The 144,179-nt window shown below is 38.8% G+C and overlaps 4 protein-coding genes and 1 long non-coding RNA gene across 9 annotated transcripts; 2 read left to right on the plus strand and 3 right to left on the minus strand.

Annotated features, from left to right (window-relative positions):
* Positions 1 to 21,413: 21,413 nt before the first annotated feature.
* adam11 (ADAM metallopeptidase domain 11) lies at positions 21,414 to 91,688 on the minus strand. 2 transcript variants are annotated; one of them, XM_056771224.1, is made up of 27 exons: positions 91,352 to 91,688; positions 90,944 to 91,113; positions 85,976 to 86,052; positions 85,792 to 85,858; positions 77,497 to 77,579; positions 68,472 to 68,535; positions 65,708 to 65,768; positions 65,231 to 65,328; positions 58,515 to 58,589; positions 58,358 to 58,429; positions 58,087 to 58,253; positions 54,640 to 54,724; positions 53,963 to 54,053; positions 52,177 to 52,228; positions 51,880 to 51,979; positions 45,202 to 45,273; positions 44,969 to 45,061; positions 39,624 to 39,704; positions 39,470 to 39,520; positions 38,420 to 38,483; positions 30,707 to 30,812; positions 30,460 to 30,579; positions 27,846 to 28,014; positions 26,710 to 26,824; positions 24,913 to 25,003; positions 24,554 to 24,571; positions 21,414 to 22,741 (listed from the first exon to the last, which is right to left on the minus strand). In XM_056771224.1, exons 1-27 carry the CDS (start codon positions 91,410 to 91,412, stop codon positions 22,726 to 22,728), a joined length of 2,319 nt encoding a protein of 772 aa, XP_056627202.1. In that variant the 5' UTR covers positions 91,413 to 91,688; the 3' UTR covers positions 21,414 to 22,725. The 2 variants fall into 2 exon arrangements, with proteins under 2 accessions (XP_056627202.1, XP_056627203.1); XM_056771225.1 differs by lacking the exons at positions 85,792 to 85,858; positions 85,976 to 86,052; positions 90,944 to 91,113; positions 91,352 to 91,688 and adding an exon at positions 78,013 to 78,130.
* An 8,930-nt stretch (positions 91,689 to 100,618) lies between these two features.
* Positions 100,619 to 106,167, minus strand: LOC130438768 (phenylethanolamine N-methyltransferase). Its single transcript, XM_056770929.1, has 3 exons — positions 106,008 to 106,167; positions 105,029 to 105,236; positions 100,619 to 101,285 (listed from the first exon to the last, which is right to left on the minus strand). Exons 1-3 carry the CDS (start codon positions 106,141 to 106,143, stop codon positions 100,847 to 100,849), a joined length of 783 nt encoding a protein of 260 aa, XP_056626907.1. The 5' UTR covers positions 106,144 to 106,167; the 3' UTR covers positions 100,619 to 100,846.
* Positions 106,168 to 111,429: 5,262 nt separating this feature from the next.
* Positions 111,430 to 125,413, plus strand: klhl11 (kelch-like family member 11). 2 transcript variants are annotated; one of them, XM_056770928.1, is made up of 3 exons: positions 111,430 to 112,259; positions 121,069 to 121,649; positions 121,764 to 125,413. In XM_056770928.1, the coding sequence occupies exons 1-3, from the start codon at positions 111,736 to 111,738 to the stop codon at positions 122,654 to 122,656; spliced, it is 1,998 nt and encodes a 665-aa protein (XP_056626906.1). In that variant the 5' UTR covers positions 111,430 to 111,735; the 3' UTR covers positions 122,657 to 125,413. The 2 variants fall into 2 exon arrangements, with proteins under 2 accessions (XP_056626906.1, XP_056626905.1); XM_056770927.1 differs by having other exon boundaries at positions 111,433 to 112,259; positions 121,069 to 125,413.
* Positions 125,414 to 129,534: 4,121 nt separating this feature from the next.
* Positions 129,535 to 131,531, minus strand: LOC130439310 (uncharacterized). 2 transcript variants are annotated; one of them, XR_008909438.1, is made up of 4 exons: positions 131,329 to 131,531; positions 130,283 to 130,452; positions 129,923 to 130,051; positions 129,535 to 129,728 (listed from the first exon to the last, which is right to left on the minus strand). It is a non-coding gene; the product is annotated as an uncharacterized LOC130439310 (long non-coding RNA). The 2 variants fall into 2 exon arrangements; XR_008909437.1 differs by having other exon boundaries at positions 130,283 to 131,531.
* A 3,375-nt stretch (positions 131,532 to 134,906) lies between these two features.
* On the plus strand, positions 134,907 to 137,748 carry neurod2 (neuronal differentiation 2). Of its 2 annotated transcripts, none has more exons than XM_056772192.1 (2): positions 134,907 to 135,041; positions 136,344 to 137,748. In XM_056772192.1, the coding sequence occupies exon 2, from the start codon at positions 136,354 to 136,356 to the stop codon at positions 137,440 to 137,442; it is 1,089 nt and encodes a 362-aa protein (XP_056628170.1). In that variant the 5' UTR covers positions 134,907 to 135,041; positions 136,344 to 136,353; the 3' UTR covers positions 137,443 to 137,748. The 2 variants fall into 2 exon arrangements, with proteins under 2 accessions (XP_056628170.1, XP_056628168.1); XM_056772190.1 differs by having other exon boundaries at positions 135,007 to 136,048.
* The last annotated feature ends 6,431 nt before the right edge of the window (positions 137,749 to 144,179 follow it).

A 144,179-nucleotide genomic window follows, 5' to 3' on the forward strand; every position in this document is an offset into this window, starting at 1 on the left:
CGGAAGGACAACGACGATAACTATGACAACAAGCAGATAATAAGTGATTATGGATGTGATCGTAGAGTGGCTTAGAGTCCCCTCGACTTGGTTGTTTGAGAAAAGTTCTTACATGTATCTATAGTTGTGAAAAAACACAACTCTGAGTCATTGTTGTGCACCCAGAATGGAGGGCTGCAGGGGGTCCTTTCAGTAAGCTAGCAACCATAGACACAGGGAAATTCTTGTCCTCCTATGAATCTTTTATTAGCCAAGCAAACGGGTGTTTGTTAGTTAGATCGTTCACCCCCAACCACAATCCACTAAACCACACCAAATTACAAGCCAATATATGTGTAACTATGCAAGCAGACGTGGTTGGTGGTCCCTCCGTCCATCATCCATAATGAACGTGTTCAATTGAGACATCAGCAAACAATGTCAAGCTTTTTAAGCTTTATAAGGGTTCTTGGATCAGGGCCAGCGCCTAGGATAGTGGTGCCCTTGACGAGATCTTGAAAACGGGCCCTAATGATGAAAAAATGTTCATAGCAATAAACCATACATATGACGGCTTTTACATTCAACAATTAATACTTACAGTAACTTTTACTAAAATAATGATGCCGTAAATGAGTGGAGCAGATACAATTTTCCACATTTTCCAATCATGATCATCAAAATTTGGTTGGACGCCAGTTCTTTCAGTGAAGAATTAGAAGAACTTCTCATTTATTATGGACCAAAGCAATAAGATAATCCAGTCCTGCCTGGATGTAAACTTTACTTAACGTTTTAATAACTCAGGCCATGTATGGAGCATGTCTTTCATCGTAGCTATCCTTTATAGTCATGAAAAACTCCCCTGATAATAAAATAAAGATCAGTTTACAGTGTTTGCTCATTGGTAGCACAGGAGATGACATCATATGGTGAAGGGGGGATGCTGTAGAAACATACAGTGTTTTGTCTGACTGAAGCTTTTGCCATATTGGTTGCAGTTTTAGCCATAAATGTGAATACCATGTGCTACGCCTGGCAACATGAGAGTCTGCTCTGACGTCAGGAAGAGGAATCTGTCTAGAAGTTCAATCCCCAGTATATTAAGCTGGTTAAAAAGGTGATGCCAAAGCTGGTGCTGCATTAGTCGAGATAGTGAAGTGACTTCTCAACAAGCTCACATTTTCACTAAGCTGGAAAAACAATGAGGATATTTCTCAGGTTCTGAGAACCATAAAACCTGCTGTTAATAATGGCTCAGTGATGTGGTTTGGCAGTTCCACACCAATATGTCACTGTCTGGATGAGGGTTTAATGAGTATTTTGGGGCGACATGTTGATCTCTAAGCGGTGAAAAGTAAGATCACCACCGAATCTCTTTGTACAGATTGGCTTACATGCCTAGATTTATCCTCAAAAGTGAAGCTTTCTAAGCTAAGACCACCGGGCAAAGAAATAATATTGGGAGCCGAACGTGAGATGTAAGGTAAGGAAAACTTCCAGAAAGTTCTTCTAGCTTCAATTCCTTTTCACACCTACTCCTTTTCAAATTATCTTATTTGTCATATTATACAGTTTACACTGGCGTGCCATAGGGTTTTAGTCAGGGCCTGAAGTTACCAACTGTAAACCACATACATGCACATGTAACAGCTAACGCAGCCATATGCAAATACTGTGCATTTTCTGCTGCACATACAGGCTCTCAAAAGCAACTGATCAACAATAACAGTTCATTACCTTTGTCAATAAAAGTTATCGAAAAAAAAATACATGTGTCATTATGCACATTTACGTCACTCTAAAATGACGCTGTGCCCACAGCAGCAAAACTGTCTAAATGCTGGATATGCACACACAGTTTTCCAATGCATCTTGTACTGTACACCTCAATAACAATGTGCATAAGCCATTAATAAGGCTTAATTTCTAAAGTTTATGATACAAAACTCGTCAAATTGCCTAGTAAAGCACTCAACCGTTACCTGTAAGTAAAGTCCATGGGTCTGTCTTTTTTGATAAAGCGTTCAGTAACATCCTTGTGAAGTTCTGCTTGAGCAGATTGAACACTTTCTCAATGAAAAGATATGCCAAAGAAGAAAGCATTGGTTGTCCAGTTGGGTTCCTTGCGTAGGTTTTAATCTGTTTGAGAGCCGAAAACAAGCGTTCCACTGAGGATTGAGAGACAGCGATTGTTAGGATTAGGCTTGTGCATAAAGTTCTTTCATGCTGTCTGCAAGGCCTATCATCCTCAGAAAATTCAGGAGATCACTTATACTTTTACCATGAAAATTTGACATGTTATACATCAGCTCTGAGTCTGAGCTTTGCACCAAAGTTCTCCATCAGACTCCTGAGCTCTGTCTCTGGAAATGCTTTAATTTTTCAAACTGCTGGGAATCCACTAAGCCAACAAACATCAGTCTTTTGTGATCTTCAAGGGTTTCTAATTTGTGTGAGAATATTGTCAATTGCAGCCACGTAAAGCTCTTTGTAGTGGGATCGCGCGTCAGGTTTTCAGCGTGTTGCACTTGGAGGACCTTTTCAAAGATTTCACTGAACTTGGCTCACTCCCTTTCAACACTCTGGCAAAAATTCTGTTCTTCTGGCCAGACTAAACTGAATGTCCAAGGTCTTGCTTTGTAGAATCCCAAAGAGCACATCAGCAATGTCGAAAACGTCAGTAAAGAAAAAAGCAGAATTTGAAACTTTTTAAATGTGCAAAATCTTCAGCATGGTCAAGGATGTGTTGAAAATGCTTGACCAGCTCAACTCTTTTGTCGTGGACAGTACACACAAGCCTGGTATTAAAATTCCACCTCAGCTGTGTGATGTGCGGCAGCCGCCTTTGACAAAACTCATCCAGTAATCTTGTACGTTTGGGAGAACTAAGATTTGCCAAAATATCTTACATTCTTTTATTTTTGATGCTCCCTGGGACATCACTAGGTTCAATGTGTGTGCATAATAATGCACAAAGAGGGCCTGGGGGACTTCGTCTTTTACACAAGCCTGTACTCCATCTAGGCCTGAAGCCATCACAGGAGCTCCATCATAGCACTGAGCCACTATTTTTGATTTACAGTTGTAGTTCTCCAACATATCTAGAACCAACCCTGCTAGATCATGGGCTAGTTTTTTGTCTGTAACGTCCTCAAATAAAAAAAAATCTCTCCTTTAGCTCCATTTCAGTCACGTACCCGAGTACACATGAGAGCTGTGCTGTGTTACTTAAGTCAGTCGACTCGTCAACCGTGACCGCCACAAATTTAGTTTGCTTAATCGATTCTTTGATGTGATCATTTAACACTTCAGCCACTGCACTTATTAGATCATTTTGAATTTTTCCCGACGTTCCTGTAAAAACTGTAGCTGTGGCAAGATGATGCCGCAAGTCAGCATCATGCTCAGCCAAAAGCATTATAAATTCCATGTAATTGCCCCTATTCAGCGAATCTCTGGATTGTGTCCCCCGAAAGAAAATTCTTGCCGTCCCAAAAGAAGACACAGTCAATAAGGATGCTGATCTACCGTTTCCTCTTCTCGTCCAGTTGCAAATCCACATGATATGCACCAAATGTTTTAAAATGCACAACTGACATTATATGACGCTCGGAGCCTATGGCCCTATTTTAACAATCTAAGCACATGGTCCAAAGCGCATGGCGCAGGTCCACTTTTGCTAGTTTAACAATGGGAAAAGGGTCGGCGCATGGTCTAAACGGGTTGTTCTGATTCTCTTTATGAGAAATTAGTGTTTTTTGGCCGTAACGTGCAGTAAACCATTTAGAGTCTAATCTCCCATTCCCTTTAATAGACAGTTGCACTCGCGACATGGCGGATTTGCTATTTACATGGTGGAATTTGCAAGAGGAAAGACTAGACACTTTCCAGGGAGGAAACTCATCTGCTTGTGCGCGAGCAGACCAACTACAACCCGGATTTGACCTTTATGTAAACAATAGTAATCTTTTACATTGTAATCCATTTATTTTTTAGATTTGGCATGTTTGTGAGCTGCTGCACTTCCCTGTGTCTAATTACTAAAGTTAATGCATGTTGAGCACCCGCCCAGACACCATTTTCTACTAAAGCGCTCTTTAAATTACAAAACAAATATTGCGCCGTTGACTTTAGACCAGGTTTGTGTTGGTCTATGGTGCAGTCTATTTTTACTTCCTCAAAATATCAACGAGCCAAAACGCACCTTAAAACACCTCTTTTTTAGACCAGTACGCCCGCACAAATGAGTGCAAATGTATTTGCTATTCAAACGACGTAGCGCAGGATGGAAAAATGAGAACTGTGTCGGGCTGAAACTAGCAAAAACAATTGTTCTGCGTTGCGCCGGATGTACGATAAGTTCCTTTGTGTTTAAGAGCTGCCTTGGTGAAGCTGTTCAATCTGTTAAAGCCAGAATCATTCCATGTCCCTTTACTCTAGTTAAAAAGTAAACACGGTCAGCAAAATCACTTGATGTGCTCGGTGCTAGCTGTTAGCCACTCACACTGCTCACAATTGCAATATTTAAAAAGGTGACAAAACCTTTGCTGGCCTTTGTTAGTGAATCCAGTTAGAGTGTAGGTCTTGCCTTCTCAATTATTTATTTTTTGTCTGCAAAAAGGCGCCTTGAAAAAGGAGTTCCCTTTCTGTCGGTCTCTCGACGTTGTGTCGAGAACGTCAGATGGGGTTCGCCCTTGAGAACCAAGCTACTCTGACTACTATAGAAAAGGCCAATGAAATTTGCATGCCGGTCTCCGCCCCCGGATGTCCGGTATAAAAGGAAGCCGGTGTGCAGCATTCATTTACCTTTTGTTCCTCAGAGCCTTCGCTCATGACTACGCACAAAACAAATTCAACGAATTCTTCTTCTACATTACCGGATCTACCACGTAGAGCAGCGGATCGTCCCTACCTGCAGCGACCTTCCCCTGGGCGTCTCGGCGTTTCCGGAGGTGTTAAAGATTTTTTCTAAAAAGGTCCTTTTCAGTACTGAGCATTCTCCAGCGTGGCATGTCCCGCTGTTCTCTTGGGTACAGTACTCTCATCGAGGAGGGGGATGGACACGATAGCTGCGTAGAGTGTCTGGGCGTCCAGCACACTGAGGAAGCTTTCGTTGACACATCTTGCCCGCACTGCGGGCAGATTGTCATACAGAAGTTGCGGTCACGGGTGGCTGTCTTCCTACAGGAACCAGCCACCATTTCGTTGCTAACCGGGCCGTGACGTCAGTGGCTAAGGCCCCGATGCCCGCCAGTGTTAGCAGAGTTAGTGATGTGGGGACCTCTGCGAACGTAAGAGGACAATGCGCAAGGTCAGGGAAGAGGAGTACCAGGTGCTATTGGTTGCTCCACACTGACAGAGGACCTGCTCTCTCAGGGGAAGGGCACGTTCTGGCATCCCAGATCAGACCTCTGGAACACCAGGTCCGGTCTCTAGACGGGACGAGAGGATCCTGAGTTGGCTACTCCCTCTCTACGGCGGAGACCATCACCCAGGCTAGGGCCCCGTCTACTAGGCGGTTATACGCCTCTAGACGATGCCTCTTCTCGTCCTGGTGTCTCTCTCAACGAGAAAGACCCACTGAGGTGCTCGATCAGGATCGTGTTGTCCTTCTTAAGAGACTGGAGACTAACATCTCTCCTCTACACTGAATGTGTATGTAGTCACTATCGCCACTCATTAGGACTCAGTTGATGGAAAGTTTCTAGGGCAACACGGTCACCAGGTTCCTAAGGGGCGCGAGAGGGCTGAATCCGCCTCGACTCCGCTCCATACCCTCTTGGGACCCTAAAGTGGTCCTGGGGGGCCTCTGGGCCACCCAAGAGCCCCTCGGAGGTTCCGATCTTCCTCAACTGATGAGTAGGATGGCCCTCCTGATGGCACTCGCTCCTTCAAGAGGGAAGGGGACCTCCAAGCATTCTCCGTGTCCCCTGATTGCCTTGCATTCGGCCCTTTAAACTCTCACGTTATCTTGAGCCCCGTATGCGTGCCCAAAAGTTCCCACTACTCCCTTCCGGGGCCAAGTGGTGAACTTGCAGGCGCTCCCCATCGGGGAGGAAGACCCAACCCCATTCGTGTTGTGTCCAGTCCGCACACTGCGCCTCCACCTGGACCGCACGCAGAGCTCAGAAGCTCTGACCAGATCCTTGTCTGTGTTGGAGGAGGCAAAAACTAAACTAAAGCAAGAAACAACGTCCACAACAAAACAAGGTAGTCCACAGTGTAAATTCTTTAGGCTAGAGGAATACGAGGCACAACACGAAACACACGGAAGTACATGCAACGAACCAGCACAGGACAATGAAACATGAGAGGTATAAATACCACAATCACCTATTCCAAAACAGCCAGGAACCTCAGAGTCATATTTGATGAACAGCTGTCCTTCAATAATCACATTGCAAAGACAACACGGTCATGCCGATATGCCTTATTCAACATTAGAAAGATCAGACCATATCTCACGGAGCATGCGGCACAACTCCTTGTCCAGGCCCTGGTAATCTCAAGGTTGGACTACTGCAATGCTCTCCTTGGTGGTCTTCCTGCAAAGGCTATCAAACCACTTCAGCTGGTTCAGAACGCAGCAGCACGCCTCGTCTTCCAACAGCCCAAAAGGGCTCACGTGACTCCCCTTTTCATCTCTCTTCACTGGCTACCGGTTGCAGCCCGTATCAGATTCAAGTCACTAATGCTTGCCTACAGGACTATCACTGGATCTGCACCGGCTTACTTCCACTCTCTCCTGCACACCTAAACCCCATCAAGATCCCTGCGTTCAGGAAACCAGCGGCGGCTTGTATTACCTTCCCATAAGGGCAGTAAATCGCTCTCCCGCTCTTTCTCATTCACAACTCCTTCCTGGTGGAACATTCTTCCTATCTCTGTCCGTTCAACCACATCTCTCACAACATTTAAAAAACTACTTTAAACCCATCTCTTCTGTGAATACTTGACAAACAAATGAGAAAAAAAAAATACACTAACCCTTTCTCTCAACAGGTAGTGGTCTAGCTTTTGTTGAAACCAGTAACTTTGTATTGGCACCTAATGTATTATGGCTCCTGTATGAACCTTCGCTTATTGCTCCTAAACTCTTTGTAAGTCGCTTTGGATAAAAGCGTCTGCTAAATGTCTAAATGTAAATATATATATAAATAGGGAAACAAACACAGGATAATTATTAGGGACCAGGTGACACAGATCAAACACTAAGGGAAAGCTAACAAGACGGAAAGCGCGGGAACAGACGAGACTCGGGGAGAGTATGGAAAGCCACAAGGTCAAAAACGTCTCTCCCCACATAAAACAGGGAATTCTGTTTTGGTTCTGTTCAATGATAGGCAGAACCGTGACATTATGTTTGAGAATATGAGAGTCATCAATATGAACTGTAAAGAACCTTTAATATCCACTTTCTATTTCATAAAAGGTTATTTGTTGTGAAAGTATAAAAAAGTACGAAAGAAATTATCCTTTTAAGAACCTTTGATCGAAAGCTTCTTCGCAGAGCCAGAGTGTCATGAGAGTATGTGTTTGAAATGATAAGGTATGAGAAAAATAACCCCATCTTACTTTTAAAACAAGGGGAAGTTGAAAATTACTTTTCTGGGATGAGCCAGAAAGCATGAACCATCATCTCAGTAAGAACTCCTGCAAAGACAAAGCAGCCATTTCCCTGCTGAGAAGTTGTCTAGGCAAGTGCGAGAATTTGCTCCCAATCACTCTGTCATGTTGTCACTTTCTTGTCTGGGAATCAGAAGATAAACAATATAGCAACTGTGCTCAGTGAAGTATCAGCAAGTGCCACTTTATCCCATAGCATGCAGATCTCCATCACTGTCTTTTGAGCCAATATAAGTCATTTTAAAATGCTAGGGGTTGTTGATGCTCCTTGAACTGAAATAGACAACAAATAAAAGCACAGTGGTCCCCAAAAAGATTGAATGGAGATTGATTTGAGACTACCTCATTCTTATGCTTCTCAGATATTTCTTATTATTCTTGCATTTCAGAACTAAATCATGTCCTAAACTTAAGACATATGTATGTTGTCTGTATTTCAATAATAATCTCATTTAAGAAGAATTATTTCCCAAGCTATGAGACAGAGGCCTGTTAGCATTAAGAATTTCTTCTGGGAAGTACCAAACTAGTTTTGTGTGACCAGAGATCACGAAGCCCTCTAAATATATTGAACTGTAACTTTTGTCAATGCACTCAAGAGATAAACAGCTGAAAGAATTTCTTGTTAACATGGGTTTTGGCACGGATGTAAAAGCACCACGGCAGACGTATAAAAGTTGCTTTCGTTCTCTGCTTTGTCTTGTTTCTTTAACCTTCAAAGTCATAAAATGTTCCTTCTTTTCTCTTTTCGCTCTTCTCTCATCCATTAAACCCAGCTCTTCTGTCCAGACTGTTCTGCTTGATCAGTCATGAACACAACACAGTCATGGTTTCTCTGTCCTCTATTTTCTCGTCTGCTGAAAGGTAGAGATTGTTCTTATCAAAGTCATAGTTTACTGACAAAACTTGTTGTGAGAATGTGAATCTGAGCCTTGTTTATAATGCGTGCGTATAGGCACAGATTTGATCGTAGAGTGTGCATGCGCAGAAACCCTCGGCAACATTCATATGTATAAAAACGGTCTTTGACGTGAAAGAAAACTTAGCACCACGTCAGTATCTGACCAGACAGAGGGGGGAAGTGGAGTAAAATGAGCCATTTTATAAAAAAGAGGCCCAAGTTAAATAAAAGTATTTAATCTAATTTCAGGATGTTTCATATCAATCTAAATGATAAGACACATCTATGACATATGGTTTTAAAAATATGGTTTATAAAAAAGTGTTCTTGTGGCATGTTCTAATGGGATTTTCGTGCCGTTCCCGGTGTAGACACGCTGTAATAGTTTATTTATTTTTTAAAGCTAACTTAAACCAGAAATAACCAAATAAACTTTACATGGCAATATATTTAATTTGCAATATCTTTCGGTTTGCATTAGAGGTGTTGGGTTCCGGGTTTTTTGGAGTTCACTCTCACATTTGGAGTCGAATGAATCGACACTTCGACTCCATTTGCTGCCATTCAAAATGGGCTCAGGAATATGAATATAAAATAAATGAATAGCACGTTTGGGAACTTTGGGCTGGCAACCAAATTCCAAAGTCATTAAAGCAATACACAACCATTTGTGCAACAAACACCATCGCAGAGAGTTTTTTTGTGCTGTCAGACCAGTTACTCCTTTCTGGTCCTAAACCGATGTGGTTTTCCAAGCGCACGCAGCGCAATGACATGACGGCCCAGGTGTAACCGTAGATAGACTTATGATAAAGCTAACTCATTTTGTTTCCTTTTTATTATTTTATCATTTTTATATTGCATCGATATTGAAGAGATACAGTTACACAAATGAAAATGTTTTGTACTTAAAGACACCGCGTTTCATTGTTTTGGCTCCATAAATGTGCGCTAAACAAGCCCGAAACATTTTTTATTTATTTTTATCAATAATTTATATACTCACCCAAGGTTCAACACATTTGCTAAAAAGGAGAAAAGATTTTGAGCCTAACTTGATGTTTCTTAATGTAACATTTCTGTGTTGAACAATAAAAAGTATTTAAAAGGCGAATTGATACGTTCTTTAAAGAGAAATATCCATATTGACGGAGCTATACATTGACGTCTAGCTTCCGTTTTCATATGTTGTGTGTATACCTGACGCTTGTTTTTCCATCAAAAAGGTGCATGACGATTACGAACACGTTCTGGTGACGAACAAGGCAGTTTTCGTTTTGTTCCAATAGGATGTTGTCTCCTCTGCCTATGAGCTTTCATCAACGCAGAGGCGGACGAAGTACACAACTTCCTTACTTGAGTGAAAGTACAGATACTACTGGTCAAATATTACTCCACTACAAGTAAACGTTGTAAAGACAGATTCTTACTTTAAAAGTACTCAAGTATTATAAGTAAATTTCCTTTATGTCAGTAGTTGTGCCATTGTTTTATTGTCATATACCTTATGCCTCTGAAGTAACCTACTGAATACACTGAGTAGCTCACAGTATCAGTGGTATTAAGAGCCCTACATGTTTAGCATATATATGTTTAGTTTATATGTAATCCTGTATGATCATTTAGCCTAATTATACTCATTAGCCCCCTAGGCCTATATGTATTCATGAGCAGTATTTCGTTTTTTGAACATTCCCTTTACCAGTTTTAGCAGCATTTTACCAGTAGTAAGTTCTTGCATATAGTAAAGTGTAGAAGCCATATGTTGGATTCATTACCATTGTATTATCATAGTTTAACAACAAACATGAACTACAACTACTATAATGAAACTATGGTTAATGTTTAGTCACTGTGGTTTTACTGAAAATACCATCCCTGCTTAAAAAAAACTAAGAATTTGTGAATTAGAATAAGATTTTCTATTAAATTCCTCTTTTTAGTGTGTTTAGGGTTTTACTCCAATTTTGAATGAAAACTTTCCATTTTGACTTCTGAGATAGGCGCAGGCTCCCCGTGACCCGAGGTAGTTCGGATAAGCGGTAGAAAATGGAATGGAATGGAACTTTCCATTTTCCATTTTCTCTGTCATGTAGTTCAAGGTGTATGTGATGTTAGAGTTAACACTTTAGCCGTTATGCCGATCATTTTCATGACAATGTCTTCAATGATCTTTGCAACGCTCGTTTTAAGCAATGCGGTACATAGTTGAAACCACATATGATTACAATACCAAACCTTAACATGTGCCTTTTTCGTCTTTTATTGTTCTATTTGCCTTTTTAGAGGGCTTTCAGCTGTGTAGTAGCAGTGACATTTACATTAGTTTAGTGGGGAAGATCCCAGGGTTGCCAGATTTTTGTAAAAAAATCATTCAAAGCTTGCCGGAACACCACAAGCTTAGAAAACTTAAATACTTGGCAACAGTGACTACATTTGGACCTTTTTATAAATGTAGTGGACAAAACAAAGTATGATATTTGTCTTTCAAATGTAGTGAAGTGAATGTCAGAAGTACCCCGAAAAAAGAATCCTCAAGTACAGATACTCAAAAACTGTAGAGTTTACTTTGTTACTGCTCACGTCTGTGTCAACGTCATTTGATTGATGTTTGCACTTTTTGGAGCTTCAAAAATGCCCATTCACTCCCATTCTACTGCTGGAAGTAAAATGATACGTGGTGGTAATTTAACTTCGACTGCATAACTCTTCATGAAGAAAGTCATATTCAGTCAGGATGCATTGAGGATGAGAGTAAAACATGGGGAAATTATGTTTTGCCTGTGAATTATCCCTTTAAAAGGTGAAGATTTGCACATCATTTCAAGATCATTTGCAATGTACGTTTCACATCTGAAAGAGAGGCATACGTTTCTGTGTGTGCGTTTGTTCCATGAATCATACGTAAGCTCTTTGAGAAATGATTGAACAGTCAAATTAAGGACGATTTAGGACAACATTTTTTTGGACAATATTTTTTAAAGAGGCCCCAGGTCTGCTTAAACTTTTGCTGAGGGTTTCCAGGCTGTTTTCAACTTGGCTCTTTCAGCACATTTCATAAAAGCCTATAGTAGGCTATACAGTAAGAGCCTGTTTCAAAGGTTTTGGCATTATCTGTGGTGCTAAGTATGTGAGTGTTAGGTTCTGTTTTATTACTACAAATCCAACAGATTTATATTATGATGTGCACTGGTTGAACTGAATAAAATCTCGATAATCCTATCAGTGGTATCTTTGTGAAGATATCTCATATCTGAAAAGCTCATGTTATTTACTTGTTGTAATGAGCTTTGAGAACAAAATATTATTTTGGTTTATTAGCTGTGGGAATGAGAGCATTTGAAGTATAAACGTTTCAATATATTGAGTTGGAAAATTTGAGAGTTTGAAGTACATTTTTAATGTAGTGTTCAATTTCACAATGTACCAGCAGTGAAATATTGTGAAACAAGATTTAGCTTCAATTGCTTCCAGCCTCGCTTAGAAAACATCCAATGCCAAACCGTCTATGGGAATGTTAGGAACAAACAATAAGCTTTACGTATTTATTTGTTCATAGAAGTTTAATGGAAAACATCTACAATGAGTGAACGCTGAAAAGTTCATTTACCATGTGAAAAACATTGCATGACTTTTTAGAATCTGTCCATTTGGTTGATTCACAGCCACAGACTTTTTTGACAAAAGGCCAAAAGTCACCGCAGGCTGTTTATTCTTAAAAACAAGCAATTGCATTGCCCATTAACTCCTGCAAAATTACAGAGCAAAGTGACCGTAATTGTTGAAATAGCGATGATGATTACATATTTTGTACACAGGAAGTACAACTCACAAAAGATGCAATGTGTTTACAATTTTCAGGATTGATATAATGCTTTGTTACTAGGCCACCAGAGCATAGCTTTGTGGAATGGAAGTGTGTAATTGAAGGACAAAGGGTGTTTTAGACATGTTTGTTTTTGGGGAGCAGCGGGAGAGTGTGTATGTGGGCTGGGAGTTTTGCCAGAGTGGAGGCCTGTGGTTGTCCTCTTGACCACCCATACTGGGTGCCTGGAGAGCACAAAAATGTTCCCCTGATAATGCAGGCCCACCACACAGCCTGCCTCTCAATGATCGTTCTATGAGAACCTGTACATTGATTTCAGATGCAATACTGTTATTACATATTCATAAATATCTCCTATAACAAGCAATAAATATAAGAATATCTAAAATGATCAATAATAATAAAAATCTTGAAATTGATTTATTACCATTTAAATTTATAATAAGAGATTTATTTATACTTTTATAATAGGGGCTGTTAAATGATTAAAGTGAATCAAATGAATCGAGAATTAATCACAGCTCCAGAAAGAAATATTTAAATTTAACATAGAATTTATCACGCAGAATAACCATAGAGACCGTACTGTTGAGTAAATGACAACTGAACTTTCTGTTTTGAGTTAACTTTACCCAATGTTTTTATTTAAAATGGAAATATGCAATATTTTTAAATGGAATTATATTCCAAACAAGAATCTAAAAGTGCCACCAGGTGGCGGTAAATGTCATTAATGAGTAATTCATTTGTTGTGTGCTTGGAGACAGTTTTGCTTTGCAGAATTGAAAAAAAGCTGACTTTATTTGTACAAAACATACACAATATTATAACTTATTATTAATCTGTTGTAAAAAATCAATTAAAAAATCAATTTGGGACTAAAACAACTTCTTATATTGCGCTCAGCACTTGTGCTTAACTCTATCATATCATAAGATATAAATATGAGACAAAACCTCAAACTGGGCATATCTTAAATTTGAGGAACATTCTGACTGCATTCTATCATGCAGTGGTGTTGTTGCCTTCTGCAGCTCTGGACATTCACTGACTCTCTCTCAGTGATCAACTGAGTCGAGCGAGGAGTGGAAAAGGGGGCCGCATTGACTTGTGGGAAGCCATGGCATGAAGCCTGTAGTTAGCCTGGTCGATAGGACATGCTGCCTGGGAGGGTAATGCGTATTTCTTAATCTCAGGGTGGACTGAAGTTGATAAACAAAAATGATGTAATAAAACAAATGTGGTCAAAATAATGTGAAATGGGCAGATGTATTAACATGTCTTTTCCTCTCAATAAGGCTGTGGAGGTGTGATGGATGAATCCGTACTGAAGTGCACACTCCATATAGGCACGTATATTTTGAAAGGTGCCTGTGAACGATCGGAATGTCTCTTCCGTTTGGGCCGGGTAACAGGACGTAACAGCCTCTTCTGTTCCGTCTTCTTTGATGTGTTTGTTCAACAACAAAATAGCCAGGAAAATATATAAAAACTAAACAAACAAATCATAGGGCCAGGGGTAATATACATATATATCAAATATATCCACATTGAGATAACTCCTTTTTTAAATGCAATATATATACAATAACCTTATAGCCTATGTATTACAAAATAATATTGTTATTAATATTATATGTAATTATTGATTTTCCCTAATCAACATTCCTTTCTCCTTTGTATACGCATTATTTACACAGACTATTGTGGATTATATAAAGGCATCCATAAACTGGAGTTATTTTCAAAGCTATGTCATTTTGATTTTTCCTTTTTATGAGCATTTTCCTATGTCTTGCAGATCTTAAAGGGCCAATAAAGTGCTGTGAAATACCAGGAGATGACATGAGAAGACTGAAGACTGAGAAATACTTATGGTGGTCACAACAACAACCCTAACTTTCATCCAGAAGATACTGTTTATGGAGTCAGAAGAGAAGAGACTAAAATCTTTATGTCATTTGTGAACAATAATAGCAGTTGTTATTCCAGTGAGGTAATGGCAGATGAAGTCCTGCCAGAATATGTTGCGCTATCCATGGCCTGCTTCCTGTTGTCATTCAGCAAGATACGGCAATACAGAGTTGTATTGCACAAGTGACAGAACTTGAGACAGAAACCTCACATTAATTGAAGACAGTAAAAAGTGAGGTGATTTTGTGGACCAGACATATTGCTGGCTGGAATGTCTTGCAACAGTAACCATTAAAGGAAAAAAACACAGTTTTCACATCTTTAAGTTATTCAACATACTTTCTATCTGGCACGGAATACAAAAGGAGTAATCTGATCATATCAGGCAGTGGTCCTCATGTACTTTTATAATATGGCAAAAGCAGCTTGGACATTCTGCTAGATAACTTCTTTTTCTATTCTTTAGAATAGAGAATGTCAAAGTCTGTACAGCTGACAAAAGAGAATAAATTATGACAGAATTATTTGGGATATACTGTCCCTTTAAATCTACCAGAGCAAACAAGACAGATAAAGAATAGATTCAAAAAGAAGGGTGGCTGTGGTTGGTTGAGTTCCTTTCTTTCTCCAGCAAGCCTTCATTCATGCTTTATTATTGTTGTTCTTGAAACAGTGGCCTATTGAGAGAGGTTAAGAAAAACCATGTGCTATAACCATTTATATCCTTCATAAATTATTTTATATTTTACTCACCCTCAAATTGTTCCAAACCTGAACAAAAATCATTTGTTCTGAACAACACAAAGGAAGATATTTGGAAGAATGTTAGCAACTGATATTTCTGGGACACCATTGACTTCCATAATAGTTAAATTACTTAATATATTTTTTTTCTGTTGAAAACAAATGGAGATATTTTAAGAACAACAAAATCTATACATGTTTAAGACAACTAGGCGGGGGTTATTTATGAAAGATTTTTATACCCTCAACTCTTCAAATGTATTTGTTCATTATTTCAGAAGAAAAATAGCACAAACAAAACCTTTCACAAAGTTTGTTTGTAAAAAAGTTTGCAACACTTTCCCACTTTGCTTCACTTTACCATCTTTTGCTACACCTGCTGTGTTCAAGACACCTCGGATTTGGGATATGTCCCACCAAAAACTCGGAAGTAGTGTCTGGATTTAGTAACATTAAAAGTATTTGGTAATATTAAAACATTTATGTTCCTCTTTACAAATCATTACAAGTATCTATTAGAATTAAAAGAGTGCTGTTCCAAAAGTGTCTATGTATATGTAAGACTGATAAAGGCAGTTGGATTATTCTGTTGTACGTCTATTAAAAATTGTCTGTTGAAAAATGTCAACGTTAACAAAATTCCTGCAAGCATTGATAAGTGTTGTTGCATACTTTAAAAATGCAAGTAAAAGCACTTACTTCATATGTTTAGTTAGAGATCATGTATAGTCTAGTCTTAGTTTAGTTCTCTCTTGGTGTTTTTTAATGCACTTGTTTGAGATCTGCTCTATCAAGAAGCTTTACAATCCTTTTTTGTTACTAGAAGATACAAATTAACGTTGCTGCAAATCAAACACAAAGACTACAAGCTATCAAAATGTTGTCAATACAATCAAAAAAGGCTGACAGGAAGTATGGCAAAATAGATTTTATCATCTCTCTAAGTCCCAAGGAAATAAACAAAGTGATGAAATGGGCCAATCTAATCAATATCTAATGAAAATCATTTACAAATATTTGTTATATGTTTAAAACTCTAAGTGCGCCCAACCCCTGACTTTTCATAAACCCTCAGGGAATCGATAAAGCATTGTAATTTGTGTAATAATTCGCCAATCGCTGACCAAGAACATTGGGTACCCTTTGATATGGACTACTCTATCATTGATATGTCTTAAAGAAATCTAAAGGGAACTATGAAGCTATGGAAGTTTAAAGACCTTTTTCACATTTCTGGACTAGTGCTGTAGATAAAGTGTACTGTGTGCTCAAACTCTAAAAGTCACAAACTGATCTCAAATCAGCTTCACACAGCTTCACATAGCTGCATAGTAGCTGGTATGTGCAGACATGTGTGCAGTCCACACCAGATGGTGGGGTCAGCACCTTGTTCTAGGCTAACTCCAATTAGCTTCACTTCCTCCCTAGCCTACTATAGGACTGTGTATTTCAACAGCACATTACATGAAAGCAGCACACAATATAAGAGAATATCCACTAGTAGGCCAACCCAAAATCTCCCTTTTTTATTTCGTAGCTCCTCGCATTTCAGGAAAGTAACAGAATCTGAAATCAGATGTCGCTTGTTAAGATTAAGAGCAAGAGAAAATGAATGGTCTGTGGGAGAAAGAGGGCTTGCAAAGTGGTCAGCTCTGTCACACGCATCTTTAAACTAACAGAAATTAAATAATTAATAATTCTTTAAATAATAATTAAACAGTGATGGAAGTGTGGAAATAGAAATGCTTGTTTTAGGGTTAGGCTAGCAAGAATGTTAAAAATATCATTTTTGTCTCCATATTTATCATAACAATGATTCGAAAAATCTGATATGAGTATCCACAACTTTCCAATAGTAGGTACAGTTGTTGTGTATATTCTGCAATATCCTGTATGATGAGTATTTTTTAAACAAAACCGTCATCACTACTATCACTTTATCTTCTATTGCTCACCCCTAAACACCAGCAAGCCATAAATCTTTTTATAAACAAGTTTTAATGACAAATTTAATGAGGGAAGCATTCTATTTCCATGTTATGTTTGCCCTCATGCTCTGAGACTCAGCAGTTATTTTACCAGTTTGTCTCTTGGGTATCCTGGTGGGACATATGAATGCTGACTACTGTTCTTGCTCATATTGTAGGACTTTGTCTGCACCTCCTGGTAAGGAAGGCTTTTTTTTAAATACCTTGTAATCCCTCGGGTCCTTTGATAGATTTTGCAGATGGTGATGTACAATTGAGAAAGAATTTGGACAAATTTGAATAAAGAGAGAATATGTCAGGAAGATCAGGCAGAGGCGATGCTATTACAATAACAATGTATCCATTTTGATGTATTGTAATTTTCCCGTCAGTTCTTTCACATGTAATAATTGTGTGTGTACACACAGAATATATACTGTATATATATATATATATATATATATATATATATATAAATGACACATTGGCTTGTTAATCTGGTCTTGTAGATTCTGACGTGGCTAAACTAGTCCTCGGATGTTTGCTTGACACATAAAAAAATAGAAAACTATAGCTGTGTCCAGGCTGTGAGATCAGATTTAAGGCGTTGTCCTAAATATATTTAAATGTGTGTATTTCAGGTAGGAAAAGAGTGTGAGTGTTCACATACACCCAGATCAAACTTTAACAGGACTACTTACAGTACAGTAAATTGTGGAACACATTTGTAAAAAAAAATATTTTTACTAGTGATTTATTTAAAACAACTCTAGTAACATGATTTATAAAAAATGTCATTAAAAGTGCAAATATATAAATGTAATTATATTAATCAATTCTTAAATAACATAAAAATAATGTTGAGGTTATAACTTACAATCAATATATTTCCTGTTGGCTTTGACGAAGCAAGGCATTGAAAACAATCACTTTTAATTACAACAAGAAAAGAATATGGGAAGATGAGTTCAATCTCTGCAAAAGTAAAAAATATTACAAAACAAAAACAAACTTACAAATAAACCATTCAACAAAACATAAATAGATAATAGCAAATTACACAATGTGTCATTTAACTATATTAGAGATTGGGTTAAAGAATCGTAAACAATATGAGGTTGTCATGCCACCTTGTGGACAAATTCCAGTTTCTCTTGCAGGGGTAAATGAAACTAAAACTTTTAAATTAAATTTGATTTAACACTCTGTTTATTGATTTTGTTCAGAATAATTAAAAAAAATTAATAGTTAATATAATCATAATTATTATATAGCAAGCAGTGCAGCCAAGTAGACAGACAGGCAATACAATTATTCCATCTTATTTTGTTTGCCGTGTTAAGTGGCAGATTCTACATCCATTGTTTGTTGTGTGATAATTATTTTAAGTTTCTGGCAAAACAGAAGTAGGGTCTGGCAGTGTCTTGTAGATCATTCATGGGGCTCAAATCTGTAGACTATGATCATGACAGATCATCACTTTCCAGCTATGGCTGTGGTCATCATGCTTGAGCATTAGGCCCAACCGGAGCTGTGTCTGTCAGTTTCGGGTGTCTTCAGAAGCCAGAAGATGAGACATGGAGACAAATCAAGCTGTTTTTAACATAGATGTCGCTCTCATATTTAAAAATCAAGATATGATCGAAGCTTTGAGTTTGGTTGAGGTGACTCCTAAAGAATAAACATGTTTTTCCAGGTAAAAAAGATGACCTACAATTGAATGTGTGATGACTTGCCTGCGAATGTGTCTCTGAATTAGCCTAAACCATTTAGTCAAAGTCAGACTTGTAGCTGTTTAGAGATGGCCTGTTTAGTGATTTGCCTAATACTATAAGAACACAACTGGACATCCATCTCAAAAATAATTTTGAAATTGAAATATCTGATGTCATAAAACCTGTAATCTGAGACAATGTGTTATATTGCACCCTTATGTTCCCTCTCTGAAAAGTAACTTCATTAAGGAGAGAACGCGCTCTAGTGTCTGACGCACGCGCATCATTATTGAATACAGTTCGAGACCCCAAAATACCACATTCTAGGCTAGACTGAGATTGCTTTTGCTCTCGTTCACTCTGAAACTGACTGAGGTGATTTACGCCATCATCACTTTCTATCTGGAATCAGCTATGATAAGCCAAATATGTAAGCATTCTGAGCCAGAGAGGCAGAACTGTGAATTCGTTTCATGCCTTGGTAGGTGAAATAAAGAAATTTCCTGTGCGGTGGATAGATGCTTATGTGAATAAATGCATCCTTCAGATCGATTGATGTGAACCAGTAGTTCTGATGACTTGAGCGAGAGAGAGTGGCGTATGTTAACATTCTGAATTTGTATTTCCTTAAATGTTTGTTCAACACTCTGAGGTTCAAAATTAGATGAAGCGAGCCGTCTTTTTGCAGAACTTGGGAAATTAAGGTAGTAAAACTCCTGAGTAACCTACCCTTCTTGGGGGATAAAAGGAGGGGACCACCCTAGGGGACACTGATCAACGTAGTATTATGACATGCGTAATGTTATTCCTACATTCTGTGTATCGTTTATGTTAATTTATTAATGTAATTTATTTTAATTTAGGCTCCTCACTAACGCCCTGATGGCACAATTCAATATGAAGGGGAAGGGAAAAAGTGCAAGAAATATTTGGAGAAGACACAGGTTTATAGAGCAATAAAAGGTAAGACCATATTTCTTGTTGACCAAGGGAAGATAATTATCTCCTGGCAATCTGTGAATAATGATATGAAATAATTTAAGAATTTAATTACAGAAAATAGTCTATTTAGTTTCAAATAATATAATGCAAAACACAGTGTATGTTATACAGTAAAATACTGATAATAAAATACTTCTAATAAATGTAATACCCTTTATTACAGCTGCACCATCAGTGCCAAGACCATTCAGTCTGTCACTTGGCAGCTCCTTTTTCTGTATGACATCTTTTACAGCAGCAACAATTGTATCAACTTTACCATCTTCCACAGATGCCATGTCAAGAAACTGGTTAAACACTCGTCCTTCTTTGTCTACGTATCTGAAGTAAAGTGACGGTTCATGGCATTATTCTAAGGTAGTAACATGTTCTTGTTTTTGTTCACCTTTTAACTGCTCCCATATTCATACCTGATATGTACGTCAAGCTGCCGGTTTACAGAGACATCCGTGGTTTGTAATCCATGAGTTGTAAGTGTGCCCTTGCACAGATGTGGTAGTTTTGACTTATTGTATTAATGATGCTGATTGTGTCCCCTCTTGCCCCCTGTTAGTCGTGGTCTGGCGCCCACTCTGGGCTGCATGATAAATAAAAGCCTTTTATTTAAAGGCTCCAAGGCCTATTGGCCTTTAACTGATATTATTTTTATTTAGTTTCCCAACAGCACTGTTGTCTGAAATTTCAGTGTCTCAGAAAATTAGAATATTAAATAAGATCAATAAGAAAAGGTTATTTTAAAGAGAAATGTCAGGCTTTATATGTTCATTTCTCCTTTTGCATGAATTACTGCATCAATGGCGTGTGGCATAGAGGCGATCAGCCTGTGGCAATGCTCAGGTGTAATGGATAGCAGCCTTCAGGTCATACGCATTGTTGGGTCTACCTCCTCCGGACCACCATAGGGAGCCTTCACCGGAATATTGACTATTCCCCCTTTCAGACTTCAATTCCCATGGGCCCTCATTCCCAGGACAACGTACACACACACCAGCTGCAAATTGCAAAGTCTTGACTCACTACGGTGGTTATTTCTGAGTGTTTCTATTGTGGATTAACATTCTGTGTTTGATTCTCTGCTGCCTGCCTTGACTCTTGCCTGTATAATGGATTGTGAGTGTGAAGCCGCCAGCCTTGGGTCTGGACCTTATGTGTTTACCACCAGCCTCGAATCTAGCATGTCCCTGTTTATGATTCAAAGTTGCCTTCTCTGTTGCCATTTATTGTATCTCAACCCTCAACTGTTTGACTTCTATATAATAAAACAGCAGATGGATCTCTTCCTTGCACTGAACTTCTGTTTATTTTTTAAACTATATCTGCAAACATTTGTTTTTTTCATGGAAAATCATTTCTATAGGTAGATTAAACATTACTCTTTTGTGGTTGGCAGTGTGTTATCTAATATTTTGAAATGTTTGATTTGTTATTATAATAAATGGTATGTGTGATGTGGAATATGAGCACAGTGTTGTAATTAACCATGGAACTTTAAATGCCTTCGCATAAATAAATACTCCTGAATCCTGGATTGTATAATTATTGAATGAGAAACCAAAAACAATTACAAATGGCAATCAAATAGCGATATTTTCCTTATATTATATATATTATTATAATATATATTTTATATTATTTGTTGAGTAAAAAGTGACTTTATGATCCCTAAAATAAAAAAAACTTGTGCTTATGTCTGACTTTGATATTTATGTACGTCAAATGACAAATTAGGGCTTTCAAATGCTTTATTTTTGTGAGTGGATGCAGCAAAATCACGAACAAAAATGGCCGGAAAAATGCCAACAAACTTCACTCCCCAGGGTCACATATGTGCTTTTAAACAGTGATCACAACAAATCAATGCATTTTTATGACTGAAAATACATTCATATTAATATGCATGTGTTATTAACTCATTTAGGGTGATTGTAGAAGCAGCAAGATAACAATGTTAAATCTTCAGGGTAAAAGCTAGGCAGACATGCAATGGAAAACAAACACAATATTTTGGGGATTCCAATGGGACATGCATGAATATTTATGTTTGGGGAAGACATGTTCTGACAGAATTGTACATTTTTGGTGAACTATTGCTTTAATAAGAGGTAAAAAATGCTTTTAAGAATCCACCAAACATTTAATGTGCAATTCTGATTGTATTATATTTAATTATATACAGTGCACTCCACTAATATTTACACATTTGGTAAAAAAGGCTATGTGAACAACATGTATTAACAGTGTATAATATAGAGTATATGTTGAGAGACACATTTATTTAATAGTTAATGCATAACTATGTCTTCAGAGGTGTATAAAGACTTTTCATAATGAACAATTATGTTTTATTACCTTAACATTTGCTATTTCTATCTACATTCACCGCGCATCCCCTTACATAGAATTCCTCCATGTTGCAGTACCCCTAAACGGACACAATGCTCTACAGAAAGCAATTAAATGTGACGCTGGTCTGCTCAGTGTACCTTAAAACCCCTTTTATTATAACTAATTAAATAGGAAAATGTACTTGTTCAACATGACCTCATGTGACAATTTTTTTTTATTTTTGTACTTTTGTAACAGTGCGTGACTGAATGGACAGCAGTTAGAGTCTCAACCAAGAAAATGATACAAAATTATATCATAATTAACACAAACATGGTATTTTGTTAATCACCATGTTCTTAAATAAACAGATTTATTCACATTTATTTAGTGCTCATATTTACCAAGGGTGCCAATATTTGTGAAGTGCACCGTCACTTTTTTTTACATATTTTTTATATAAATATTTGCATATAATACTAACTATGTACTAGAGTATGAGTATATGTACAATAACATACTCAGTGACAGTGAAAATCAGTTTGAACTGCTATTAATGTACACGATGTACAGAAGAGTTTTTAGGCAACAGGTGACAGGCAGTAACAGAGAAAGTAGGAAGGACATGAAAGTCTGACACTGGACTTTTATGAAAGAATGGAAGACTGTAGTTTTCTGTAGTTCATAGAACCCAGTGCCAAATCACAAAAGTGTTGACATGACTTATCCTCCACCCGATCTGAAAAAAAGCCACAGAACAGAGGTAACAGTTTGTTAAAACATAATATACTGTTACACATAATTGTGTTGTCATTTCTACATCAAGATGAGCAATTATAATTTACTACATATAATACAATTTCCAATAGTTTCATATAAAAATCCAGAAAAGTAAGAAATCAAAATACATTTAGCTGGATAGAGTAATTTATTAAATAAAATAGAGGTAAAGGAATGCAATATGTTTTATTAATAATTATAAAATTGTACATAATGTAATACATTTATTTCTTGCTTTAATCTAGAAGAAAATAAAAAAAAAATATTAAAGAGATAGTTCATCCAAAAATGAAAAATCTGTCATGAATTACTCTCTAGTTGTTCCATATCTATACAAATATAGGCACATACTAGACTGCATCCTATTTAAGTTGCCTTTCTTTGCTCCTTATCACCTGCTTAATCATGCCGCACTCACTTCTGCTTGTTAATGCCTTTCAGGATTCATTTGTTCTGTGCAATTCGCAAGTTGTTTGGTATAAGCAACACGCTGTTGCAGCTCATCCTGGCGTATGTAAGCAGTATATGGGTTTACGAGTTACTTTGCTAGATACACTCACTTGTTATTCGGACAATCAAAGCACTATTGCAACTTATATGGATAGTTGCCTGGATAATCTTTAGTTTTACTTTCACAGTCGCTTCCACTGTGCACGAGCGTTTGATCTCGCTTGCCAGCACAGGTGCTTTTCTCTCACTGTCCGTTCCGTTAAGCAAGTGGCAGTGAACTGACCATACTATGCATATATGACCTGGACCACAAAATCAGTCTTAAGTAGCATGGAAACATTTTAAGTAATAGCCCAAAAAACATGGGATGGGTCAAATTTATTGATTTTTCTTTTATGCCAAGAATCATTAAGTAAAGATCGTGTTCCATGAGTATATTTTGTAAATTTCCTTCCGCAAACGTATCAAAACTTTATTTTTGTGAGTAATATGCTATGCTAAGCACTTCATATTGACAATTTTAAATGCGATTTTCTCAATATTTTGCACACTCAGATTCCAGAAATTTAAATTGTTGTATCTCAACCAAATATTATCCTATCCTGAAAAATCATTTATTAATTAATTAGCTTATGTATCCAGCTTTCAGATGATGTACAATTCAAATTCAGTTTTGTTGTCCATTGTCACATATTATAAACGACATATCCAATGGTGACAGCTAGTTAACTACAACTGTCTGTTTATTGTATTCAGCTTTGTCAAACATGTTGTTCCCGCTTACATCTGGCTTAAAATAACTCGCGCAGGCGAGTGTACGTAAAGAGGCTCCTGTTTCACATACCGAGAGGGCGACTTTCTTGAGTCGAGGGAAAATTTTCTAATGTGTTTGGCATAAATATTTCATGCAGGCTTCTTCCTCTCATAGCCATACAGACTATGATCAAAGACTATGGTTAGCTTATTCGGGTTTACATGACTAAAGAAATTAGAGAAAACTGAAGACAGATCTTTGAAAACCAGGCAAGTTGTCATAATTATTAGATTTCACCCATTAATTGATTTTAATACTGATTACAATTATAGGATGATTTTCTAATCTTTTAAATCACCTTTTTTTGCTATATTACAAACCGGGTCACACAACAACAACAACATTTTTGTGATTTGGTCATCTTAACTGATTGAGTTTGGGAACTAATACGATGTGCACCATCATTAAAATAATTTTGCAATAAATATGCTCTGTCTAAAATATGACAATAAAGCTGGTGTGATATGTAATGGTGGTATTTGCGTGTCCTGTGGGGCAGGTTCATACCTTCCTCTTCTGATATTTCTGTATTCAGGGCACAAAAAAAGAAAGAACATTGAATTTTGAACTTGACAGTTGCATTGTTTGTCATTGGTCTATTTGAAGTTAAAAAAATAATTTTCCCTTTTTAAATATTTTTAAAGTAAAATTCTGTTAGTTTCCACCAACAGAGAAAGAGAGAGCTATTTTAAGAAATAACATATGAACAGATTAGGCTTTAACCATGGAAACAACACTGTGATAGACAGGGCTGCTCGGCATTTTTTGCCACAAAACTGGGTTGCAGTGGTTGCATTGGAACTGAATAAGCTACATAATTAAGCTACTTGAACTGCTTGTTATTGTAATAGTTGGGGATCTCTTACTTGAAGCCCCAGCCTGTTCCCCCTAGCACCATAGCTGCCAGCAATATTGCTCCTGCTATAGCGCCAATGATGATGTTTGTTCCACTAGGACCTGTAAAGAGATGGAAAACAGGAATACAATTAGTATTTATCAAGCGCATATTATCAATAAATAAAGCATAAAACTTTTTACAGTTGAATCCGGTGCTGGCTGTATTTTTTTCAGACCTAAAATACTGCAAAGAAAACAAGTTCATATTCATTTTTAAGCAATACAATAGTAATATACAGTATGTTCATGTACTTAGGACAATTCTGTGGGTCTTTCCTGTGGGAAGAACACCAAGACGAGAAGAGTGGCCACTTGTAGGCGTAGAGTCGCTGAGGCATTTGCCTGAGTGATCGTCTTCAAAACTGCGGGAAGTAGGTCACTCAGGATCTCCTCATCCCGTCCTGGAGACAGACGTGGAGGTTCTAGAGGTCTTGGCTCGGGTGCTAAACCGTGCCCTTCCCCTGAGAAAGAAGGCCCTTCATTATGGGAATCGGCCAGGGGGTAGTTGTCAGAATCGTCAGCTCTAAGAACCAAGTCCGGTTGGGCCAATAGGGCACAATAACAGAACTTGGTGCTTCTCTTCACTGACCTTGCATAGGACCTGTGCAAGGAGGTTCATTTGGGGGTAGGCGTTCTTCTGTTTTTCCTGCGGGCAGTTGTGCGCAAAGGAATCAGTGCCGAGGGGGGCCTCGGTCAGGTGTTACCAAAGCGGATAATGAGAGGTGTCCAGGGAGGCAAACAGGACCACTTGCACCTGCCCGAACTGCTCCCAATAAGCTTGACTGCGCAGGTATGGAGTTGCCACTCTCCTTGGAGCGTGACCTTCTGTCGGCTGTCTGGTTGAGGATGCCCGGGATATGAGTTTCCCGAAACGATTCCACCAGCTGCTGACTCCAGAGGAGGAGGTGTCGGACAAGTTGCAAAATCTGCAGTGAGCGCGTACCACCCTGCAGATGATGTGCACCACGGCAGCCGTGCTGTCCTTAGTGGAGAAGCACGTGCTTGCCCTGAATGAGAGGAAAGAACCTCCTCAGGGCAAGCTAAGCAGTCAGCAACTCCAGGCAATTGATATGCCATTGCAGGCGTGGGCCCGTCCAAAACAGCAAGCCCGTTGCACAGAGCACCCCAGCCGAGCAGGGAGGCATCTGTTGTCACCACGGCACGACTCAAGACCTGCCCAATCAAGACTTTAGCTCGAAGAAAGGAGACGTCTGTCCAAGGGGCTAGGGTGCGACGGTAGCAAGACATAATGGGAATACGCCACGAACCGGTGTGCCACGCTCTGCAGGGAACTCGACTCTGAAGCCAATGTTGAAACCGTCTCATATGCATTAACCCAAGCAGCATGACTGCCATCGAGGACGCCATATGCCAAAGGAACCTCTGAAGAAGTTTCAGTGGGACCGCCGACTGCTGCCTGAGAAGGGTTAAACATTGTAGCATTGACTGGGCGTGCTCTGGTAAGCTGTGCTGTCATGGTAACAGAGTCTACCTGCATACCAAAAAAAGAGATGCTCTGCACAAGGGAGAGCTTGCTCTTGTCCCAGGTGACCTGTAGGCCTAATCGATTGAGGTGCTGGAGCACAGATCCCTACCTTGTTAAAGGAACAGGGAGACTGGGCCAGATCAAAGTGCAGGCCCTTATACTGGTATGCTCGACCCTCAAAGGCAAACCGAAGAAATGGTCTCAGCATTTCAGCAGTATATAGTATGTATACTATGCTAAGTATGCACATGTACAATCCACATTATGTTTCCTTAACAACCTTTGTCTTCCTCTTGTTCGTCTGGAGGTTGGGGCTCTGGAAGAGGGTCATACACACTGCAGTCCTTTCCCGTATAGTCGAAGTCACAGATACACTTCAGCTCATTACTGCACGTCTGAAACAGAGATAACAGAGAATAAATATGTAAGTCAAACAGTACTTTAATAAAATTAAGAGAAAGTAGGACAGTCCCAAGTAGACTTGTGACTTTCAGCTCTGCGTAGCCAGATCACAATGTGCCGCCCGCATGACTTTTGTCATCAGGAGGGACGGGACGGGATGCGCATCAAAAAAAATTTGAATCAACCGAGTCCACTCAGTGACGTACTTCTTATGTGTCGAACTCGCCTAACAGTGCTTATCCACGATTTAGTATGCTAATACATTTTTTACTATAAAGATTTAGAGAACAGAAAATAATCAATGATCTTTGTAGAAATCTATGGTCAGTAGTCATCTTTAGATTGCTAATTATTTACCTGGCATAAAATCTATCCAAATTGTACTATAAACACAAACCAAAGATACAATTATTATTTGACTTTTAGATTTGTCATTTCCAATATAAATTGAGTGTATGATTTGTGATCAGTATGTTTTAGTTATGTTATCAACTCCACCTCATCAATGTTGAAACACATGCACTCGCCTTATGTATTGGATTTACATTCATCTGGAGGAGATGAAGTTCATAGACAAGGTACGAAGTGCGTCATGCTGATATTTTGGACATTTTACAACTTGTTTTGTATAATCTGTCATTCAGTTTGGCCAGAGATCTTGATGCTTTTACAACATTTTTAGCAGGAGGTGGCCCCAGCATGCAATGTTTCAAACACTTACAGACATACAATACACTCTTAAAAAAGGTGCTTCAAAAGGTTCTTCGATGCCATTGATGGTTTCATAAAGAACCTTTAACATCTGATGAACCTTTCTGTTTCACAAAAGGTTCTTAAAAGCGAAAAAAGGTTCTTCAGATTATAAAAAAGTAAGAAAGAGATGGTTCTTCAAAGAACTTTTGGCTGAAAGGTTCTTTGCGGAACCAAAAATGGTTCTTCTATTGCATCGTTGTGAAGGACCTTTTAGACATCTTTATTTTTAAGAGTGTATGTGAATATGATATAAGTTTTTACCCCGTGATCAGAGCACACTTGAGAGGAAGAAGACCCAGGACAGGACGACAGGTTGAAGGTGGCGACAGGCAGACAGCGACGGTCCAGGCACATCATATTCGGACCACAGGGTGTACCATCCTCCACATACCCGAGATCCGTACCATCATCTAACAATGCATGACCTCCTCTAAACACACATAAACAGCAGTTCAAAATTACTAGGGTCTGTGCATTATAAAAGATATTAACATACTTGTTTAAACCTTTCTTTGTTTGCTGTTGATACACTGCCTAAAGCACACTTATAATCAGACTTACGGACGTGTTTATAGTAAAATCAGTTTAGCATGCAAAAGATTCATATCAACATTTTCGAACATTTTAAACGATTAATAGTTTTTTTTAACATAGTAAATTTATCTCGAATATAGTAAAATTTTATTTTATGATGTGCCTGTGTGTGTCTGTGTAAAATTAAGAGTAAGACCAGTATAGGGGTTATGCATTGACATCAATTTCCCACATAAACGTGCCGGGATAAGCCCCGTTGAGTGGCAAAACAAAATGTCAGCATTCGAAGGGAGAAAAAATAAACTAGGAATAGAAGCAGATATTTGCTGAAATTAAAAGAAGTTGGAATCAACAGGGTTTTATAACAACCTACATAGGAACCAAGTGTACATGGACACTAAAATGATGCACAGAATTGTGTTTCCTGATATTTATTTTGTACGTGATTTTAACACCAGGGGAAATACAAAAAGCAAAGTCTTAAGTAAACATTCTAATAAAGTGAATGTTAAAAATGTTTAGTGGTTTTACAAACAGATTTTAAAAGATTATATTGATCTTCTAAATGTTAAAAGTGTTAACAATAATTCAATCTTTAGGTTTGTATGAAATACATCTACTTAGATTGATAAAATAAGTTCATCGGTAGGGAAACTTTACATTTAAAGGTGTAGAAAATAGGTAGGTAATGCAATTATGGTATGGTTCAACAAAAACAAGTTACCCGAGACTGATATGAAATGCCTAGCAAATCTCCACGTTTCAGTATTCCACACTTTTTTCTGTTTTGTGTTATGTTATAAGAAATCTCTGATTTCGTGCTCAATCTGTTTGTACATTCAATCGTACAACAACTTTATCCTGTTCTAAATAGAGTGCAGATAGAAGTTAACACTGGTGCATTCAGTCTTTCTGCAACTCAGTGTGCATGACTCACTAGACTTTTGTGTGCGGTGACGCAATGATGTCCAAAGTCAGTCCTGGAGGGCCAGTGTCCTGCAGAGTTTAGCTTTAACCCTAATCAAACACCTGAACCAGTTTATCAAGGTCTCACTAGGCAGACTAGAAACTTGTTTTGAACCAAACAGGAGCTAAACTCTAAAGGACACTGTCCCTCCCGGACCTACTTTGGACACCCCTGATATGAAGCCACATCGCAAACTCCCAGAACACTCTAGTCCAGGGGTGTCCAAAGTCAGTCTTGGAGGGCTGATTTCAAAATATCCCTGTGCTAGAGTGTCCTTTTGAGCGTTGCTTTCCTCCCCATTAATTTTAATGGCAGTGACGCATCTTGTTAATATTAAGATAATATAGCTAAATCCCTGGAGTTGCAAAAACACCTAAACCATTAAACATTATAAGAAAGGAGACATTATTTTGCTGTTTTTGAGCCTTGATTATGCTTTTTGGGTGATTAACAATGGATGTTCATGTTTATAATTAAAAAAAACGCTTTATATTTCACATATTTCAAGTCTATTGTTCACCTCTGTCCCACTTTTAACCAAACGACTGGACTTCTTCTGGTCTATATGAAGTCCCTCCTTCAGAATCGCTCTGAAAAGCTTTTAACTTTGCTAAAAGGGGGTTCTGTTTTAGTAGCCTAGTTTTAATACAAAAAAAAAACAGGGGACCCCCAAGTTCATTATTTCAGACCTTACGGGGGCTGATCTGGGAGCTCCCCAGCACCCCCCACAATTCGAACACAGTGTGAAATCACATCCATGAGTATATGTGAAACAGGCATCATACGTCACAGCGCGCCATGACTTTCAATAAAAGCATGATGCTCCTTTGAAGTCCTTGTGATCTGGGTAGCTTGGGTCTGAACACGAAAGGTTGTCATAGAAACGTTGTTTGCCGCCGATTAGACACTTGCGCATAGCACAGTATTTCTATGCATTGATCAGGACAACCTGAAATATATTATTGTTATATATGTGTCTAAAAGATCAAATGTTGGTAAAGGGTAAGACATCTGACAAGCCACATGATTTTTTAAAAGAGCCACTTGTGGCTCACTAGCCATAGGTTCCAGATCATTGGTCTAATTTATTTATTAGTATTAAGTATTATTATATATTTTTATGTTAATTTCTAATATCAATTATATTAAATGTTGATTACCTTATGTAATTTTTAACAAACTTAAATCAACATTGTTTTAAAGTTATGCAAGTAAACCATTTTTTTCTCACATTTTAATAACGTGTCTGACATTGATTCAACATTACACTGAAGACAAATTATGCCGAATCGACGCCGGAGATCACAGTGTTTTGATGCTGTGAGAGATTTTGCTATCTATGGGTTTCTTTCTGACTTAAATTAGGACACTAACCGACAGTCCAGGTACTTGTTCTGATTGTAGATTGTGAGACTTGTGATTTCCCCGTGTAAGTCTCCATATCGCGGTTTCACTGTAATATTAGTGCACAGTAAAAACCCACACAAAACATCCCTGTGAATGAACAGAGACAGCACAAAAGAGATGATGATAAGAAAGGTTTAAGGTTTAAAATGAGATATAAAAATGAGGTCAAACAGTAGGAGAAAACAGTTGCTAGAGAGAGCTAGTTGTTTCTCACTGTTTATTGCACTGAATCCAGCCTTGGTTGCTGGTGTCCTGGCCACAGTTGCCCCGCTCTGTGCCTTCAGCGTTCAGCTTCTCATAACACATACGATCTGCGGCACCTATCAGAACAAACATTTAAATATATCATAAACACATTACTGTGACCTCATTTTGATGAAAAAGCAAGAGAAAAATAACATTTATGGCATTTTCATTATAATTACACTACATATTGGCAAACCATTACATGGATAGGATAATATGGAATTGGATTGTCTATATATTCTGTATCCATATTTTTACAAATTAGTACACAATTCATAATGCAACAGGTTCTTTGCACGTGACGTCATGTCACTGCACGAAGTGCAGCCTGAGGGCAAGTAGTCATTTTTTAACATAGGAATTTACCATTACAATCAACATGTTTGGCGTCATTTATGGTTATTCAAATCGTTCAAACCATACAACCACAAGGTGTTTTTATTTTGTAGGAAAAACGTTGTTCATGAAGGGGTAAATGCAAGTATTGACTGAAAAACTAAGAAAAAAGTTGCTGTAAACCTGAATCTGCTGAAAGGAGGAGAAGAGTTGGATTGCTTTCTGAAAAGCTTAAAGTCTATGTAAAGACAATTCTGAGTATTGAGAATGTTAGAAATGTATTGCTGAAACATATTCTGAAGTACGTTGTACTGAATTGTGGTGATAAACAGTTTTGAACCAGTCAAATCTAAATATTTAACAGTTTTCAAAAACCACTAGGCCAGTTTCATTTATTTTGTTCAGTTGAATACTTACAATATCCCAATTGTTTCCAACTATTTGTAAATGGTTAGAAAATCTGCATTTTAACCATGTACAGTGTCTGGGAGTCACCTCTCAATGGCCTCATATCCACATATCCAAAGTAACTAGATTGAAAATCCGCAACCTTCATTGAAATACAGGAAAGGAGACTAGAGGCTGTTTTATGATTGGATGAGGTGCCTCACATGTTCTTTGTAAGCCGTTATGCTTTCTCGAATTGGAAGTATTACAGACCCTGTTATAACACAGTCTCTAGCGTTACCCTCTGTTTCCAAGAAAACACAGTCTTTTGAACAAATGTGAAAGTTTTAGGTTGTAGCGTCTTTCAAGCACCTATATTGTTTTGCGCAGTCGTTATGGAACACAATTATTCTTTACTGTTTACAGCAGGTTCTGTCGGCAAAGATAACTCCCGTAAACGTATGGGACAACCAAATGACCCAAGAAGCATTTAAGAGAAGGTGATATAAATGATTATATATGATTATATTATTTTATCAATCAATAACGATAACGGGCAGGGAAACCCATGTTTCCTTCAAACCTTACTGGCAATAACACTAGCTGCTGTTTTGTATTGTCTGCTGATAAATCTCTTACCAACAACAACCCAGAATCCAGCTGCCCTAACAGCTCATTCAGTAAAATGGTGACCTTGTTGGCCAACGTTCTCATGGTTATGTCTGATAAGCTGAAACATAACATGGTGTCTACCAGGAACTATAATTGGACAGGCCTCATTCGATGTAAGCACCTTCGACAATTGTCCTTCCACTCTAAGTACACATTGAGAATCGATATAGGGACTGAGTTTAACAAGAGTACTTCATTTTTGAATAGTTTCACCTTTATTTAAGCTCTTTATTTCTTTTAAGCTTGTCTCCTCTTCAGCATGTTTTATTTAAAATATCTTTCCCATGAATTCAATAAAATTATCCTCTGTGTTCCTTTTCAAGGTGCGACTGAGAGACACAAGTGTTGTCTTGGTGTACAAAATGGTAGCTACCCAACTTGTACTATCTTCAGAATTCGTGATTCATAATCTGTAAAAAGCATTCATCTTCAACTGAAGCTGCAAGTTTATAATCACTCTCAGTCTGAATAAAGATCAATTTGGCCATGTCGGAGTGTGTTGTCTTTTGTCCAATAAATGACTTGTTTTGCTTAGTTTACAACTGTTCCTTCACTTAGATGTTATTATCACATGGTGGCAAGTAACTGGGATGTCCGCTCCAGACAAAGTTAATCTTATAACAACAAACAGTGGGTCTATGAGAATCGCTGAAACAGACATTTCAAATTATGACCCATCCTAAATCCAATCTTTGAGCAAAGGGTTCATTATGATGACCATTGTACTGTCCAAATAACTTGTGCACACAAATGATATCTCTACAGAGGAAAAGGAGAATCTCAGCATCATGGTCAAGAGGCAGAATCTTACTGGCTACATCTGCATGCTGTTTCTGAAGTCAGGATTTCATCTCTGTTATTAGTAAATAAATCATTCAGTGAAAGTTGGTAGAGATAGATGGACTTTCCCATCTGCCAACTCTACAATGAAACTACTTGCTCTTCTTCCTGCAACCTCTGTCATTCCAGAGCATGTGTTGAGCATATACTGTACGGACACTTTGAATTTTGAAACATATCAATGAAAGCTGATCTAGCTAGTGACATGTTACTCTAGTCATCTAATAGCACAAACATTCTCACCTTTTTTTCAGGTTGTCCCTTTCGATAAACATTTACAGGACAGATTTTAGAGCTAGATTTTCCATTCAGTCCTCCTCCACACACATAGAGATAGTTGCATGATAACTTTGCTCCCCACCATGCTCATTAGTTGCTGCTGAGGATTCTACTATAATCCAGGGAGATGGTCCTGGATGATAAACTGAGATATGATGATCACTCTCGCATTCTTCGCACTACAGCTTTAGAGTCCTTTGCTTGATGTGCTATTGAATCACATAATCTAAAGCATATTGAATGCTGTGTCAAAAATGTTTTTGTTCTGCAAGGGTTTTTCCTCTGAAAGCTCCAAACGTTTTCAGCAAATGAGTTCAATTGGTGAAGAGGGCACTGTTAATCTGGATTCTCTATAACATGTTCCGGTGATAAAGGGTTTTCCACCTCTGTCCTATTCACTGAGAAGGGCATCTTTTTTTCTAAGATTTAACCAAATTAAACTTCTCACCTGTAACATTGGGCAGAATAACCAGGCAAGAAGCAGACCCACATGCAGTTAAAGATTGGATAAGATAAAACAAAACTAAAACGAAACAACGTATTCCACCATCTGAGACCAGAGACGAGAGGCAATATACAAAGACTGACAACAAACAAATGAAAAACAAGGCCTTAAATAAACTGGGAAAACGAAATATCAAGAAACACCCGGGCAACGATGAACACAGAACAGATGATCAAAAAGAACATCAAAGGACTACAAAATCAAATAGAAGAAATAAAAATCCACTATACACTGGGGAAACACAGAACAGATCATGACAGCGCCCCCCCACCTTAAGAGCGCCTTCCAGACACTCAAAAATAAGGTCCAGGAGTGACATGGAGCGGAAGCGGAATAGGGGGAGGGATAGAGAGCCAGGCCTATGAAGGGGAACAGGGATAGGGCTGCGTAGCAGAGGCGGGTCCAGGGAGCTCAGAAGTGGCCATCTTGGAAGAGGCAGGGAACTCAGAAGCGGCCATCTGAGACGAGGGAGGAAAATGGGTAATTTTAAAAACTGCCTTTGGTGCAGACGAACAGCGCACAGCCAAGACACACAGTAGGGCAGCAGCCACCACTGGCAGAGCAGTCACCAAGGGTAGAGCCACAGGAATAGACACCTCTGGGAATACCGGCCTTGGGAAACACAAGGGCTTAATAAACTTTGAAAATGGGATAACAAGAAATACCTGGTGCAACGATTCACAGATCCAATAAACAAAAAGAACTACAAAGGATTACAAAATCAAACAGGAAACAGAAAGAAATAACAGTCCACAATAAACCGGGGAAACACAGAACAGATCATGACATCGCCTCTAAACGGAATAGTTCTGCTGGAGAGGAAAAGACTGGGATCACTTCTCATCTCTGCTTGACACACATACTCATCAAAAAAAAGAGGATACACGTCACACAATTTTTTTTAAGTGAGTCCCTTCAGTAGGTTTCAGAATCAATCCCTCTACTAAAGGGATCTCTAACTCTGCTCCCGGAGGGCTACCGTCCTGCAGACTGCAGCTCCAACCTTGCTTTAGCACACCTGCCTGTAATTATCCAGCAACTCTGAACACCTCGATTAGCTGCTTCAGCTGTGTTTGGAGCTTCAATCTGCGACCTTCCAGGAGCAGGGTTGGAGATGCCTGCTCTACTGCATTGTTAAAGCTGGATTTTCCTGACAGATAACTAGGAGGTTAGTTATCAAACATTTTGAGTGAAGATGTAAGGTTTCTACGAGAAAAATGTGGAGCCAGTTCTGAAACATCTATAGAATTAGCTTTCGCTGAGACTGGAGCTGGAGACTGTATGACCCTGTCAGCAATGACTTGGAGTACACACACCAGTAGGTTTAGGATGATTATCATCTGCACAAAGGGAAAAGGGTTTTTTGAACATATTCTTCTGTATGATCTGTTGCTTGGTGGATTGATTTGGCAAACGACACAACATATCCGCTGAGGCCTCACACTCTTTGATGCATGCATTCTCAACTTGCATCTCAATCTCTTGCTTTGCGAATGCTGTTTTTTTCACAAGCCTGTGCTGCTACTACGCTAGACTTGCTTGATCTTCGTGAAGACGAAAAAGATGATGATAAAAATGATGCAGCACATTCTGACCTAACTTCTAGGCTGCAGGATCAATGCTTACAGACTTGGAATCTGACATTTTCACTGAGAGCAGATGACTTATCTCCAATTCACTTTAGATCTTGAAGTATGATTAACACTTAACACTCTTTCAATAAAGTACTTGAAACAAAGTTGACTTCAAGTGTGTTTAATGGAAGTATGGAACTAAACTGACATTCACATTAACTGCCAGGATACATAGATGAGCAAGAACATATATTAATACATCCCATTTCAATGTAACTAGCATAGCATACATAGCATAGAAACACAATAGTACACATGTGCAATATGCAAATTCAACACAATGCCTTATCCAAGATGGATTTCATCTGTGTGCTCTCCCAGATAACTCATAGCAATATCACTTCAGCACATTCTCCCATAAAATAACAGAAATATGGCCATATGACCTCAGCAAATTGTCAACTAAAGCAGGGATCAAAATATCCTATGTAGAAACTCACTTTCTGCCCTCCGGCTGCACTTTGCGCACTACCAGAACCACGTGATCGCAAACAAGCTATTCAATTTGTCAATGTTTAAGATTAGGGAACAGAGCATATTTCCTGACATTCTGTCTGCACTTTATGTTTGTGATACAAAGTTTAACAAAGGTCATATAAATTTAGTTGTGGAACGACATGAAGGTGAGTAATTAATGACAGAATGTTCATTCTTCGGTGAACTATCCCTTTGAAAACTATTACTAGAGATCAACCCCCGGCTGTGCATCAGCCTGTTGATGGAACAACCTGTCATCTCCATTGAGCAGACACATACAGTATTGTGAGGAGAAAGATGCAAACTCGGAGCAGAATAAACAGATCTTTAGCGGCTTAATATGAGAATGCTTTTAGTGGCGAATCTTCCTACTATTCGCTCATAAAGCCTGTGAGGGAAAATGAGCAGTGGCTTAAGCAACAGAGCCACCCCTTGTGCACGTTCTTGATAATAGCTGTTCAAGGTAAGCATGCATTAACACACAATGTTATGGTTGTACATATTCCTATATTAATAATTTTATTATCAACCATAATTGTATGTTTTATTCCTAAAATAAAAGTCTCCTACAGCAGAATAAAGCATTCTGTCACATTACAGTACATATGTTTATTTCTTAAAGGGGTCATATGACATGTTATCGTTTGTTTAAGATGTATTGCAATGTGTTTACATGATTAAAGGTTCAAAAACACACAAATTTTTCCAAATATTGTGCATGCTTGTATCTCCTCTTTGCCCCGACTCTCTGAAAAACGAGCTGTGCTATGGTTGGTTGGTTAACCAGTGTGTAGTGATTGGTCGAATACAGCAACCGTTTGACGGAAAGGTAACTCCTCTTACCATATTCGGAACATCATGTTCCCAAGCAATTGTTCTGACCGGTGATAAATGTCATCTGTACTTTCCTTATCAATTAAAATTATCAAGCCGATACATCAATTTTGCCAGCGCGACTTGAGCAGGACGTTAAGGATTGGTAAGATTCTTAAAAATATATTACGTTAAATAGTTTTTGTTACCGTTTTTCCTTTTATATACAACGTTATAAAGATTTGCTGTTAGTGATCAACCAGTGTTACGCCATGTCTCTTCGTGACTCAACAAAGACAATAAACCCATTTTAAACACAACATTTGTTGCCTCTAGTTGGAACATAATTAGGTCTTATGTTGTCTTTTTTCATGTTCGGCACGTTTGCAGTTCACAAACACAACAAACTCAACTTGCATCAGTCCGTAACAAAGTATTTTGCAATTTAAATAAACTAGCAGGCTACGAACCTGAAGCGCCAGACTGTCCTCGCGAAGTTGTTATGGTTGGAATAGCCCTACTTTTTAACCTAAGCTTACTTGCACAGCTGGCCTTGATCTCTCCCAGCTTAATGAAGCAATCATATGTTAAATGCGCTGCACACACTTAAATATTCGGATTGTACTGTTCTGGAACAGTATTGTAAATAAAATGTAACCATTAATTTTTAGTTGTCTCATTTTTTGGAAGGGTAAACAAAGAGGCTTTCTTTTCAAACAAAACACACAGCGTCTCCACGACATGGCTGCGGCGGCGACGATACAATAAGATATACAAGTATGCCCATCTTACATGCATTTACATTTGGGCAGTCCTAGTCAAGTCATACCACAAAATTACCTACATTTGTTGGGGTGTCGTTACACGAGGCGTTTCAGGCAGGTCTGGGTGAGCCTTCGCTTTTAGATAGATTGAATCTTTTGTTTCCGACACATTCATTTTTGGAGTTTTACGAATCTAAAACATGCATGGACAACTTATAACACACCAAAGACACAGAAAAGCACGTATTCACGCCATATGACCCCTTTAACGGATAAAACTAAGACCACCAGAAAAATAAGAGGAATCCAATAATTATCAATATACAGCTTATTTATAGAATCGTTTATAAACAACATCCATGTCAAAGCCATACGTACCTCAGTGTTTCCCTTAGGTGTACAGCTTTGGGGGGTGGGGCCGTAATGTAAATGATATGCCGTAATGTAAATAAGATAAATAACATAAAGCTGTTTAGTTTGTTTGATAAAATAACAAGGTATATGCCTGTTCTATAGGAAAGGTAACTCTAAATGACTTCCCTTGTGATCTGGCGCTGTATAGAAAACGAAATAAAATGAACTTGACCTTCAAGGGGGAAACACTGGTACCTACTGAAATATCGAAATGTTCCCTAGAAGTTCAGAACATTTTTTTTATTTGATTTACTTTTTACAACCTTAAAAGTATGTTCAAAAGTTTCCAGCCGTCATTATAAAATATTACAGAAACATCTAGGCACCATAATAACCTCTATCATTTGATTGCATGATGCATGACCTTATTTAATGTTTCATATTTTTTTCTTATTGGATTGCCTCTTTGTATAACTGATCTCTGCCTGGAATTCACAATTACAATTACCCGTTGTCTGTATCGACCCAAATTTCTTTAAAAATGTTATCCCTGCGAATACACTCATAGCATGTTTATATAGATGTACAGTATCAGACATGCCTTATTTTCTTTTACTCACTGTGACCCCAGAGTGCCTGACACTGGGCATCCCGAGTCTTACAGCGGCCCCCATAGCAGCGACCCTGAGCAAGCCAATAAACATTACACCATAAGCTCATAGTACACACACAGGGCCTGACTTAATGCGTTATATAAAAAAGATGGGAAAAAGCAAGTGTTGTTATGTGTGTTCTGCATGTGTACAAATAAAAACAAACAAAACAAACAAAATAAATGTTATCCTTAAAGTTGTGAGGGTATGGGGGTTGATTTAGGGAGCTTGTTAACGCCAGTACACACTGCATGATTCACTGTTGTCTCATCTCACTGAACAACTGTCTATGGTAGCATTTAGTGGCTGTTATGCACAATAGATTGGCAACTCGGGTAACACATTACCCAATTTTTCAAAATTTCAGTCAGAACATTCTAGTTCGGTCTGGGTCATCCATGCTGAAAATGGAACCCTACTCATACTATAATGGCTATAATGGAAATTGTATTGGATTTAGTGGACACTATAATTATGTCTACTGTTATTTGATGGATTCTGTTGGTGTTCTATTGCAGAACCAATAGAACATCATAAAATCATATTGGAATAGTGCCCAAAACCCACAAACAAAAAAATATTTTGTAATGGTTTTGAAGGAAAAGCTTCTTTCTTTTTTATATGTGTATACATTTCTTATATGTGTATATACAGTATATATAAGATTTGATATCTTCTTATCAAAAAATAAAATCTCACAAGTAGCTTGAGGGAAAGAGGGACAATGGTGAACCTATGTGTTTGCCATATTTATACATGTTGAACCACACCTAAAAGTACTTCTCTTGCCAAGAGTATGTTTTTGTTAAAATTATTGAATAAGGCTTACAAGTTCACCTGGCCAACCCTGTCTTCTTCATTACCTCAAGAACCATAATATTTAATAGGCCAACTGCCATTTAGTCGTTTAAATGGTAAGTCTGCCTCTGCTCTACAGGAAACAATATGCACTTTATTGTGACACACACAGAGACAGAAAGACAGACAGACAGACAAAAAGACAGTTAGACAGATTACCTGTCCTGCATCACATATGTAACCATCCAGCTTGTGAACATTGTAAGGACACTGCATGAGAAATTCATAATGCATAGATGCATTAGCTGAACAGATTATATATTGTTATTATTATTATTATTTGTTATGGTGATTTATGTAAATCTATAATTACTTCACTGGAATCACCAGTGCACGTCTCTGGTAAATCACAACCATTAACTGCATCTCTGCAGATCACTCCTCTCTGCTCATGCTGCAATACACACACAGTCTTTGTGTTAAGCCTTCTAAGTCTTTGGGTAAAATATGCTATTACAATTAATATAATTATTATATAGATTAACCTTAATTCTCTTTCTGTTTCTCTCTTGACGTTATTTCGACCGGCAGTATGTAGTTTGAACTTGAAAATCTATCACCTCTCATCGTATTTACAAATGACCAATGAACTTGGTGAATGTTGATTGTATCCCAATCTTCACCCCGTACATATGGGTATAAAGGAGGATGGTGTGACGATTCATTCAGATTTTGTTCTTTTTAGCATGGCACAGTGTTTGTTAGTGAATGGCGAGTGATTCATTCATCTGTAAATACTACTTCTGCTTGATTCTTCAATATGGACAATGGATTCGTCCCCCATCCCTATCTCAAGTGGCATTTCCCCTGGGTGTTTGGCAATTTGTCTGGTGTCCCAAAAATGTTTTGCCACTGTGCACTTAGATGTGACAGAGTTCTCTCTGACTTGGACAGGATTTGCAATGTTCTCACTGTGCGAACATGTTGCGATGAGCCCTACAGGTGATATGTGGACTCTGCAACGATTGTACCACGTCAATTTCTCTATTAAGTTATCAACAATTTACTGCTGTTTGACATGGATTCATCAGAGCATAGAATGGGAGGGACATGGTGATGTCAGGCGTGCTTTCCTGGGCAGCTGCAAGTATTGGTTTGCAGTGGAATGAGTGGTATTTGGGTGCAAGACTTCCAGTGCCATTCTTCCCAGAGCTGACGAGGAGCTGCCGCCATGGGAGATGGCAATGCCAGCCATGTGGAACGTGCCACCCTGTACATCTTTTCCCAAACAATGATGCCATGACCGAACAAGCCATGCAAGATCTTTTAGGCACTTCTCTCAAAGTCTTATGTTTCTGCATGTCACACTGTGTCCGCCCTGCACGCCATCCTGCGGTTTATCAGGCAAAGTTGCTCAAAAAGTTATGCCTCAGCAGGCATCCCCCAGATAAATCAAGTACCGTGGAGGAAGGCCTCTACTCTCCGTCAGCAGCCAGTTAAGAGGACCACTAAGCTCCCCTGACAGCACCCTCTCAGGGCAGGAAACCCACACTTTCACAGAAGAGTTGTCTCCTCACTCTCTGAAAGTTGCTGTGCTTCAGGCCAAGCTTGCCATCCTTCTTGCTAATGAAGCTACAAAACCCGTCCCTCCAGCTGAAATGTCGATGTCAACTATCTCTACTGCTGGCATATTCTGTTTGATTTGCAAGATATTTTGTGTGCGGACAGGGACCTTATGCTCCGGCACCCAGGACAAGTCAACTTGGACAAGAGCAAAGGGGCTTATGCTCCCCCGGCGCAGAAAATCTCTTAAAAGAATCCATATAACACCCTTTCCTGATTTAAATTCATGTTCAGCGTTTATCTGACTTACCAATAACTGTCTATGTTTTATGTCTAATTTTAAAAAACTTTTATGTTGTTCATTCTTTCCTTTGTGTACATTAATCCTCCCAGTAACATGGCCTTGAAAAATCGGCACTGTTTAGCATATTGATAAAATGTTCTATACTCTCCTACTTGTAAGTCGTTTTGAATAAATGCCAAATGAAAAAATGTAAATGTATATCTCGGTCTGAAACTGGACTCAGTTTCCATGACAGTACTGCTTACCACAGCGCATGATCAGTCGGTGCTGACCTGCTTGGAGTATTTCAGGTGGAAGCTAGTGGTCCCTCTGAAGCAAATCCAGAGGCTCCTGGGCTATCTGGCTTACTCTGTGGCAGTTATGATGGATATGAGACCACTACAGCACTGGCTGCAGAGTCAAGATCCTTGGAGAGTGTATCACAGTGGCATGCTGGCGCACCTTTAGTCTTTGGTCAGACCTGACAAGTCAAAGCAGGGATACAACTGCAGCAGGTCTCGAGGCACATTGTGGTCATGACCGACGCCTTGATGTTTGACTGGAGTTCAGTGTGTAATGGGCAAGCAGTGTTGGGTCGTTGGACGGGCTCCCACCTGCAATGGCACATCAACTTCCTAGAGCTGCTGGCTGCCTTGCTTGCTGCTGTGGCGTACATATGTTGGACAACTGATGCACTCTCACAGCATGTAACACTCTGGGAAATGTGGCGGTGTACAAATCATTTGGGATCTAAAGTGTTTGTAGCCGCTATTTATCTTATTGAGGATTAGTCTCTGCACAACCTGATCCTCAGGTTCCTCACGGATCCGAGACTTATATAGCGCTCCATTGCCTCTTGAGGTCCTTGAAGGCCTTCAGTTGGCTCCGTTTGAGCCCCTGGGAGATGCCAGTCTTACTCATTTTACGATTAAGATGGCTGTATTGGTGGCACTTGCCTTTATCAAAAGGGTAGGGGACCTCCAAGCCCGTCTGTGTTCAACGAGTGCCTCGAGCCTGGCTATGTCCCCAAAATTCCCATCACTCCTTTTCGGGACCAAGTGGTGAACCTGTAGACACTCCCCGCATGGGAGGAAGACCCAACCTTTTTGTTCATTGAACCATAGTTCACTGGCCTTTGAAAGTACAATCAAAAGTGATATGTTCTCAAGTTCAAACCCCATACTATCTTTCAACATAATGTCTTGTTCCTTCCAGCAGGGAGGCATTACCAGATTTTTGAACCAGAAGAGAAATGGGTGTATGAGGAGGGGCGGATTAGGATTAAAAAGTGGCAGTGGGCTTTTTGGACAAGAGCAGCCCACCACTTTGGGTCCACCCCTGTGTATACTGTAGTTATGCAGAATCCACATAATTACAAGTAAATGAGGAATCACAGTGCAGACTGGAAAAAGTAACTAAACTTTTTAAAAAGTAAGACTTTTTAAATTAAATTAATGATTCTCATAAAAGCTGTTTGGCCCTTTGCCATGTTTGTTTTGCATTATTTGTGCTGCGTTAGGGCAAACATCATAACATTAGCAAAAATGCCATGTGTATTTCCCTTTTGATGATGCTATTTTCTCTAGTTTAGTCTATGGAGCAAACACTTGTGTTTCAACTGAACAAAAAATACAGCTCAGATTTTTTGCATGTTAGTAAAGATGTCAAAGTGCGGTTTGTATGTGTATAAAAAAATATTATACAGGGAATCACAAATCCCATGTTGTGTAGAGGCATCATAGCTTACTGAGATTTGAAGATATTTTCATTTAACATTTACTTTCCCTTCTTGTTTGCATTCATTTAGATGTAGAATTTAAAAATAAAAATAGATTGTAGGTGTGACATTATGTTAAAATAGTTGACCTATATAGCGGTTTATAAAATGTTGCATTGTTTTACATGAAAGAGTAGAAAGAGAGAGGACCACCCTAAGAAAAGCAATTTTAATGGAATTTGCAGAGGTTAATCTAATATCACCAGTCTCCCGGTGAGCAAGTCAACATAGCGGCGGTGGCAAGGAACCAAAACTCAGATGATGAATGAATGAAGAACAAAACATCAGGAGAAGCCAGTCTCCTGAGCGTCACCTGGGAACAGCCCTCTTCACGGTCACCACATAGATTTCCAATGAGATTTAGATATGGACTCTGGCTGGGCCATTCAAAAACCTTAATCTTGTTTTGGTGAAACCATTTCTGGAGGTCATTCATTAAGGTCATGCTAAACGGTGACATTTTTCTTAATCTTATCTGTTTTGACGGAAGCCTTAAGGTTTTTGGCCCAAACTGACTGCTATTTGGAGCTATTCATTATTGCATCCACTGTGAATAAAGCCTCAGGTCCAGCTGAAAAAAAGCAACCCCAAAGCATGAAGCTGCCACCTCCTTGCTTTGCTGTAGAGATGGTGTAATGTTGGTGATGTGCTGTGCTTTTTGTACCGAACATGTTTTTTTGTGTGATGGCCAAAAAGTTTGATTTGGCATCATTACATTATTCTTTACCCAGGCTTGGATGTTTGTTTTGGTTATAAAGGGTTGCCTTCCTCCATAGCCCAGACATATGAAGAATTGGGACGATTGCTATCACAACCAGATTGTTGTAACAATAACCAGTACATGTCAATGGTTGCAATTCTTTTAATTATGCTGCAGGCCTCTTGGCAGTCGCCCTTACCAGTTTCTAACTGGTTTTCTCATCAATTTTAGTGGGATGTGCTGGCCTTACTAATGTCACTGCTGTGACCTACATTCCTCTCTTTGTTAATTACTCTCTTTACATTGTTCAATGGTATATTCAATGTCCTGGAATTTTTTTGTAACCCAGTCCTGATTTATATATTTTTTTAAATGGGGTCCTGAATCTGCCTAGTAAGCTCTCAGCATTTTAAATTGGATATTACCAAATCCATTGGGACAGTCATGGTTTTTAAGGGTTAATCAGTGACTTGAATTGATGGCGGGTGTATACTTATTTCTATTTAACTTAAGTCTGAATGTGATTGGTTGATTTCAAACACTGCCACAAACCCTATTGCACACTCATGGAACCTGGTTGTTGTACATTTGTAACTTTTTACTTTTACCTCCTAAATGATTCTTGTTGTTATTCACTTGAATACATATTTTACAATTAAGGTGGAACATGTTCCAACATGATTCATCTTGATTAAATTTTTAACATGTGTGTAGACTTTTTAGATCCACTGTACATACAAAAACTACTTTTCGAACTCCTCTTACAAAATGAGTCAGATTTGCAAGAACTTTGGTGTGTCGCATCTGGAGACACTACTGACAAAAAATTATTAAAAGTTTTTTTATTGATCAAATGGTTCGTGCATAGGCGTCAACGAATTATAATGCTAGCATGTGAATGTGGCTGTATCTTTGCGGCACTCCAGTGCTTGACAAGAAACCTGGTATGTATCCTCAGTGGCGCATTTCGTCTGCCTTATAAAAATGTGTTTAATTATAAGCAATTATAAGTTATAAGCATTTTTTTGTGTTCTAAATGCCTTTCCCTGTTGTAAAATTTGTTTTTCAAAATCTTATCATGTGATGTCCAAAATATGTTTGACCCCATAATTTCTGCTTTCAGCTATATTTATTTTAATTCTCATGAGTAATTACATTGAATTGTGTTTTACTAAATTAAAAAGTTCACTATTTTTCCAGTCTGCACTATGGATGTTGTTTAACAAAACAATTGTTTGTGGCTTTTTATCTTATTCTTATTCTGTTTGTCTATCTGTATTACTTTGAAAAATATACAAAATACGTGTATTTCTAGAAAAAAAAATTGTATCATGAATAAATATTTATAAATACTAAACTAAGCAAAAACAGTGCCTAAAGTGTAACAACACTTACCTTGCACTGTCTACAACAGAGTCCATTGCTACACATTGCATCATGGGTAAGAGTACATTTCTTACAGCATTCCCCCCCAGCACGGAAGCAATCCTACAGTAAATAAATAATGTTATAGGTAATTACAAAATCACAACAGTCACCTTCCTATGTTTTATACTAAGACACTTCAGGAAATAAAAAAACAGACAAGACGAATTTTTTCCAAGGAAAAAGGTAATTTCGCTACCCACCACATGAGAGCCACAGTCACATTCTTCTCCTTGTTCCACAAAGCCGTTTCCACATTCTGGAGGATCTAACAACTGCAAAAAGAGAAACCAGTGTATCATTACCAATCTATTTCTTCTCAGATCTCTCTGGCGTCCGAGGCCCTCGCAGGGCCACAAGGAGTGAAATGGGGTCCGCAGAACAGCCTGGAGACGAACTATGCACCTTTTAAGGATTTATAAAGTAACACATAGTTGTCACAGATAAGTCATCGTTCTGACAGGAACTAACAGTTTGTATCTGATAATTTCTCCAAATTATAGGCCTTTTGAAATCTAGGAAATTTAAGTGTATAAGGCAAAAGCAACACACGCATTTATATTTACACACACACACACACACAGTACATACATACAGACACACACACACACACACACACACACACACACACACATATATATATATATATAAATGAAGAAAATCTTCATTTAAAAATCTTTTGCCGAAAATTCGGTGAAATGACGCGCGCACAGTTAAGCCCTGGGGTTATACTCCTTTGGTATCGTTTGAAAAATGAATTGTAACCATTTTTCCCTCAGACGTTCTTCCTTTGGTAGTTGAAATATATGTTAAACTAACTGCATCTACTCATCTATTGCAATATAACTTCAATAACTGCATTAACTCATCTACTGCACTGTGACCTTATTAACCGCATTAACGCATCTACTGCACTGTAACTTCAATAACTGAACTAACTCATCTACTGCACTGTAAATGTATAACTGCATCTACTCATGTATTGCACTATAACCTCAATAACTCATGTACTGCACTGTACCTTTAATAACCGCACCAACTCATCTACTGCACTGTAACTTTAATAGCTAATGTCTGTAACTAATGCACACTCAAGTCACTTGCACTATTGTATAGTCTATATTGTTATCTGTTCATAACCACCTGTACATTAATGTTCACAGTATATAGCCTTCTGTCTACATTGTTCATAGTACATACCGACTGTCACATTTTCATAGTACATGGCCATTGTATAGTATTTTCCTAATATTGTATTCTGTATTTATTCACACTGTATATCCTGCACTTGCTAATTGCACTTCTGGTTAGACCTAAACTACATTTCGTTACACTGTACTTGTATATGTGTAATGACAATAAAGTTGAATCTAATCTAATCTAATCTAAAAAATAAGACGGACTTCGTTTCACACCGTAGAACACAGGTTCTAGACATGTTACACACTCATCACGAACGAGTGGCAGTCTTTGGGGGAGGAGAAATACGTTTTTGCGTCAGTCTCTGCAAAACGTAGGCGGGGACTATGTATATTGACGTAGATATGCGGGTGTCCTAGTCCATGTCTCGTTTGTGTGATTCAGAGTCGACTCCCATTTTTACAGCATATGACGCAATTGGAGCGGGACAGACAATGCCATTGCATAACGTATGCTAATGTTATGACGCAACCAGTCAAAAGACACATGATCCAATGCAAGCCAATTCATAGTAGATAAAACTCTGTTGAGAAGAAAATATTGATTTAGACATGCAAATGCAGCTGTCAGGGAAATCCTTTCCATTTGTTTCACTTTTGAAGCAACAAAATGGAAGTTTGGGTGAACAAAAGAGCTGCTCAGAGCTTCTGAAGCTCTGCGTGTGCTTCAAGTAGAGGAGCAGGGTGTGTACCGGACACAACACTTCAGGGATGGGTATCACTCTCCAGGGGGGAGTGCCTGCAAGTTCAAGACCTGGTCCCTGAAGGGAGCAGACAGGAATTTGGGCACTTAGCACTGTTGAGGTTGCAGAAACACAAATGAGTCGCCTGGCCCAAACTCTAGGCACTCATTGGACATAGAGTTTGCATGCAGATCTCCCACCCTGTTGATGCAGGAGAGCGCCACTAGTAGAGCCGTCTTCATTGTGACATGAGGTAGAGCGGCTTCTCCCAGGAGCTCTACGGGGCCCTTCTCAGGCCCTCAAGGAACATCATCCAGTAATCTCTGAGAACCAAGTCTGGTTGGGTCAGTAAAGTACTTCCACTTGTCCCGCTGCTAGCTGTGTCATGGTTCCACTATCATGTCATGTTTTATTCTTGTCTCAAGTGGAGCCATGGCATTGCCTGATGGTTTTGTGTGGGGAGAGATGTTTTTGACAATGACGGTCTTCCATACTCTCCCCGAGTCGCGTGATCATTCCTACCCTCCTGTTTCCTAGTTTCTGTTAATTACCTTGCCTATAAAGAGTCCTCATGTTTCTTTGTCTCGTTGCTCGTGCATTTCTTGCTGTTCCTGTTTGATGTTTGCTGTTCGATCCAGTATGATGTGCCAAGTCATTGTTCCTGTTCCCTATTTCCACGTGTCTTAGTAAGTGTCAGTTTAGCGTTTATATCAAGTGTTTGTTTTCTTAGTTAAGTTAGTCAGTGTCCTTGTTTATCGTTAAAGTTATATATATATCACTGTCCTGTTTTACCCCACCGTGGGTTTTTTGTTTGATTTATTGTTAATAAATATCTTTGTTAACACCTTCATCCGCCTTGTCTCTGCCTGCACTTGGGTTCTCACGCCATGTCTCACCTGGAGAGTCATGACAGAATGCACGAGCCAACACAGAACCCAGTAGGCAGCATGGACGGTACGACGTTGTCCTTGCGGTCTCGCCAGGCCCACTTGATGCTTGGATTCCGCCAGGGGAATTATGGTGACCAGGAGTTCGCCAGGGCATTCTCGGCGGTGGCGGAGGTGACCGAGTTTGGTGAGGAGGAGTTGAAGACGATCTTCAACTGCTGCCTCACCCGGCGCCTCACACCGTCAGAGAAGAGGCTGCTGGCTCCCTTGGGGTTTGCGGACATGGTCAGGTACGTGGCCAACCGTAGCGATCCCGGGGGTGAGGTTCCACATGGGACTTTCACCCCACGGTCGAGCGCTGCGGAGGGTATCGTCCTGGCCGCCGCTGCCCTTGGGGAGTCAGTACCCTCTGGCTCGAGCTCCACGGTCGCCAGCCCTTCTGGTGGAGTCCAGGATGAGTGGGTGGCTAGAGACTCGAGGACGACGTCGCGGGAGTCCTCCTTCCCGGTACTCCCTCGGTTCCCCACTGGCCCGGCTGAGTCAGCCGTGGGCCAGACTGACCGTAGTGGGAGGAGAAGGCCACGTGGAGGACGTCCCAGGCCGAAATTGCTGTCCTGTCGCCCAGTTCAGCAACCGGCAACAGTTCCGGGTTCCCCGAGTCCTGTGGTCCCGAGTCCGGTGGTGTCAAACCCCAAATATTTTTTGGGGGGGCGCTGTGGGAAGGTGACGGTCCGTCCGGCACCGAGCCCGGCCCAGCAGCCGCTGGAGGTCGCTGCCCAGCCGCCGTCAGAGGTCGCTGCCCAGCCGCCGTCAGAGAGCGCTGCCCAGCCGCCGTCAGAGAGCGCTGCCCAGCTGCCGTCAGAGAGCGCTGCCCAGCCGCCGTCAAGTCCGGCTGCCCAGCCGCCGTCAAGTCCGGCTGCCCAGCCGCCGTCAAGTCCGGCTGCCCAGCCGCCGTCAAGTCCGGCTGCCCAGCCGCCGTCAAGTCCGGCTGCCCAGCCGCCGTCAAGTCCGGCTGCCCAGCCGCCGTCAAGTCCGGCTGCCCAGCCGCCGTCAAGTCCGGCTGCCCAGCCGATCTTCCAACCCTGGTCCAGCCCGGCATTCCAGCCGTGGTCCAGCCCTACAGTCCTGCAGGGGACTAGGACAGTTCCCCCCAGGACTACTCCTGTCAAGCCTCCTGGGGCTCCGCGCCCTGGCGCGTCCCCAAGGGCTGGAACTTCCCCACCCAGCCCTCCCCCTTCTGGACTACCCATGTTTTCTTGTCTGCCCCCACCCCCCCTCCCTTGTTTGTTATTTTTATTATCCCACCCCAACCCATGCATTATCTTGTCGTGTTTGCCTCTTGTCATGTTTGCCTTGTCTGTCTGGTTTTTGTCCTTGTCTAAGTTAGTCTTGTCTTGTTAGTTACCCCTTGGTGAACACCTGGAGGTGTTCATTAAAGGGGGGGCTTATGTCATGGTTACACTATCATGTCATGTTTTATTCTTGTCTCAAGTGGAGCCATGGCATTGCCTGATGGTTTTGTGTGGGGAGAGATGTTTTTGACAATGACGGTCTTCCATACTCTCCCCGAGTCGCGTGATCATTCCTACCCTCCTGTTTCCTAGTTTCTGTTAATTACCTTGCCTATAAAGAGTCCTCATGTTTCTTTGTCTCGTTGCTCGTGCATTTCTTGCTGTTCCTGTTTGATGTTTGCTGTTCGTTCCAGTATGATGTGCCAAGTCATTGTTCCTGTTCCCTATTTCCACGTGTCTTAGTAAGTGTCAGTTTAGCGTTTGTTCCAAGTGTTTGTTTTGTTAGTTTAGTTAGTCCGTGTTCTTGTTTTGTAATATATATATATTCTGTTAGTTTTTCCCCCTCGTGGGTTTTGGTTTTGCCTGTGTTTTATAGTCTTGTCATTGTTTAATAAATCAGTGTTTACATCATACCGTCTGTGTCTGCCTGCACCTGGGTTCTCCCGCCATGTCTCAAAGAGAGATTCATGACAAGCTGTGCGCTAAGACATCCATGCCGAGGGGGGCCTCGGTCAGGGAGTGCCAAAGTGGGTGATGTCCAGGGAAAAACTGCTGCCGAAGACGCCCTATGTACCAGGAGCCTCTGAAAGAGTTTCAGTGTTGTGTTGCATACCGTTCAGCACTCGCTTTAACAACCTCTGCTGCTTGTTCACTTGCCTCGAACAAAGAGGGAAAATGTGTGAGCTCCCTCTTTTGTAGATGTGTCTTGAACAGCTAGAGTTTTTAGTTGAATGTGAAAACTCTCTGGACCAAGTCAGGCAGCATTTTTAAACTCCCTTGCAGATCCACATTTTGTCCATTCAGATAATGCAGTATGTCGACCAAAAAATGCCAAATCCGATATCCACTGGGGGTCATGCAGCTCAGGATAGTCCTTCTATTTTTCCGCAAGAAACAGCTTCACTGGATTCAAAAGCTCAAAAAAAGTGAAAGAACATTACCTCTTGAAAGCCATGTCACAGTGCAGTAGCACATCAGATGGAAGATCTTCATGAAGTATAGCAATGAGATTTCGGAACTGTAAAATTGACAATATCCAGCACAGGTTTTGTTACATGGTCTTAGTTTAGTTTTTTAGTTTTTTGTTGATGAATAATACAGTGAAACTTCCAAAAATCTGGAAAACGGTCATCAGTTTTACACAACCCCACACAAGCATTCTTAGATCCGACCATAGAGGGCGCTCCATCCGTGGCAATTGCGGTTATTTTTGATAATGGCAGATTGGCTTTCTGAACAGCTGTCATCAGTGTCTCTTTCAGATCAATGCCACAAGTCCTGTCTTTCAGTGGCATAATGTCAAGCAGTTCTTCTTTAATCGTGCAGTCTTCTGACACAGACCGTACAAATATTGCCATCTGTGGCCTATCCTGAACATCGCAGGATTCATCAACAGCAATGCTGACATACATGCACTTCAGAAGATCTGAATATAAATTTGTTCAACAGCGTTATTAATTTCTGATATTCTTTGTTAAACAGTGTGTAATGACAATTGAAGGTTCGCTATCAAACATTTCAAGTTCGTTTTCGGGAAAAAAAAAACTTAATAACATCATTAAGGCACATGTAGCTTTTTAGCATATAAAATATTCCATGCCAGCTCATATGATGCTAATGTGACTGTCTCTGAATGTTTGATACATTTCCGAAAGATTTAAGTATGCTTCTCTGACTGACGTTTCAAGGTTTTACCTTGTGCTTTCGAAGTTCACTGCCTTTGGGAAATTCCCGGCCCTCGGTAGGATGGAGTATTGTGAAATAGCACTCCAGATTTAAAACCTTAAAATGGCGACAGTGAAGTCTAGCATATCAAGCAGAAGGGTTTTCCGTTTCTTTCAACAAAAAAAGATAAATCCTCCCATTCAGATTGAAATGTTCTGTGCTCATCTTACATATTTGCGTTTAGCTGTACGCTTCCCTGACTCTGCCATGATGATTGACAATTACAGTACGAGCTAGATGAGGCTAGCCACTTGTAGTGCAAGACGTTCAGTACAAAAATATTTTAAAAAATAATTAAATTGACAATTGACGCCACCCCTGTTCTATACCATCGTTTTTCACATATCATTTCCCTCTTATTTTAGGTGTGAGTTATGGTTAGGGTTGGGGTTTGATGTGGGTTTAAGTTTAATTTATAAAAATGTTGTCCTTAGGTCAACATCATATGTTGTCCAGAGGACATCAATCACTTGGCAAAATCAGTTCGAGGGACATGCATAGATGCAAGGATATAATGTTGGCTTGTCTGGCTGAAATGAAAAGTGGAGTTGTGTCATCCGCATAGCAGTGATAGGAGAGCCATGTTTCTGAATGACCAATCCTAGGGATGCCATTTATATAGTAAAGAGCAGTGGTCCAAGGACCGAGCCCTGGGGTACACCAGCTGTGAGATGTTGAGGCTCAGAGACCTCACCCCTCCAGGATACCCTGAATGACCTACTTGAAAGGTAAGACCCAAACCACTGGAGCGCCATTGTCGGGACATCCATAGTCCTGAGTCCAAAATGAGTTCAAAAATGATTTATGACCCTTTAATGAGCAAAAAACAGGTTCCTTAAAAACTCTTTAAAAGATTACAGACCACTCTAGACAAACCTTGTTGGGTTTATTGAAGAGGCAGCTCCCTGCTCCCTGCTTGAGGAATTTAATGTATTCTTCTACACTGCATCGCGAAAACTTTCTGGGTAGATAGTATCTGTCAGAACACACAATACAGTTAACAAAGTTCAGTAACCTACATGCAAAAACAAGAGAGAGAGAGAGACACATTATGTACAGTAGATTTCAGAATACATTCAGCTGATGCCTGGTTTGAAAGCAACTCACAGTAGTATTGTAGAAACATCAAATGTGTTTTTGAAAACAGAACTCACAATCTTGCACTTGACTCACCCTGTATCTTCCATGATGCAACCCAGCCATGGATCTGAACACTTGCAGGCACCTGTCACACACAAACATTAAATATAAACATCTTACTCTATACTGAAATATGCTGTAATTGATCATTACTGCTAATTTTGAAGAAAATAAGTAGAATACTATAGGTACAATTTAGTATTTAACCTATGTGCGCCCTTACGGAAATCTTTGTCTTTCTCATTTTTGTTTTATTTATAATTTTGACTGTTAAAGCATATAGCATTTAAAAGTTGTGTATTTTATTACAATTTATAGAATAATATTTTATCCTCATATGCTTTTTAAAATCTGTTTTAAGTTATTTACAATAAAAAGTTACACTGAGGCACTGAATGACAAACTTGTCCTCACTAAAACCTGTTATAACTAAAATATTCAATCTCTTTTAAGCATTTAAACAATTGAAGCATAGAAACATAGATTCTTAATTGAAGACTTTCTTTATTTTGACAAAGATAAAACATTTTTTTTGTGTAATGTATTTTAGAGCACTGCAGACCAACTGAAAATATGCAGCTATTTTTGTGTTTGTTGGTATGGATGTCAGACTGTGGTTTACTTGTACACACTGAAAAACGTCATGGTTACGGATGTAACCTCAGTTCCCTGATGGAGGGAACAATATGTTGTGTTGACAGAATAGGGTTTGACTTGAGAACCTATCATCTCTGATTGTTCTTTTAAAAGGCCAATGAACTTGGCGAATGGAATGGCATGCCAGTCTCCGCCCCATACATACGGATATAAAAGCTAGCGTGCTCATTCATTCACCTTTCTATATGTCTGTCTATCTATCTATCTGTCTGTCTGTCTGTCTGTCTGTCTGTCTATCTATCTATCTATCGCTGCCCGTCCATGCAGACGGCTTGGGAGCCGATGCGGAACTAGAAGCAGACAATGTTGTGGCGGTGTCCAAAAAGAACACAGCCAACCGTGACCGCAATACCTTGATAGACATGTGCTCGCAGTGCGGACATGCCGTATCCGTGAATGCTACTTCAGCATGCTGGCTTCCCAGACATGTGATGCAGGTACCGCACCGCCAGACAGGCCTGGCGACAAGTGCACGCTGTAGGAAATTTCAGCTCTTTTAGAAATTTGCTCTAATAGACACCTTCGGCTCACTACCCAAACCCCAGAGGGGAAGTCGCACACACCAGGACGAATCAGCTGCTTTGCGTCATAGAAATCCAGTAGTAATCAAGATAAATCGAGATAATTCGCTCAGCATTTAGCTTCGCCGGTTCTGAAGAACAAAAGGTGAATGAATGGGCACGCAATCTTCCCTTTATACCCGTAAGTACGGGGCGGAGACTGGTATGCCATCCCATTCGCCAAGTTAATTGGCCTTTTAAAAGTACAATCAGAGATGATAGGTTCTCAAGTTAACCCGCATTCTGTTGACACAACGTCGAGAGACCGACAGAAAGGGAAGTTCTGTCTACATTTTTAAAGAAAGACATTTTAATACACTGCAAGTCACAAATCCCACTCTGTGTATAACTGTACTTGGTTATTGAGCTTAAAGATTTAAACACATTCATACCTTCATACATCATACATCAAAAACTGGCATTTAAAGGGTTAAAAATATAAAAATGAATAAGTTTAGTAATTTGTGTTTAGAACTAATGTTGGCAAAAAAAATCTAAGCCAGAAGCCTCTGTGTAACTTTTTTAATTCGTGCACAAAGGTTACATTTACTATAGATGAATAATAGCATATCAGTAAGTTTACAGAGTGAAAAGATGTTAACCTGCCATGGCATGCTCCTTATTCCACATCATTCCCAGGTTCTGTCCTAAACTCTGGCACAACGTGATGGCCATCGACCCAACATTTCCATACTGACACAAACAGACAGATTAGTTAGTAGTCATTAAGCAGCATTCCAGAAGTAGTAGACCATTTGAAAATCTTTGGCATTCTCTTTTCAACATACTTGGATTTGGGACATACTAATTCTACTATTTAGGATGGATAGTATGCAAATTGGGAAGCAGCAAAGGTCTTTTATTACTGAAACAACAGCAAACTTATCCATTAGCAACTACTTAACTTGTCCATCAGCGCCACCTATCTTACAGGAGTGAAATAGCTGTTGGCAATCAAGTGCATCCCCTTAATATGAAAGGTTAGTGCGTCGCCCATTCGCATCACATTATCATATCGTGTGCATTATGAAATGCCCATTATACCGAATTGACAGCATGAATGACAAATTTAAATTAGTATTCATTGTAAGTAGATTCATCAGTTTTGTTTTGATTTTCCCCCTTTTACACTTTCTCTATTTTACTTTTGTGGTGGACTTTCAACTTTAAGCTGCAAGCCCCCACCTAGCGTAGCAAAGTCTCACAACGTATTAATTTTAATAATGTAAAAAATACAAGACTTTTTAAACAAAATCTCAAAAAGAGCTGAAATTCTTACCTCATTGATTCCTCCTCCTCGTGTCAGTGAGCAAATCCCTTCAATGTAGGCAGTTCCACTGTGACTGCTTTGAAATGTATGCCCCCTGTGGGTAAAAATACCAAAACAGTTTTATTTTAATTCCATTTATTTTCTTAGCTGATTATCAAAAATGTTGCACTGAAGTTTCATCAGTATTGCAACTCCATATGTGACCCTGGACAAAATCAGTCATAGGTAGAATGGGTATGTTTGTAGCATTAGCCAACAATACATTGTATTTCCTTTATGCCAAAAATCATTAGAATATTAAGTGAAGATCATGTTCAATGAAAATATTTTGCAATTTTCCTGCCGCAAATATATAAAAACTTCTGTGATAGATACAGCAAAATCTCAAATAATAATGGCCTTAAACAAGGCTAAAAACTTTGCTCGCTGCTGCCCGCTCTGTAACCACTCAAGTTTGGTATCTGTATAAAGCTTAGAATTTCCGCTTTTGGGTTCATGCTCCACAACGTCATTATGGCGGTAAGCCAATAGAGAACTTTAAAACAAACCTGTTTCTTCTTAGAAACAGCCTGCAACAGCGCCTCTTATGGACAATGTTAAAGGCAATTTTCTCAATTTTTCTTTGCACTTTCAGATTCAAGATTTTTAAATAGCCAAATAGTGCCCATCCTTACAAACCATACAGAGTATATTTATTCATACATTAAGCTTATGTACCCTCAAACTGTTCGCAGCAGAACCCGGACTCGTGCCTGATGTACATATTTCTACCAGCCACAGAACCTTTCCCCTACAGAGACGATAACGCAGATCGCTCTCCTAGTTCCATTGTCACGGCGCCCGCCCCGGTTTCCGGGCATTCTGTTTATCTCTGTTCGAGCCGAGGAAGCACCCATACTTCGGGCCGAGGTCACCAGTCATCTGTCACCCCTTACTGGATCTCCATACTCTGAACAAGGCCCTCCACAGGATGAGGTTAAGAATGTTCCTGCAGAAGCGCATCCTGACGTCTGTCCGACATAAGGATGGGTTCGTGGCCATTGACCTGAAGGATGCGTACTTCTATGTCTCAATTCTCCCTCGTCACAGGCCGTTCCTCCAGTTTGCGTTCCAGGGAAGTACAAGGCAGTACCAGTACAAGGTCCTGCCTTTCAATGGCCATGAACCAATAAGGATTGTTTCGTGGCCATCGACCTGAAGGATGCGTACTTCCATGTCTCAATTCTCCCTCGTCACAGGCCGTTCCTCCGGTTGCGTTTCGAGGGGAGTACAAGGCAGTACCAGTGCAAGGTCCTGCCTTTTGGCCTGGCCCCATCTCCCTGTGTCTTCACTTAGGTCGTGGAGGCTGTCCTCGCACCTCTCGGGGAGTAGGGCTTGCGTATTCTCAACTATATCTATGACTGGCTTATCTTAGCCCACTAGCAGCTCAGGCCACAGATTCCTTTCCTCTCCACCTTTCTTCTACACTTGCCCCAGGAGCCTCCGCTAGCGGCACAGGCCCTGGCCACTTTCCCTCCCAATTTTCCATCTGGTCTCGCCTCAGGAGCCGAACAACGCTTGAGGCAGCCTCCTTTCACGGTTCAGGTGGCTACTTTTCTTCCTACTCTCTCTCCCTCAGGCCCGCCCCACCTTCACGCTGGCTATCGCATCTCCAATGCCAGTTCCACCCAAAGGCCTGGCTTTGAAACCTCACCTCGTTGTCAGCACCATCCAGAACCCGATCCTTGCAAGTGCGGAAATAGACCTTTCTCCCTTCTATCACTCGCTGTCACCCCCACCCTCCGACCACCAGATCATAGTGGCGATGTTTCGGCCACTCTAATAAACCATGTCCAGTGAACAAGTCAGCAAAAAAAATAACATTTACTTGCCGACTCTATCGGTCCTTTTCCACCCCGCTTTTTAGCTACTTTTGCGTAAGCTCCATCGGCGTAGCAATTCGAAAATTGCTACCTTATCGACCTCTCCTCACCTCACTCCTCTCCCTTCCCCAGCATTAATCGCCTCATTCCCCTCAAATAAGTTTTCTCTGAATTACCACGACATCGACCAAGCAATTACTCAGATTAAAAACGCCAGTGCCGCTTCCGCAGGAGCCTTCCTATCCCTTCCCCACTGCAGCAGAAGCCCAGTTCTCTTTTCCAAGGCCACTGCAGTCTCAACTTCATTCACTCCCCCAGGAGCCTTAACCTTTACCGCTCCCCAGGAAACCTATCTCTACTCTGCACTACCGCAATAGTGCCTGCTCCAATAGAAGCCTCATCTTCCTTCCTCACCGAATTAGACACGCTCGCCCCATGGAACCTCCAACGGCGGCCATTTCAAGCCAGCCTCTTTGGGGGATACGTTGCCCCGGCTGCTGTCCCGCACAAATTGCATCTTTTGGTCACACAACGGCCCCAGGGCCATCTCCCCGGGTAAGGGGTGGGTGTTCCGAGTAAAGGAGTGGGGAGAATCACAGAGCTCGAAGACCTCGCCCTGGGACAGCTCGCCAAATACGCATACTATCCGTCCCACTTTATTATCTGCGAGGCCAACTCGTGAAATTATGTTTTATTAACAAGGTTCGATTCGGGAGAAGCACGTGCAGATATTTAACCTGGCTGGTTTTCGACTAGCAATTACAGCAATTATCCTATCAGCCCTATAAGTAGTCAAGCCGCCTTACCTCCATTCTCTCTAAGAAAGTGACTTTTTACTTGCCGCTAATACTGCTAATGCATCTCAAATGAGCTTCTTCGGCTTGTGTTTTGGTTACACAAGCAACACGGGTGTGGACACTGCCTATCGATGCGGACAACGGAGCACAATTATCAAGGAAAACCGCCACGTTGCCAACGGCATAGGTCCTACACACGACTATAATATACGCTTTGAAAACAAGATTCTCTGGTCTTATTTATCTCAGTTAAAGCACTGGTTTCTGGAGGAAATTCGGAGCTCTGCACAATACCATCCAACAGTAATATCTGGTTGTAACAGCATCATGCTGTGGCTGTGTTTTTCAGCAGCAGTAACTGGGAAACTAATCAGGGAAAAAGGAAAGCGCAACAGCGCAAATTAGGATCATTGTACTCTAACAATACATATACAATAATACTGATCCTAAGCACACAGCTTAAACAATGGAAGAGTGGTTTATAAACAACTCTGTCAATGTCCTTGAATGGCCTAGCCAGTGTTTGGGCTTGAACCCAGTTAAACCCCTGAAAATGTCTACTCATGGTCCATATCAAACATGGCACAATTTGAGAGGATCTGAGGAGAACCATTTCCAAATACAGTATTGTAAAGCTTGTCACATCACACCCAAAAAGACTTGAGGCTGTAAAGTTCTTTGAACCAAGTACTGAGTTAAGGGTATGGCATGTCACCTCATCCACTACTGCTTTAAATACATTGATTGAGCCTAAAGTGTCTGTCATTTATTTGCATGTAAGTAGAAATATAACGTACGAGAGTAGGTGAGCCACATCAATTTTCTCTTTGATATTCTCCTTCCTGTATTTCATGAAATCACGTAGAGTTACCAGAGGGTCATCACCAACAGAAACCATATTCTGAGTTGACCATGTCTCCATAGCGACGAGCACTATTCGGGTGTTAAGCTGTTCCTTATAGATCTGAAAACGACATGGACAATAAAAGATTATTATTATACATATGCTTAAGCATTAAATCATGAGTCTGTCGTAATCTATCAAAATTTTAACATCACAGGACGCACAGCGTCAGCCATGTTTACTACAGCTTTGGCAAAGTTCCTTGTCTGAGGAGCAGATCTTCTCATCTGAACAAACTTGAAAGAGAAACAACATAAACAAGAAAAGTCATTCAAACCGCATTGAATAAACTATAATAGGATTGACTTTTTTTTATCTTACCAGTTCGTAATCATTGACCACTAGTAATTCTACATACTTTGTTTCACTTTGATCTGTGTGCAGACCCCGCCGAACCTATAAGGGTAGACAAAGACACATTTATTCTTCATTGCTCTTTCTCAAAAGAGACAGATCTACTAAAACACTGTTACAAAAAATATATATATACTGTAAATCAGAGTTGGAACGTAACTAATTACAAATACTTATACAGTTCTTAAATGCATTTTTCAACTTTCCTGATTATAATAATGTGTGGTACTTTTACATGTACTTTGAGTAGAATAATATTCAACTTCTGTACATTTATTTTTGACCTAAAGTAAAAAGTAAAAAATAGACAGAGGTGCCAACAGAGGTACACGGCAAGCTGGAGTCTGATAGGCACTTTTCAAACAACTGCTACATACAGATGGATAAATATATAATATAATTGTTTACATTTTTGTAAGATCTGTGTTTTTTATTTTTTACTATACAAAAGTGGTATATTTCTTCACATTAAATACTGTAGTATACTGTAGTTTTTGCTATAGTAAACTGTAGTGAAATTCCTAGATATTACAGTGTTTACTATAAAGGCCCTACGATTTTCTATAGCAAACACAACGGTACTTTTCTTTTGACGGGTCGTCGGAAATACGCTCAAGTTTAATGTGTTTTTGACGCTAGCTTTATTTAAACGCTCGTGAAATAAAACTCAAAGAGCAACTCTGGAGATGAAATGCATGTGTTAATATCTTAATTCAGTGCAGATGCAGACAAACTCACAACCATCACACGTGTAGCACGTTAAACTGTGTTGTTCATCCACTTAGACACACACAAACACGCAGCTTTTCTATTGCACCTGAAAAACTGTTTTGCATGCATACTGTACTGGCTAATTTATTCCTAGCACAGACCGATTTTTTCATAGCATGTGCAACATATAGGTTGAACTGTAAAGCCCTGCACATACATGTGTACAGTACATATTTAGGACATTTTCAATGTATTTATTCATATTAACCAGTAATTTAAATTATACATAAACTTTTATAAATTTGAATTTTTTTCTTAGATGTATGTATGTTAATGTGTTTGTAAATACAAACTTAAAATGATTTAATACTTTTAATAAATTACATTTTCTTAGAACTCTTTCCATCACTGATATAAATATATTTATATATATCAGGGCTCTAGGCTAACATTTTTACTCTGCCCTGACTGAACATTTTGGCAGTGCAAGCAGAACATTTAATGGGACACCTTACATCTGCCTAAATACTGACAAATACTTTGATAATAAATAAACTTAACTTACAGTAATCAAAATGTGCAGTTTTATTTTTATTTCAGAGCTATATGACATTCCTCATTACCAGGGCCAGTCTGTTTTGTGTTTATGTGTTAAAATAGTCCTTAAGGTTACCTGTCTATGCATTTAACAGCAGGCGACAGCAGATTAGATTCTGCTCATCATTTAAAGAGAGACAGAGCCTACATGTTTATACATTTCGTTATATATTTTGACCACAAGGAGGCAACGGTCTAAAATGTTTTGTGTTCTCTCAGACATCTAGATATCCGTATGCCATCTCGAATCCAATGAGACCAACTGCATGATTTTCGGCCAAACCTTTAAGAAGTCATAAGCAAAATCATTTTTTGTTCGTAACTCTTGATGCTGAAACACAGCATGTTACCTCAGGTCAGCACTGTCTCAAGATGCTTACATGCTAAATTTGTGCTAATTGGACAAATGAGTTTGAAAAAGATTAAAATGTTTTGGAAATTTTTATGAATAAAAATGACATATGGTCATTGAATAAGGTGAAATCATCATGAGCCAAGATTTTAAGGATTTTTTAAGGAAAAAGTTTGTTTCTGGCACTGAAAATGCTTTCGTGGAACTGCTGGCTTCGGTTTGAAGTGTTACAGACATGATAACACTGACTGAGCACATTCGGGAGAAAGTTGATTCATAATGGAGACCAAATCCAGTTCTCGTCTGAGAAGGGATGCTCTGGACAGGAGAGAGTTTGCTCCTTTCCCAGTTGACCTGAAGCTCTTATCTAGGTGCCAGAGCACCCGTCCCTGTGAGCATAGATTAGTTTGTGGACTGAGCCAGAATCAGCCAGTCATCCAGATATTTCAAAATGTGGATGCCCTAGATCCGCAGTGACCTCCATGACTATGACCATGTATGACCTTGCCATTGCTAGCACCATTCCCTAACCACTAGGCAACAGGAAAGAAAAGCAGACCTTTGCCACATCCTTCATATCTGCCAGGTTGAGCCACAGCTGCCTCTCCTAGACCATTAGGATGAGTTTCCCTGAAACAACCACGATTTTGTTAGCTCATCATTCACTTCAGAGAAGAATGGTACTGGGCTAGGTTGTGATACCAAGTATCAAGCCTTGAGTGTTTAGGGCGGGCATAGGTTTCCGCTGTAGTCTAATCGCATTAGCTGCCCAGGAAAGCAATGCTGATTCTCTGTTTCCTTTCCTAAAAAAGTATGTATGATAGGCGTTGCGTGCAAATAAAGTGCACTCTCATATGTTTCTGTACTTCCTTTCAAATTTTTTAAAGCACTAATTTGACAGCCAAATGACACCATTCCACTTCTGCATTGTAAACTCTAAAAAGAACTACTTGTTAAAAATCAAGTAAAACGCGCACCGTGTAGTACTGATGGTGCACATCACACAAGTTGCCCAGAAAATAACGCGGACTCGTTGCATCATGTTGCTCTCATTAGTCTGATTTGATGCTCTGCAGAAAAAAAATGTGTTTTCCTTTAACAGCCGTGACAATGCTGATCCACGAGAAAGACAACGGAGCTCAGAATTATAAAATAGCAGTGTGTTTCTATTTAAATACCTCTTTTACACATTTGGTATGAGGGGGTCCCTGCTCCATGCATCTCTCATCTAAGGGGTCCTTGCCGTGAAAAACGTTGAAGACACCTGGATTAGGGGGTTCCTAAAAGAGTTTTCTGGTTCTTAAAAAATGTAGAGAGATGAGAATGCAGTTTGCGGACAAGCTCTTTTAGCAGACCCTTAGCTGGCCGAAAAACCCAGGGGAGAATCAGCAGTCAAAGAGGTGAGTAGTTTGTTGAATAACGGTGTCAAACCAGCAACAAGAATATGAAGCTTCAGACAAGAGAGCTAGAGAACTACAGATCGGCTACTAAGAACAAATCTGAATGAATGATGCATGCCGGTTTCTTTATACACCCAAATATCCTGGGAAGAGCTCCAGATTTCAGTAAACAATTCTCAAGTTCTTTTTCTTTTGTGATTTAACTCCAAAAGATAACTTTCTTATATTCTAGATTCATTACACACAGATAATTCTGATTAAAAATCCAGTTTCTCTGATAAAAAAGCCAGTTTCTCAAAAGATTTGGAAGACTTAAGGAAATGGGCTACAGCTGTCATATTCCTAGAACCAAGCCACTCCTGAACCAGAAAAAAACATCAGAAGCATCTTACCTTGGCTAAAAAGAAAAATAACTGCGATGGAGTTCAGTGGTTTAAAGTGCTCTTTTTAGAAAGTAAAATTAGCATTTCCAAATCAAGGTCCCAGAGTTTGGAGGAAAAGTGGGGAGGCTAAGAATCCAGTTGCATGAAATCTAGTGTAAAGTTTCAAGCGCCTGTTATGATATGCTGAAGACAAACTGAAGGGGACCATCAAATCAACCTGGGCTTCAAAAACGCCTCAGCAGTGCCACAGGTTTATTGCCGCCATGCACTCTCTCAAACTCCGTAGAATCCTCTCAAGGCCACCAGGGGTCTTTCTCCCCGGAGAATTAGGACTACATTTCCCATCAGCCACCTCAGCAGTCTGATTGCAGTCAAACCTGAAGCAAATTCTCCGGACTATATAGCTATGCAATATTCACTCACAATTTGCGAAGTCTTGTTAGCCCTGCTGCATTGCTGAACAGTTTCAGGATGATCTTATCTGTGTTTCGACCCTACCTGGACCTCATTTTCTCTGATTGTTTGCTGCCTGCATCTGTACAGCTGTTTGCCTTGGTAACTCTCTGATAGTTAGCTCTCTGCCCTGATCTGTGCCTGTTTCTTGACTACAAGTTTGAATTACCTCTCTTCCCCAGTTGTTTTGTGCCTTTTTGACTCCATACTTGCTGTTCTCCAATAAACCGCACATGGATCCCAACCAACCTGAGTGGTTGTTACATCATGCCACATTAAAGCAGTAATTTGTTCAAAAGGAGCCCCATGTATGTAGTGCATAATTTAACATGATTTGGAGATCTGTAACATTTCTGTTATGTAAATAATTTTTTGATTCATCTTGAGAAACCAAGGATATTTTTTTTGCTTTAAGTCATAGCCATTAGAATAAAAAAAGGAAATATTTCATTCTGTGTGTAATAAATCTAGAATAGAAGTTCTACTTTGGTACGTTTTTCAAATGTAATATCTATTTTAATTAATCTAGCTTCAAGTTCAGCCAAATCAATTGCATGACCACCATTATCTTTATAGAACAAAATAAAAAGTCAAATAAAAGTGTGTTCATATGTCAGACCCTAAATCCGCAACAGCTATGAAAGGACGCCTGCTTTAGTGTTGCCAACCCTCACAGTTCTCATGACAAATACTTTTCTAGACCTGCATCTGCTTCTGTTGTCATGCTGATGGAATCAGTTAAAATGCCTTTTTTGTCACCCGATAGAGGGGATATTGTTTTAGTGTCTATTTTAAAATCCATTGTTCCAAGCAGTCAGGACTGCAGTGATGACCTGCCCTACTTATTTGAGATTTGTTCATTCTGCTCAGTTTAGTGTAGTTAGGATATTAAGTTACAGTTGAAAGAAAAAGTATGTGAACCCTTTGGGCTTACTTGGATTTCTTCATAAATTGGTCATAAAATGTGTTCTGATCTTCATCTAAGTTACAACAATAGAGAAACACAGTCTACTTAAACTAATACCGCACAAACATTATACGTTTTCATGTTTTTATTGAACACAACATGTAAACATTCATAGTGCAGGGTGGAAAAAGTATGTGAAACCCTAGGCTAATGACTTTTCCAAGAGCTAATTGGAGCCAGGAGTCAGCCAACCTGGGGTCCAATCAATGTGATGAGATTGGATGTGTTGATTAAAGCTGGCCTGTCCAATAAAAACCACACACCAGTTTTGAGTTTGCTGTTCTGAAGAAGCGTTGTCTGATGTGAACCATGCCTCGCACAAAAGAGCTCTCAGAAGACCTACGATCAAGAATTGTTGACTTACATAAAGCTGGAAAGGGCTACAAAAGTATATCTAAAAGCCTTGATGTCCATGTGTCCACGGTAAGACAGATTGTCTACAAATGGAGAAAGTTCAGCACTGTTGCTACACTCCCTAGGCGTGGTCGTCCTGTAAAGATGACTGCAAGAGCACAGCGCAGAATGCTCAATGAGGTGAAGAAGAATCCTAGAGTGTCATCTAAACACTTACAGAAATCTCTGGCACAAGATAACATTTTTGTTGACAAATCTACAATAAGGAAAAAACATTAAACAAGAATGGCCTTCATGGGAGGACACCACGGAGGAAGCCACTGCTGTCCAAAAAAAACATTGCAGCACGTTTGAAGTTTGCAAAAGAGCACCTGGATGTTCCACAGCACTACTGGCAAATCATTCTGTGGACAGATGAAACCAAAATTGAGTTGTTTGGAAAGAACACACAACGCTATGTGTGGAGAACAAAAGGCACAGCACACCAACATCAAAACCTCATCCCAACTGTGAAATATGGTGGAGGGGGCATCATGGTTTGGGGCTGCTTTGCTGCCTCAGGCCCTGGACGGATTACTGTCATCGATGGAAAAATGAATTCCAAAGTTTATCAAGACATTTTGCAGGAAAACTTAAGATCATCTGTCCGCCAACTGAAGCTTAACAGAGGATGGACGATGCAACAGGACAACGACCCAAAGCATAGAAGTAAATCAACAACAGAATGACTTCAACAGAAGAAAATACGCCTTCTGGAGTGGCCCAGTCAGAGTCCTGACCTCAACCCGATTGAGATGCTGTGGCATGACCTCAAGAGAGCGATTCACACCAGACATCCCAAGAATATTGCTGAACTGAAACACTTTTGTAAAGAGGAATGGTCCAAAATTTCTCCTGACCGTTGTGCAGGTCTGATCTGCAACTATAGGAAACGTTTGGTTGAGGTTATTGCTGCCAAAGGAGGGTCAACCAGTTATTAAACCCAAAGGTTCACATACTTCTTCCACCCTGCACTATGAATGTTTACATGTTGTGTTCAATAAAAACATGAAAACGTATAATGTTTGTGCGGTATTAGTTTAAGCAGACTGTGTTTCTCTATTGTTGTGACTTAGATGAAGATCAGAACACATTTTATGACCAATTTATGAAGAAATCCAAGTAAGCCCAAAGGGTTCACATACTTTTTCTTTCAACTGTATATTATGTTGTATAATTTTTCATTCCTTCTCAGGTTAGTTAGTTTTATTAAGAAATATAAGAAATATATATAAGAAATATATACAGCTTTCCCCGAGCTCAGTGGTAAGAGCATTGTGTTAACAACGCAAGGGTGTGGGTTCGATTCCAGGGGATTGCAAATACCTATGTAAAATGTATAGGATAAAGCAATGTAAGTCTCTTTGGATAAAAGTGTCTGCTAAATGTAATGTAAATATTCTTTTAATTATCTAAGAAAACGTCACCTGTCTTTTTGCCCGTCTCAGCCCATCTGTGAACTTTGTCTCGATAGAAATGGGAGAGTCATCATTAAATGAAGAGTCACTGTAAATCATGGTGTTTCCTGAAAAAGATGATGATATATTTACCACCTCATGAGGAGTGTGCACTTTAAGCCATTATAAATTATATAAGTGTAACATGAATACATGAAAATCAGCCAAAATAACAAAAACATGTGCCTCTGTACAAATATTTAAGCGATACAATATCTGATGTCATATGCAGTTTGGGTGCTATTGGTTTTATGTTTATACTTTATTCTTTGTCCTCTTATTACATTTTATGGAAAGTCATATGTATTTACCTTAATCATAAACCTTATGTTTCTTAGCAGACAAATCTAATATTGCACTGTACAGTTTTTAAATATTGGAGTGTCCAGCTGCTTTACACAGTCAAACTTAATGATAACTTGTGTGTAATCATTTTGTGTGTCATACCTGAGAACTGAGGAGGGAGTCGGACATCTGACATTCTGTACACAACATGAGTGTTGTCAGCCTGAGTGTGACAGAATAAAGGAGGTTTTGTTATGCTGATATATGTAGCTGGTGCTCTGCAGTATTCTGTCTATTATTCTAATAACAAGCAGTCACTCATAACCTTTGTGAATATTAAATACAACATGGAACATGAAAGCAATAAGGTACGAGAGGCTATGCTTTATCATTCACAATACAGTGCTAGCTTCAAGTACCTAATTAGTTTTTACATTTTACGATTAACATACACAAAAAAACTTTTTATTGATTAATAAATTAGTTTAATGGCACATATATCTATTTATTAATTTATTCTCAACTCACTTTTCATCCTCCGTATTTTTTTTAACACCGGGGATGTAGAACACATTAGTAAAGCCACGTTATGCAGAGCAGTAACAAAAGTGTGTCTCGGTTTTAAGCGCTTTCTGCCGCAATTTTACTTTTTTGTGCCATTGTCATGTTGAATCGTATTATCGGAGCTCCATTGATCATTGCTTTTTAATGTGCTTAAATCTGTGGTCACACTTGACTTATCCTTCGATTGATTTCCATTCATATTCAAATTTGTCAGACTGGAAACGCAAACCCATCCAATAATTTTTTTTTTTCAATTTGATTGTTACCGCCTGCTACAGATTTCTATGAGCTTTTATTGGTTCATAGACCATCTAGCTTTTTAATTTCTAAGGGTCATTTAATAAAAAGTTGCATTATTAATAATAAAATCTATTGTGTATTTTCCATATCCAGGTCTCATTGGCCCTTTGTGTTAAAAAAGAAACTTGAACCTGTGTTTCTTGTATTGGCATTTCACAGGTATTCAACCTTGGTGGCCTAGTCAATACCTTCTGTAATACAGTAGGATTTATTTCTTCATTTGGGATTGTTAGTATCCTTGCCATATTTATGTTTCTCCATGGAAACACGGTTAGAATTTTCACTTACGCCTAACTCTGGGAGAACCCAAGTGCAGGCAAACACAGGGATGTAGGGAATTACACAATTTATTGCACAAAGAACACTATAAAAGGATAAAGCAAAACCAACAAGGGGGAAAACAATACAGGATAAACTATTAACTAAACAGGGACACGGACTAACTTAACTAAGAAAACAAACACTTAATACAAACACTAGACTAGACTAGACTAGACTAGACTAGACTAGACTAGACTAGACTTACTTGACACGAGGAAACAGGAACTGTGCAAGAACAGGCATCTACAGACAGCATCAACGTACACAGTACAAGTACAGCAACATCAAACAATGCAAGAGCTCAAGACAATAACCAAGAGGATGCTTTAAACGGAAACAAACACAGTATAATTGGCAAGGGACAGGTGTGGGTAATGAAACACTAATGGGAAGGAAATAAGGAAACGAGATGGCGGGAGACACAGACAAGACACGAGAAAGCGCATGCCAGCCAATATATAAGCAAAGCCATGTCTTTCTCACACAAAACCCAAGGGCTATGCCATGACTCCGCTGCAAGACAAGAATAAACATGACATGATAGCGGAATGATGACAAGGCGTACAATTTACTGCCCACTTGCCTTTTTGCTGCATTGATTTCCATTGATCTGCATGCGAAAGCACCAGACTAGAAAGTTTGGTGAACTTTGATCTACGAATTAATATAACGTGAAGACCTAAGACCAGATGGATTCGTCACGGAGTGACCCTCCTTCATTTTCACCGCCCATATTTTCTGCTGCATCAAACCAATATTTGCATGCTCAAAGTCCAAAGTGACCGAACCTTCAATTTCAGTTTCGGATGCTGGTGGTGCAGTAGGCATAAATTCTACGACAATCATCCATTATTTATTTAAAATTCCACTCAGGGAGACACTTTACTTGCAGCTTTAAATACTTTATGAAAATGACCCATTTGAGGGAGCGAGAGAGAGAGAGAGAGAGAAGGAGGGAGAGAGAGAGAGAGAGAGAGAGAGAGAGAGATTTAAACTCCTCTAAAAAGCGGAAATTGATCTTGATGACATTGTATTTTGATGACATTTTAATAAAACTGTGTCATGTTATTTTATATGGAATTAAAAATATGTATACAGTCACCTTTAAAAGAGCAATGTGGATATTTTAGCGGCACAGCCATGAGGTTGAGAAATTGCATCTAAAGGCTAACTCTACCCCTCCCTTTCAAAGCACTATGATATCGTTGTACTTTTGTTTCTTTGCCGAAGGAGATATTTATGAAACTTGCTCAGTAGAGCAGTTTCTCCATTTAAGGATACTGTAGAAACAACATGGTGAATTCCATGCAAGGTATATGTAGATAGATATATTGCATTTCTGTCAATAGATCCTCCTTAAACCTTTAATGGAATGCAAAGCAAATCTGAGCAAATTCAAATATGGCAAAATGTTAATAACTAATTAGTTTTGACTAGTTAGTTTCGTAATGAGAGAAAAAGGATATATTATTATTAAAACATTGTTTGTGTTAGGCTATTTAACACATTATGTGTCATTTCACAGATTGTGTCATTTTGGTTTTAAATAAATAAGAGACAACACAATTTAACACAATAATGTGTTGTCCCAGAAATACACAGAGTTGTATTTAGTCAGGGAAAATAAAGATTTTGTTGTTTTTAACACAACAGTTTCTAGAGTAAATAACCAATGATCAAAGTTATCAACATGAGAATTGATGAATATTTAAGCTGCATGCTAACTTTCACAAGCACTGACCTGATTACTGCTTCTCTGTGTGGGTTCAATGCTGTATGAAAAATTTCCATCGAAGAACATCCCTCTGTAGGCAGACACAATAACATCATAAATATGTGATACTACTAAAACAATAAAAAAAATTAAAGGCGCAGATTTTATGTTTTTTTTTTGATATTTTAGCTTTCCAACTTGCATAAACATGCAATTAAAAAAAAGCTTTAGATAGAGTAAGAGTTGCCAGAGCAGATTTATTTTACAGGATCCCAGACTCAAAGACACAGGAGGTTCCACCAAGCTTTATTTGTGCACAAAATATTCAAATTTATCCGAATATCATCTGATGAATGCTTCATTCAATGGAGCTTCTTCCAGAAGTGACTGCTATATGTTTTATAAACAGATGCCACTGCTTCCGACACTCTCAAAGCCCTCTTCTAGATCTTAATCTATGTCTTACCTAAGGTACTGTCAATGTACTAGACAGCGGTTCCAAGTGCAGAATGGATTTTATTAAATAAAAAACAAAGTACAAAGTAATAAAATATCAAAGAAACAAGGAACTAACATAATCCAAGAAACATGGAGCCAGAACAGGAAAAATGACCAAACATTCAAAGACTCACATTAGACAAAGGAAACACTGGGGTTTAAATGCATTTGGCAAAGAAAATTAACAAAGTGCCAATAAACAAAATAACTACGAAGGACTACAACACAGGGAGGAAACTCATACAATCTAAAAGTCGAAAAGAAAAGGGAAAATAGACTCTAATCTTAACAGAGCCACCCCTCTAAGGAACGGGTCCAAGGCGCTCCTAACAAAAAGCACAGGTGGGAGATGGAGGCGAGGTGGAACAGGGGCGGGATGGAGGGCCAGGCCCATGAACAGGGCTAGGCTGTTGAGCAAAGGCAGGACTATACTGTGCAGCAGAGGTGCAACGAGGGCTGTTAGGCCAGTGGCAGACATATTGCGTGAGGCAGGGAGCTCAAAAGCGACCATCTTGGATGAGGCAGGAACTCAGATGCGGCCATCTTGGATGAGGCAGGATCTCAGATGTGGCCATCTTAGACTAAACTGGGAACTCAGAGGTGGCCATCTTGGAAGAGACAGGGAACTCAGTGGGTTCAGAAACAGCCTCTGGTGCAGGTGCACAGCACACAACCCAGACACACAGCAAGGCAGCAACCACCACCGGCAGAGAGGTTCTAAGGGCAGAACCTCAGGAAGGGCTATGGGCTGGCAGCCATCTTGTGAACGGGCTCTGGACTGGCGGCCATATTGCGAGAGTGCTCTGGACTGGCGGCCATCTTGCGGTCGGGCTCTGGACTGGCAGCCATTTTGTGGTCGGGCTCTGGACTGGCCATCCGAGCCTGAGGCTTACTGCCCCCCCTCCTAAAAAGGTGGAAGATCCCTCCTCCGTCTCACTCACAGTAAATGGGGACCCGACTGTCAACAAGGTGTAATCCAAAAACTCATCGATCCTCAAGGACCATCATGGGTAAGTTTATACTTGAGTTGTTGATTTAAAAATCTATAAGTGGAAAATCCTGGAGATGTGAGAAATCTCCAAAATATCCTGAATGTGTGCAGAGTAAAGTGCGCGTAAGTCAAATTTCGTCATCACACTAATAGGCGTGTACTGTACAAGACCAAACAAGACCAAACATTCCAAAGACTTTAGACAAAGAAGACACTGTGGTTTTAAAACATTGAGGAAAACGAAGTAACAATAAACACCTGGGAAGATAAATAAGAAAGGGCCAATGAACAAAATAAATACAATGGACTACAACACAGGACAGAAAACAGGAACTCAAACAAACTAAAAGTCCACAAGACAAGGGAAAACAGACTGGAATTGTAACAGGTACACACAATACCATGACACCCCGTGGAGAATGTGACCTGATTATAAACCGAACCTCAGCTTTGGAGACCCTGTGGTACTTCTATCTCTGATGCTCAACTAAGAGGCTATTTGTATGGGCCATCTGTATTGCCATTTAAACAATAATACAGAGACACACTCACAGTGTACACGTGAGCTCATCTTCCATGGGAATGGATTGAAAGCGCTTTCCTTGGTCCACGAGCACCACTAATATAAGACTAGAAGCTATTCGATACAGACATTCTGTCCCCACTGAATGCCGTGCGATGAGAAGTAACTAAACGCCTTTTTCGGTTTCTATTTACCTTCGCCACATTGCATCACACCCGTCACGTTCATTGTAGACAGAGTATAAGATGATAATGAATCAAACTTCGTGTACATTTGTATGAATTGTATACAGCTTGGCAATGCATGTTTTGGCATAAGATCCAAATGCAGTAAAACTTCAATATAATCCACAAAGGAAATCACTACGGCAGAAACACAGAGCAAATGGCAAACCTAACCTATAATAACGATTGACAAAAGACAACTGGAACACAAAAGGCTTAAATATACTGAGAACTAACAAGGTAACAAGACCCCTGGGGGAGACTATTTTACAAAAAAAACTACACATAACTACAAAACACATGGAACAAACAGGAGGTTACTAAAAAGTCCAAACTGACAGGAATACATACAGTGTGTTCCAAATAGGATATATCGCCCTCTGAAGCGCTCTCTGGAGTGAAAACAATCATGCACGCCTATTGAAGGGTCGTTTCTAACCGAAGTGCTCATACCTGGCCACTTCAAAAGGCCCTTCGGAATGTAGGCTTTCGAAGGGTACAACTGATGAACACTTCGCGCCCCCATGATTCTTTGCGCAGATTCTTTGCGTGGCAATGGGGCCTCCTTATGGGCACGGAATGATGACAACAGTTGTTTGGTCCCCTACACCCTTCAAACCTATGAAGCTCTCACTCTAGAGGGTAATCCCTATGAAGGGTTTAGGGATGAGCACTTCAAAACTTGCTGGGCTAGTCTCCAGCAGTGTTTAGCTCCAACCACACCTGCATGGACATTTCTAGTAATCCTGAAGATCTTGATAAACTAAATCAGATGTGTTTAATTACGGTTGGAGCAAAAATGTGAAGAGCTGTGGCCCTCCATGAAATGAGTTTTTAACCAATTATGCAATTTGTGTGGGTTTCTAAGTCAGTCCCTTTTCCAGAATCGACCAGTAGCCGAAGGCCGGTGAGCCATCGCACAGAGCCCCCCAACCCCTGTTGTAGGCGTCTGTCGTGTTCACCTTTCGTCTGCATGTGGTGCCCAGGGCTACACACTGCTCCAACCAAGGAAGATCCTTACATGGGGCTAGAGCGGTTATGCAGGCTTGATCCACCCAGATGCGTAGGCGTCCGAGACGCCAAGCATGTGGCGGAACTCTTGGTTTCAGCTAGTACTGCAGTGGACGCATCTGAAGAACGCCTGACTGCAGTACTTGAAACGCGGAGGCCATGGGACTTAGCATCTTCTGAAACACCTTGAGGGGGCGTGACGCTACCGATGTAAAATAGGCCACGAGCTGCTGAATTGCCAGGGCACGGTCTGGTGCGATTCTGACTGTCATACGACTCGAATCGAAGACCGCCCCCATGAACGATATGCGTTGGCTGGGGGACAGAGCGCTCATGGCAAGATTGATTCTGAGCCCCAGGCATTCTAGATGGCGGACAAGGAGGGACCTGTAGGACCTTAGCTCTTCCTCTGACTATGCTAGAACAAGCCAGTCATCTAGGTAGTTCAGAACGGGATTCCCGTCTGCCTGAGAGGGGATAGAGCTGCGTCCATTCTTTTGGTGAAAGTGCGAGGAGCTAGAGACAGTCCGAATGGAAGGACCATGTATTGATATGCAACCCCTTCGTAAGCAAATCTCAAGAATCGTCTGTGATGGGAAGCTATCTGGATGTGGAAGTACGCATCTTTCAGATCCAGGAAGAAGAACCAGTCCCCTGGGCAAATTACGAGAGGATCTGTTTAAGTGTAGTCATTCTGAAGCGCCGTTTCATAAGGGCCCGGTTTAGATGTCTGAGATCGAGGATGGGGCGGAGACCACCATCCTTTTTGGGTATGAGGAAGTAGCGGCTGTAGTTTGATCTGGAGGAACCGGTTCTATGGCTACTTTGTCCAGTAAGTTCCTCAACTCTGTGCGCAGAACGTGTGAATTCGCGTTTTGAGCTCGGGTGGGGATCATGCTGCAGAACCGCGGGGTCTGCGAGCGAATTGGAGTGAATATCCTCCAGATATTATTCCCATCACTCATTCCGATACCCCGGGAATGGCCCGCCAGGCCTCGGCCCGTATGGCAAGGGGTTGAATGCATGTGGGAGGTAAGCCGCCTTTTGGAGGCTTGACTTCCGTGGAGAGTGGAAGAGGAAGTATGCTCATTTTCTGAAAATGTTTGTGAAAATGAAAGTGCTCGCTATAACAGCGGTGGGTTGTACGGGCGTGAAAACAGACCCGGTATTCACATTGTGCATCAAAAACTAATTTTCACCAGCAACCGGTGCAGAACGGGGTGCTTGGGGCGCACACAAGAGCTCTCTTAGAGAGAGGTCAAGCCAGAGCGAGACACGATCCCTTCCTCTTCCTCACCTCGGTCTCAGGATGGTGCCTGAGGCGCAAGGTCCAGCGTGATCTTAAGTCAGAGTCCCTGGCGCTGAGGGTGGGGAAACGTCTCCCAGAACGAGAGTGTTGACGCGTCTCAGCACCTGCTACCTTCTGAGCAGCGGGGGCGTGAACCTGACTGGCTGCTAAGTCGGCGCTGGCCTGGGGCGAGCCGATGTTGGTCTGGATCCGGGTCTCTTGGGCAGGAAGTGCTTCATGGCCTGCGAAGACTTCAGCGCTGCTGTGAAACGTTCTGCAAAACCCTTGACTGCCGGTCCGAAGAGGCCGGTGGCCCCACATGAGAGACAAGGAATGGTGCGCCATTTGCAACAATGCCGCAGGAAATTTGATCAGGAAATTTGCCTTTTAGAGCTTTGCCGGATGGCGGCATGGAAAAGGAACCAGCACTGCTGAAACCAGCAGATTCGCTGAGCAGAGAGGTCCAATCCACTGCAGTGCATTTCCGAGTAGTGAGTTAGAAGTAGTTGCTGAAGGAGAAGAGAGCCCTTCTCGTTTGGCTCTCATCGGAGGCGGTCGCATTTTCTCTCTCCCCGTCCTTGCCCATATCTTCCCTGCTTTGTCTCCTGTCTTGTCTCGTCTCATCTATTGAGAGGCTCTCTCTGCACTGCTCTCGAAACTTGGAAATTATGGATCTGATCAACTGGTCACTTAGCGCAATTGACACCATTTTCTCAACGAGAAACAAAGGTTCGGGTGAACCTGAATGCCCTGACGGAACGTTCGCAGCTGGCTACACGATGGACGCGTGGGAGAGATGGCGGATCGTGTGTCTGGCGGCTCTTTCCGTGGAGGACATTGAAGATATCTACCTTTTCGGAACCATGATAACAGGTATTATGCTGATTGGATTATGCTTTGCCCTGGGTTATCGAAAAATTCTTAAAACGGAAACAGCTGTCCAAAGCCTCACAAAGCTTCCCGTTTTGACGGAGGCCGTGGGAAGAGCGGTCAGCACTGAGACTGAGACTATTAATCGCAATATGGATTACATCTTGAAAAAGCTCACGGCTATGGAAAGGAAAATTGATGATGTTAGAGACCAGAATGGACAAAGAGAGTAGCCGTGGAATTGGAATGCGGTTTACTCGTCTCAAGACGAAACAACAGCAATCTTATCTTTTCGGCCCCCCTTGAACCAGGATTGGCCTTGGCCGAGGCCGATACTGGAGAAACAACCCTGAAGAGCAATGTGGCGAGACGCTCTTGCGTTCCCTCCCCCATCATACACACACACACAGACTTTTGGACCTTATCGCTCATACAGACACACACACAAACACGGACTCTGACCGATTCCAAACCTCCGTAGCTTTGACCCGCCAGCTTGGCAAGCGGGTCTGTGTTAAGCGCCGTAATGGCTGCAGGACCGGATGGCTGCTTGCCGGAGCTGGATTATCTTACCCTGTTGCAAGTCTTGTCTATGGTGTATTATGTGTATCTGCTTATCTCTCCACTTCCCTCATGTTTGCTGTATTCTTCTTCTTAAATCCATTTCGTTACACTGTACTTGTTATATGTGTACTGACAATAAATTGAATCCAATCCAATCCAAAGAGATCTGAGGACCCTACGGCAATGTGTCTGCTTATATAGCCATAAGCCCCGCCCCTTGTGGCGGGCACCATGGCAAAGGTCCATGCATTTTTTACTTTACATGCACCAATGGCCGTGCAGTATTCACTGCGTTATTGTAAAGCTTCAGTCATCTGAGAAAAAGGAGTCTTCCCCATAGCGTCCTGCTACGCAGTACGAGTGAAGTATCGATAGGGAACTGAGTTTGACACCAATTATGCCATTTGCAAGGGTTTCTTAGACATCGATCTCATCAACCTGATCAACTTTTTTCCTGAAAAAACTGTCTGACATTTTCTGGCCCCTGGTACGGTAAATCATTTGTTCATTGCCAGCTGCAGTGGCCTTTTGAAAGCTATATCCAAAATGTCTGCCTTCGTGTAGTGACTCAATTTTTTTGTAAGAATAACTTTTAAATTGTTACTAATAGGTTATTTCGTTATGCATATTCACTGAATTAAAGCAACTCATAACTACTTTATATTTTGTGCCTTATTTTTGGTAAAAAATCATGATAAAAATGTAATTATCAGATATGATATAACAGATATTTAGCAATATATTTTTAAATCTCCCAATTGCCATTGCATTCAATTCGGTCTATGCTGAAATATACTTTGTTTGTCTGAACCGAACACACACATACCTCCAGCATACTGTTTAAATTTCTAACACTTTCTGTTAGCAGCCTCTACACCAATATCAGTTTTTCAAGTTCATCGGTTCAAGCTGGCTTGGTTCTGGCCTGATGCACTTCCCAGTTCAGCCAGACACTCATGCTTCTGCCATCGAATAATGACAACAGCCACGACCTACAGTCATCCAAAACCGGAATCATATTGGACAGACCTGAACATTTTTTTTTTACTATTCCCACAATTCTTCTTTCCACTTATCAGCCCGTCTACTTATTTCCGTAGGATCTCACAGCTTACAGTACTCACTTAGAGTTACCACTGGTTTACTTGGAGACTGCTAACATACCTTACTCCATAAATATAAACAACTCAAACGTACATGGGTATTTAACTTAACATTTAACGACATACGGTACAAAAGTAATGAATAGTTTAGCTCCTCACTGAGCTTTCAAGTTCCGCGCTGTCTCAGAATTCTGGTCAGTTGGTAGTACCTAAAATTACAATTTCAAAAATTATGGCCCTGGTCCACTGTTAAGAATGGTGATTTTCTAAGGATTTAAAAGCTGTTGGAAACATTTGAGATATTGTAAGTACTCAGCTGAAAAATATCTAGAACAATGGCCTTGTGGTTTTGGTATATTTTACTGCAAATTCTTACAAACTGTACCTAAAGTAGACACGTTTTGTCTTCTTCAAACACGCACAATTACCACAGTAAAGTAGGGTATTGTACCTTAATGTGCTTTCCTGTAGAAGTGCATAATTATACCATCACATTTACATCATGATACATTTTCAATGCTACTCCAGACTTGAAAGGCAACAAGCCAAACAGCACAGAAAGAGACTTATCACCAAAATAACTTAAAAAATTATAATTATGATTATTACACATTTGAATTATGATTAGCAGTGAATTTGAATGCACGCAACGCAAATGCAAATGCAAATGCAAAAGACACGTATGCATGCTACCCCCTGGTCAACAGGCTTAGCAATGAATCATGTACCATGCGCAAGATCAACTTCTTGCTTTTAGGCTTAATGTTTTATTAGTCTGCTTGTGAACAAACCCCCAGATGGCAGAAATCACTTTAAGTTTGTGAAAACAAAGGACGCCTGTTTAGAAAGATGATATTGGTCTGTTTTACTGTCACTCAAAATTAATCTCTCTCATTGAATTACTATTTTTCTGTCAAGCTGTAGCTTCATCAAGTGACTTCTCTCGTCGATTACTCTCAGGGTGTTTCCCTTGTGGATTATTCCCAGTGGAGTCTCACAGTGTTGAGTACTCTGCCTGCAGAGCCATGTATGTTGGCTATCTGAGGGAATGTTTCCTTGTACTTTTGAATACATTAAACTTGTATATTTCCTATACTTCGTTTAAATGTAAAGAGTAAAATAAATATTTAAATTAACTAGTATTGCACATATTTGATATTGCAGTTGACTAACTGCATAAAGTACTCTGCTCTTCCATTTGTAATATAACCGGACTGCGTCCTCCTGGCCTCGTGAGTTCAAACTCGCAATTTGCAAACTTAGTTTCCAAAAATATAATATAAATAATAACTGAGTTTGAACTATTTTACATTTGCTTTATGAAACCGAATCCTCTGCCAGTCAGACTAACCCAAATTAACCTGGTTTATTCCATTTGCATGGAAATGTTCCATTCGCTCATTGTGCAAGTGCAAGCACATTGTTTTTAGTCTTTTAAACAGAAGCTTGCATATGAAATAGTGAACTCACTGCCACCTATTAATAGCACGGGATATCCACGATATTCCATCCTACCACATTATAGTATGGAATTTATGTAAATGTCACTGTACATGATGTGTTAATAGGCATTCTGTTTCAGTATACCTACTGTAATACTGTAATAGAAACAATGCTGTGATGCAGTATGGTAAAACCAGAGTGATGCAGCTCAGGAGGAGGGACACGAGCGGAGAGAAATATGATCTACTACAAGCAGTATTATGTGGTTACATACTGATCATGTTACATTAGTGTAGTTAATATCTGCAGTGCATTTGTATTATTTTCTTTTTATTTCTGGGTGAATTTTCTTTTTATTTATACTCATTCTATCTGGAGACAGCAAAATTCCTCTGTTTCACAAACAGAATTCTGCCTCCAAATATATTGTTATACATAAGATGAAAACAAAGCGAGCCCACAACACTTAGCATTCGCAATATATGTTATAAGTGAACTGCCCTGCATTATTGATAAAGATAAAAAGTAATTGCTCACTCTAGGCCATAGCAGGTGGAAAGAGCTGCCCATGATCTCAGAATTCCTCTTACACAGCCATGATAGTAACAGTGCTCTCCTCCCTGAATACAAAACATTATTAGTATTAAAAAACACATCATACACAACAAAGTACAATAATTATGCAATTGACATTTAATATTATAATGAGCTACATAGCATATTTATACAATCCTCTGTAACACTTTATTTTTTTGTGCCATTTTTACAAGTTACATTTCCTTACTAAATTAATAACATGATTAAACATAATAACATGCTTCTAAACGTTAACCAAGCCCTAATTGTAAATCTTACTCTATAGTAACTATGTTTTAATTCATGTTACTCAGCACTTAAACCTTAAAATTAAGTATAACCCAATCCTCAAATATGAGAGTAACCATGTCAAAAGTCCCTCATCAAAATAGATCAGTACACTTTTCCAATTATAGTCTGGTCTTTGGATATGGTTTGTAACCCTCTACCACTTTCAATTACATTGATTTACATTACCAGGCACCGTTCATTCATTGAGCGCGAGGTTCAGGAGGGGGTGTCAGAGAGTATTAGGGTTTGACAGTATGACGGTGCAGAGACAGTGATTGTTCCGTAGGCAAGAGTCAGTGATTTAAACCTATGCCGGGCCTTAATCGGTAGCAAGTGGAGAGATGAAGAAGGGCACCACGTGAGCTTTTTAGGCTCCTTGAAGATAAGCCACAGTTCCGCGATTTGAACCAGTTTGATTGGTTTGATTGCCTTAGCAGGAAGACCAGCAAGGAAAGTGTTGCAGTAGTCCAGCCTAGAGATTACAAGGGTCTTGACAAGTAGTTGCACTGCATGCTCAGTGATCTCCAGATCTTCCTGATTTTGGAAGTCGGCATGACCATGTGTTTTTGCAATGTGATCACAGAATGACAGCTGGTCATCAAAGATAACTCTGAGGTTCCTGGCTGTTTTGTAAGAAGTGATGGTTGAATTGCTCAGTTGGATGGTAAAAGCATGTCGTCCGTGGGGTGGGTCGGGAATACAAGCAGCTCTGTTTTGACAAGGTACAGCTGGAGAGGGTGATTGTTCAACCGAGCTGAGATATCTTCCAGACAGGCTGTAATGCGTGCAACGGTGGGATCATCTGGGTGAAAAGAGAAGTAGATCGGGGTGTCATCAGCAAAGCAGTGGTAGGAAAACCTGTGTGCCTGAATAATAGGCCATAAGGATGTTGTGCAGATGGAGAAAAGAAATGGTCCAAGCACTGATCCCTGAAAGACCCCTGTGACCACGTCGTGAGCTTTGGACAAGGCCTCTCTACATGACACCCTGAAAGATCTATCGGAGAGGTAGCATTTAAACCAGAGAAGAGGGTTATCAGGTATCTCTGATACGATAGCTAGCAGGATCGTATGATTGACAGTATCCAATGCCGCAGATGAGTCTAGCAGAAATAGGACGGAGGATTTGCATTCTGCCTTAGCCAGCCATAGTGCTTCCGTGACCGACAGCATTGCAGTCTCTGAGGAATGCTTGCTTTTGAAGACTGACTGGTTGGCGTCTGGTAGTTTATGCTGAGTTAGGAAGGTAGGCCGCTGGTTGAAAACAAACCTTTCAAGTGTTTTTGCAATGAACATGAGAAGTGAGACTGGTGTAACTTTATTCCACAGAAGGTGGGACAGGTAGAAGGACTTTCTAGAGATGAGCATGGCTGAAATAACATAATAATGTTATTTTTTATAATTAGGACTGTATATAGTTTAATAGTGTGCAATTCAATTTATTTATTGAATTATGAGAGTGTATTGAAACAAAAAATACTGTAGTATGAACTGCTCTACTTAATAAGAGTATCAATTAAACAGTCAACCTTAATCCTTAATTATTTCCGACTGTCACTGAGAGGCCCATGCATATGACAAAGAAAGTCTATCCGCATTGGTCCTCTTTTTTGCATTCAAAGTTTTGATTGGCTCGCAGATAGAACCTTTTAGAACCAAATGGTAATTTGATTTTGAAGATATAGCCTTTTTGTTTACCTTAAAAGTCCCAAAATGTACATGGCATAATGTAGATAAATTATCACAAATGAGAATATGTGATTGACTATATTTTAAAACCAAAACTCTTCGAAAATGTTGTGTTTGAGGTGGTCCTGAAGGTAGCTGGCAACAACTTTCTACATAACCTTAGAAAAAAATGGCAGGTTGGATATGAGCCTATAATTAGCAGGAGTTTGAGGATAAAGGGTTTCTTGAGTATAGTGGTCTGATTATAGCTGTTTTAAGGGCAGACGGTATGTTGCCAGACTGAAGTGATGGATTTATTGTCTTGGTGATAATGGAACTGAAAGCAGAAAAATTTGCTTTCACCAGAGCTGTAGGGAAGGGGTCGAGGGTACATAGGTGGAGGATCTCATCCCTGAAGGCGTCCTCAACATCAAGTTGAGGGACATATGGATAGCAGAAGACCAGCCTCGAAATACTAGACTGCAGGTCGGCAGTTAGGACAGACGATGAGGAAGGGACAGAAAGGGAGGAGCAAATTTTGGTTCTAAAATTGGTAAAAAAAAAATGTTGCATTATTCTACTGAAGTCCCTGTGAGACGAGCAATTTGACATTTAAGTGGATGATTTATGGTGGAGAAAAACTGTTTGTAATTGCCAGGGCTATGTTTTATAATATGTGGATAGCACTCTTTACAACATATGATAAACTTGTAAATAACACATTTATTTAAACATTATATATTTTTTATCTACATTTTTACTAAACTAATTAGTGCATTATTATTTATTTTTCTGTTTTTCTTATCTTAGTGTTTTATTTCATCCTTAATGTTTAATTATATGTATGGCTGCACTATCATGTATGTTTGCACTATGTGTGTGTTTTCTTCTGCAATGAAAGCTTCTGAGAGTGGAAATGCTGGGTGGCTAGTCATTTTGGAAAACCACTAGCCCCAGTATCAAGCTCTGTTTATAAGAATAAGTGTATAATTTGTTAACTTTATTATTCATTAGATTTATTGATTAATATAAGTTGGATGATTTATAGCATTTATAAGTAATATTTGGTATAATAATTAATGCCCCACCAAGGTCCCTAATTTATTTTCATGGCCATGAGCATCATTCAAAGCAATATTAAAACATCATAGCAGCACCATGCTAAATGTCAAAACATGTTAGCATTGTGATGAAAAAGGTCACTGTCATGAAGCAGAAACTTGGCAGAGAGCAGATCCACATGCAAACAATGAATTTAATAAAGTAATCAAAACAAAGAACAAATCTCAGGTAATCCATAAAACAACAAAACAATCACAGGGAACTTGACAAAACAATGACTAACAAAGGTACACTGGAAAGACTAGGGCTTAAATACACAAGGGATCAACGAGAAAACAAGAAACACTTGGTGAGACAATCAACAAGGGCAAATTAACAAAAAGACTAAACGAACAGGAACGGGAAATAACAACTATCAACTACAACTCCACACAGTACAGAGGAAACAGGGCTTGTGATAGAAGAGCCCCCCTTAAGGAGCGGCATCCCGACGCTCCTAACCAATTGTCCAGGAGGGAGGTGGGGCAGAGTCAGAAACAAGGGTATGGACGGAATGCAAGGCCCGAGGAGCAGGCAGGTCTGACCGGCAAGGAGGAGCAGGCAGGGATGGATGCCATGTACGAGCTGGCAGGGCGGCCATGGCTCCGGCAAGGTGTCCATTTTGGCTGGTGGCTATGGATTGGCAGCAATCTTGCCTGGAGACTCTGGTGTGACGGTCATCTCGGCTGGAGACTCTGGTGTGGCGGTCATCTCGGTTGGAGAATCTGGTGTGGCGGTCAACTCGGCGGGAGATTCCAGTGTGCCAGTCATCTCGGCTGGAGACTTTGGTGTGGCGGTCATCTCGGCAGGAGACTCTAGTGTGGTGGTAATCTTGGCTTGAGACTCTGGTGTGGCGGTCATCTCGGCTGGAGACTACCATCAACGTGGGGCATGCAAGTTGCCGAGATGGGCCTGGCTCCTTGGACAACGGAGCCTGAGGTCTACTGAACCTTCATAGAAGTTAACAGCAACAAAATGATTATAATTTTATGCCGTAATAAAATGATAAGCATACTTTTGAGAATTTAAGCACTTTTGTGCGTAATTTACAATTAAGCCTAGTTTTGATTTAAATGGGCACCAAATTACAATTTACGGACTACTTTTTTGCACAATAAAAATTTTGTAGTTAGAAATTGTTGAAGTGTAACGTCACATATAAACCAAATATTTACGGAAGCCTATCATCAGCAGTAACTGTGGGCCTAAAATACCAGACTCGCTTAATTAGCGCACCTCTGTGTTTGCGTCCATCTGCCTTGTGTTGTGCATGTCAAAATAAAATTATCTTTTTTATTGCATTGGCGGTTGGCAACCAACTGAAATCTCGTATAATATGTAATTTATTATGATTTTATTATGCTAGCTGCATTGTTTTTAATGATCATTTGTTTATAAATCTTTTTTAATTTGTACCATTTAAAACCGATTATCTTAATTATAATTAGGTACTATTCTATTTAATGAAAACGTATTTTAACATTAGTATGTTATGAAAAATAAGTTTAAATCAAAAACGTTTTGAAATTCACAATATTTAAACACAACTTTTCTTCGCAAATGTAAAGACTGCTATTGCACTATTGAAGGTTAATGTCATATTAACGTTACTACGCATTACTTTATGGAGATATTGCATATAACTACTAGCCAAATGGTGCAACCGAATAATGTACAGAGCTAGTAACTTAGACTGTTGTGTGGACTTAACATTCACATTTAAGATGAGGCCCTTGAGGGGACGAGGGAAATTGCTGGATCCATATTTTTGATCAGTCATTCTGTCATGAAGCAGAAACTAGGCAGAGAGCAGATCCAGATTCAAATAACAAATTTAATTAAGTAAACAAAACAAAGAACAAAACTCTATAACATTGAAATGTATTTAAATTTAGTCATTTTTTCTAGACACTTTTATGCAAAACGACTTACAAATCATGTATAAGTAATGTCATGTATTCATAGAAGAGATAGGTTTTAAGTTGTTAATTTAATGTTGTGAGAAATGTGGTTGACCGAAATAAGTTAGGAAGAATGTTCCACCGGGAAGGAGTTGTGAAGAAGAATAAGCGGGAAAGCGATTTACTGCCCCTTTGAAAAGGGCAATACAAGACACCGCTCGTTTGCTGAATGCAGGGTGCTTGATGGAGTGTAGGAGGGTGAGAAAGTATGCCGGACCAGATCCAGTGATAGTCCTGTAGGTAAGCATTAGTTACTTGAATCTGATCCGGGCTTCAACCGGTAGCCAGTGGAGGGATGAAAAGGGGAGTCACATGAGCACTTTTGGGCTGCTGCATTCTGAACCAGCTGGAGTGGTATGTTAGCCTATGCATGAAGAGATCTTCCTAATGTTGAATAAGGCATATCGGCATGACCCGTTGTCTTTGAAATATGATCATTGAAGGACAGCTGTTCATCAAATATGACTCCAAGGTTCCTGGCTGTTTTGGCAGGAGTGATTGTGGTATTACAAAGTTGGATGAGATCGTGTTGCAACGTAGGGTGTGCCAGAAACACGAGTAGCTCTGTCTTGGCAGGGTTCAGCTGAAGGTGACACTCTTTCATCCAAGCTGAAATGTCTTCTTGGTAGGCTGTAATGCGAGCTGCTACAGTGGTATCGTCTGGGTGAAACGAGATGTAGATGTGGGTGTCGTCAGCATAACAGTGATACGAGAAGCCGTGTGCCCGTATGATGGGTCCTAAAGATTTCGTGTAGATGGAAAAAAACAGCGATCCAAGTACCGATCCCTGAGGGACCCCAGGTATCATGTGGTGAGCAGTGGACAGCGAGCCCCTCCATGACACCCTGAAGGACCTGCCGGAGAGGTAGGATTTGATTCCTAAAGATGACAGTGTTGTTAGCAGTATCTGGTGATTGACAGTGTCGGACACTGCAGAGAAGTCTAACAGAATCAGGACTGAGGACTTAGATTCCTTCTATGAATGAAAGCAGTGCAGTCTCAGTGGAGTGGTTTGTTTTGAAGCCAGACTGCTTGTCAACCACTGGTTTATTCTGGGATAGGTGGGAAGATATATGGTTGAAAACTGCCCTTTCAAGTGTTTTTTCAATAAATGGGAGGAGAGAGACAGGTCTGTAACTGTCAGTAGTAGAGGGGTCCAATGTGGGTTCCTTGCGTAGGGGCGAGACCTGGTCCTGTTTGAATGTGGATGAACAAGTACCGGTGAGCATGGAGGTGTTGATGATGTGGATGAGTGTGCTGGACATGGCCTGAAGGAGATGGAATGGGATTGGGTCAAGGGGACAGGTGGTGGGGTGGCTGGAGAAAAGTCTGGTGACTTCGGTGTCAGTCAGTGGGGCAAAAAAGGAGAGTTCGATGTTTGAAGTGAGGGTAGTGTGTACAGAGGTCTGAGGAGCTGCAAATGTTTGGTTGATGGTTTTTGTCTTCTCAGTGAAAAATACAGCTAAGTCCTCAGTCAAAGATGAAGTGGGTGGGGAGGAGGGGGGATAAAGAGGAGAGTAAAAAGTCTTGAGCTATGGTAACACAGAGTATTGAGAGTAGTAACTGGTAGTCCCTTAGATCAGCAGAATTCTTGGTCTTGAGCTCTCTCCTTTCAGCACCCCTGAGTGTACCCTGTTGTTCACATAGACAGCCAGAGCAGGAGGGGTGGTGCAAGCTGGTCTGGAGGACAAAGGTTGTCTAGACAGATGTAAGTGTTAAGCATAAGATGTCGGTGGCAGTGTCAACATCTAGAAATTCAAAGTTGGAGGAAAAAAGGATGTCACTGGTGGTGGTGTAGGTGTAGTGCATGAAGGAGGTGTGACTCTAATGTTATCTGTGGTGCAGTTAAGGGTGTAGATGAGATCAAGCTGGTTTCCTGATCTGTGAGTACTGGCTGTGGCGAGGTGCGTGAGGTCGAACAAGGCGGTTAGGGTGTGGAAGAAGCATAGGGTATCTCCAGGTGGACGTTGAAGTCCCCAAAGACTAAAAGAGGTCGGCCAATCCTCCGGTAATGATGAGAAATGTAAATCTGACAATTCAATGAAGTTGTGCAGAGGACGTGGGCCGCGGTAAACTACAACAACACTGAGCTGAGTGGGAGAAGTGATGTTAACAGTGTGGTATTCAAATGAATAGTTGTTGCATAGAGAAGATAGTGATCAATATTTCCAATTATTGTTGATTAGTAAACCTGTTACTCCTCCTCTTCCAGTTTGGCAGGTAGAGTGAGAAGTAGTAGTTTGTTGAGACAGCAGCAGGTAAGGCTGAGTCTTCAGGACATATACATGTCTCAGTAAGACCTAGAATGTGAATGTCAGACTGGCTTGCAAAAGACCAGAGACCCACAGAGAGAGACAGAGGTGTATAAGGGGAGGTGTGAATGGGACACGCGTGAAAGTGACAGTGTTGTGCCTTGGGTGAGAACAACGTCTGCGGTAGAATACAGGAATAAACGGGAAAAGGTATCTTAGATATACTGATATGCCTTGCCGGTGTCTTTGCTCAGTGGAGTCGCGTAGGTAGAGTCCCAGGTCTTTAAACTCGTCAGTCTTCACACCACGAGGGCTGACGCTACAAGGCTCAAGTATGTGATGAAATTAGCATGAACCGAATGAAGCTGAACACGCTTCGCGATTAGCAAAACAAAGCCTGAACGACTATAATGTGCCGCGGATCAAACAGCGATCAACTAGCTTCGTGCTTTTAAGTGCAAAACTATGTCTAGCCGTAACAACCGACTAACAGCAACTTAATGTGACTTCAGTAACAAGTCCCTAACGGTAGAAAAACACTAACACCTTGGCACTCAGTCAACAAGTAGATTCAATAAATAAGCGCAAATAATCTTAACTAACAACAGGCAACAGTGTAGTCAAGAGTTAAACAAGGTAACAGGGTAAATAGCGAACTTACGCACTACTGCAGACTTCTGCTGACTAATTGCTTCTCCAAACACAGGGAACTTGACAAAACAATGATTGACAAAGGCACACTGGAAACTGGGGCTTAAATACAAAGATATAAATGAGAAGACAAGAAACACCTGAGGAAAAAATCAACAAGGGCCAATGAACACTACAAGAATGACAAAATGAAACAGGAATAACAATTATCAACTAAAAGACCACACAATACAGGGGAAACATAAATGACAGTAACTCACAATAAATCATGCCAAATAATAGAACCATGTTACATAATGCTAAAACATGTAAGTCTCTTGTATTTCTCCCTACCATACTCTGAAAGGGTCGTCCATCCACATCAAAGTGCCGTTCAACATAAGTAGAAGCCAAGAGATCACTGCGTGCGCACACACACGCACACACACAAAAGTAGATTAATATGTTGCGTACAGTGAATGATGATGCATACATTTTCTTCTAGCACAAATAAAATTATATTTGGTTATGGACGTACTGATTGAGCTCCAGGTCTAAAACAAAAGTCATCCCAAACGCCTTCAGCAGAAAAGAGACCTGAGCCAGATGAATGGGCTGAGAGAGAGAAAGATAAACAGATACATGGTAAATTGGTTACATGCTTTATAAAAATGTTTATTTTATGCAGATAACTTACAAAAGAGATGATCAGTAAACATCAGTGGTTTGTGGTCCATATTAGCTATAGGTTCTCTATAGTTGCATACCCAGGTCATCTGTGAGACTAAGTTTGGGGACTTTGTAATTAATATTAAACGGGTCCATTATAACCTTTTACAAGATCTTGATTTTGTGTTTACCTGTGGGTAGGGTTTATTCAGGGGTTCTTATGTATATTCAGGACCTGCTGCTTCTCGTTTGTGAATGACATGAATGATCAGTCATCTCGTTCATACACAAATGAAAGGACCTACTTGGTAATACAAATGGTTGTACTGTAATTCTCATTCTCAAATGATAGTAACATTGTAAAAACCTAAATGACCATTTTACCAATATGATGATTTAACTATGGTTTGCAGTAAAAAAGTTTCCTATTGAAATCTTAGCACTGTTTGTGATGGGCACATATTTATATAACCATATTCACAGTAATTCAAGATTATGACACATTTATGAAACTTAAACATGCTAACCCATACAAATAGTTTGTTGTTGTTGCTAATACGGCTGTTGATTATTTTTTGCTTTTATTAAATATGAGAAATCAGTCACATCATGTACTTTTTAATCTGCACCTCATTCTGGGATCACTGTCATGCTGTAAAAGACTGACCTAAGCATGAGCCAATAGTCTCTGAGTGCAGGATGTTAAAAACACTATCATTGGTGTGAGCTAGACATGCACCGATTCTAATTTTCTTGGCCGATTTTGGTTTCCGATTTTATTATAAATTAAACCTGATGATTCCGATTTTCTATCCACAACCTATAATTGATAGTATATATATAATAACCATATGAAAACAAGTAGAAATAATAAATATAATTTAAATAAACATCACTTATTTTACCCGTTTCTCTTTTGTTCTTACCTCACAAAAGTCTAAGATTTACAAGCCTATGAATAAAGAGTACTCTAACTTTATTGTTGTCTGTTACTGTTCATGTTCTAACGTTGCTTTATTGTTTTTTTTCTAACATTGCTTTGTATTCTGAAATGTAAGATAAATAGTCTTTAATCTGGGTCTGTAGTATTAAAAGAAGGGGGTTGGTTAACTTTAGCTGCAACTTCAATAAAATGTAAATTAATTTTTAAAATTTTTAAATCACATTTCTTGGGCTAGTAAAGAACTGAATCAGATAATCACATATATAGGTTGATTTGGTTGGATTTTAACCAAAATAACAAGTGGAAGTTGTGTTTAATGTCATTTTACCTACGTGAAATTACCATAGTTTTAACGTAAGACAACCACTCAGGTTAAATGGAATTTATGTTTGTTTTAGAGTGAACGACTTGAACATGAGTTTAACATGTGTCCGAGTTTTTTAGCATCACTGATAGCATACACCCCCCAAGTAGACAGAGCATTGAGAGATGACCTAGAGTGCATCTTTTAACTGTACATTACATGATGCATGTGCGTGCACGTGAAGTCAGCGGATATGAGAGATGCTTGTCAGTCAGCAGAGACTCGCTATGGTGGGCTTAGTGTATTTCATCATGCATCACGTTCTGGATATAAATCATGAGACGTTTTGCTCTGGTCTCGTGAGATGTCGCGGAAAGTTTTCCAGTGTAAGGTTATACTACTACTTTTTAAGGTTAGGCTATACCTTCATTAACTCTTTGTACATCATGAAAGTAGTCAAGTGGTCAAGTGCAAAGACCACAAGTTGGGGTATTTAGACGCAGCCCTAATCAGTCGCCTGACAGAATTAGACATCTCGTTGATGAACGAGCATCTTCTGACCGAATGAATTAGAGAAAGCGTGTTAATCTCTTAATACAGCATGTGAGTCACTCTTGTTCGCAACAACAGAATATGATTTATTGTAGCGTAATATGCATTATTATTAAAATTACTTATACTACATTTCGCCACCTACTGGCATACATATTTATTATATGACAAAAATGGTCACTGAACGAATCAGTGCATGAGTCTGAACAAAATAAACAAAATGTGTTTTCTTTACCATATAAAGGAAAAGTTTATAAGGTTTGGGTAATTATCTTGCGCTGCACGCTCGACTATTGACATTGGTTCAAGTGAGGACCAGAAAGGGCTTACAATATTCCATGCTGCACTAAAATCTCTCATGGTGATGGTGTGTTCATTGCACACGTGCACGTGTGTTTGCTAGCACCTTTTGAGATTATTGCCAGTAAAATGTTTCTGACCTGGGTATTCAGTTATTTGATATTCATGTTTCTGTTCCTTTTAGAATAACGGTAAAGGGAGTCGAGTGGGAAAAATGGAATCGAACACCCCTAACTTCAGCTGATCTGCCTGCTGCCTCAACTCTGATTGGATTTGTTCACGAGCTAGGTGTCAGACTTAAACTAAACCATTAACCATTTTTGGCGAGGGGGAATCACAATTATTTATTTGTTTTTGCCAATTTGCATGCTTTTGTGGATTTCATTAAAATCACACATATACAATTTATGTATTCAAATAAAATAAAAAGGAGGAGATTTTATAGTATAACTGTTGGATTTTGTGAGCCTATTATTGTCACCACCTTTCACCCCACTAGCAGCGGCCCTGCTGCTGGGTACAAGAGATGAGCACTGTGGGTGTGAAATATGATCAGTTTGCAACATTGGGAAAGGTACAAAAAGTACGTTCTTATGAACGGTGGGACAAACACTCAATATTGTACTGTGGATATATCAACTTGACTGCTGGAAAAACACTCAAGATTATTTTTATAAGATGTTTGCATAAAAATGAACACAAACTTTTAAGAAACCAACAAAATTATACAATCAGGAAAAATAAAAACATTCTGATAATGAAAACTATAAAATAAATTTCAAGAAAGTACCGTGGTTTTCAAATAAACATCATTTTTATTTAAAGTTTGGTTTTGCGAATAATAATTTATGAATTTGCTGCTTAATTTTTCATTGGCACTTTCAGAGTTTCCATTTACGCTTCTCAAGTTTACAGTCAACTTCTTATTATTCCTTATTATTATTATTAATGCTGTTGCCCAGGCCTTAGAATACATCATTTTATGACACGTTCCTGTGTGTATTTATAATTAATGGTTTACGTGCTGCGTTTAAAAACAAAGATTTTTATAACAATATAAATATGCAATTCCAACATGTTTATGTTCAGATGTAACAATGAAATTTAGAGCCATTCAGTAACAGAACACGGGGTCATTCTTTATAGTATTATTTTTTTTTTTATTATTAATGCTGTTATATATATAGTTTTTTGGCTTTGATAAAAAAACGTAGCATCCGACAGAGACTAACATTATCTATAACTGAGACACATCCATTTATTGATCACAAGTCATTCCTTCCCAAAGCAATCTTTCACTTTTCTGCGGCAAGTAACTGATGGTGCATTAAAGTATACACTTACAAATATAACCTTTAATGGGCACTTTGCATCTCTTAAAAGCTTTTACTTCCAAATCTGTCTCTGCTCTATAGTCTGTTATGGATAAGGTTTCCATGGTATATGTCCACAGAGTTCCAATGTCGAAATAACTTTTATCAATGCTGTAAGTACATTTTTATATGGTGGATCAAATCATTGAACTTAGAGAAGGACCAGTAAACTGCTACTACTGCTCCCCAAAATAGATTTTTTGATATACTACAATGTTTTAACCAAATAATTTAACAAGCCAATCATCGATTGAAACAGGTAATATGTATACTATATGGGCAATTGGTTTACAACAACGTTTATGAGTTTATGCTGGTATCCACGCATACTTTCAAGAAACCAGCATTTAGTCGATTGTGATGAGATCTCCTTGTAACCCATGTAAACATGGCAGCTCACTTCTTCTATCAGACAGCTTCGTATTGTTTCCAGATGGACCGTTAAAGAACGCAACACACTTGTCTCCCGGAAATCCTGTAGAATTCAACCAATCAGAGGACAACTTTAAATCTGCTGAAGTGTTTCCAGTTAAGTGTGATAAGATGTTCAGGCAACGGTCCGTGGGGACACATTTTAAGGGTTGAGACTATTGAAAGTCGTGCAATACATTCTGTGCTTTGAACTAAATGGCCCAGTAAAATCCAAATGTCGACCCTACATTAAACAAATATATATTTTTACAAAAGGTTTTTAATACACTGATAGCAAAAATTTAAACATTTTGTGGTTCAAATACCCATTTGAGGTCTCAACATTTTCAAACCATTATTTTGGTGAATGATTTTCCATTTTCCGTAGTCAGGTAAGTGCTATTTTAGGATAGTTCCATCCATTGATATTCCCGATGAATGGGCACATGAAACTTAATTTGAGTCTTCCCTTCTCCGTTTGTTGGGTATTGTTTCTTCTGATTCATGCATTTTATTTCACAGAAATCCTACAAAGTTTGCCAACAAGGATGTTAGCAATGTTGGTAACAAATAGATTCTCTGAGCATGTATACTTCACATTCATACTGCTCTGTGTTAAACTAATAAAAATAATGGATATTTCAATTTTGCAAGACTGGGTGAGCCAATTGACACTCTTAATGAATGCTAGTCAGTTGCTTGAAATAGACACATTCTATTTCTAAAGAGCATTTAAAATGGGTTTATCTACTAAAGCTTCTTTGGTCCACTTTTAGGGATACCTTATTAAAGAGATGACCATAAAGCTAACAGAGTATAGGCCTTTACAGTTTTTGTTAATTGTTTAAAGAATAACATGCACTAACAATCCGCACAAAAAATCTTGCACAAAAATACCAAGACAATGTAATAAAGAAAACTTTTGATTTAAAATTGAAATAGAGAGTGACTCACATGAGCTCCATCAGCATCAGTCTTCGCAAGTGTACGCAGGTGCTGGTGCGGCAGCTCTACATCCGTGTCAGTCCCTTGCAACAGACGCTGAGGCTGCGTGCGCTCCTCCGCACAAGTATTCTGCTCACGTCCCTGCTCTAATCGGTCCCAACTAATGCTTTTGCCCAAGCCTTTAGAATACAAACAAAATTAAATGACACATTCATGTGTGTATGTACAATTACTGATTGAAGCACTGCCTTTCGGAATGAAGACAATTCCAACACGTTTATACTTGATGTGGACAGAACACGACAGAACATCCTTTCAGATTCTTTGCACCTGTTGGCGCATATGATACCTATAACACATCAAACTGATACATATACATATCATGAACCTGGTTCAATCGCGACACCTGTCCCTCACCTGTCAAGACGAGTCGCGCAGTGACCGTAGCCCACAGGATGAGACCATGCGTTGCCAACATAATCACACACTCCTGCTGAATTAACCGTAGCGAAAAAACGCGACATTTACCGCTTCAGCCCAATCTCGACGCTGCTAAACTAAAAAGGAGGCCGTTAACGGAGATACATTTGCAGTAATCCGCATCCGTAGAATGCAAAACGATAATGATGGGTTCACGTTTTGAGCCGCTGCTCGACACGTAGTGAGGTTTTCTCGTGTTCCGTTAGGGCGGAGATTGCGGGTGAAATTCGTTTTGGTACTGATGCGTTCCTTCTGCCGGAGTCCGACCCGCACCTCCCACTTACTCCCCTCTCCTCCTTTACAGCACTAACATGCCAGATTATTCAAAACTCCCCATTCTGTACTCTTACACATAAAGCGTTTACATTATATTTCATATTAATAACGATAAAGGTATTATAATTATCAAAATATAACATCAGTGTTCCAAGCTACAACGTATTTCACCCTTACAATGCAATATGCAATTTGATCAATCGTTAATGAATAAACGTTATAACCCTTTATAGAGGGAATACACTTGACGTCACTTCACACGTCATGTGAAGTTGAAGCGAGACGCGCCCAGTCAAAAGAGAATGTGAAGCTGACGTCACGCCCTATGTTGCATGTTGCGGTGGCGCCGCCATCTTTGGAGGTTTATACCCAACTGCTATTATTGTTTTGATATGTACCGCTACTTGTTTTGTTTGATATATGCAGTGTTGGGTGTAACTAGTTACTAAGTAATTAGTTACTGTAATTTAATTACTTTTCCCTTGAAAAAGTAAAGTAAGGGATTACTCATATGTTTTCTGTAATTTAATTACAGTTACTTTTGATGTAATTAAACTAAATACTTTGTGAAATATATGCGTGTGCAATAGTGTAATTGACATCAAAATTCAAAGTCTTACTTTAAAATCTGTGCTTTAATGTATAATTCTCACATTTGTAATACTTTGGTCAGTTATTAATATTATTTATTTATTTATTTATTTATTTTATTATTTATTTATTTGAATTATGATATAGAAAGTAATTAGTATTCAGTAACTAAATACTTTTTGGACAGAGTAATTTGGAAAGTAATCTAATTACACTATTGAATATGTAATGAGTAACTAGTAATTAATTACTTTTTCAGAGTAACTTACCCAACACTGTATATATGTGACCATGGACAGTAAAAGAATCTTAAAGGATTTTTTTTCGAAATTGAGATTTTGGCATAATCTGAAAGCTGAATAAATAAGATTTCCGTTAATTTATTAGTTGTTGGAATAGTACAATATCTGGCTGAGATAAAACCATTTAAAACTCAGGAATCTGAGAGTGCAAAAAATCTAAATATTGACAAAATTGCCTTTAAAGTTGGGGCACTGTAGCAAGCCATCCACTCACAAAAATAAAGTTTTTATATATTTAAGGTAGGAAATTTACAAAATATCTTCATTGAATATGATCTTAACTTAAAATCCTAATGATTTTTGCTGAAAAGAAACATAGATCATTTTGACCCGTACAATGTATTCTTGTCTTTGTTACCATGCTACTTAGGACTGGTCTTGTGATCCAGGGTCACGATCAGTGTTGGGCAAGTTACTTTGAAAAAGTAATTAATTACTAGTTACTTTTTACATATTCAATAGTGTAATTAGATTGCTCTACAAATTACTTCTATTATAAAAGTATTCAATTACTTATCACTAATTACTTTATCCTATATCACCCTTGATAAAACAAGGATAAAAATGAAACAACTCTTTTAAATCATTCAAATAAATAATATAAAACTACATGAAGTAGAATAATTAGCTGACCAAAGTATAACAAATGTGAGAATTATACATTAAAGTACAGATGTTAAAGTTAGGCTTTGAATTCTGATGTCAATTCCATCATTGGATACGCATATATTACAAAATGTATTTATTTTAATTACTTCAGAAGTAACTGTAATTCAGTTACAGAAAAAATAAGAGTAATGCCCTACTTACCTTTTCAAGGGAAAAGTAATTAAATTACAGTAACCAATTACATAGTTACTAGTTACACCCAACACTGTTTACAATTAGTATATCTGGATTCAATTGTCTGAGATCACCACGGGCTCACAGGATGTTTAGAAAAACAGCACACTGTATATCGATAGAAGATAAACCCCAGTATGTTCTTTTTTCTGTTGCAAGCCTAACCCTAACCCTAACCCTAATTTTTGTCAATTTTCCCAGTGTTTGTATAACATTGTTAGACAGAAGGATGATGTGACACACGGCAGGTATCTGAGCTCGACAGGTATACTACATCCACAGGTTAATAGCATCCAAAGGTAAACTATAATAGGGGTCGGAACTAGCAATAACATAAAGAATGACTTTACAAATAGACCTGACAATGCACATGACAAAAGCTTTTTAAACGGAAACGGTGGTGCGGTTGAACACCCAGTTGTGATGATGCTAGAGTTGAACTATAGGCCATTCTTTGTGTTCTTTTTGAAGAATTTCCGGGGACCTGATGAAAACGGTATAAAGAATACTAAGAAATACATGAAATTAAGGTCCGGTGAAAGGGAGCAGGTGAAACTGGGAGAAAGAGCTGATGCTGGCGTGGCTAACAGACCAGAGAGGATGTTACAGTTTGTTCATAAGTCTTTGGAATATTTTGGTTCCTTGTTTCTTTGTTCTTTTAATTCTTTGTTCTTTCATTATTTTGTACTTTTTCTTTTTTTTAATAAATCTTTAATGCACATATATCCACTGCCTCGCCTTCCTTTGGTTACACCCCCTAACCTTACCCTAAACTTTATTAAACACTTGTTAGCCAATTTGCAAATATGTTTAATATTTAATTGAAAATAAAGGCCTTTATGATCTGATATGTGACGGTTAAAGTATTCGACAGAAGACAGTCTTTAATCGGGTCTTTAATCTCAAAAGCTTTAAACTGCTGGGGTTGTTCATTTTGCTGCGGTCATTTTCTGTAATCTAATCAATTTCAGTAGACTGAGTGATTTTTTTAATTCTATTGATGGATACTCAAACGGCCCTTTTTTTTTTACTTACATTCATTGCCTATGAACATACAAAAAAAAGAGAACTGTAACATTGGACATGAATGCCATCAGTAAACAAAATAATCATTTAAATAATGCTTTATGCTTTAATATTAAAAAATATGATTATCAACGACAGTGAGAGGAAATAAACACATAAATATGGTACATTTTACATTGTCTATTTTTAATGTGAAGATAATATACGATGCGACCTGGGAAAACCCAACACTTGGTGAAATTGTACATATTTCATGATTTTTATACCATATGAAGGCTGGGTTCAAGCCATTTCCAAAACATTTATTTTGTTCATACCTTGGGAGCAAAAAAAGTTATGGTTATCAGAAGTCGGCTGACTGCTTTGATTTTCAGAAACTTAACTTTTAAAGAGAAAAACAGGTTTAAGAGAAAAACAGGTTTAAAGTTGCAGATAAAAAAGCAGTGAAAATGAAAACACAACAGTCAAGTATCACAAGTAAAACTAATACTCTATTAACAATGGGACTTGGAGCCTGGTCGTTTCGGCAGGAAGTGTTTAAGCTCTCTAACGCGGGTCTGAAGAGGCCCGTCGGAGAGATCGCAGCATCGAGGAAGGGAACCTTGAGCACCACGAGACTGGCCATGGATCTGCCTATCGCCATACAGCGAGATCATTATTATAAGCTCAGACAGCTACTTTCGCCGTCCATCTAATGGCAGTGGGCGGACACAGGTGTGCGGCCACAGACTCATCGAGGGGAGGCAGCCTCTCGTAACATTATACCTCTGCGCTGTCAGTCGAGGTGAGAGCAGAGGAAGAAAAGTGTCATAGACGAGCCGGGCGCGCCATGACCTGGTAAGTTCCTTGTGAACTTCTGGAAAGAATGGTGAAGTCCGCTGACGAGGGGCTTGACGTCGCCCCGGCAGGAACCACTCATCTAAGCGGCCGTGAGCGGGTTCTTCCAGAGAAGACCACTCCACGCCCAGCTTCTCCACAACCTTGGAGAGTATCCAAAAGACATTACCTGGCTTGGTCTCGCTGTGCTCTGTGTGCTGTTGTTTTCCCCAAATTCACTTCTGCCAAACGAAACCATATCTTGGTGGCGGCCAAGGGACGCTGGTCAGGCTGGGAGAAGTGAAACGGCGAGTCATCTCTCCGTGGAGAATGCAAGGCATGCAGTTACAGTGTAAGTCCGCTCTTATCAGAGTGCTTAGATCCTCTTCAACGCCGCTTTTTTCTTACAACCTGTTGCCAGGAAGAATGTGGGAGGGCACGAGGAGCAGATTTGCTCTCTAAAAAGAAAGAATCCACGAGAGCAGAAGAGAGACTCATGCTCTCGCAATGAGAGCATTACGTCTCTTTGAGTGCACTTCGGCGTGGGAAACCCCCAAGCACGAGACACACTCGCCGTGGCTATGAGCAGCATGCAGGAAGCCCCAGCACGATTGACAGGTATGGCGCGACATTTGTTACCACGACTCTTCTAGACTTGCCGGATGGTGGCAGGGAAAAGACCGGTGCTGCTGATTAGCGAAGCCCCTGAGCAGGAGGTTGAATCCGCTGCAGATGCTTTTCGAAGCAGTCAGTCTTGACAAGCAAAGGTTGAGTCGTCGCTGAAGGAGAAGAGATCTGAGGGACTTTGGCGATGTGTCTGTTAAATAGGCATAAGTCACGCCCCCATTAGCGGGCTACATAGCTATAGGTCCATGCAGCTTCGCTGCCATTGGTTCAAAATTTTACTTTTCACAAACCAATGGCCTGCAATTTCAATGCGTTATTGGAAAAAAAGATGTTTTCCCATATTGTCCTGCTACACAGTATGAGTGAAGTATTGATAGGGAATTCCCTCTTCATCAGGTGGCGAGCTCTGCCATCTCACATTATTTGGTTACTTTGATATGTGAACTGTCTTTGTAGTGTTAAGAGCTGGAACTGTGGGCAACATCCTTCACCTCCGCCGGCATGTCCTAAACATCAGCTTTTACATTTACGCATTTGGCAGACACTTTTATCCAAAGCGACTTATTGTATAATACACTTTTTCTGTCTTTGTGCAATAACCATTTTTAACGCCATGCGCTTACCACTGAGCATCAGGAAAGTTATTGCTGCACACACACGATCTGCCATCTTTCTTATGTTAAATATGCTCATTAAATATACAAATAAATCTTATAATAACATCCCAATGAACAAAACATATGAGTGACACAGTTGGTGTAGGATTTTATTGACCACCAGACGGCAAAGTCAAGAACTGTGTCAAAAGCTTCAAAGCACTGACGCAGTTTGTTGAAAAAGCCTCACTGATTCAGAAGCTTCATTCGAAACATCTCAATAAAGCAACATACTAACACAGCTGGTAACACAAATGTATGGCTCTCACTATATCCTTGGTGTCTGACATCATCAAGCAGCAGTGTTTTTTGGCCAAGTTCAAGCATCATAGGTTTAGATAGTTAGGTTAGGGTAAGGGTTTCATAAGACTCAAAACAGCCAGGATTTAGTCAAATCCGACAAGCCACGCCAACAGATCTGACTCAAAACATCAAGCATTTAGTGAGAGCCCAAAAGTACACAGTAAGTATATATAGAGTGCTTCTCAATTCTTATTTGTGTTAAGTGAAATAGCATCTTCGTTCTTTTTAGTGTCATTTTAAAAGTGCAGTCAGTTAATGATGACTGCACACATTGCACAATGAAAATATAAAAAATAAAGTAAACTACATACTTTAGGCAGATTATATAATCCCCACTACAATAAATAAATTTAAAAACATGCTTAAATGTGGTCAGAAATGTATGATATTGATATAAATACGAACTACACTGCCTGTCACAAAAAAGTCACACACTAGAATAATTAGTTGGACCGCCTTCAGCTTGGATAAGCTTCTGCGATGTATTGCCATCCAACATTTATTCTTGTCCAGAGTTGCATTCATTTTTCGTCAAGTCTTCTCCAGTAAATCCCAAAGATTGTCAATGGGGTTAAGGTCTTTACTCTGGGGTGGCCAATCCATGTGTGAAAATGATGTCTCATGCTCACTAGCATTGTCATCTTGGAATATACCTGTGCCATCAGGGAAGAAAAAACCCTTTGATGGAATAACCTGGTCATTCGGTATATTCAGCTAGTCAGCTGACCTCATTCTTTGGGCACATAACGCTGCTGAACCCAGACCTCCAATCCAATTACCTTCTTGCTGAGTTAAATCCAGGTGGTGTCTTTTTTTTGAACGGGTAGTGTGGCCGACACTATATTAACTACATGAATATTAACTATTCTATCTGAAAAAGGTCTACATTTACAACAATATAATGCTTATGTAGCACAATTGAAGGAAAAAACAAGTGATTCACGTGGGTTCTTTTATTCAGCCAGCAGCACATTAACAATCATTTCACAGATCTCGTCACAACTTCGTATCCCACCACACCAGACTCGTAGTCTCTCTAAACATTGTGTGAGGTCTCCTCAGGTAGTCTTTTTATAGCTGCTGCCACCTAGCGGACATACATTACATCTTGGTAAAATTTATCATGGATAAATTCTGTGCTGAATAATTAAACGTCAACAAAAATAATAATTGTAAATAAAAATAATAAATATTAAACAGACATTGCAAATATACATTTTTGGGGGCGTTAACTTTTTATGCACTTTAAACACACACATTTATGCATTTGTCATAAGATTCTATCCAAAGCAACTTACATTGCATTAACCTATACATTTATACTAAGGAATGTGCAATCCCCTGGGATTCGAACCCACAACCTTGCTCTTACCACTTAGCTACAGGAAAACTGACCTACAGTATCTCACAGAACTGAGTACACCCCTCACACTGTTCATCAACAGGAATCTGTACTATCACTGAAAGGATCTAACCTTTAACCATTGAAACAATCTACTGTGTATTTATTTCTTCTGGAATGGCGACTAATGTATATTTAAACTGAAATACTATGATATGAATTAATCATTTGAACGGATTAAATTTATTTGCTGGAACCCTTACTTAGTTAATATTAACTAAAACTTATTACAAAACAAGTCTGAGCTAGGGCATGGTAGGTAAAAAATGTTTTGCTTTTCTCTGTCTCAAAGGATACACTCTTTTGGAGACAGGTTGTGAGCGAGTTTCCGTGTCACTCTCTTCAGCCTCATCGGTTTCTCCAACCCCTCTTCCTGATGACAAACATCATCTTTCCCCCGTACTGCTCCATGATCATCTTCCTCCTCTGGATGGGCATCGGTCAGCGTCCCTGGGTCCTCTGGATGATGTCCTGGAGATTTTGACATCACATCTCTTTTTCAGGTCTTCCAGGTGTTCCTTCTCGACAGGTAAGTAGTCACATAATAACAGGTTTCAGTGCAGTTCTTGTTTTTCCTTTCCCACTCTCGGGTCGGATTGCATATACTGGACTATCCTGGTACTTCCTCGAAGTGGGTCTGAGCTTTCCGGGTCCACCTTACGCCTAAAAGTTATGGACTAGTACTCTTATTGTCTAAATGTTGCACATTTTATTAGTGAAAACTCCAGAGTTTTCGTCATTTTTCAAAAACGTCATTTTTATCACATAATTAGAAGCACCACATTAATTAAAGTAATATATTTCCACTTGCTAAGTGTGTCCCATCAGGTTAGAAATGCTACAAGCTAATTTGGGATCTTTCCGCCAACTTTGGCCAAAAACTGAAAATATGTCATGAAAGTAGTAGGCGTCAAGTGGTCAAGTGCAAAGACCGTACGTAGTGGGATATTTAAACACAGACTGAGTGTCTTTATTCTTGTGCCCATGATTGGGTTGATGAGAGGCAGGTGTAGGTGATTAGAAACAGTAGTGTCGCTAGGCCCTTTTTAGGTGGTCTTTAGATGTCTCCGCTCCTCTCATTGGTCACTTTTAACATGCTGTCAGATGCAGTCAAGTAAAAATTAACTGCAAAATACAATCAAGTAAAAAATGAAATAGTCTGGTAATGTGTATTGATGAATGCTTTTGTATTGTTTAAAGTTTTCATGAAATTAATTGTTATAAAATGAGTGTTTATAAATGGCTAAAAACAGTATACCTAAAAAAACAAGTAATTTTAAATAACAATACGATGTGTTCTCTAAAATGTAATTTAAAAAATGTTCTTTATTTGTTTCGAAAATAATGAAACTGGTTATACTAGTAGAGCCTTCCAATTTTATTAGATAACTCAAATTGAAAGACTTCAGGAGACATTCCATTCTATTGCTAAAGTAGACCTACATGTACATTTAAATAGGTCATACATGAAATGTAAGTTCAACTATATACCAATTGAAAATCTCTGTAGAAACCTGAAAATGTCTGTCTACTGATGGTCCCCATCCAACCTGGCAGAGCTTGATAGGATCAGAGGAGGAGAATGGCACAAAATTGCCAATTGCAGATGTGTAAAGCGTGTCAAATCACACCCAGAAAGACTTGATCTGTAAAAGGGCTTTAACCAACTATGGAGTTAAGGGTATGAATACTTGTGCGATTTGATTATTTAAGTTTTTTATTTTTAAGTCACAAATCTTTTTTTGTATTGTTATTATGGATAATGGAGAGTAGATTCCTGTTAAAAAACGATTTAAAATCGTTTAACACAGAGCAGCAACATTACAAAATGAGATATGAATCACGTGTAGAGAATGTTTTCCTTTTAGTTAAGATGTACCTTAGGAGTCTTCATAGCGCGCTAAGAGACAATGTTATTGAGAAACCCATCCCTGAGCTTTAATAACACGAGTAGTACCAAAGGCTGATCCTCTTCAAGCTACATCACACATTATAAACGTCAGATCAAGAGCATGGTGCTGTGATGGCCTGTAGGCTACAGTATAACCTTTCTGTTGTTTAAACTTGCCGAAGTGATATGGAACTGAAAGTTAATGCATACCCATAGAAAGTTTGTCAACCAATCAGATCGAAGCTTTCAACAGCCTTGTGGTATAATTAAATATAAATCGATTCTGGGGATTAAACAATTGATTCTGAAAACGTTTTAAGAAGAATCATAATAGTTAGGTAAAAAAATGTCCCAACCCTACTGTATACACAGACTTTTAATGAAAACAGCTTGCACTTGGATACAGTTTGGGCAGAAATAACAGTAAAAGAACTACAAAGACCATGGACATGACAACAGCAGGAAGTGACCATATTACAATACAAATGTCTAAATATCCATACAAACAAGGGTTGGTTTACTTATACGTAAACAATTATAGTGTTAATTTTAACTAACAGAAAATGTCTTGTTTTCTAATACAGTTAAAGCAGAAAATGTAATGTTACGGTGAGCTAATTGTTGTTTAGTAGAAAGATCTATAGTATATAGTGTATAAGCCTCTATAGTACTTTAATTTGTACCTTTCAACCTAACATGCTAACATTTTTTTGCTTTTGCAAAGAAAATACCAGTGACATCATCCGTTCCCACCTTCATATCTGTGGGAAGACGGTAAATTGAGAGCTGCAGCAGCTCATATCCACTGGCCCTTAGGCTCCCACAGACCTGAGCCTCATCCAGTGGGACCATAGGGATGCACAATCCTGGTCCACCCATAAAGAAGCTTCCTCCCAGGGCACCAATGAGCAGAAGATGACCCCCTTTTCTAAGCAGGCTGGAAATGTTGCTTAAGGCAATGTTAAAAGATGTCAAGTCAGGGCTTACGCTCTCCAGACAGAATGATGACACCAGGCAGTCCGCTCCACATAGAGGCAATGTCCCTTGGGATAGTGGGCAGGACTGGTGTACATCAATGGGCAGCACATCAGATACAACTGCGCGAAGACGTTCTGCTTTCTTTGTCCAAGCTGATGAACTGTAGAGAATTAAAATATACATCAGACACGAGAAGCTCATTATCCTTGAACTTTTGACGCATGAGAGTTCTTTGTAAGGTCGTCCTCCTCATGAAAAAAACACATTTATGTCCATGGATTTGTGGGATTGAACCAATGACATTTGCATTGTTAACAAACTGTTTTACCAGTTAAGCTACAGGAACCCTTTTGTACAGTGTTGTTTATGTAATCACGCTCCCAAAATAACTGGTCAGGATAATATGGGTTTCTGATGTAAATCACACAATTCACGCAACAGTCCTGCCCACTTGTTTTCAGTCACCAAAGAGCAAGTGATTCTGAAGGAATGGTTATTTACAATCACAATAAAATTGTACAATTTCATTTTGATGTGAGAAAAACCTCACCCTCCTTTAAGTGGATAGCAAAGTTTATCAAAGGATTCAGATGGCAGAGAAAAATGAATGATTTGCATCAGTAAATTTGACCTTTGACTTATTAATATTAATGTCAGGTAAATTTACTTTATTAATTTGCATATTGTTTTAAGAGACCAGCATGATTAGATCCCAAAAAATATGTAGGCTGTCAAAAATAGAAAATGGTGTTTATTCTGAAGTCTTAAAGGAAAAACATGAAAAAAGTGTTCATTTACATTTACATTTAGTCATTTGGAAGACGCTTTTATCCAAAGCGACTTACAGTGCACTTATTACAGGGACAATCCCCCTGGAGCAACATGGAGTAAAGTGTCTTGCTCAAGGACACACTGGTTAGCAGCACATTCGCATGAACTGTAAAAAACACGCACTGTGCAATATCGTGTAATACGCACACCAAAGTTCAATTTTGCGTGCATACAATAAGCCTATTTTTGCGTGCATATGATACGCCAATTTAGCGTGTGTGCATATTAAACAGCAATTTGTCTCACTAACCAGTCCCCAAATCCTAAACGTAATGTTAGCGTCCGTGCATATTGTAACCCGTATCCAAACCCAAACCCTAAACCTAACAGTATTATTTTAATTATTTCAGTGTTTCCTCTTTATGTACGTTTAAAAATGGCAGCTCTCCACCCAGGTACAAGTAAACATTGGCGTATCATATGCACGCATAATCGAACTTTGGCGTAGGTATTAGACGATAATGCAACAGCGTGTTATTTATATGCAAATTGATGAGACCAGGTTGATGTAACATAGCATTAAATTACTGTTGTAACTAGGAATTTAAAGGGGGGGGGGGCGTGCTGGCTTCTAATGATTAGCGTGGTCAACTCAAAAAAAAAAATTGTTAAATGTATCACTTAGTCTGTCCTCGTTACATTTCGGAGTGTTTTTCTAAAATGAAGTTTTCCTAGTCCCTTATTGTACAATTCGGCTGGGAAAGCACGCACGCACATCAACCAGCGACATCGAGAGAAAGAGCACGCATAACAATGTGCTAATGTGATAATGCAATGATGTATTGTGTGCTTTGCTTTAGTTCCACGCACTGCAAGCCCCCAGAAACACTTTTCGAAGATATGAAGCATGCAATACTACTCTATCGGTATTCAAGATTAATATTCGATTCTTAAAAACTGTGTGTGTTATCTCTGCTTTAAATGTTGTCAACATACATACATACAGTGGCTTGCAAAAGTATCCTTACCCATTTTTCCCAGATTTGTTTTTTCCTTCTCTGTGTTAAACTACTTTAAATAGTTTTTTATACATGAATCTTCACTCCATAATCCATAATGACTTCAACTTTCAATAAAAGGTCAAACAGCTGCAAATGTATATCAAAGCAAAAACCAAGCCAAAAGGTCAACATAACGGCCAGTAAAGATCCTGAGAGAGGATTCTATCAAAAAATCAGATCTGGGGAATACTACAAATATAAATCTGTTGTACTGAAGGTTCACGGAAGCATATTGTCACTATTAAAGATTAATGGAGGAAGTCTCTATCAGATATCTTACTCGAGCTGCCCTCTTGTCCAAACTGAGCAATTGATGATTAAGGGTATTGGTTAGAGTGGTGACCAAGAAGCTCATTGTCACTCTGGTTGAGCTCAATTATCATATATGGAGAAAATTAAAGAAGAACAAATACCACTGCAACACACCACCAATCAAGGCTTTCCTCTCTCAAACTACCAGAAACAAGATTCTTTGGTCTGATGGATCTCATTTTCAAGTATCATGTCTGGAGGAAACCAGGCATTGCTCATCACCTACACAATACCATCTAAACAGTAGTGTGGTGGTAAAACCACAATGCTGTGTATGTGTTCATCAGCAGCAGGAACTGGGGGACTTGTCAGGTAAGAAGGTCAACTCAACGGCAAAAAATACAGATATACCCTTGATGAAAACTTAGTCCAGAGCATTCAGAACCCTGGACAGCCAGAAGGTTTGTACTCCAATAGGACAATGATCCTAAGCACAACACAAGAGGGACTTATGGACAACTCTGTCAATGTCCTTGAGTGGTCGAGCCAGTGCTTGGCCTTGAACCCAATTGAACATCTCTGAAGAAACCTGAAAATGTTTGTCTACTTATGGTCCCCATCCAACATGGCAGAGTTTGAGAGGATCTAATGAGAAGAATGGCACAAAATTGACAAATGCAGCTGTTTAAAGCTTCTCATATCATACCCAGAAAGATTTGAGGCTTTAAAGATGCTTTAAGTAGTTTTAAGTAAAAAAATTTTTAAGTTATCACAAATCACAAGATTCGTCATTGATTCATGTTAAATACACATATTTGACAATCTGAATATCAGATATTTCATGACAAGATAACAAGTTTGTGAATAAAAAATCAGTCAGCTGCTGTGGCTCTGCAGTGTTTCACATTATGAGAAGTAATATTTACAGCGTGGAAATATTAAAGTGATAAATTCTAACGCCATGAAAATCTCAGGCTGGGGGGTCATTCAGAATTTTTATAATTTACTAGCATGACCATATTCTGAGAGGACCTGTCAGGTTTTACACCAGCGCCCCCTAGTGGTCTAGAGATATTTAGAAAATCACCAAAATGCCATGAGATTTGGTGGCTCCAGCCACGTACCGTGACACCAAATTTGTCATATTCCATCATACTTTCTGTCTGCCATATTAAATTATATAGAAAACATTATTTTTCTAACTCATAAAAATGATCTAAAATATAGTATCTAGAGACACCAATAGTTCTCACAAGGTTTTTAATGATGAAACGGTTCTTCATGTCGACGAATTTGAAGATGAGCATGCCAAAGGGTCATGTGTCTGATATCTGAAAGACTTTTGTGCCCTGACAGTCTCACAGATACGTCAAAAATGAACAGCAACAACGATGTTTATGAGTTTATGACATGATCTTCACATACTTAAAAAAATTGTGCGTTTAGTCAATTGTTATGAATTCTTATTGCAACGATTGTAAACACAACCGCAAGATTTCTTCTATCATATGGATTTGTGTTGTTTCCAAGCGGACCGTTTAAGAACTTGGCACGCATGTCTCCCTGAAATCCTGTAAAATAAACCAACTAGATGGTGACTTTGAACGTGTTCAATTGTTTCCAGAAAAGTGTGCCTTATGTTTCAGACGTTCAGCCAACAGTCTGTGGGTGTGACGTCTGGGCCTGAGACTAGTGCCACAGTGGCAATGCCGTGTCAACAAACCATGTTTTTCCGCTAAATATTAAACAAGATATATTATGGCTTGTAGGCAATTCAAGTTACATTTTTTTCAACAAAATATTAAGAAAATAATCTCACCTTCGTCCTTCCAGTTCACACACATACTTGAAGTAGGAGGTCCAGTCCAGGCTGCTTTTGCCTTCCTGTAGCCAGCTCTGCAGCTCTTTTCGATTGACTTCCAGGAAGTCAGAGAGAATGACACGATTAAACCGTTCACAGCCACTCATGACTTGATAGAGAGTGGGGCCAGATCCCACATCCACTAAAACATCCCCTCTAGTATCATCTGTGTAAAATAAAAGGTTGTTTAAAGTTTGTATAAGACAGCACAGTATTGAAATTGTAATTATGTCACAGAATTTTCATTTTTGGGTGGACTATCCCTTTAATAACATGAACTATACTACTTTTTGGTAAGGGAATGCACAATTACAGAGAAATGTACTGGTTTAGGAATTTTAGACTGAGTTCAGATACATTATGTCAATGGCAAATGAAATCAAACCAAAGTTATAAAAAAATTGGCTAAATCAAGATCACAAGTGATGACTTACTATTATGTGGTGCTTTGCTATAGCTGCGTGAATTGTGTCTTAATTGCAGAGACATTATAAAGTATATAATAACTAACATCTACAACAGATGTGTTTAAGCTCCTGCTGCTTGGCTCTTGCTCCGCCGCCTGCTTGCATGTGTTGGTTTGGTTGTCATGACAATTACATACTATTTTTATTTGTGTAGATTTACACTGAACCCAAGCAGTAACAGAGTCACTTGTAATGCTACGGTCTGAGGAGGGTCAGTTCACGGCCTATTTTAGATCTGTTTTTATGTAGCATTGCATCATTAGATAGAATTTTCACCCCGCCCACACTTGTCTCAAGAGTATCCTTAACTCGCCTGTATAAAGCAAATGAACTGTATATCATGTCAAATTTAAGATATTACATTAATAGAGCCTAGCCAAGGTAATATATTTGATTTCCATTTGTTTGAGTCAGAGGAATTAAACATAATGATCAAATGTACACTTTGAATAAATCACATTTCATCTCACCTTCAGTAAGAGCTCTGTGGAGACAGCTAAGTTTCCATGGTACAATGCTGTCACTTCGCTCAAAGTCTGCTCGGGGGGCAGTGTAGTTATACTGCAGATATGCTCCAGGATTAAATCCCTGGTAACATCCCTCCATTGCAGCCACTGTCTTGGACAATTCTTTCGCCATTCCCTCTGATCCTCTATTCCTGCTCACTATCCTCTATTCGCTGTCCTGTCCTCTAGACAGTATTTATACAGTGAGTGTAAGGATGCCTACAGGGTTCTTCTTTTGCACACTCCCATCCTAATTTAATGCCTGTTTCTGCTGGCTTGGGGCAGCCATCATCTTACTGTCCATTTCCTATCTCTAAAGATAATAATATTGTTATTTTGCTCACCTGGGAGCACTCAGAGCTCCTGTCCTTCTAACCTCAGGCACCTATTGTGTCTCAGACAGACTGCTGCTTCATGTTCTCCCTACATGTTATCGAAACAATCTGAACAAAGGGATAACAATTCTTTCTTTATTGGTCGTTAACTGAAACTAGATAAGTTACCAGTGATCCAAAATCAAATAAAATCCAACAAAATGATTCTCTAAATACTAATCAAATAAAATTAAAAGTAAAAAGTTTAACTAATGGCAAAACTTTTCAGCAAACCCCCAATCCAGTCAACATTTTGATCACAAATGGATTTAAACTACAAGAGGCAAGCGACCAGTTTCTCATATATCATTTAATATGGAGTTGACCCATCGAGATGTTTAAATCTGCCTTGGAAATATATTTAAGCTATTTTATGAGTTTTCACGGATAAATAAATAACAAGTGCACTTTTTACAATATTTCAAGTGTAATTTATGAGTTTTGTTGCATTTTGAATCCAATCTTTCTTTGTTTAAGGTCTAAAGATGATCATACTGTTTTCAAAGTTAAGGATTCATTAGTTTGAATATGCGTACATTAAACCAATCATAAACATCTTTGCTGATTATTTAAAATATTTTATGTTTGATAAAACATCCCATGGTTATTTCGTGACACATACACATTTTCAGTAGTGATGGTAATGTTTTGGTAGTGACCACAATATTTAATTTGCACTGCTAAATCAGACTTTTACATTTTATGTTGATACAGATAACTATGTCGCACATATGCAGCCATTTTATATAGCAGTCGCACATCTGAAAGCAAATATCTTATAAGAAAAAATAGGCTAGCTTAACAATTGAGCTTGGGGTAGGGGGAGAGGCCTCTCATAGCATATACTGGAAGTGGTATGGTTAATAACAAGTCTTTTGACTAAATTAAAATAGCAAAACCTATGAATGTTAAATCAAATGAAAACTACAACTCAAGTTAGCATTTCATGGTTCGTTTCATTTTCCCATCAAGACCCCTAAAATGCAGGAATATGAGGTGAATAAAAGTAATGTGAACGGTATTTGTGTTTTTTTTTAGATTCAATTTTAGCTACCCTTCATGTTTTATTTTCAATCAATCAAATCATAATAGGGCATAATCTCTATTAACACTATTATATGACTAACTGAATACTTTAATTATGTTAGATTCTACTTTATATGAACTACTATTTATATATTTTATTTAAATTATAATAACTGAATGTACTCTGTTACGACCTGTCTAGGGTCGATCGCAACATAAACGAATCCACACAAAAAGTAACCTTTGTAAAGAAATATTTTTATTACATAAAGGAAACACAAAATAAATAAGGGTTTCTATTCAGGAGTGGTCAATGCCAAAACAATAAACAAAACCACTTCTTTAATAAATACCCAACTAAATAACCTAAACGTCTTGACAAATAAAAGAAACAAAAGACAATCAATAAACCTAACTTCCTAAACTCAAAACAGAGGGAAAAATGAATACAGGCAAATTAAGATGGCAACACACTCCATACTTCCCTTAAAGTAAGAACAATGACAAGTCATCAAAACTAACGAAAACAGAATGTAACGGACTTTAGCAGATTCTCAAACTAACATCTTAAATAATAACTAAGAACATAACAGAATTCAAAGGTCCAACATAAACAAACTCGGGGTAAACCCAACAAGAACCCAAATGGCCCAAAATGGACCATTAGGAGTGTCAAAGCAGCCCTTAAATACAAAACCCGGAATGGAACAGTCCAATCAGGAACTCCATTCAATTTGGGTCACACCGCTACCTATAGGGAGGTAGACTTAGAGAGAGAACAAAAAAAAAAAACGCTGGATACATAACAACTCTCACTGCATCTGTTTTTATTAAAAACAATGATCAAATTATTCAAAATACTGTTGAACACCCGTGTAAAAACAAAACGTAAATGTAAACTGTTTACAGAATCCTCTGCGTGGATGATAATGGCCCCAGGCCACGCCCCCAGCTATGATAATAGACTGACCTGTGACCTGTATCACAAAGCTGGTTTTGTTTTTTACCCAGGTAAGTTCACGTTTAGTTTGAGCATACTCCGAGTTTTTGCCTCAAGAAGGTGGAATAGCTTTTGAGCAGGTTTTCGTTGCCAAGGTAACTAATCTTTTGCTGGTGAGTGTGTATTTGTATTGTATATTTATTCATTATAATTCAAAACACATTCATATAATTATTATATGGGTTGATAATTAATATTAAACATAGAATTCTAATAAATATAACAATATTCGTATTTAAACAAACTTCAATATATAAAGCATTTTAAAGTAATGAAGCATACATATTATCTTTTGATCTATTGTAAACCTATAGAAATAGTTTAAATTCAGGTTGATTATGTATTGATATAGTCAGTAGCTGCCTAGAATCAACACGTGTAGACCTTGTCAAGTGCTTAGTCTAAGCTCTTTGTAATGATAATGATTCATTTTTGCTTGGTGGAGTGTCGAAAAGTGGTGTTCTAAATCTCTTAAAGGGGTCATAGGGCACAAACACATGTTTTTCTGTGTCGTTGGTGTGTTATAAGTTGCCCATGCATGTATTAGACACGTAAAATTGCAAAAAATTAAAAAGTCGGAACAAAATATGCTTTCTATCTAAAAGCGAATGCCTGAAACGCCTCTTGTAACCACAACCCCAAAAATCTACATCAGCTTTGGTATTAGTTGACTAAGACCGCCCAAATGTATACGCAACTAAGGTGGGCAAACCTGTCAGTACAATTGATCTGAAACATGATGTTCCAATATGGTAAGAGGCGTTACATTTCTGTCACACTCTTGGATTATTCGACCAATCACTACGCACTGGTTAACTGGCCTGGACAATCATAGCACACCTCACTTGTCAGAGCGATGAACTTGGTTAAAAATCTGTGCGTTTAAGAGAGACGGGGCAAAGTGGAGATACAAACATGCATGGTATGTGGGAAATACGTCATTTGTGAACCTTAATCATTTATACAGATTGCTGGATAATTGCAGGAACTGGAACACGCTGTCGTATATGCCAATCCAGTGCATCCCAAACATACTCAATGGGTGACATGTCCGGTGCGTATGCTGGCCATACAAGCCTGCCCAGACCATAACCCCACCGTCACCATGGGCCACTCGATCCAAAACGTTAACATTAGGAAACCGCTCACCCACACGACGCCATACACGCCTGCCATCTGCCTTTTACAGTTACAACCGGGATTCATCCGTGAAGAGAACGCCTCTCCAAAGTGGCGGACGCTATCGAATAAGACCATTTGCCCACTCAAGTCAGTTACGACGATGAAATGCAACCAGGTCGAGACCCCAATGAGGAACACGAGTGTACAGATGAGCATCCCTGAGACGGTTTCTGACAGTTTGTGCAGAAATTCTTTGTTTATGCAAACCGATTGTTGCAGCAGCTGTCCGGGTGGCTGGTCTCAGATGATCTTGGAGGTGAAGTTACTGGTTGTGGAGTTCCTGGGCTGTTGTGGTTACACGTGGTCTGCGGTCTGTGTTCTTATCCTGTCCTGTGGGCTCATGGGATAGAGAAGTATCCCAAGTATCTGTCGCTGGGTGCTTCAGAATGTATGCGTAACCAGTAAACCATCCGGGAATTTCTCACCTACTCTTTTATGAATGCTGAGGATTCTGACTATAGTGTTTTCTCTTACTAGTAGGTAAGTATGCGTATAAGTACCAATTGTATTCGGACGCAACATTAGTAGAATACAGTGGCCGAGAAGTGCAAAACAAAACAACAAGTTCAAATCTAAAAGCTTAATAAAAAATCCAAGATAAAAATGAGAAATCTGAAACTGCAATATGCGATTTGGGACGCACCACGAGGTCTCGGACATACTATTCGTTACCGCAGTAAAGATAGTTGAGCGGTTTGACATTCGGACGTTTATAAATTGTGAATCCGCATCGCTCTGCTGTGTACATGAACACATTATTAAATTTGGCACAAAATGATTTGTGAATTCATATGAATCGGTTTCCCCCACACGATATCCGCGTTTTATTTTTGCGACTTTTGGTTTTCAAACGCCTATAACTCATGAAGCTGAAGACCTAAACACCTAAAAAGACCATCATCTTGTCCTCTTTGATTTGTGAATTTTTTCACAGCAAAGTTTGTCTGCCAAATCGTGTTAAGTTGTTAGATACGGAGGACGACAAATACACAGTCTCTACCATCCACAGCTACTTTCAGTGTACATGCACTCAAAGTTGATCCCGATTTACTTGTTTACGCAGCCTAATTTGGTATTACTTTCACGAACAAATTCGTCTTTTTTTATATAATCTTACACCTGTTTATTATGTCATGTATAATATTATTAACGGTTTGAGATATTATACATAATAAGCTTGTAAATTAAACAAGACAAGTGAGTCATACAAGTAACTGTACCGTTGTGATTGGTGAATTGTTTCAGTGTTTTTTTTTTCTTTCACATGTTGCTTACTTTATATAGATAGTTTCACAAATGGCATTGCAATTTTCTCATGCTTATTCATAAAAAATCTGCGTCATTGTTAGGTCACCATAAAAATGTTCACAAATTGACTTTATTACTTAAAATGGCTTTATATAATGCATAATCATAGTGAATTATGGCTTAAAAGGAACAGGCATACTATTCCTAAAAATTGCCTGCGGTACCCTATTCTATGTTTTTGAGTTAAAAATGACTCTTTAGATTTGTGAAACATTTCACAGATCAGTATTAGGCTAAAACACATTCCTTGAGTCCTTCATGTGAAAGGAAAATGAGTTTACAGGTTATGTGAGTCCATCGCCACTTAACAAATGGCCTAAAATGGTGAACAACACTCTCTTTGCACTAAACACTATTTGTGAAAACTTTCACAAATTGATTTGACTAGTTGCATTGCCTTATGTGTATTTAAAGTGCACATTAATGGTGATCTATTGTTCGCCTACTTCTTTTTGCCTACTGTATAGTATGACAGTATGCGATTCAGCCACTTTTGGCTAGAAGGGATACAGCTACCTCCAATGGGCATGCGCACTTCAATACTGCATAATTTTTGCTCACGCTGACAACAGTTAATAACTATTTTTATATTATTGTAGGGTTAGGTTTAGGGTAGCTATAGGCATATTGTAATTTATTGTAATTTTAGGGCGAGATTTTGCATCACTTCCGGCCGTAGCTGTATCCCTTCTATCCAGAACAATCAAACCGATACACCATTTTCTTTTTCTCATAACGTCACTCCTGTATTAAGTGACGAGAGTGCGCGTGCGCGCAGCACTGTTTACGTTATCTAGTGTGTATGTTGGAGTGTGCCTGTTGGTGTGTACTCTACCGTCTGAATATATTGCGCACTTTGCGAATCGACGTTGCGGATGTCGAGATGGCCGCAGCAGCCCCAAACCCAGAGGACGCAGGCCGAAATAGCGGCAGTCCGAGCACGGCCAGCGCTCTAGCAGGGGATGGGGAATCTGAAGAAGCAGAGGACTTCGCGTCCGCAACGCACTGCTCGGAGCTCTCTCGCCGGCAAAACGAGCAGCGGAAGCTCGGGCTCTTCTGCGACGTGACACTGGCGTTTAGTAGCTCACCCAGTAGCTTCGAGTTTACCGCGCACCGCTCCGTCCTGGCCGCGGCAACGGATTACTTCACGCCGCTACTCGGTGGTCAGTTTTCGGAGTCAGTCTCGCGGCGGGTGGAGATGAAGGAATGGAGCAACCAGGCGGGCCTCGACCAAGAAACGGTGGAGAGCGTCATCCAGTTCATGTACACTGGCGAAATCCGAGTGAGCACCGCAAATGTGCATGAGGTCTTGGAGCTAGCGGACAGGTGAGAGGATGTTATAGCGAGCTAACGTTTTCTGCGTAGGTACAATTCTGGTAATTACGGTCTATGTCATTCATGGGAGGCTAATCCACTTTGTCAGCGTCATATGCTGGCGGCGTTGATTGACATTATTGGTCTTAACGCGTCTTGGCGTCAGTAAATATGTGTGTGTCTTATAAAACACACAATAGTAACTTAGCGGTTTGAGACATTGCAGAATCAAGTGGACTTTCAATAGTAATGCTTTTCTGTCATATGGGAACGTTGCAACGTTAACATGCAAAAGGTAAAATTTCGCAGACTATTCTAGAAGATCCAATTCGATCGAAATCGACGCTTTATGATGCAGCTGTTTTATATCGGATATTTGTTAGACATTCGATCTTTTCTTCAACATCGATGGACTTGTATTCCGAAATAGTGGCGAGTCACACTGTATCTTTTTTTCATAACGTGAAGTAAAGCATATTTTTGTCAAATACAATGTTGGCATTGTTGGATAATAATACGCGTCGAAGTGGAAAAAATAAAAGCTGTAGTCTCAAAGTGCTAGCCAAGTTAGGGAGCATCTCGAAAGTGCAAAACGCACAAATATCTATACCCCAGCAAACATGCCCCTTTGGGCCCGGGCGTTACAGGCAGAAAATTGGGCCCCAAATGGGACGGACAAAAGTGTGATCTGTAGGGATGCACTGATATGGAAATTGTTGGCCGAAGCCAAATAAAAAAGAAACATTTACAGTGTTTCCCCTAGGTTTACAGCTTTGGGGTTGGGTTGGGGAAAATTGACGAGAAATCATTTCCTTTTCATTCTTATGTGCTATCTATCTATCTATCTATCTATCTATCTATCTATCTATCTATCTATCTATCTATCTATCTATCTAGTCACATACATTGATTGTCTGGGAGGGTAATGCTTTGTAAAATTTAAAAAATGTTATATATAAATATAAATAAATGTATTTAAATCTTTTTAAAATTGACTTTGGCAAGTAACCTTTGTTAAATGTATAGAAGTATTTGTTAATATTAATGGGCCAGAGCTTAAAAAAGTAAAGAACTAAAAAAAGATTTATAAATACTAACAAATATATTGCTCATTCATTGTTCGTTAATGTTAGTTAATACTTTTATATGATAAACTAATTTTAAATGGGCTTTTTTTTTAGACGGTTTTATTTCTATGATGCATTTATTGGAGAATAATCCTGTCAGACGCGGACGCTGTTCTGAACGTCATCACGTGACATTCCCATACAACACGGAGCCATCTGCATAGCGTATTAAATATCTCGTCTTATTTAATCAGCAGATTTACAATGTCCTGACTAAAAACATTTTAAACACACATATGTAAATAGTAAGCGGCATGTAATTCATTAATATACATTTTAACCGCCATCCGGTGATGAATGGACTTTTGATGCTTGTCAGGGGCAGGATGCGCAACACTTAGACTTGGAGCAGGAGAGCTACTCCGGCTGCTACTCGCAGTGGAGTGAGTTTTGCCATCTTTAGTTCCCTGTGAGCGCTTAAAAAACGCAAATATTTTCATTTGGTTTTCATCTGATTGAAGCGACATATTTCCCGCCGCGCGCTCTCTGTCCGCTAATGTTTGTTTGTGTGTGAGTGAGCGCGTGTGCGCACTCATTGGGATAATTGTAAACGCGCAAACACAGACAGAAAAGACATGCCATCGTGGAAATAAGATAAATAACATATTACTTAAGGGTTATTTAGTTTGTTTAATAAAATAACAAATTGTAATCTGGCGCTATAAAGAAAATCAAATCAAATTTACTTGACGTCCAAGGGTGGCGGGGCGAGCCGTTAGGAGGGCGGGGCGCCCCCCTTATTTAATGGTAGGGGAAACACTGATTTATGTAGAGGTGGGCGGAATGGCCAAAAACCTATTTCACAGAATGAGTAACTTTATTTCATGGCTACAATATATTTCATGAAACAATCTCCCATTATAATTGTATATCTTATACCTAATTTTTCTTTGATTGATTTCCTTTATTTATTTATTACAGTTCATTTAAATGCTCACCATAGTTAAAATGTATGAAAGTTATGAAAATGTACTAAAGATATCAAATTAAGTTGTGATAATCATGGTGTGAGATGGTGGTCTAGTGGGTTAAACCACTAAACTTGTAAATCAAAGGTTGCTGGTTCGATCCCAGCATCCACCAGCAGTGTGTCCTTGAGCAAGACACTTTACTCCACATTGCTCCAGGGGGATTGTCCCTGTAAAATAAGTGCACTGTAAGTCGCTTTGGATAAAAGCATCTGCCAAATGACTAAATGTAAATGTAAATAATCAGATGTATTATTTATTTATCTTCTGGGTATATTATATGTTTACAATAGGAACAACATGTATAACAATGAAGTATGAATATGCACAAACAATGAGAGTACAGCATATGACTAGTGTTATAAACTGGTGTTCATGGGGTCTGTACTGTAGTTCTTTATCGCTCTTCACTAGGGCTGCAACAAACGACTGTTTTTGAAGACTTTATAAGTAAACACCCACTGCTTTGATTGGATTATAGTTTCGTAGTTGGAGCCTTCTGTGAATTTAGTTTGAGGTGTAACGCTAGGTTACACATTAGCCCCATTCACAGTTTTCACACAGTATTTGTAATATCTGGAGACCTCCTGTGATTTATAAATGACCTCACCACATCTGTATTACATGTGGCGAATTCACCGCAATCGCAGGTCTCATATGTTACGAGAGTTTCCATGATAAGTAATATTGGTGGGTGAAAAATCGATTTACATATGAATCGCGATTCAGTCTTCTTGCGATTCTTATCGATTCACAGATTTTTTTTTTTTTGTGTTATCGAAACAAAAAAGGTGGATTGTTTTTTTGCGAGAACAGTGAGGCACCCGTACATTCAAGAGACTGCACAGCTCAGCATCAGCGATGACGGGGGTATAAGAAATACACCAAGGCTCCAGACTGTGACTATATGGTCTCATTTTGCTACCATTTTCAAGACAGCGTGAGTATTTTCTTACAAGTACTCACGCATGTGCCACTTGCAAATTTGGAATTTCCTTTTAGTTGTTATAAGGTATGGGCATTTAAAGCAAAAATAATATTCGAAGATCGATGAGAACTATTCGAAGATTATTCGAAATTCGCACCCCTCCCCCCCATTTAAGCTTTAAATCCTTGACGACACTGCTTTATTTATTATGGAATAGGCAGTCTTACATAAAGCCATGCATTAAGATAATGCGCTGAAACATTAATATATTAACAACCGAATGACCGCACTTATTAACAGTACGTCGATCAACATCAACCGCTCATAATGCTTGGACATTTCCTTGTAAATATGAGCATGCACATTTATACCAACTAAAAAACAGTCTGGTTGATCAAGGAAAATATAATAAAGCCATAAAGATTTTACACCAGACTTAAAACACCTTAAAGCATATTAACCGAATGAAGGCATTTATTAACAGTCCGGAACGATTTCATGAATTAATAGCTCAAAAGGCTTCAGTTTCTATTGTCATGAAAAAATTTCTCCAGTCTGGCAGTGATCGTTTTTCTAGACGAACAGTAAACTCGGGCTGTACAAACTCCATAAGATTTTTAAAACCCTCTCCTCCAACAAAGCCGATCGCAAGCACAATTTAGCGATCATCGTAGTAATTAAAGCCGTTATTTGCTCCGCCCGTCTGGCATCTAAATTGGTTGTTCTTACCCTAAAACTAGCAACTGATTGCTGACCTGTGGATGGACCTGATGGGTGCTTCGCCCTCAAATGATTGTGCATCGTAGTTGTTGATCCATGATAAACCAGCTTTGCATTGCAGAGTTTGCACTGCACTTTATTCTCATTCATTTTATTAAAGGACCCCCACGCACAGAACTCATTTTTGACACCGTCTCAATTTATCATATCCGTTATGCCACGCGGGTCTACAGTGTGCGTAACTTCGTTAACAATTGTTGTGAGAAAATGTTTTCCTCTACTGTCTCTTGAATGACAGCCTTTAGGTTTTAGGTGCGTTGTTATTGGCAGCGCCACCCTTTGGTTACATGAACACGTTGCGCGTGAAAACACTGCAATTTTTTGACATCTACAGGGCAGCTACTATAGCTTTACGCAAAAAACAGAGGAGGATGGTGTTATAGATAAATCTTCATTTTTATCGCTATCACATCAAATACCTGGAATTATTGTGATAGAGTTTTAGGGCCATATCGCCCATCCCAAGCATTCATGCAATGCATGCACACACGGGAAACTTTTAGAGTATATATTGTAAGATATTACAATGGATCCATTGTTCTGCTAATTTGGTGCCAAGAATTTTTAAAATAATTACAATTTTAGAATTTACATTTATCATTTTGTTTAAATCATACTCTGGAGTTTGATATTTATTAATCTAGTTAATATTTATGTGTTTTAATTAAAAGTACAATACAGTTTAGCGGTTCAAGCAATGTGTTTATTGATGTAATACACTTCATTGCCAATTTACTTTGTGTTTTTTTTTTATTTGAAATAAACCATTAAAAAACCTATCGGTTATTAATCGTAATCCGTAGATAATGACCACCTTAGTTATCTTTATCTGCAAAATCCAATATCGGTCGACCTCTAAAAAAATACCCCAACTTTAGTTGAGCATACTTACACTACAAACCTTGTCAGTAATCCACGTGGGAAAAAATCATAGAAAACTAAACAAAACATAAATAATCGTTCATTTTCGTTAGACAACAATGCATTATGTCCGTCAGCAGATGTCGCTGTTTTAATGGCATAACTTAACCATAAAACCTTACTGTTTGCAAGTTAACATACATTTTATATTTTAAAAAGTTTTAAAAATATGCTATATAATATATAAACAATATTATATAAAACTTCTCAAAATATAAAATGTATTGTTTATTTGCAAACAGGTTTTATGCTTTTATACAAGGGCTCTGTCCTTCGAAGGGACTATATTTGGAATGTTGCCTGTGACGGTTCGGTATGAATACACCCCTAATTTCTACTACCTTATTCCCCCCCCCCAAAAAAAACTTTATTTGTAATAATTTATTACACTGAAAACTGAAATAATTCAGTGCAGTATCTACACAAAATAAACATACAAATACCTTAATATTTAGAGAAAAATTCAATTACCCATTTTAGATTGTGAAATGTTTTTTAAGTCTGCCTTAAGACCGTCAGCGATTACATTTACGCATTTGGCAGACGCTTTTATTTATTATACTTTACATTTTTTAAATCTGCGTATGAGCAATCCCTGGGATTAATCCTATGATGCTGATGTTGATAGCGCCATGCTCTAACCACTGAGCTACAGGAAAACTATGTATAGAAGGTGTGTCCAATAAACATTATAAACAAACCCTGCAGAATCTGACAGGAGTCAGTTGTACACCGCTGCTGTACACCAATTGATAGTCGCTCCCGAAAAATGCTCATCATTTGCAAATCTCAAATTTGTGGAGTCGCTAGACACGCCCATTTCCTGTTGCCAACGGTCACTGTCGCTGGTGGTCTGAACGGGGGTCTGAACATAATGCTGGTCCATCCCCAAGACAACCCACAAATCCCTTTACTCCGACACCCAGTGCGAAAATTAATAAGGAAAGAGTGCATGAGTGCCACCTAGCTGTGACCAAGTTTATATTGAAAATCTACACCCCATCTCAACAGTGGAGTCAAAGAGCTTTAGGGAACCGTAACAATGTGTCACATACTGGGAAAACACAATAATTCTAAACAAATCACACAAATCTTTTTTTTTTTGCTGTAGGGAGATGTGCAAGATACTCAACCCCAAATATACCCCACCCTCCAGGAGCTCTCTGTGACAAATTAATTCTTACATGGTATGGGGTAGAAAAGCCAATCTGATCACTGAGAATGAAATGCCAAAACAGGCCCTCACATCAGATGGGTGGACCAGCCTCTGTCAGGATATTTAACCGTGACAGTGCACTACACACGCCAGGGCAGATTGAAACAAAAGTTCCATTGATAAATTTACAGTCAGGATCAGAGCAGTGTTGACTGAAAAGCAGCAGCTCCTTGGTAAGAAGCCTTTTCAACCTATTAAATGATTGTTTTGCCTTTCCTACATTTAACAATTTAATAAAAAATTCAGTGAATAATTAAAAATCTATGTTTTTGTTGTTGTTTCAGGAATCTTACAACATTCACTCATCCTTGATGTGAAAACCAGATTTAAAAAAAAGGGATGATAAAAGACAACCCGCATCGTCTGAAAGATGAGGACTTTCAAAAGGCTGAGGAATTTAACCTGCTTATGAAAATCCTATATACATCGACACCATGTGTCATCAAAGAGAAGATGTGGGAGACCCTCTCTAAGCTCTACTGAGATGAGAATATTCAAGCCTTTCACCATGAGACCACATCAATGGACCCCAGATTTAAAGGGAGGCCAGTGACTAACTCCATTGGGATAGGCTGAGGGAGGGTTGTTGAGGCCAATGTGACTGGCCAATGAAATGCCTAGGAAGAGATGTTCTTAGAGGAGGAGAGAGAGATACAAGATAAGCCAGGAGAGGCCCAGGCTTCTGCCAGAGAAGGCCAACATGTTAATACTGTCATGATTTGCCATGAGGACCCAGGTGCAGACAGCGATGGACGGGGAACCAAAAGACTTTAATACAAAAACACCCACGATGGGGGACACAATGGAATACAAGATTATCAAGACATATAAAACATAAACAAAAACGTCCCACGAGGGGACAAAACAGGCAAACAGGGTAACTAATAAAACTCTATAAGACTTTGACAGAATTAACACTAAATACATAAAAGACCAGGCAAGAGCAATATGCGAGACCACTTACTATGACACGAGATACGGACTAATACAAAACGAACCAGAACAAGACGAGAGACATGGATTTAAAGGGAGACTATCATAGGATAATTAACAAGGGACCGGTGTGGGGAACCAAACACTCAAGGAAAGGCAACGAGATGGCAGGAACAGAGACAAGGACCGGAGAGGTAGTATGAAAAGCCGAAAGGTTCAAGAACTCTCTCTCCACATAAAACCTAAGGCTTCGTCACGAATCTGCCACAAGACCAAGAATAGACATGACATGAAGGCAGACTCATGACAAATATTTCTGTAGAAAACCTGTATTGCTGTTTCTAGTAGTCCTTTGTTAAAAACATTACTCTTTCTTTTTGCTAATGATAACTTTTGTTTATTTATTATACATAGAGACCTAGAGATCATTATGTTAATGCAGATCAAGCAATGTTGATTCTGTTCTTACTTTTGATGTATATTTCTTTTTAAAGAAATATACATTTAAGGATAATTCAAATATTGCTGTTTCTGTTGTGGTATATTATTTATTTAATTTATTTTGGATTAAGAAATGTTAATTATGATAATTCAAATAAAGCAGTGTTCATTTTTTTCCCAGATTGGTCTTTTTATATCAAAAAGTACCAATAAGAATACCATTAGAGTAACTGTTTGATAATAGTAATGCCGTTAAAATGTTAACAATACCCAACCCTATACACATCCACCTTTTACATTCACTTAAGACATAACATACTTTTGTGTGTTTTTCACATACTCTTCGGATGTGCAAGATATGCTCATGTCAGAAGAAAAATCTGAGTCTACTCGCTTGAATGTTTAAATACGCACAACTTTAAAATGCATGAGCATTTGAAACTTTCATTGTGAAGAAAACTACACAGTCTGCAAAAGAGATATTTGTTGTTAAATAGTGGATGTGAATTTGTGTTGCGCTGCATTTACGGGCACTGAAGCTTGATTAACAATCTCTCTGTTAAAGGAAAATCCAAAATTGTAGGTTGAGAAGTTGAAAAAATGTGTACACACTAAGAAAAGCGTAAAGGTTGCTTGCGTAAGCTACCAAACTTCATCTCTTTATACATTAAATATGGGCGATATGGCCTTAAAACTACATTTGCGATATGTTCTTCGATTTATTGCAAGTTCAATAATGCAGGGAAAATAAATTGTATAATCTGCGCTGTCAAACGCTCATAAATGTAGAAAAAAACAGACAAACTCGCATTTTTATATTGGTTGTAAACAGGCAGCAGTACGATGCACGCTGTCACCGTGAAAGCACAATGGGCGCACACGTTTCACGGGACACTCTTCTCATGCATCCAGTGTGAAACAAGAAAGAAATTCCATTGAACAATGCATGCGCTCACATGTAACATCTAACGAATGTTTAAATAAAGACTTTAAACCAAACTTAATGTTGCTGTGTTTTTAATATATTAAATCTATAGAGGGTTTCAACTTAACAACATAAACAAACGTTACTGTGCATGCGCATTTTTTGACCCCAACTGAACTTCCGGTACACGTTCACAAACAATAGAAGCCTGTAGAACAATCAAAAGAAACCTAGAAGAAACATTACTTGGCTAAACTTGTCTATCATAGGATAGAGTCGTGTTCATCCAATGCACACTCAAAAATCTTGCTGAAAGCAATAGAGACCATCTGGGTACTTCTCATCTACTGTTTTGTCCATACTGAGGTCTCTGACATACTATAGTATGGAAGAAAGCGATTTTGGACACAAGGCTGTCTCCAAACAAAGGTGTGTTGTTCTGTGTTGCAGAGACTGATCGGCTTTTGCGTGAAAGTACTGTGGGATGCAGACTGCTCCAGTACTACATGTAGAGAATGATATACCTGTTAATGTTTGTTTTTGTAACTCCTTACTAAGAGATATTGTTTTCCATTCCTTTAGGTTTTTGCTGGTGCAGTTAAAAGACTTTTGTGGAGAGTTTCTCAAGAGAAAACTTAGCCTTGGAAACTGTGTGGCCGTCCATAGCTTGGCACACATGTATACTTTGGATCAGCTGGCCTTGCGTGCTGCTGATATGATACGCCGCAACTTCCACAAAGTAATCCAAGATGAGGAGTTTTACACTTTACCATTCCATCTGGTCAGGGACTGGCTCTCGGATGCTGAAATTACAGTCGACTCTGAAGAGGTTCTGTTTGATGCTGTCATCAAGTGGGTTCAGAAGAACTCAGAAGAGCGTGAGGAGTATTTTGAGGAGCTCTTTCGTCTTCTCCGCTTGCCACAGATAAAGCCAACCTATCTAACAAGAGTTGTTAAAAATGAGCCTTTGGTGGTGCAAAATGCAGCCTGCCTCCAGCTTGTTTCAGAGGCTGTGGAGGGTCATGCAATTCGCTTCGAGAACCTTAAATCTGCGGATACAGAGTTCTGGGCTTCCTACATGGCCACCTTCCAACCAAGGTTTGGCCAGAACATGGATGTTATAATGGTGGTTGGTGGTGTCTCTGAGGGAGGTGACTACCTGAGTGAGTGCGTAGGATATTTTGTGTATGAGGATCGGTGGATTAATTTACCACACATTCACAACCACCTAGATGGTCATGCTATTGCTACCACTGATACACATGTATATGTGGCAGGGTCCATGGAACCAGGATTTGCAAAGACCATGGAACGCTACAATCCAAATCGCAACACCTGGGAACAGGTGAGCAACCTCACCACACGTAAGCATTCCTTTGGCCTCACTTGCATCAAAAATATTCTATATAGCATTGGCGGTCATGGCAACTTCAGCCCTGGCTTCAAAGATGTGAGTGTTTATGAGCCTGACCAGGATAAGTGGCACAACCTAGAGTCGGCCCCCAAGATTTTGAGAGATGTCAAGGCCATTAGTGTTGAAGATCGATATGTTTATGTTACAGCACGAACACCTGTAGATACTGACAGCGATGATGGGTTGAAAACAGTTACTACTCGTTACGACACTGTCAGTCGGCAATGGCAAGAGGTTGACTCTCTACCACTAATTGATAACTACTGCTTGTTTCAAATGGCTGTAGCATCCACCAACTTTTACCACACTGCTTCCTGCTGTCCCAAGAGCTACACCAACATACGTGAGGACGTTGCACGGCAGAAGATTAGCACAAGGATCTCAGATGATATTCTTGAGAGTCTTCCTCCAGAAGTCACCAGTGTCGAGGGTGCTGCTATCTGTTTTCTTGGCGATGATGTGTTTGTGATTGGTGGCTGGAAGAACAGTGATGATGTGGACAAACAGTATCGCAAAGAGGCGTATCGTTATTGTGCTGAGCGCAAGCGTTGGATGCTTCTGCCACCCATGCCCCAGCCACGCTGTCGTGCGACAGCATGCCATGTGCGCATCCCCTACCGCTTTCTTTATGGCTGCCAGCGCTACCCAATGCCTCAAAACTTGGCACGGCAGCGGGACCGTATGCAACAAATGCAGCAGTTACATCGTCGCACATTAACTCTACGGAGACAGCTGCAATCACAAATTGAATGCTGAATATCATTAAAGCCCCACCGGGGGAGCAATAGACAAACTGCTGCTGAAATTCAGAGAACATTGTGTCAAAAGCATTCCCTTGATCCTGTTCTTGTTTAATTTGAATGTTTTGTTTCATTTGTCTGTTGGGATATTTGTTACAGAGAAGATGTATAAAATTGTTGAATATGGTAAAGAGAATATTTTAATGTGTCAGTTAATGTGACGTATAATTATGTAAAAAGGAAATCTTAAATTTTACATTTCCACTTAAAATGTTGTTTTATGACCTTGCATGAATTTGCCTTGACAATAATATGCTGCAGCTGCTGAACAGCAGTAATTTAGTCATCATTCAGTTTGATAACTGTTGTGTTGGCTGATTTTGTGTTTTATTTTATTATTATTTTTGTTAAGAGTCGCGGGCAATCACCATTTAAGGGATAGTTCACCCCGAAACGAAAATTCTATCATATTTACCCACGTTGTTCCAAAGCTCCAAAGTAGTTTCCTACTATGGTTGTCAATAGTGCCCCAGAACTGTTTGGTTTCCCACATTATTCCAAATATCACCTTAAGTGTTTAACGGAACAAGAAAAGAAAGTTGAGGGTGGGTGTCTGATGACAGAATTTTCATTTTCGGGGTGAACTATACCTTTAAACAAAGCAACAAATTAGCACTTGTAAATCAGCACAGTTAAACCTCTCACATTTTTTTACCCTTTAAGTTATTGGACTCGAATTGTGCTCCATTCATTTTTATTATTAAATATTATTATTATTTATTTATTGTACCAGGAATGCAATATGGTGGTATTTCTTTGTGTCATTTCTCATAAATACAAGCACCTAATCTAGACACTATCTTTGTGTAGTCTTATTGTTTTCATTTTCTTTTCTATTGTCTTCTTCAAATGCTCATGGAATTCCTAAGTCATGTCATAAATAATTACCAATTCATTTTGTAAAGAAATAGTTCTCCTTTTAAAGTTGTAATGAAATACTTACCCTTAGGCCATCTTAAATTAATGTTTTGTTTACCCTCTTTGTAACATTAAAATCCTGCCTTATTTTTGAGTGGCAATGATTTATTTAGTTTTCCAAATACATTTAAAACCTTAAATGTTATCTTACACATCTCTGTTGTTTTCCTAAGATATTTATAATCCACTATAGTCATTTGAATTCCTTTTATGATTGTATGTGTTTTTCGGACATTGAAAAAGCAATGTATTTGCTGTTACAAATGTACTTTGGACATTCTATATTCATAAACTAAGTATTATGTCCTTCTGTACATTTTATGTATGTCTTCAACTTGATGTAAAACAGGGCTCGACAATAATGTCCTGGGGCAAGCATGTGAGACAGATATGAAGTGACAAAATTGTCACTTGCTAAATCGGGCCAGTGCTGTATCGTAATGAAAGTAAAGAATTTTCTTGAGATACCTTGCAAGGTGACGCAAAAGAGAACTCTGTTCTCCCGGGGTGTTTGGGAGTCTCACCTCAGAATTTTGAATTAAGTTCGCTTTTGTGTCATCTTGCTCTTGAACAGTCATATCCACTCAAAATGATGTCAGAATGCCCATACTAGCAAGTATCCTTGTAAAAGTAGTCCATTGTGTTACATCAAGTAAACATAAACAGTTTTGGGAGAAAAAAAAAATGTGAAACGATAAAAGGTCTTAAAGGGACAGAAGCATTATGAACATGTTTTAAATGCTTCTGAAACAACAAAGGATGAAGACGAAAACGCTCACTGGTCATGCATGATTAGCTTTTATAACTTTAATTAGGTTTAATATAAATTAAATTTATGAACACTAGAATGAAGGGTTATTTTACTGTACATTTGATTACTTTCTTCAATTTTTGTACCTGATAACTACCTGTTAGACCAACCTGAAACACATTATTTTATTTTTATGTTTGCTTTATTACGTATATCTGTGCTATTGTTTGTAATGTGATTGTTTGTTCTTATTTTATTACTGACTGATTAGTTGTCTTCAACAATAGTTGACATTTCTATGAGTCAGGCTACAAGCTTTATGGGATCTTAACCTTATTTATTAAAAATGCATAGATAAAAATATATTAACGAATAACTAGACAATGTTATTTATTTACTCCTTTACTTGTGGTGGGACCAGTGAAAATTTGAACCAATCCTTAGCCATGTAAAAACAAGTGAACTGCAAATGTACATTCCTCAATTTGATTAAAATAGTGCACACATTTGACAGTAACTTTGCTCCACTCTGCAGAAAGCAAATTTCTATATTAAAATGTCTTTCATTTCTTTCTACTTTATCAGTCATTTCTTTCCAGTCATGCTAATATTCTAAAATGCTAATAGCCTTGTTATTCATTTTTTGTGCCATAAGTAATCATTTATTTGATTTCCTTGAAAAATGCTTATTACACTTTATAATGCATTAGAAATTTAAACCAATCATTGATGTACTGCTCAAGACCAGCTTAACATTTTTATGTTCACTTGACGAACACTGAGCCATTATTTCATTATTCCATACCAAAGTATTTCACAGTATTCTTGAATAAAAAACTGTTAAAAGCCAGATAGAAATTGCTTTGGATAATGTGTATTTAGACCTTTTCATAGTTGTATCATACACAAACAAGAGTATTAAGGCTCTGATTTTCTTTTTCTGCTTTTGTCATTGTATTTCAAGAGAAAATGTTATTTTGCATGTGTTCTAAAGTATTGTGGCTCTTGAATGAAAATAAATAAAAGAATACCTTGATCAACATATCCAGTCATTGCATATATTTAAAAAAAGTGACAAACAGTAGAATGTTTGAGTTTGCTTTGTCTCCTTACACATTACCTGCATGTTGGAAATGCACACAACGATTTTTGTTATAGGTTGTCCACAGTAATAATCTTTCTTTTTTATTTTAATCCTTGCTTGGTGTTTTGGGCCCAAATTTAGTTTTATCTTAAAATGAGCTAATTAGTTTTATCTTAAAAACGAATCAGGACCAATCTGAGATTAAATTTGAGCAAGGAAAATACCATTCCATTTTTTTTATCTATGTGAGGAGGCGGGGTTGAGCCCGTTGCTATGTATGACACAGTCTTTTAAAGACTCTTGATTGGTTGGTTGGCCAAGAAGGAAAAACCTGCGCTTTCAATTATCAATTGGTCATTAGTTTGAAATTGCACTGGTTTACCTCACTCACACATATGCACTATATACTGTGTATATATATATATATATATATATATATATATATATATATATATATTCTTTAGTCACAAACATGAACCCTGCATGATCTAATGTGTTGTCTTTTTAACTCACTGTTCAATTCAAGGTAATTTTATTTATAGCGCTTTTACAATTTGCATTGCATCAAAGCAGCTATACAAGAAAACCAAAACAAAGATAAACAGAAGTTGAACACACTATTTTTTTTATCAGATAAACCTTAAAAATAATATGGACATTGTCATGCAATGCAACACAATTCTTCTCACTTTTTGTTTCATACTCTTTCTCTGCTGCCAAAGAAACTCTTAAAGGAGCGATTCTTTTCCTTTTTTTTTAGGCTTTGATTATGTTTTTGGGGTGTTTAACAATGTATGTTCATGTTCTAATTGAAAAAAAAACTATTTATATTTCAAATATTTCAAGTGTATTGTTCACCGCTGTCCCTCTTCTAACGAAGTGACTGGATTTCTTCCTGTCTATATAAAGTCGCTCCTTCCGAAACGCTCTAATTGGTAAAGGTGACCAGGTCTGTCATGATTGGTTCTCAGCTTAGAGTGTGTGTGAAGATATCCCACCCATACCATATCAGCGAGCTTCCGCTTCTCAGGCTGTTGTGATTAGCGGGTGCCCCTCTCAGTGGATGTGTATTCATAAACTTTTAGCAAAAAACAGTAACAATGGCATCAACTTCCCTTTATCAGTTAAAAACATGCTAACACTAATAACAGAAGTGTTAGTTTTGCCTTTTTTTATCGGACCTAAATTGGATAGTAAACAGGCACTCAAAAGACGTTTCATAGAATTGTTTTAGAGGTAGCCTATGCGCACACACCCTCCATCCATCCATCCATTTTCTTCCGCTTTATCCGGGGCCGGGTCGCGGGGGCAGCAGTCTAAGCAGGGATGCCCAGACTTCCCTCTCCCTAGACACCTCCTCCAGCTCTTCTGGGGGGACACCGAGGCGTTCCCAGGCCAGCCGGGAGACATAGTCCCTCCAGCGTGTCCTAGGTCTTCCCCGGGGTCTCCTCCCGGTGGGACATGCCCGGAACACCTTCCCGGGAAGGCCTCAAGGGGGCATCTGAAAAAGATGCCCGAGCCACCTCAGCTGGCCCCTCTCGATGTGGAGGAGCAGCGGATCTACTCTGAACTCCTCCCGAGTGACAGAGCTTCTCACCCTATCTCTAAGGGATCGCCCAGCCACCCTGTGGAGAAAGCTAATTTCGGCCGCCTGTATCCGGGATCTTGTCCTTTCGGTCATGACCCACAGCTCATGACCATAGGTGAGAGTAGGAACGTAGATTGACCGGTAAATCGAGAGCTTCGCCTTGCGGCTCAGCTCCTTCTTCACCACGACGGACCGGTACAGCGACCGCATTACCGCACACACCCAATATGAATAAATGAATGAGCCATTTATAAAGCGCTTTATTGTGTATATTTGTACACCCAAAGTGCTTTATAATCATATGAGCGGGGTCTCTCCTCACCCACCACTAGTGTGCAGCATCCACTTGGATGATTAGAGTGTATTACACAGAACAGCTTGTTAAAGTCATGAAGCTGTTAATTGACCGTTTTTAATCATAGAAAACTACTCCAGCAGCTCTTCCTCTTCTCTAAGGAAGACCTCGCCCCTTTTTTGGCATATTCCTTTGGGCGGGGGTTAATACATTAATACATGGTAACATCCGGGCTACCCAGGATAGGAAAAACAGTTGAGCCCAGAGCCCGTCTGCAATTGAACCGAACCAATGAACCGAACCATTGAACCGAACCATTGAACCGAACTATTGAACCGAACCAATGAACCGACGTAGGGCGGCCTATCAGAGCACGACAACCTGACTGTCTGGCATGATCCAAAAAGAGGCCAAGGCACGGATATTAAACCTGTTAAGAAGATGACTTCTAGGGAAAACGAAGGCGCTCCGGTAAGTTTGCTGTTTATGTACAATCAGACTCTACAGAACATAAGTTGCTAATTATTTTTTGGAACTATTATTATTATTATTTTTCGACCGACGACGGTTCGGTTCAATGGTTCGGTTCAATTGCAGACGGGTTCTGGGCTCAACTGTTTTTCCTATCCTGGGTAGCCCGGATGTTACCATGTGAATATTTAACTTTAATTTTTCGATCTGAATTTAAGCAGTCGAATTAGACATATGTTTTCTTTGAAAAGTATTAACTTGAAATTTGAGATCGGAATAAGAGCAATCAAATTTGATCAATCTGAATGTATTTTATCTGAAATTCTGTAAGTTGATTTTTTTTTGTAACTGAATTTGTGAGCATTAAATTCAGGTTTTTATATTGGAAATCAAGAATTTTCATATTTAAATTTCATAGAGGTAAATTCGAAACAAATAAATTCAGATACATGGTTTCCAAAGTAAAATAATTCAAAATCAAGTATTCATAGGCTGTTAAATTTCAAAACATTATGTCTCTTATTTGCTTCCATACTACTGTAGAAACAACATGCCGAATTCCATGCAAGGGGATTTCTATGTAGATAGAAATAGCTCATTTTAAGATATGTAAACATATCACTTCATTATGTAAGGTCTGAAGACATACAGTAGTTATATTATATTGCATTTCTGTTAATAGACCATCCAAACATTACACATTGGGCCTTTAATTCTAATGTAGAGAATGTTCTTCAGCTTATGACCTTGAACATCTTATATGTTGCAATAGTTAGATCAAAAAACTTAAAACTGCAAATTGGGATCAATAGCTATCAATAGTTGAATATAAATTGACGGTAGTGGTTTAACATTTCACGTTGTTTATGAAAGTGTGAAGTGTCTGTATGCCTTTAAATTAGTTAAACATGCATTTCTCTCTGGATTCTATGTCTGGTGCTTGTCTGGATGGAAATCTACAGAACTGGGAACGCACTGAAAGTACATAAACCAGGATTAATATATGTAGTAATTATTTAAGTATAACTGCTTAATAAGTATGTGTGTTAATAAGAATACTTGACTGTACTTTATCCGTTAGATTCCATACATTTTCCTTAGTTAATTTTGACTTGTGGTGACTCATTGAGGCTTTAATTATATTCCCAGTTACTTAGTAGATGTTAAATCTTTATCCAACGTACAGGTTTCAGCAAAGCTAACACCAGCAATAATTTTGTGTGTAAGGCCCTTATTGTGAAAAGCCAGTATTAGAATGGATGGTGTCAATATCCTGACTGAAAACATGAAAGCGATAGAGGCACTAAAGTATCTCTTAGCTGTCCATGTTTTCATTCGGTGTGGCATATGTACATTTTAGTGGCTACAGGACTTATTTATAATTGATGTCTTATTTTATTATGTACACTGTAAAAAAAATCCTGTAAAATTTACAGTAAACTACTGGCAGCAGGGTTGCCAGCCAGTTACTGTAAATTGTACAGCCACAGTACTGTAATTTAATTTACAGCCATTTACTGTAATTGCAGAATACAGGAAAAACTGTAATTTTGAATAGCAACAGTATAATGCTGTATTTTTTACAACAAATTGCTTGATTTTAATTTATTTTATTTAGAAGAAATACATAAATCACTGTATTTCCAGTACGTTCTGCATACTGGATATACAGTGTTTAATTTGACTTTAATTTGTAATTGATACAAAAATACATTACAGACGAATTGTGTACGTTGTTGTACATGAAATAATTTTATTCAGTTTCAACTTCATAGTATCCAACATGGCTCTTTAAACATTCATGTTTAAACAACGCGTTAACCAACATTACCATCATGAAACAAAATTGCAAAACAAGGCCCAAGTGAGTCTGTAAAACGGTCCACATCTTGATCCATCAGAGCACAACAAGTAGCTAGAACTATGGAAACAAAACAAGAGAATAATGTTAGATATTCAATTTATAGTCAGAGAAAAACAGAGGACAACATATACAGTCAGAGAATAATATGATGTAATTCAATGATGAGATCTCTGTGTGTTTGTGTGCGTGTGTGTATGTGTGTGTGTGCGTGTGTGCGTGTGTGTGTGTCTGTGTGTGTGCGTGCTTCTTACTTTTCATCGATTACATTGAAAATTCATTATTGTGTAGAGCAGCAACATGTGGGTTCACTGCAACCTGTTTCTTCTGTTTCCTGGCATTTTAGATGATGCTTCTTCTTGTTCCACTCTCTGGATTAATATCTACAAAGAGTCAGGAAAAACAAAATGTTATATATTAAATGTACAAAATATATTATATTAAAACACATGAATTAAATCATTAGCTTGCTAGTGTTAAATAGCGGAGACTTCTAAATAATTTGCCCTAAAAAAATCCATCTCTCGTTGAGAAATATTGTTTTAAAGGTCTTAACAGGTATATAACATTAACATATCTATAAAATGCAGGTAAGGAAGTTGTTCAACTAATACCTTTCATTGGACTCCAAGATACACGCTTGCCCCATCCTGGTACTCAAGATTGAATATGTAACATGCTATGAACAGAGTGGGAAGGCCAGACATGAAGCTGTGCTGAGCACCGTCACACACAACCTAACCTTCAGTAGTCAGCATCCAGTGGCCTGCATGGCAAAGTGTGTCTTAAAACAAACAATACCACATGTGACAATAGTTAATAGTTACTATACAATTTTATCTTTAAGCTTTTTCCATTTAAACTACATTTTAGTATAAGTGACTATACAAACAAACTCTAAGCAAATTACACAGATTAATTTACACTTAAAACCGTACTTATACAGAAATGTAAGCTAACTAACGTTAGGGATGTCACGGTCAAGAAATTGTCACACTAGCATTTTGTAACGGGTCGTCTCACTCCCACCATCCCACGGTCCTATCTGGGAGACAGTCCTGCTCTAACGATGAGGGTGTCGGTAACGTCTTTTGCTACAGCTCTCATCTGGCCTCCGTTACATAAACTGAATATCTAGATGGTTACGTACATTAATCACTTTACCGGGCTATCCTCCGTGAACAACGACTTACCGCAAGCTTTGGTGACTTGTTTTAATTTGGTCTCTCGATTTACGGGTCACTGCATTTGCAAATTTGAATTACACCAGAAAATAATCACGACCGAGTGTGGTATCACAACTGTCGAAGCATGTAACTTTTACCGAGTCTACGGCGTGCGCGATGTTCAACATTAAAAAAACAACCATCAACTTACTAATACAATGAACTGTAGCTCGTCACATACCGACTTCGCTCCTGATTTGTACAAAAACTCTAAATAACATGAACAACTTCTGTCATCAGGTGCTATAGCGACGGAGAATGTTTGAAATCTTACCGCGACGGCGCTGCTGAAACCCCGCGCAAGACTCATTCGGTCCCAGCGGATGGAGGTTGAATCCGGGGTTACCAATGTGAAACGCGAATGTAGATACCTCTATATAAAGTTACCACTATGATAGTTACCAAATATGGAAAAAACGTAATAAATCACTTACCACATGTGTGAATCACTCATTTTGCGCACTACACCAATCTCGACCGTTGAAGATCATCCCGCCATTGTAGATTTGAAATTTACAGCAATATTCTGTACATTTGAGTTAATCCGTCACGTGACCCCAGAATGCATTGCACTTTACAGCAATATTCTGTATTATTTAAAAAACAGTCAGCTTCTGTAAAATAACGCTGTAGTTTTTACAGCAATTAGTTACAGTGTATGGGTGATATATGTCATGTTTACAGTCTTTAAAATCTGTTTTTATTTAATAGTCAAACTATTTTATTAAATATTTTTATTTCAAAAGTAATTCTACCGTGGTTATTTAAGGTGTCAAACATATTTAATTGAAATGCATGATATTTTTAATAAAGACCCTAAAGTTAGAACCCCAAAATATTAAATAATAGAACCTTTTCACAGTCTACTCTACATAGCAACATTTATAACCAATAAATGGTTCTATGACACATCTTACTGTTATACATAGCACCTTTTGACAAAGGGGCTTTAAAGATAGGTGCAATTTAGCGATTAAATGGTTCCCATATGATAACGAACCAGTTATTCTATTTTAATGCTTTTTAGTCTGTAATGATTTCTTCTCTAAATAAACGTAATTGACTACCCAAACTTATCATAAATGTATTGAAAAATCTATTGCATAATGAACTGAATTGTTGTTTGCTAATATTACTAAAGAGTTGCGCCCTTACCCTATCCATCAGAGGCAACAAATAATTATAACAACAACACCCTCCATAAAATTGAAGCTCGTTGCCACCAGGTGTCCTACTAGACCAAATTTTCAACTGATTTTCAACTGCATATCTAAATGCCAAAACGGTCCAAACGGGACATATAACAGTAATGGTGTTATAGACTGAGTTTATGAAAGGTCTTTGCGGTAAGGTTTTATTTACAGAGGATTTCACGAATTCAAATAGCTTCCCAGTGGGCAATTGATGTTAAATAGACATCAAATTGACGTCAAACATCGGCATCAAAGAATTGGTCAAAAATGCAAATCAAATCGATGTCAAATTTTGACGTTAATTTGATTAGCAATTTCTTTTACATTTTTTAACAAATTGATGTCCTATTCTAGACCAATAAATAATGAAACAACAGTACTTAATGTAAGACATGTTTTATTAAATACAATCAGCTACAATTCCAGAAATTTAAAATGTTCTTAAACAACTAATAAATATAAAATCCTCCTTGAATTACATTTAAATTAATATATAAATATTAAGTGATCTGGAAAAAGCCATCACATGACAAAATTGTACATATTACAGGTTTTGATATCATATGAAAGCTCTCAAGCCCTTTCCATTTGTTAAAAACATTTACATTTACGTGTAGTTATTTAGCAGATGCTTTTATCCAAAGCGACTTACAGTGCACTTATTACAGGGACAATCCCCCTTGAGCAACACACTGGTGGTGGCTACTAGGATAGAACCAGCAACCTTTTGATTTACCAGTTCAGTGGTTTAACCCACTAGACCACCCACTCCATAAAAACAATTTGTAAATTAAATAAAAACAGTTTTGGAAAGGGCTTAATAGCTTTCATATGATACTAAAACCAGTATTTTTTATTTCACCATGTGATGGGTTTTCCCAGATCATATCCCAAATGAACAAAAATAATTTTGATAAACAATTGGCTTAAGGCCTACTTATTCAGAATCCTTCTTCAGCCCTGAGCCATCCATATTCATTGTTGACATCAATTTGTTTGTAAGAATTCTGAAAAAAAGACAACCATATCAGTATTCAATGATTGTTAAGATTGTTGAACAATACAACTAAGTGACCAGAACAGCTGAGAAGTTTTCCTTTGAGCACAGTAACACAAATGGTCATTGAACCAGCTTTTGGTACCTTTAGTAGTGTGGGCTGGTCCTGCTTGACACAGTGGACCATCTACCAGGACATTTTAGAACACTTCATCAGTGTGTATCAAATTATGAATTATAATTATGGGTATGTTTCGCTTTGTCGCATAGCATCGGTAAAGAGATTCAAATGAGGGCATTTTTATTTTATCCGAATATTAATTGCAAAACTAACATTACTCACTGACATTTCTAAATCGTTAACTCAACGTTACACGCTTAATGGATCGCACATTAACATTACCTCAGAAATCTTCACGGTACTTCTGGCGGGATATTTCAATTCACCAGATTCTAATATATCGCCAAGTCATATATTTCATCAAAACACAATCTTCTAGGTTTTCAAAGTTACCCAATATAACGTATTTTTTATTCCATGAGATGTTTATTACTCACCTGATAAAAAGCGACAACCTTCTCCAATGCTTCGACCGCATAGCAAACAGTGGCCTCTACGCAAGACGTGATGACGTACGTTTCAACGGTCAACGTAGTAAATCCTCCAAATATTTTTATAAATTTTATATTTTTACGTGTATGTATAAAATAATATGTTATACTACATTTGCATCAAATTTCACACAAAAAATAAATTAATTGTTGTAGTCCATTCACTTACTTCAGCTGCTGAGAAACCCGGAAATGTGAAATAGGCCATGGCGCCGTCTACAGGTGGTATTAAGAAATACATAAGACAGATAATAAATGGGCATTGTAGGCCCAACATTTTTCATAATAAAATTAATGATTAATTAATGATTATTAATAAAAAATTAAGGAAAAATAAAAATTTATAAAAAATAATAAAAAAGTTATAAGAGTTTTTTGACTAAAATGAACATGAAGTTGTAATACTGTAAAAATGGTACATACATTATAAGGTATTACAATTTTATGAGTATTTTCAATTACAGCAATGTTTTTCTAATTTTACAGTAATATAATATCACTATAAATAACAAAAATAAGGATACATAATACTTTATGTGGGGTTACAGCAAAAATGCTGCTTTTGTTTTTAATATTTTAAATTGTAATTACATCTGAATGTATTATTGGCAAATCAGTATATTTTCTTGTAAAATTTAACAATCACTGTTTCCTTTTATTTCAGCATGAGTATTTACATACTTTTAAAAAAAGTGTTTTTTACCACAGAAGTTACAGCAGTCCACTTTCATGTTTATATTTGAAATAATTAAAGAATAAAGCTTCAGACTACCATTTACATGCTTATTGGGAATCTAACAATAACCAAAAACATGTCTCAAGACCAGAAATTGAATAAAAGATTTCTGCACAAAAACTGTCTAAAAATTAAATAATTAATTCTTCCCTTAAAATACGTATACAAAGTAACTATTTTCATAAAGTCGTTTTTTTCTTTCACCACATTCCCTCACCCATATGTGCAGCAGAGAATGTTTGTGTGCTCTTGAATTTATACTTAATATAAGCGTGTTTCACTAGTGAGGTGCTTGTGCAGCGGCAACGACAGATGGCGGACTCCTCTTCCCCCGGGAAGGCAATCTCTACGAATGCGGGCGCGTGTCAATCACCCGCTCTCATGTGATGGCTCCTGCCAGTGACGTGCCCACCATATGGCCTGGCATCAGAGCAGGTATGCAACCCTGCCTGCTAGCGATGCCACACTGCCTCTCTGCAGTCCGGAAAGGGATAACACGTAGCGGATCACGCAGACAACCGTGCCTCTCCTCCAGCCAGAGCGTAAAGAATTTGAAGGCAAAGATTATGTAGATGTTTGAGCTGTCACCCACGGAGCACCATAAACGAGGTCAGTTTTTCCAACGCGACAGAATATATAACCATTCGAATTATTTACATAAACAAATGTCAGCGAATGATGCTCTGAATTGTTTTATTTGTACACTGGATATAGATTTTCACCATCCATGACCCCTTTATTCACCGTGCATTTTAATTAATCCAAACGTAAAATAACGTTGTAAGCCAAATGTCCGATTCGTCTCGCTGAAAAGCAAATGTTAATTTTTCAAGGGCAGCTCAATTACACTATTTACTATTAGACTATATTTTGTTCAATTATGACGTTAGAATGATTAGTAGATTGTGCTCTTTGTTAAGCTCAATGTGTTGCTCGCGAGAAACAGTTGAACCCCAACGACAGGAGCGGGAACGAATTGTGTGATATGGTAACGATAAGACAGTATAAACATCATTTTACTATCGCAACCATAGCATTGTGTATAAACAATAATATAGTTAATATAAACATGTCGTTCTAAACAAAATTTATAAATCACATATTCATCAGAAAGCGCTTTGTGACACATTCCCTTCAGGGTTTCAACATTATTTAAACCAATGTTTTAATTATTATATCATGTGTTTAATTATTTCTATATATGGTAATAAGTAAAATGTAATTCAATTAAAAAGTTGTCTACAGTATCTATAACGAAATGGGAATGTGACGGGAGGGACACAGACAGTGAATATGGATATTTTAGGGATCTGAAATCTCTGAATGCGAGCACATTACAACAGTGATCATTTCTCTTATTTATGTAAGTGTAATGTCTTCGCCATTTTAGGTGTTTTGGTAAACCTTTTGTTCATTTCATCTTGTTTTTGATGTGCTGGAATGCCTCCAGAAAGAAGAGTGAAAGGATAGGGCGGAGGGGGGACCTGCTGCTCAAAACGCCCCCTGAGATGCAAAGACAGGGCCCGTGTTCGATGACCTGCTGCATGTGAAGAGCCAAACAGAACTAGAAATTGAGAAATTGAGAATCTTGCTACATCTGTCCGTGTATTAAAAACGTTAGTCTCTATTGTCTTTGTTAGAATTATTTGATTATTATTTTGTACATTTGCATAAAGATATAAAATTGTTCATACAGTAATATGATTTGTAAAATCGTCTAGGCATTTACTTTTAGTATGTGCTATGCCACAACATGGTGTAATGCTGGCAGAGTGCGTTAACTTTTTCATAGTACAGGAGACGTTGTTGAAGTTTATTACCATTTCAAGCCACTAATGTGCAATACATAAATTTAACATCACGGTTTGATCATATTTGAATAAATGTATTTACTCGTTGTATGTATTTCAGTGCCACCGACATGTTAACGAGATTATTCAACGAAACTTCATTGCTTCCGGACATGCAGAAGTTCGCAGGCTGGGTGGATGACAGCGGGAGTGAGGACTCCAAAAACAAGGTCGAAGAACAAGAGCGTTCTCTCCTAGAAGACGATGAGCTGCGAGAGGGATATGTGAAAGACGATGGCAGTCTGGCTCAGTCGGATATTGCAGGGGAGGAGGAGGATGAGGATGTCGATGAAGATGATTGTGGCGATGAGGAGGATGAAGACAGGCCAAAAAAACGCGGGCCAAAAAAACGCAAGATGACGCCTGCTAGGGTGGAGCGCTCAAAAGTGCGGCGCAACAAAGCGAACGCAAGGGAGCGCACGCGCATGCACGACCTGAACTCCGCGTTAGACAATCTCCGCAAAGTCGTGCCATGTTATTCAAAAACCCAAAAACTCTCTAAAATTGAAACACTTAGACTGGCAAAAAACTACATTTGGGCGCTGTCAGAAATCCTGCGGAACGGGAAAAGACCGGACGTGGTTTCTTATGTACAGACGCTTTGCAAAGGCCTCTCCCAACCCACGACTAATCTGGTGGCTGGTTGCCTGCAACTTAACTCACGGAATTTTCTAACTGAACAATGTCAAGAGGGAGCGCGTTTTCACGGACCCAACCCCTCGTTCTCCCTGCACGCATATCCATATCAATGCCCCCGTCTATCTAGCACGCAATGTCAATCCGGATCCAATGCACACAGCCTGAGAAATCACCCTTTTTGTGCAACCTACGATACTGTGTTCACTGGGGGCGCGTCCCCAGAATACAACAGTCCAGATTATGAGGGCCACCACAGTCCTCCGGTGTGTGTAAATGGAAACTTTTCTTTGAGGCAACAGGAGCCACTGTCACCAGACACAGAAAGAGGCTATAATTATTCTATGCATTACAATAGTCTTCATGGCTCACGTCCGTCTGCTCCTCATAGTCTTGCTTACGGCCCATCGGGAGCGCGCAGCGGTAGCACGCACTCAGAAAACGTTCCACCGTTTCACGATGTGCACGTGCACCATGATAGGGCGCCTGCATACGAGGAACTGAATACCTTCTTCCACAATTAGATGTTTTTATGATAATGGCTAAAATGGCTAAAACCACACATTCCTCACAATTTTTTACTTTCTTCCGAATCCAGGTGTTATGGATTCATACATTTTTAACAGTATTGGACTGTAATCTATATTTAACTATAATTCCATTATGGACCTTAAGTGATTATAATGTCAGCTTTAACATGAATTGAACTGCTTTATCGAAATATTATACCAGGTCAAACGTTTAAACCATTCTTAGTCTGTAATAAGACACTATTGTATGTCGGAGACTGTTTTCTGATAATATTAATAAAGACTATGGTTCGAGAATCACCAGAGGCTTCGATTTCTCTTTGAGAATTGGTCAGACAATAATTTCAAGAATAGCTCTATCAATTCACGACAAAGGAGCATCAGTAAAAAGTTTAAATTTAGCAAAGAGCAAAATAATAATAATATTAATATAATATTTTTTTCTATATTCCAAAATAGAATTAAAATACTTTTTAAAATAGGCAATTAAGAGTATTTTTATTCTTTTTAAAGTTATTGGAATAATGGAAGATTAAACATTGCATTTGCATTTATTCATACAGCACACGCTTTTAACCAAAGCAATTTATAGTGAAATCTGATTTGATGTCTATTAAAATTTGTGCATCCTTGCTGGCTTTCGGTTGGTTAGGAATTTCGTCTTACATCAATTTTTAGACATGTGTCATTATTTTGAAAATGGAAGAATCAATTTTCATTTTGTTTTTAAGATGATGTGAGCGAAACCAACCGGATTTTTTCCTGTTCTTTTTCTGTTGATATGATATATATTGACAGACGCTTTTATCCAAAGCGACTTGCATTGCACTGTATTATACATTTGTTTCTGACTATGTGCAATCCCCTGGGATCGAATCCATGACCTTTCATTGCTAGTGCCATGCTCTAACCACTGAGCCACAGGAAAGTTCCTAAACAACATTTTGTTTATTTGGTTATTTATTCATTAGCCTAAATTCAACTAAATTAAATATTTGATATCCTATCCCTAAAATCTAAAAGTTCTCAAACATTTAAAATAAAAAATTGAATGTTTTGTGCATTTGTCTAAAACTTAAAATTCCGCAGTGACTTAAATATGAAGAGTTAATAAAATCTTCAAAAATGTGTCTAATTATTAGCCTACCAATCCAACTGCAGTTAGGTTGTTTTGATTAAGTAATAATAACAATAAATACAAATAACTAACACAACAAAACAGGATAACATAATAAAAACATGATTTGATGATCTGATCTTGCATATAAACTTTTTAGAAACACATCGCATATGAAAAAACTGCCGAAAATAGAGGCTCAAATCGTAAACTCATTATGTAAAGAACGCAAAAATAAGTGGCCTTATGCAACACAAATGATAAAGTAAGTTGTTGCGCAAGAAGGCGTTTAGGGTTTCACAGTTTAACATTTTAGCAAACATAGAGTTACTGTAGACTTTTGCCTCCGTGCCGGGTTTGGAGCTCTGCCCCGGATCCCATATGTTTCACAGAATTGTCTGAAATGGGATTAGAGGAGAACGGACAAACCACCGTGGGGCATCACTCATAATGGGCGAACAGACCTTGGTCGTATGCTCAGAATTATTCAGTGTTCGATGCTTAATTCCGGACCTTTAGATATGATTCCCTAAAAATAAATGTTATGCATTTGGTTAATTATAATGACATCACTCATGTGCCATATTTTTATCAGCATACCAGTGCTGTGAAACATACCCGTTTAGCGAATACTGAAACATATAATAATAATAATTATGATTATAATAATAATAAAAATAATAATTAGTAGTTGTAGTAGTAGTAGTTGTAGTAATATTGCATGCAATCTTTACAAAGTTTTATTCATTTATTTTAATAGGAGAATTTACCACTTCATAAATAAATGAAGTAATTCGCAATAGCAAAGTTTTTTGATTTACATGAATCCTCTTACATTTATATGGCGTAAACAAAAGATTTCGATTTAATCCTGATTCTTGTCGTAAAATGTGAGTCCAGTTATGCGGTTAATGTTCTGGTGCCATCCAGAGAAACATGTAGGGTCGATTTTACGTTTGTTGTTATTGTATTATTCAGTTTTGAAACAAACTACCTATGTTAATGTTTATGTATTATTACCATAAATAGCACTGCTTTAATTTACATGCAATTATTGGATCGTTTCATAATTGTTAAAAAATATTGTCAAAAGGCCAGTGCAAGAATGTTGTTACCGTTCTGTTTTTACTGGAAAGTTATAAGAAGCTGTTGGATCACATTCACACTATTAAATACTTTATCTGTTATTTATTTGTTTGTTTGATTCCCATTAAAATACTTTTTTCTCTGTATAGGTTTCTTAATTTAGCTATCTTGACCATTGGAGATTAAAAGTTTTTATCATAGATTCTTTAGATCAGTGTATTAATGTATCAGACCTGGGTGTAGTTTGCAAATAACACTGGCATCAAGCTGCGAGCCCCTTTTTGCAATCTTTATTTTTAACAATGTATATAAAATAACGCATTTTTTTCCATTCTCTTATGCAGGTTTGGATTCCTCCATTCTGATCTAAGATAGTCTAATGTTTATCCAAAACATAGGTGTCCGGTCGAAAAAATAAATCTCGTGATAGTATCAATAAAGTCGATCAAGATCTGAACTTTCAACATTGTCATTCAGTATTAAATGTTTAAAGCCCACAGGATAAAAACCAAACAGGAGAGGAGGCGCTTCCTCTTTAAACTCGATTACAGCCTAGGTGATCTTAAGCGGCGTCCAGAGGCCACGATTGGCACGATACCCATGGGCTCAGGAGACAAGCGCTTGCCAAGTCGCTAAATGTCTTAGCGTCGGTACGCGTGGCCAGCGGGGCAGCCCACCACCGAGATGCCAGCTGTGCCGTGTGCCAAGCCTGGCCAAAGCTGCACTGCTGGGTGGAGACGGTTTCTTTCCTAATTCAGCAGCATCTGTTCATTATTCTTCATGTTTTATACGAAAAAAAAGGCTCAACCATGCTAGCAAATAGAACCACGAGGCCTAACCCGGGATTTCATCGAATTAAACTGTAAAAAGGCGCAAACTAATACTATTTCATGCTACAACGTTTTGTAGTCCCCGTGATTTCACCCCCAAGTTTGGAATGGACGATAGAAATCCGACATTCGTATAAATACTGTAAAAATAAGTAGGTGATTATTTTTAATTTGTAAACTTTGAATTATATATTAATATATTATAAAGTTCTAGTAATTTTATAAAGTTCTACATTTAGTGATTTTGCTGAGCTAGAACCATTAAAATACAATACAAAATGCAGACCTGTATTGTTTAAATCGTTTTTTTCTAGTTAGAATATGCAGTACGTTTTTAGTATTATTAGTGATTATGTAATGTGTCTAAAGATAATAAACATGATTCTGTGATTTTACAAAAAAGCATTTTCTATCAAAATAAAGACCATTAGACACTATCTCAAAACAACACAATGATCAGTTACAATCATAAAATCACAAATAATCATATGAGTGTTAGATAAATATAAGATACCGTTCCATATTTTCATTCATTCAGCATGTCTAGATATATTGTGGTCATTCAAGTCCAGTGTTTGTTGAATCTCAACAAAATCAAACTTTAGGAGTGACAAAGACATCCAACAGCAATGTAAAAGACTGACAGCATGATATGGAAAGTGTGATAAAAATCAAGATTATCAAAGAACAAAATATATACTTTTTACGTTTGCTATATAGGTGAACAAATATTTTGTATTGCTTAGAAGTGAATATGAACATGTTGTCTTTGCAGTATTTGAGCTCTGAAAAACAGAGCATTTTTGTCTGATATTTTGACCTGTTTGTCCAGTTTTCATTTGCTGCAAATACATGCAGATAAACCATATTTTTGTTCGAAACTTGGGAGAAATATTGTTATTAGATTGCTGAATAACACAATCATTTTCATTTCACTCAAATATACCTATAAATAGTAAATTCAGAAAAACTGAAAATGGTCTTTTAAAATGGTGTCTTTATTAATAATGTATTAGGCTCTTACTGTTCTTTAGAGGATAATTCATCATTTGAACAACTTATACATAGACTATTCCAACTCAACATATAAATCCATTATGGGTTATATTGTTTTTCTTTAGTCATATTCACAAAAAGCTGTGTTAGAAGGCCATATTTTTTGCATAATGCTATGATTCTGTTCATGTACCACGATACCAATTTCTGCATGCCAGCCACACCCCAGCAGTGCCAGTCATAAAGGCTGGCACAGATTGGCACAGCCTATCAAAATTCCACAGCATCTGTTCACTGTGGTAAGGAGGTGCTGCAGAGAAAATGTGTGCAGAGAACAGAAAAAAGAATAAGGAAGATTTTCAGTGTTCTTGTTGTTACTGTAGCTCCTTAGAATATTTTTAATTTTCAAAATATATTTATTTGTCTGTGTTAAAATACGAAAAGTAATTATGTGACGGTTTTGTTTTATATTTGAATGTGACAGAATAGAATGGAAACAAAAATGCATCCATCATCCTCCATAGATGGCAACACACACAGACACACGCATTCACATAATTTTTTATTTAACCTACACGTAATTTATTTGGAGTGTGGTGGAAAACTGCAAAATCAGAGGTTACTTAGAGGAAACCCACAGCAAAACATGCTAACAGAACATGCTAGCTCCACACAGAAAAGCACTTTGGTCAGCCCGGACTATTATACATTGTGTTTGCTACACAATGAGTCATTGTTACCTTTGAAAACAGAAATATAATATAGTGCCATAGTGTATTTAACCTTGTATAATTTATTTATTTTATATAATTTTATGTATAAGTCTTTATTCGTGTATTTGTATCTTGAGTACATAAAAGTGCATTGGGGTTGTTGCTCATCGGCACAGATGGCGTCTGTTTGAGGGGGTATGGGGGGTTCTGCTGATGCCACGCAATGGTCACATGGGCATCAGTAATTGGGTGCCATATTGCCTGGTTTGCAGAGCTCTGGGGCAGCCAGTCTCCCAGCTGGAACTGTCAGATGGCATTGAATCCAGCTCACTGCCCTCTACCCTCACACCCATTTTTCCGTTCTTCTCTGTCAGCCTCTTCTTCTCTAACTTTTACATTTAATCTTAACCTTACTATCTCACTGTGTCACCCCTGTTGATATACTATATATGGACACGTCGATATACTGCTGATGCTTATATTATTCATGTGTTAACATTATCAATACAACAACATGCTAAGTTCACTAATGTAGGAGTTGTGTTTGTTTTGTGTAAATCACAAACTACTTTTTAATAATTCATATTAACAATTTTCATTCTTTAATAGTATACAATATCACAAATGGAAAACCTCACCAGACTAGTAAAACACCAACCTATTTCTGTCTTATTGCAGTCTCTTTAATGGCATTTTCATGATGAACAAAAAATGTACACTTCAAGAAAGCAGCTAATTTTTATTTATTTTCTAAAGCTAGTACAGTAGTTTCGATACTATTGCAACTACAATACATTTTGAGGTATTATTAATATAACACTATTCTTACTATTAATTGAATCACATAAATGAATTATGAAATGGCTAATCAATATATTATTTTCTAGTCATACATTTGGAGGTCAGGATTTCAACTTTCATGTATCTTCAAAAACATCCTGTTCATCTATAACAAACAGTGTCATAAAATTGGATGTTGCTTGTCACTCAAACTCGCCAACAAAATAATATAAAAGTAGCATGTTATAGTGTGTGTATATAAGGTTTAGTGCATATAGAGTAACTGATCTGATGGACTCAGATCTTTGTGTATGTCTCTCCTGTGCTTTCCTGTAGCTCAGTGGTGAAAGCATTACGGGTTCCATCCCAGGGGACTGCACATACCTATGTATAAATGTATAGGATAATGCAATGTTAGCCGCTTTGGATAAAATCATCTGCGAAAATGTGAGTGTCTTTATTGGCACATACTTAGCTTGTGCTTTTGAACTAGAATGCACATTTGTTGTGGTTTAAAATTGGATCCTGCATAAGATTGTGTTTCATTTGAGGAACAGATGTTCATCAGATGAGAGTACCGCATTTAGTTTCTTTCCTCTAGCCAGTCACAAGATAACCATTGTTACCGTGTGGACATATTTTAGACATTAACACCAGGATTTGGTATGGACTGGTTGCTTAAAAACAATTCCTCTGAATATTTGCTGTTGAATTGAGTAATGCTGCCTTCGATGGTTGCGATATTAAATGTAACTGTTGTCATCGCTACATTTGACAGACCATCTGTGGTCTAATCATCTTAAATTTTCAATGCAGCACAGAAATTTAACCCATGGAACAAAAAAACACTTACTCCAGGGTTATTTTATGTATATCAGAAAACAATTCTGAAAATTACCCATGGTTTTACTACAGTTTAAAAATGAAAAACATGGTTGCAGTAGTTAAATCATGGTTAGCACAAATAATCATGGTTGTGTTTTTTACAACAAAAAAGCATGGTTTAGTCATTAATTGCTCCACACCTGTTTCTGTTCTCCCAGATTGTGTTCTGTATTTAAACCCTGTGTTCTCCTCTGTTAATTCTGATTTGGATGTATGGTTATGTTGATCTTGACTCCTGTGTTCTCCAGTTCCTTTTCCTTGTGGATATATTAAAGATTTATGTTTTATTTCTACTCCTACACATAGCCGCACGTGACACCCTTA

Source organism: Triplophysa dalaica, chromosome 17 (assembly GCF_015846415.1).
Source record: "Triplophysa dalaica isolate WHDGS20190420 chromosome 17, ASM1584641v1, whole genome shotgun sequence".
Lineage (NCBI taxonomy): Eukaryota > Metazoa > Chordata > Actinopteri > Cypriniformes > Nemacheilidae > Triplophysa > Triplophysa dalaica.

Bases quoted from the DNA above. Each gene is read 5' to 3' on its own strand.
- klhl11 (XM_056770927.1), top strand. From the start codon at position 111,736: ATGTTGGAGTGTGCCTGTTGGTGTGTACTCTACCGTCTGAATATATTG. The intron at 112,260-121,068 runs GTGAGAGGATGT...CCATTCCTTTAG, and splicing joins GTCTTGGAGCTAGCGGACAG to GTTTTTGCTGGTGCAGTTAA.
- adam11 (XM_056771224.1), bottom strand. From the start codon at position 91,412: ATGTTGGCAACGCATGGTCTCATCCTGTGGGCTACGGTCACTGCGCGA. The intron at 85,859-85,975 runs GTACGTCCATAA...GTGCGCACGCAG, and splicing joins TTAGACCTGGAGCTCAATCA to TGATCTCTTGGCTTCTACTT. The intron at 51,980-52,176 runs GTGAGTCAAGTG...GTGTTCTGACAG, and splicing joins TGCATCATGGAAGATACAGG to ATACTATCTACCCAGAAAGT.
- LOC130438768 (XM_056770929.1), bottom strand. From the start codon at position 106,143: ATGGAGGGATGTTACCAGGGATTTAATCCTGGAGCATATCTGCAGTAT. The intron at 105,237-106,007 runs GTGAGATGAAAT...TATTTTACACAG, and splicing joins CCACAGAGCTCTTACTGAAG to ATGATACTAGAGGGGATGTT. The intron at 101,286-105,028 runs GTGAGATTATTT...AATTCTCTACAG, and splicing joins TGTGAACTGGAAGGACGAAG to TTCATCAGCTTGGACAAAGA.
- neurod2 (XM_056772192.1), top strand. From the start codon at position 136,354: ATGTTAACGAGATTATTCAACGAAACTTCATTGCTTCCGGACATGCAG.